The following is a 144,179-nucleotide window of genomic DNA, read 5'->3' on the forward strand; positions in this document are numbered from 1 at the left end:
CTCCTCTCCATTTTCCTCCTCCTCCTTCTCTTCCTCCTCCTCCTTCTCTTCCTCCTCCTTCTTCTCTTCCTCCTCCTCCTTCTCTTCTTCCTCCTCCTCCTTCTCTTCCTCCTCCTCCTTCTCTTCCTCCTCCTTCTTCTCTTCCTTCTCCTCCTTCTCTTCTTCCTCCTCCTCCTTCTCTTCCTCCTCTTCCTTCTCTTCCTCCTTCTCCTCCTTTTCCTCCTCCTCTTTTTATTCTTCTGTGCCGGGGTTGACTCCAAGGCCCTGTGTATGGCAGACAAGCACTCTGACAATGGTGCTACACCCACAGCCCACTTTCTTTTTGACGTTCATAACTGGCTCCCAGTTCCTAAGTCACAATCAAGGATATCCTGAACGTGTCCCCATTGGGCACAGTGTGACCTCATACATATTTCTCCTCAGCGAAGATCATCCACTAGGGTTCTTTAAAGCCTAATCCCCAGTAGTGAGCAGTCTGGTCCAGAATTCTTTCCTTAGTCTATAATAACACCCAGTTCAGCTCAGGCTGCGGTTAGAATATTCACCCACAAAGGGGGAAAAAGTCATTCAGTGCAGAGCCTGTTTTTATAATGAAAGTGTTAAATATATCACGGGGCTTATTGAGTGTTGTTTTGAAAGCGGAAAAGTAGAGCTGTGGAATCGATCTGCTTCTGCCCAGCAAGAATTTGGAAAATCCTAGGTCATGGATCATCTGCGTTGAACTCATAGAGTGCGGGGTGCTTCGTGCAAAAAGAAGCTCTCAGTAAATAATAATGCAAAGGAAGGGGCATCCAAGAAAGAGAAAGAGCTACTGTTTTCTGGTCTCACAAGCTCCAGTACCCAAGAGATTCTGTGGTTCTTCAGAAACCAGTGTATTGCTCGGTGTTCTGGTGTTCTTTCTCTTGCTGTGACAAATCCCTCCATCTTCATCACCAAGCTGCTTTTGGTCATGGTGTTTCAGCACAGCAATAGAAACCCTAAGACACTGGCATTTGTTTCTTGATGAGAGCCATTTGACGGGAGTAAGGTGTACTTCCTCAATTTGCACTTCCCTAATGACTAAGGGTGTTGAACACTTTCCTCAAGCATTTATTGTCCCTTTGTGTGTCCTCTTTTGAGATTTCCCTGTTGGGTCCATGAACTCGATTACTGACTAGATGATTCGCCTCTCACCTTGGGGCTGTGGCAAGTCAGACCCAGACTCCCTGATTTGTGGGTGATTTCTGTTCTTTGGCCCTCAGAATAGCTCAGTTTTAAACAACAGATTATTTTCTCTCCTTGCGGAATCAATCCAGTGCCTCTGAGTTAGGTAGAGTAAAAAAATGCAGTTCCTCCTTACTGCCCATCCGCTGTCTGCTAGAGCGATCACCCGCAGAAAACAAAGTAAAAAACAAAACAAAACAAAAAAAAACAATAAATAAAGCCCACTATTGGATTTGATGCTGGTGAAGTGGTGGGCGTGTCCTGAGTGTAGGGCTGCTGGTATTGTCAGAGCTATTTGGCTTATTTTGGGATAGGGTTTACCGCCCTCTTCGCCAACTCAGATCAGATGCCTGGAACTGTGTCCTGCCCAGGTCTCTGATCACGCTACCATCATAGGTTTACTGACTGTGGAGCAGAAAAAAAGAACAGATATAACAACCAGCAACTAGAAGTGGCAGACACACAACAGAAACCAGCTCAGGAAGAGATGGTCACACCAGAGGAGCTCTGACTGTGTCTCTCCATTGATGGCCTTGGCTTTTGCCTTCCCGTTCCCTCTATAAGCATGTCACCCCATTGGAAACCATAGTAACCTCTGTTGCAAATGGTTTACTATCTGTCTGCTTTTCCCTCTTTTCATCCAAAGCCAGGGCTCAACCTGACATGGGACAGCAGATTTTGGAAGACACTTGATATAAATGTCCTTGAAACTGAGCCAAGAGAGGGCTTCTTGCTCCAGATTCCTCTTCCAGTAAAGACCAGTAAGTATAAACAACACCGGGTAAGTTACCAACAGAATGTGTGTGACCCGGGGCTTCACATTCTGGTGGCTTCCTCAAACTTGCTAGAGAGCTGAGGGTGAACTTGAACCTACAGTTCTTCTACTTCTGAGTTTTCTTCTTGCTTATGCTTACGGTTCCTAAGGAAGCACTGCTTAATCCAAAAATCCAAAGGCTTATAGCTAAGTTCTCTTTAAACCGCTTCAACAGTCCAGTTTAAGTTTTTGGACTCCTGAATTCACTTTTGTTCATTAAATAAGGCAGGGATTCAGTTTCATTATGGAAGGCTCTCTTGACTGGTAGCATTTTTTGTGCAGGGCAAAGGTTTAGACATGTCTTGAAGATTTTGCATTTTTCAAAACAGGAAGCTGTTGACTTACGTTTAGTGTCTGGCATGTGTTGCTAGGGCCATGAATTAAATAGTAGTTACTCTAGTGCCAACTCTTCTTCTAGAGACTCTTAAACTATCAGGATAGCTTTTCTCTATAGAATCCTGAGGCCTCAGATTGTGCACCAGTGCCCAGGCCCCTTGGCTACGGGATTCACAACTTTTTGTGCAAATAGAGCTGTTGACTGTGGTTGCCTTGGGTGGGTAATGGAATTTGGCCTGCAGAGATCTCGCAACAGAGACTTGACACCAAAGATGGATAACGTGACAGTGAGTTCAGTTCATGGCCCAGTTTAAGAGCTGACAGCAGGCTTTCCTCTGGGAAATCTCTCTTCTTTTCTGAATGTCACAGGCACTCAAAAATACAAGGAACAACAGAGTCAGAAAAATTTTAAAAATTCTGCCCTTCCACAAAGGAGATGCAGAGACTAAAATTAACGGCATGACAGTGTTTATTCTTGTTTCTTAGTAGATGAATGAACTGATCCTCCTTTTCCATTCTTAGAACAAGCCAGGCTTCCTGAGTGCTTAGGTGGAGTGCCTCAGGGTCTCATTTTTAGGGTCATGTCATTGCTCTTAGATGTGATTAGAATCCAAAGACTCCATCTGGATCAGTATTTTCCATAAACCATATGTTATCTCTTATTGACATATATACATTGCTGAGTGTACATATGGGTCCTAAAGAATAGTTAAAGTGGGACATCCCCTCAGTCCTGGGGTTCAACCCAAAGGGCAGATCCTTGGACTTGGTAAAGGGGTTATTTGTTCCTCTGAGTTGCTATATTTGCCTGAAACAAGCGAAGTTTGTTCCAGCTCCACCAACAACCTGGAGTGGAATGTCATGTCACCCTTTGGGGTGACAGGAGTCAGGCTCCTACAATTGAAGACTGTCAATTTGCAGCTAGTTCTAAGGATGAAAACCCTATGGAGAAGGGGTTGCTTGTCCCCTTGCCATCTACAAAGCCCATATTGAATCTGTGTGGCATCATGTGTGCCAGCTTTCGGCAGCACTAAGTGGACTTCAGTGTACCACAGTAGCTCAGTACAAAGGTGACAAATGCCTGTGCTCTGACTACACTGGATAGAAAGAACCCAACAGAAAGAACAGCCAAGGGTCACCCCACCCCTTTGTCTCATAGAACTCAAACTCCTATTGTTAATCCTCCTGCCTCTACCTCTTAAGTGCTTACCAGGATTATAAGTATGCATTACCGTGCTTGATTTTTGCAGTGCTGTGGAATCACCCCTAAGGCTTTATGTAGTTGGTAGAGGCAAACACTCTATCAAAATGAAATACACCCCAGCTTGGTTATTTTTATCTTTCACCCCACATAAACCAAAGAGAACCTCCATCATTTAGGGAGTGTTTGCCTTTAGTGTCTGCCTTTGACATTGGCCCCCCTCTCTGCTGCTGGCCTTGGTGGCAGCAGGGATAACTTATTTGATCTCAATCCTGCCTTTGCTAAGGAGGAACACCAGGGAAAGTACATAGGGGGAAGCGTTTTAATCCGCTCTCACTTTGAGCAGCCAAATGCAGTCTCATGGTTGGTGCTGCAGATCTGAAAGCTCACAGAGAGGAAGGATACACGACTAAAAGGCTTGTACTGAAACAAGAGAGAGGTTGACCAGGGATGAGAAGTTGGAAACAGGATGGTTGTGTCCGTCAGACACAGTGGGCCATCCAATAACAGAGACTGATATCTAGTGGGTTGAGACAGGCAGACTTGCTTGTCTCTCTGGCTCACTATCTTGTTCTGTGATGAGCACCACAACCCAAGCAACCACACAGTCTATCAGCTGGTGAAGTCAGGGCAGGAACTCAAACAGGACCCTGGAGGCAGGAACTGAAGCAGAGACCATTGCTGTTTCCTGGCTCACTTTCACGTCTTGTTAGGCTTGTTTTCTTATGTAATTCAGGACCACCTGGCCAGGGGTGGAACTCCCCCTCAGCAGTCTGCTCCTGTGGTGGTTTGAAAATGCTTGGCCCAGCAAGTGGCCCTGTTAGTAGGTATGGCCTTGCTGGAGGAAGTGTGTCACTGTTGGGGTGAGCAATGAGACCCTCCTCCTAACCATGTGAGAGCCAGTCTTTTCTTTTCTACTTTTGGATGGACTCTTAGCTCTTCTAGTCCCATATCTGCCTGGCTGCTACCATGTTCCTACCTTGATGATAATGAACCGCTGAACCTGTAAGCCAGCCCCAATTAAAAGTTGTTCTTATACCAGTTGGCATGGTTGTGTCTGTTCACAGCAGTAAAACCCTAACTAAGACAGCCCCATATCAGATCTATCAAGAAAAATGTCATTCATATATGTCTACAGGCCAGTATGACATAGGTATTGGCTCAGTTAGGTTCCCTCCTTTTAGATGACTGTAGTTAGTGTCAAATTGACAAAAAAAAAAAAAAAAAAAAAAAACAACAACAACAAAAAACAAAACAAAACAAAACAAAAAAAACCAAAACCAAAAACCAAAACCAAAAAACAGCACAGTTGGGACATTTTCAGTCCTTTATCACTGGAATTTACTTGTTATTTGGACAGACTTAGAGAGCTGATAACCCACCATGCCACCAGTGGTAAAGCGATTTCTAACATTTGCCCCAGGGTCTCTGTATGCCGGCCTGTGAAGGAGGAAGGAAAAGAGCACATATTGGTTTCTTTTGTTTTCTTCTCTTTTTCATTTTTCTCCAAAGTCTACAATTATATTAATAGTCTGAGGAAATCAGCAACTAATATTACACATCACACCCACACAAAATGTCAGGTATAGCAGGATGTCCAAAACGGAATCCCATTTAGCAGAGGGAGAGAGGGAGAGAGAGAGAGAGAGGAGAAAGGGGGGGGAGAGAGAGAGAGAGAGAGAGAGAGAGAGAGAGAGAGAAGGAGGGAGGGAGGGAGGGAAGGAGGGGGAGGGAGGGAGAGAGGGAGGGAGGGAGAGAGGGAGGGAGGGAGGGAGAGAGAATGGGGGGAGGTGGGTGGCCTGATAAAACAACTGCATTCATTTGCCAGATAATTTTTGGAGTTAATTCTCATAGCTCGAGGAAGGCACTTAATTTACTGTTGATGAAACTGATGAATATTTCTGGGAATCTAGAGAGACACAAAATAATAATAAGTGTTCTACAAAACAATATGGAAGCCAAACTTTTGACACCTCCTCTGTCTTTTCTGACTTGCTTAATAAAGAACATATCACTATCGTTCCAGAACAAATACTTTAATATCACTCCAAACTTGTTGAGTAATGTGAAGAACTGAAGAGAAACATAATGAGCTGGGAGAAGGGAGTTGATGGTTTCCATGTGTTGGAAAGCAAAAGAAGTAAATGGACAAACACTAGAGCCTCTCCTAGTCAGCTTCGACTTTTGATTTGATTATGGCCTAGGGTTATGTGACAACTGAGTCTCAGTGGAGCCACTGCCTAGTTCACATAACCTGTCCTGGAGGAATGTCTATAGGGGATTGTTTTGATTGCTAGCTGATGTAGGGAGGCACCGCCCACTGTGGGCGGTGCTTCTAAGCTGTTCAAGAATCTAGATAAACAAGATCCTGTGCTTGAGTTAGCAAGCAGTGTTCCTTCATTGTTCCTGCTTTAGATTCCTGTCTCAACTTCCCTCAGCAGTGAACTGACCTCTAAGTATAAGCCAAAGAACTCCTTTCCCTGCTTTAGTTGCTTTTGGTCATGATATTTCCCATAGCAGCAGGTAGGAAACTAGAATAAAACCTTATCATTCAGAGATCTTATAACTGAAAGGCATTATTTATATTTCTTGATGCCATGATGAATTTTAAGGATTCTGTAACCAACAAGATTTATTGGTTATGCATAGCTGAAGTTTTTGGCTAAAGACTTTTTTTTTTTTTTAATTTCACAGCCATTTTGTGAGCCTTTCCCATGTAGAAGAATCAGCAAATGGTGTTACCTCTCCTGTTTAGTTTTCTTAAATTTTTTTCTTCTTTTCTTTCCAAAGCCAAGATCTTCAGGGATTTTTTTTTCAGTATCTGATCAGAGAATTATTGAGGTTTGTCTTTTACTGTTTATTGTAATGCTAAGTGCAGTCTGCTTGTAGCTCCTGGGACCCTTCCCCCAACTTAATTCTGCCTGGGCAGAAGAAACATAGGTGGGTTGAAGTTTCCTGGACTTGGGAGAGCAAGGACCATGAGGAGGAAGTAGAAGATGGAAACCATCATGGAAGAAGAAGAACGTGTAGGAGAGGAGGAGAGCCGCTATTGGCTAATGGCCAAGAGAACATGGCCCAGAGAGCAGCCCAGTTGGGTTAAGAGTAGCCCAGATGGAACATTGTAATAGTAAGTGATAACTTGGGGTTATTGAAAGCATGGGGTTATTTTAATAGCACAGAGGTTACGCAGCTGCCCAGCTACTGTGCTGCCTAAGGCATATTTTAAAATATAAAGTCTCTGTGTGTCTTTTATCTGAAGACATAAAAGACCTAAAGCAGAGAAGGAGTTCTGCGCCGGGATTTTTAATACTTCTTACTACATTTCTCTTGTATCCAGAATGAGAAGGTAGAAGGCTGGAAACATGGGTCAGGAGAAAGAGACTAAGCGAAGCATCCGGGCGCGCTGACTTACCTACAACAACCAGAAGCTCAAAAAGAAAGAAGAGACAGGCAGGAATTCTTGTCTCATATTCCACGCTGTTAGAAAAAAACGTTTAGTGGCTAATTTTGATTCCTATTCCCACATACAGTACAACCGGAAGAACTTTGTGAATAGAAGGTTCCCGAGGCCGGCTATTTCCTTTCGTTTTGTGGTTCATTTCCTGGTGGAGTGTTGGGTTAACTGCATAGTGTGTGAAGCCTGTCTCTGTGTAGTCAGTTGTTCATTGCCAAACTGGCCCAGCGCTAGGTACTGGCCGCATCTTGATATCGTTACTCCTGTGTCCCATTACCCACCCCATAGTTTGTAAATGTTCATCCTTCCTCACTGATTGGCTTAATAAAGATCTGGCAGCCAATAGCTGAGCAGGAAGTAGGGGGCAGAACTTCCGGGCAGATAAAGGAGAAGAAGGTGGGCGTGAGAGATACGCCAGGGAAACCGGAAGGAATAGGAGTACACGGCGGGGGTGAGAGAGAGAGGTGAAGATCTAGGTAGACTGTGATTGTGGGCTAGAATTATAAGATTAAATTAGATGAGCTAGCTGAGAGTCTTCCCAGCTAAAGGCCTAAGCTGTAAAATGCCTGAGACCCCGTGTCTCTATTTAAACCCCTGGTAAGTCTGAGAAATTCCCGCTCTAGTAGAGATGCAGTCATGCTAAATCTTGAGGGGAGGCCGTGCTTCAGCTATATTCTTTGACGTTTGTGTTTCTTCCTTCTGTAAATCAAGGTTGGCAGAAGGGAATCACACTCTATGTTTTTTCTGTATATCATCTCTCAGGCCTGGAGTGCTTTCATGGCTTATTTTTAGACAATTTGCTCTATTTCTTCTCTCTTCTTCCTATACTCAGTCAAATACCCCTACACCACAATAAGCTAATGTCTCGAAGAGTTGCAGTGCTAACTAACCCCCTTGCTAGTTAGCACATGCTTGCTGGGAAAACCATACCTTGGGATTCTTACCATTAGTAACCCAAATCATGACTTCAAGGAATATTCTTAGTTGTCACCTTTGGCACTTGGTTTTGTTTTCCTACAGCTTTGGCATGTCTGTTGTTCTTTGCTTCACTGATAATTAGTATTAGCATCCAAAATGAACTCAAAGTCTGCCATGAAATTCTATACAAAAATGGAGAGCCATCTGCTTCTATGGCCATTTCTTCAATGAAAGCTTCAGGTTTGGAAGTCTTGACTTTCCTTAGATAACTGAAATAAAAAGGACATAAAAATCAAATTTAAGAATACATAATCTACTGGGTGGTAGTGGCACATGTCTTTAATCCTAGTACTTGGGAGGCAGAGGCAGGAGAATCTCTGAGTTCAAGGCTAGCTTGGTGGTCCACAGAGTGAGATTCAGGACAGCCAAGGCTACACAGAAAAACCCAGTCTCTCTCACACACACCCTATCTCCAAACAATACATAATTATATAAATATTTATATTTTATGGAATTTGCCAACTCTAGACAGCAAATGAATAGTTCTACGTGCTCATTTCTCTTTGACATAGCTGTGTTTATGGTGTGCATATGCATGCTTTCGTATGTGTGCTAAAGTGCATGTGCATATATGCATATGTGTATGATGCCAGGAATCTTCCTGGACCACTCTTCCACCTCATTCTCTGAGTCTCGGTGTCTCAGTCAAAGCTAGAAACCACCATGATGGCTAGTCTGAGAGGATCTTCTATCTCCACATTGTGAGGCTGGAATTATGGGCAGGTTGCCACCCTTCCTGGCATTCACATGGTTTCTGAGATTTGAACTCCAGACTTCAGGCTTGAATGGCAAGCATTTTATCGGCTGAGCCATCTTCCCGGGTCCCACTGGCTTCCTCTTTAAAAGGCATCATGTACCCATGATTCCAAAATGTCTTTCTTCCTTGTGTAAAAACCTCTTTTCCAGAGAATTTCCTCAGAGCAGTATGGGTCCATAAAGACTTTGGATGTAGAAAGAACACAGATCCCTTTTGTAAGGAAAAAACAAAACAAAACAAACAAACAAAAAAAACCCCAAAAAACCAAAAAAAAAAAAAAAAAAAAAAAAAAAAAAAAACCCAAAAAGCACTAAGACAACAGTTCCATTCTTTGTTTCCATCATTAATTGTCAGCAGAAAACTGAAGCTCAGACCATATACAACCTGACAGTTTTCTGATTCACAAATGAGGTCCAAATGCTGAATGCCAGAACTGTTTTACTCCAACCTAAAGGCAGCAATGCAGTGTCTGGAAAAGCCTTGGAGGAAAAGCCTTTCGAGTATTGGTTGCAAAACAAAGCAAAGCACCCAAGAATTTGAACATTCCCATTCTAAACCGCTTGCTCTGGGGTGGATTCCACACTCGGGGTCAAGAACCCAGTGTGCTGGCATAGGGTTGTTTGAAGGAGAAGCCTCAGAGGTTTGCAAGCCAGACGTCATCTAGCCGTGATGGATAATAAAGTTCATCATCTGAAGTCTTCAGAACTGGAAATTGACTGCCAGGAGATGGGCATGGGGTGGTAAAATGGCTGACCACCCCGAAAACGAGACAACATTGCTCCCATCACCATGGGAGGTTCCAGTCAACACAGAGCATCACCACAGTCAAATAGGCCGATGTTCTCACAAGGGCTTCCTTACAGTCAGATTTCACAGGTGAAGAGACATATTTTGCATCATTATTTAAAGTTTTCATCTTCCTCCCTATCCGGGATATGCAATGTGACCAAAGAGCACATATCCCTAAGGTTGGCAGAAGAGGGAGCACTTGGAACTTAGAAACCACACACACACACACACACACACACACACACACTCATGGTGTCCCCTTACATAACCTGGTTTCATCTGGTTTTTAAAAACCACCCATTTCCACACAGCTGCACAGAGAGCACCGGATGTTTTCTTGCAGTGCGTCCTGAGCACAGAAAGCCCTTCATGACTCCAAGCCTGAGACGTTTCCAACACGCCCTGCCCCCACCCTCTCCAGTTTCCACTTATTTACACAGAATCATCCATTATTTCTACCACCATGCAACTTGGAAATATGCATGATCCTCTAAACAGATTGGAACAAACCGAGCCAAATCACAACCCCCAAAGCAAGCTATAAAGATGATAGAAATTTAAAAAGAAAAACCTAACAGATGCAAAAATAAGAAGAAGAAAAGCAACAGAGGAAGACACTGGAAAATGGGAAGCCATTTGTATTGTTTTCAAAGAAAATTGGTGGCAAAATAGCAAAACACAATTACAAACACAACGCAGCTCCTTCCAAGTCGGTAGTCATTCATGTGTTGTTTCCCATTATGTTAGATTTGGTCAATGTTGTTTTTTCACAAGTTGCTTCCTTCTTTACAGGTGCAAACAGAAGGTGGGAATAGGAGGGACCCAAGCCTGTGGGGGTTTGGGCTGCTGCTATGTGCTGTCATGCTAAATTCTCTACCCATAGGTCTAGGTCTAGGTCTATGAGTGCCTTCTCATATTTATAAGCTTTTGTTATGCAAACCTTAAAGAAAGACCATCCAGAGACTGCCTCACCTGGGGCTCCATCCTATATGCAGCTACCAAACCCCAGTCACTGTTGCTGATGCCAAGAAGTGCTTGTTGACAGGAACCTGATACGGATGTCTCCAGAGAGACTCTGCCAGAGCCTGACAAATACAGAGGTGGATGCTCACAGCCAACCACTGAACAGAGCACAGGGTCCCTGATGGGTTAAAGAAGGGATAGGAGTTGAAGGGGTTTGCGACCCATAAGAACAACAACAATATCAACCAACCAGACCCCCCCCCCCAGAACTCTAAGGACTCTAAGGAACTACACCACCAACCAACCAATAGACATGGAGGGACCCATGACTCCAGTCACATATGTAGCAGAGAATGGCATTGCCTGACATCAATAGGAGGAGAAGCCTTTGGTCCTGTGAAGGTTCGTTTTTCCCAGTGCAGGGGAATGCAAGGGTGTTGAGGTGGGAGGTGGGAGTGGGAGCATCCTCCTAGAAGCACGGGGAGGAGAGATGGTAGAGGTGAGAAGGAACTGGGAAAGGGGATACCATTTGAAATGTAAATACTTAAAATATCCAATAAAAAAGAGATTTAAAAAAAATGTCTACTGCCAGTTACTGGAGGGATTAGAGGTAGGATTGGAGTGACCTAGTTAGAGGACGAGGGATGGAGACTACAGCAAGGGGAGAAAGAAGTGGAGAGAGGAGGAAGCCACCATGAGGGGAAGAGGAACCATGAACCCAGGTCAGGAGAAAGAGCATCTGGGGTACCCCGCTGGGGAGGTACAGGCCAGTAGCTTGAAGAGTACATTGTGACACCCCAGTAATTGTTATTGTTAAAACCAAATAAAATAACCAGAGTCTGAGTCCCATTTATTTGTAAACTAGGTGGGGTGGAGCTGAAATTGGTTGTACTATACAAGTCTGAGCTCACCAGTAACTGTCCTTGTTTGTACGTTGAATACCACAATTTTTCTCCAACAGTCGACTACTTTCAGCCAAAGAGACGGAGATTTCTTACTGTTCACGCCCATATGGTTCTGAAAGAGACCAAAAGGTTGAGTGGAGCACCTGTGTCATGAGCCAGTTGGAATCAGTTTGGTGGCTTTAGTGATTCATTTCTTTCTCTGAAATAAATTAGAGGAGATGTCTTGGTCTGCGGGCCAAATCTGACCCGTTTTTTTATGGGCCATGAGTGAAAAGTAGTTTTCATATTTTAAAGGGTAGAAAAAAAGAGAAGAAGGTACAACCAAACCCACACATGGCCCCGGCTAAGACCTTCATAGAAAAATATCTGTGACCAATAGAAGAAGCCATGGGACGCAGATATTCTGATTTTTGTTATTATTAACATCAACGTTGATGCTATTGCTTTAAGTAACTCTTTAATTCCTAATTAAATTAATGAAAAGCTTGTCAGTCAATATGTCTTTCATACGGACACTTGCCAGTTCAGAGTCGAGAACCTCGGCCACGTAATTTACTTCGATCCTTTATGAGCTCTGCTTATCAGCCTCAGTTTCTGTATCAGACAATTAGGGACAATCACCAAGTACTGGAAGGGCCCATGATTCGGCAAAGAATGATGCCCTGGGCTCAAATACGCAAAAGTATGTAAAAGCAGAGTGTTTTATTCTGCGGAAGTCCAGCGTGCTGGGGTCTCCCCATCCAAGATGGAGACAACCAAATGAGCTGTCAGGTCTGATTTAAAGCATATCGGGGGAATTCTGGGGTAAATAACCTTTATCTTGCTTCATCTCTAGGGACATTTCAGAACCATTACTGGGGTGTGAGGCCTGGAAACTGTTGCTGGGAGGTCTGGAAACTGTTGCTGGGAGGTCTGGAAACTGTTGCTGGGAGGTCTGAAAACTGTTGCTGGGAGGTCTGGAAACTGTTGCTGGGAGGTCTGGAAACTGTTGCTGGGAGGTCTGGAAACTGTTGCTGGGAGGTCTGGAAACTGCTGCTGGGAGGTCTGGAAACTGTTGCTGGGAGGTCTGGAAACTGCTGCTGGGAGGTCTGGAAACTGTTGCTGGGAGGTCTGGAAACTGTTGCTGACCCGTTCATTGCCCTTGCTTCAAGCCAGATGACAGGGCAGCTTCTGATGGCAGGGAAGTTTCTAACTAGTTGCCTGAAGCCTGGTTTTTGTTTTTGTTTTTTGTTTTTGTTTTTTTTCTAGTAACTGATTTGCCTGGGCTTTCCTGGACTTGCTAAGTTCTCAGGCCCAGTCTTCTGAACTGCCAATTTGAAGCTAGTCAATTTGAAGGAGTCAGCCTAGCCTTCTCAGTACCAAAAAATGAGGGATAGCTACTCTGCCCTGAAAAATTCTTCAGATAGCCAGTGATAACTCTTATATGTCTAACCCTTTCCTTCCCTCGAGAGCTACAATGAAATCATCTGTCCACGTTTTTATCTTTTTTCTTTGTATTTGACACGTTGTCCACTCTCTGACTGCTGCTGTTGATGATATAGTGTGCCCACTTCTCTTGGCACATGTGAGTGTAAAATATTTTTTTAAATGACAATTGTTTTCTAAATTGAGAGTTTCATACATGCATATAATGTATAACCATCCATCAGATATATCCTGTACCCCCAAGTCTTCTATATCTCCTCTATTTACTGCCCCCATCTCTCTCAAGACTCCATGAGTCCACTTAATACTTTCTCTATGTGCATAGGTGCAGGGCCATCTCCTGTCTACAGACAGTTGTATTTTGGTCAGTTGAGTTCATTGTACCAGCCTAAGGAATACAATTTTAAAAAAGAAATGTATTTAACTAAACTTTCAAAGGAGGAATGCTCGAGTCATACCCCCACGAGCTGCCAATATGATTTTGTTTAGAAGTAGGAAGTAAATCTAAGGTATAGAATACTTATAAGGAGAGGAGAAGCTAATAGACAGATGCAGGGAGATGCCACATAAAGGCTGAGGAGATCAGAGTGGTGTGGCTGCAAGCTAAGGAACACCCAGCATCTTTAGAGAGGCTGCAAGCTAGGGGAATACAGAGAGAATTATTCCCTAGGGCTTGGGGGCAACACCAACTTTACTAATGTCTTCATTTTGGGCACCCAACCTCATAACTTTGAGTAAATGGATTTGTGCTGCCCTGGGACTTTGGGTTGGAAGACTTTTGTTCTAGCCACCCTAGGAAATGAAGCAAACTATTACCTAGGTTACTCTACCCCTTTGCAAAAAGGAATGATATGAAATTCTGCTGAAAAGGCTGCTGTGAACTGCAGAATCAGAGCACCTGGGCTCGGTACTGGGAAATGCTAAAACATGAATCATATCTGTGCAGAGAAAGCAGAGCTGTTCTGGATATGAAGTTGAGTGTGTAAGATATGAAGTTGAGTGTGAATGCCCCGAGGCATTCGCTGTGGCTGTTTTACAAAGTATTTGGTGGAATGTGGGTCTGAGTTTCCAAACTCTTGATATCAAGATAGTATGTTAGAAATACAATCTGTGTGTAAGCCTAGTTGAGACAAGCTAGAGAGATCAGACAAAAATCACTGGTCCAAGAGGTCAAAGTTACACAGTAGTAGAGAGAAGAGCCGGCTAAATGCCCTAGTGAGAGAAAACACAACCACAGCACTTAGTTGTTCTTTGGGAAACACAGAATATATTTCTTAACAGCTTTATAATTCTTAAACGTGGTATAACATTCTTTTTTTTTTGTGCAGCTCTCTTTGCGTGTGTGTGTGTGTGTGTGTGTGTGTGTGTGTGTGTGTGTGTGTGTGTGAAGACTCAGTTCTGAGGATAACTTACTGGAGTCATCTCTGTCTGTCTGTCACATGATATCTGACAGGTAGAACTCAGGCCATCTGACTTGGTAGCAAGTGCCTTGACCCACTGAGCTGTTTTCCTGGCTCAATTTTCTATTTAAAATATTAGGTAATTTCTAGGAGCAGTAATCTTGGTCCTTCTCACTGATAGCATTATAGGTACTGATGTTCTGGTCACTTTTGATACCCAACCTAAGTGTCCTCTGCAGGAGTATTTTCCTCCTTAGGGGCAATATCCAACTTTGCTATCATTTATTACGAGAGTATCCCAAGCCTTGCCATGTGATTCAAAAAAAAAAAAAAAAAGGATTGTATCTTTGGTGGTAAAAAGGACACATAATATTACTCAAGCTTAGCGGTACTACTCTCAGCCCTTGAGAGGCCATGAGTCTGATAGGACTGCATGTGTTTCCTCTTCCTCACCCATGCTGATAAGAGTCTATGGCAGCTCAAAGTGTCCAGTAGAATGTGCTGACTTCTCAGGTTCTGTCTGTGGAAACCTTGCTACCAAAGATACAAACCTCTTGATTGGCGGCTTCCTGCATGCTATGGGGCCATGGTAGAAAGAGGCCAATTTACACCCTGAGCTCCATAGGTGGCTTTATGGCCTCAAGAATGCTCTCTTCTTCAACCCAACAAATTAAATCAAGCTATCTGAGCAGGGATGTGTCCTCGATTAAAACTATATTCAAAGCATACACAAGACCCAGTCAGGTCTGGAGTCAAAGTGACTAGTTGACTCCTTGAGCAAGTGGTCACCATATTGGATGAAACAGAGTATCTTGTAGAGGATGCACTTGTGGTAAAGCAGCCATTGAGAGAAACTCACTGCTTCTGCTTGGGCCATTCGGTAGCCTTGTGGTTTCTTCATGATTGAACTAGAGATAATGGTTCATGCATGGTGTCTGCCTGCCAAAGAACTTTACTAGCTGCAGGTTTGTGTGTGGTGTCTGCCTGCTTAGAGGACTGATCTATAGCCAGCGAATCTTTTTTGGTGTTTGCTATGGGACTGAACTGCTGCCAAAGAAGATCAAGCTTGCCTCCAAAGAACTATTGCTGAACAGGTCCTCTTCCTCCATATCCTAATAACATTTATCTTCCACTACCTCTGCTGGGTGTTGGGCTAGAGGAGAGGTTGGACCTTTGTCTTAGTCAGGGTTTGTATTCCTGCACAAAACATCATGACCAAGAATCAAGTTGGGGAGGAAAGTGTTTATTCAGCTTACACTTCCACATTGCTGTTCATTGCCAAAGAAAGTCAGGACTGGAACTCAAGCAGGTCAGGAAGCAGGAGCTGATACAAGAAGCTATGGAGGGATGTTACTTACTGGCTTACTTCCCCTGGCTTGCTCAGCTTGCTTTCTTATAGAACCCAGGTCTACCAGTCCAGGGATGGCACCACCCACAATGGGCTGCCCCCCCCCCCATCACTAGTTGAGAAAATGCCTTACAGCTGGATCTCATGGAGGCATTTCCTCAAGGAAGGCTCCTTTCTCTGTGATAACCCCAGCTTGTGTCAAGTCGACATAAAACTAGCCAGTACAGCCCTTATTAAAAGTAGTTTGCACATTTTTATGCCTACTGCATTCCTCCATTAGAAACCGTAAGAAAAGACAACCCCTTTTCTTCTCTGAGTTGCATTTGATGATGGCATTGATCACTGCTGCAGAGAAGCAAACTAGAATACATAATCATAAAAAAGCGTTAACAAGAGAGAACAGGAATAGAGTTCTGTAAGTAACAGAGTACACACACGGGCAAGGCAGTCATGAAGTTCACCTGAAGTGCAGGAATGAGCCAAATAGAAGAAATGATGCTTGCAGATGCTTGTAAAGTCTTGTGATTTCTTTCTACAGGCCCAAGCAACACAATGCGTAGAAACTCATGCATTGGCTTGACTTTCAAGGGCTGACCACACTGTGTGCCTTTATGATCTGGCTATGCTTTTGTTTGTGTCTTAGGAAGTCATACCACCTTCCTCGCTGGTACATGGATGCCAGTGTCAACATGATCAGAGAAAAATCTCCGTATTTGAATAGAGTTATTTGATTCATTTCTGGCTAGGCTCTATTCTCAGCATTGGGGGGTGTGGCTGGGTAAATGGGGCATTTTCCTAGTGTATAGTATCATTAGTTCCTTATAAACAACTGCAATAAAATACCTGAACCATGCCACTTAAGGGAGAAAAGTTTTTTTTTTTTGTTTGGTTGTTTTTTTTTTTTTTTTCTTTTTTGTTGTTATTTTCAGTTCCATCATGGAAAACATCATGGTGGGGAAGGGATGGCCCAAAGTACCATGAAGTTGGCTTGGCAGTCATCAAGTAGAGCGATTGCCTTTTATCTGGAGAGAGAGAGAGAGAGAGAGAGAGAGAGAGAGAGAGAGAGAGAGAGAGAGAGAGAGAGAAGAGAGAGAGAACCTCTTGACCTCTTCCAGCAATGCTCTATCTCCTAACAGTTCTTAAACCTTCCATAACAGCATTTCCAGCTGGAGATGAAGGTCTCAAACACATGAGCCCATGGAGACATTTCATATCCAAACTTCAGAAGTGAACAAAAGTCATACCCCACACAGTTTTTGTCCATTTATTCATTCTCTGCCTTTGAAATTTGAGGATTAGGAGTATCTGGCACAGAGATATTCTGTCACAGAACTGGTGACCACTCATTAAGGAGGCATACTATCCATTGCTTTTGGAGGAGGAAGGTGAGACGTTAACATTCACTATGACGAAGCACTTACTGCTTTAATAAAGGATATTGAAGTATTTTGTGTTTGAATAAGGTTCAGACTATAGGAGTACTATTGCTCAAGTCCATGCAAAAATCTGGAAATCATACAGCATGTGAATTTCCAAGTCTTTTGGCAGCAGAGAGCACTTGGGAGCAGAGACCTGTCCCTGTTGTAGAGACGAAGTGTGTTTGTAAGGCAAGATGTTGATGCTTGAAATCTGCCTTCCAATCTGCAGACTTCAGCCTTTCACCGTTCTCTGCTGGGACACATATCCAGCTACAGGCTGCCCAGAGGCCCAGGTCACAGTCTCTCAGGAGAGACACTTGATACACCCCAGTCACCAAGAAGTGGAAAGTAGCTACTTCACTATTGGCGCAGGAACATTGAACAGGAAACTTCTAGATCCTCTATAGAATTGCAAGATCTGGGTGTTTTTCAAATTGGATGTAAAATAGTATCCTCTAAATATTTTTATATTAGGAAAAAAATAGAACGATGTTTTTTACATCAATTAAAAAGTAGAATGCAGCATTGGGAAAAGAGCAGCTTTTGTGAGCCTTTGGACGGTATCCTAATGATGAGCTCAAGCCTTGAAGGATTTTTGCTGTTGTTAAATTGTTTTGGGTTTTGAGAAATTGGCAAAGGACACTCCTGGGTCCTGGGAAAGCTGGAGACATTTTAGAGTGTTCCAAAGAGAGTTACAAACAAAGGCCTTTTGTTGATCTAAGTAACAGGATGGAGTCAGGGTTTTTAATTCTTCATTCTTTCTTTCATAGGTAAGAATAGTTACTGATGAATGAGGCAGGAGGGAAAACAAGACTGTAAGCTGTGATTGCTTCAAGTGCTTTTTCGTAGTAGTTGTCACCAATGGACTTCCTAATGGTACCGTGGGTGTTTATGTCTCTCTATTGTGGATCAAGAGTGCTCAGGATGAGGACTGAAATTCTGTCTAGAAGTTGTCATTTGTGGGATTATCTTTCAGTGTGGAGCATATGCTATTTGCAGTCCCCATACATGTCTCAGAAGTAAGATAGGGCCACAGCACAGAAATACACCTTAACAGTTACTTGGCTGATAGTATAGAAAACCATGAAACATTTGTTCTTTCAGACTCCCACATTCTCGCTTGTAAAGGGATTCCTGGCTGATTTGAGATGGTTTCTCAGGCAGGAGGCCTTCTGGGAAGTTCTCTCCATACTCATCGTTCTGGGTCTTGATACCAAGCGGAAGATTTAATATGCTGTCTTGAGATCCTGACTCCAGCACATAAGCTTGCAGAATTCAGCTCTCCTCAGCTCTTAGGATTTCTGTAAAGTCCACTTCTCATGTTTTCAGCATATTGGAGAAGAAGAGTCTTCAATGCACTCCCATGCCTTCTCAAGACTCTGATATGCCTTTGCCTCTCTACTGTTTCTCTTCACCATTTCCCAAGTGGCTCCTCTACCAACTTCATTCTCTTAATCCCATTTCTTCTTTATGATGAGCTTTCTAAGTTATTTTGACTCTATACTAAGAAGTGAGTTTCTGTTTGTCAGATGGGTGTCGGTGGGAAGAGAAGACAAGGAAGACATAGGTAGTAATGTTGCAATTCGCAGAGATGCATATTCCAAAGCAGTAGACAGACAAATATTGATAGAAGGTAGAAAAGAAACCAGTCTGGCCTTGATCTCAGAGAGATACACCTGCCCCTGCCTCCTAAATGCTGGGATTAAAGGCCTGCACCACACATGGTAGACTTCACAACTTCTGAGAATGCTATTTTCTTATTTCCTAGAGATCAGACTTATACTTGACTCTCACTTGGAAAGCAAATGATTTCGATGTTAATCTTCTACACTGTATTACACACATCCATAGGCACACCGGTAGCTACTTAAAAAAATTCTCTATTGAATAATGATCCTGTTTTTGTCATGGGTGAAGCTCTGTGGCTTCAAGGAAACATTTAAGCTGCCATTCTAGACAACCAAACCTCTTGCATTTATTTCATGATTTCCTGCCTCTGTACATTCCTGGTCATTTTATTCTAATTTCTTTCCATGAAGTGTCATGTGATTCTGCATGTGAACATGTGTTCCCCAGAGTCTATGAGAATGTGTCAGGCTTACTATGACAGTGTCGCATCCTGGAGCCCTTTCTTATTCCAGTATCTCAGTAAAAATGGAAAAGAAAGGTTATGTGTTTTCTTCCAAGATTTCCACCCTATCCTATCCGTCTAAAGTCTCTGGATGCTCTTGAGTATTAAGTACTTGCCGATCAGCACAGATACTCTTTCTAGCTCTCTTGTGAGTAATCAGAGCATCTGGGTACTCATCCTGGCATAGTGCCAACAGTGCACGCCCTATAGATACAGAGGCTACAGCATGAACTCCTTCCCCAAATAGACAGGGCCATCAATGAAAGAACAGATGTAAACATAACTCAAGGAGGAAGCCTTGAAAATTTAATTCACTGAACTAAAATGAAATAGGATTTTATTAAAAAAAAAAAAAAAACTAAGTGTTGGGACCTGGAGAGATGGCTCAGTGGTTAAGAGCACTGGCTGCTCTTCCAGAGGTCCTAGTTCAAATCCTAGCAACCACATGGTGGCTCACAAGCATCTGTAAATAATATCAGATGCCCTCTTCTGGTATGTCTGAAGACAGTGACAGTGTAATTATAATAAATAAATAAATAAATAAATAAATAAATAAAACCCTAAGTGTTCTTCTTTAGATAACTTGGTAAAAATTAGTGTTCCATTTTAGAGTAAAAATACAAAGAAAGAAAAGCTTGTTCACCATTTACATTTTGATTGCATTGGTTGTGAGTGTATTTTGTATCAAGGATATTCACAACTCAGTAATGAAGATCAGCCTTTGTAACAAGCCATAGTTGCTTCTATTGGTGGCTTAGTGATACTAAAAGTCTTGCCTTTGAGGCATTAGAAGCTACTGTATGAGCCCCACTATTTCACACCTGGGTGCACAGGGGACTCCACACCCTAGCGTGAGTTATTTGCTCTTTCTGATATTAGACATATTTCATAATAAACTGTGTTTTCCTTAAAGCAAATCACAACTGCGGCTGTTACCGTGGTGACCGAGGAGTTACAACATCAAAATAGTGTCATCAACAGAGAAAACAATGCTTGTCTTTGTTTTTTTCTTTTTTTTTTTTTCTAGGAAAAGGCTTGCTCTTTACACATCAAAACATCTGTGCAACATCTGGGAACCCCAGGGAACTGAGGTCATTGAGCTCACAGGAGAAACTTCAATCAAAAATTGCTGAGCCTCAGTTTACTCATTTTGCCAAAAGCTTTCTGAGTGAGCTGATAGGAATAGGGCCCAAACCCTCCATAGAGGGAACAAACAAAAACAAAACAGGAAATCTAAGACATCTACTTAGGGGTATTTAATTCTTCTAACCTTCATAATGTTTTCTCTTTCTCTCTTAGCTCCAACACAGGGGTTCTGCTGACTGTATTTCTGATTTTAACTGTCACGGGCTTTCCAGTTGTCATGGCGGGTGAGTGTATATACAAAACACAGTGAAGCTTTTGCTGTTCGAAGGTTGTAATGAGCTTGAGTCTGGGAACTGTGCCAAGAACTTATTCCAGACTACTTAATCAACTCCGCTTCATTTCTATTCTCTCAAAACTGGAAATGAAGGGAAGAAAATTTTTTAGGAGAAGGATTAAGCTCTAGAATTTTATGAAATGATTTGGTCCTTCATAATGTTGTCGTGAAACCTCAGTTTCATGGTTTCTTCGGGAGGGACACATATCATGAGGAAGAAAAAAGAGAACACATAGCTATATATAGATTATATATGTGTGTGTATGTGTGTGTATGCACACACAAACATATATATATACACACATATACACATATGTATCCTATACATTTAAAATTGTGACAAACATGTATAAAATTTATTTATTTATTTATTTATTTATTTATTTATTTATTTATTTATTTTACAATTTTAAAATGCAGTTTCTTGACACTCACATTTCTGGGCACCTGTAACGACCTTGTATTCCAAGAACTCCCTTCAATTTGGAAAACTAAAGCTCTGCACATAATAATGTGCATACATTAACCCTCTACTCTTCTTTGACTCCTTCTTGAATTCCAGGGTTTAGAAGCCTGGACCAGCTTCTTTATAGCTTTGTGGTGAGGAGGAAATCCTAAAATACTGTCATCCCCTTATTTCTCTCTCACATTCTGGTCACCTACTGAGTTGTGAGAGTCAGTAAAAACTCACATTAGGAGATCTTAGGGCACACTTTCTTTAGGAGCCAGATACCATTGCCTGGATTGTTGTGTAGTGCTAGCAAAGTGTTAACGAACTCCAAAAATCAGACAGGAGCTGATCTGATGCAAATCACAACAGGCCCTTTTGTTAAGCTATCTTGGGCCCCTCAGATGCAGGATAGTTTGATGGTAAGGAGCCCTGAATATCTATGGTGGCAAGGCTTTATAGAAAGCAACAAGTAGTGGTGGTGGTGGTGGTGGTGGGGTGAGTGTGCAAGCATCTAATTGGAAAACTACTATGACCTTCAGCATAGTTTTTTGGTTCCCTAAAAAGGAGATTCAAAGATTTCAAAGATTTGGCCTCTCAGTTGGAAGTGAATAAAATGAATTGCTTGTCTTGCAGAACAGTTAGGCAGACTCCAAAACACCTGCTGAGCTTTGCAAAAACAGGCATCCAATGCTGACTGTTCAGCCATGTTTATAATGGCGTTTATCAAGCTGAGTGAGTTAGTAGATGTCAGATAACAAGTGAGAATTAAATTGATTAGTGAGAATTAAAAGCCATAATAACCCAACCTGGAACCAGGTTACTGTTTCGAGTTTCTGCCCTGAATTCCTTTAGTGACAAACAGTGACTTGGAAGCATAAGCCAAATAAACATTTTACTTCCTGAGTGGCTTTGGCCATCGGTGTTTCATCACAGCAACAATAACCTTAAGTAGGGCAGTTTTGGTTCATGGACAAGCTCTAGTGACACCCCTGGACCTCGGTCATTCTGCCTTGACCATTGGCCCGGCAGGCAGTGGTCTTTGCTGTGGAAAGCAGGTGGATCTAGTTCAGCTGTCTGTGATGCTTTGGAAGTCCAACCGATGTCACCTGAGAATAATGGCACCCATAACTGTCCTCTGGCTATGGTTGTAGGAAGGAGGAAGAAAAGAGGCAGTCATAGGTGGGTTTGGGACAGGGATTGTAAAGAAGAGTTTGGGAAACTTTGTTCTAAGATACATTGTTGTGAAATGGTGGTATGGGGGGGGGCAGGACATGGTGGGCCCATGCCAAGGTGGCCCCTGAGAGATCATTCATGCAACATAACTGGTATAGGTTTATTTGGGAAAAGGGAGGGGATTGAGGGCACGGGGAAGGAATAGAAGCAGACTGAGCCATGAGGGCAAAGAAGAGACCAGAGAAGGCCAAAAAGGAGAGAGAGACTAGCAGGGAACACGTGGGAACACAGGTGGGGAAGAGACACAAAGAGAGGGGGGAGGGGGAGGGGGAGACACACAGAGAGACAGAGAGCTGGGATGGCCAACAGTCCTTTTATATGACACCCATACTTGGCAGTGTCAGGTGATGGCAGCAGGTGATGATGTAAGCCATTGCTAGGTCCCTGGGAGGAGCCTAGCAGAGTCGCCTGTAAGCTAACATACACGGTGTATGTTCTCTCTCAGGGTTTGCAGGACAATCTATGCACAGTTATCTTGGTACACTTGAGGCTGGATCTGTTTAACCTTATCCTTGACACAACAGCTATACTGATGCTCTGAGGCATGCCCCCAAAGCAGGGCTGCTCATGGGTAGTTACATCAGAGTCCTACACACTCACAGACTCAATGGATGAGGATCATTAGTGAGCCATCCATGACTGATGCATGTGGATTATGATCTTACAAAACCATTCATCATAGCCACTTCTGAGTGAGGCTAATTACTCAGGCGCTCATTACTGTGACATGTGACGGTGACTATCACCGACCAATTCTTAATTGATGCATGTGGATGAGGACTGCTCTTGATCCATTCATAATCACTATGTATGGCAGGGCACCAAACCACAAAGGGAGGATGGCAATGAACTCAGAGATTGTTGATACCAGGACATCCATCACATACTATTTTGGAATAAAAACTGATAGCATATAGTAGATAGGTCCCCTTAAAGATGTTGCAGGTGAGCCTTGGTCACATGAACCCAGATATAACATTTAGACCTGACTATTCTATCTCCTGAAGAACCTTTCAAAATCCACAACAATTAAAAAATGTTTTCTGACCTTTTCATGGACAAATTATTAAAAACGAACATAACCAAGAAGCTTCTTTGGGAAAGGAGTCCACACAAAATGGCTCCTAATATGAGCTTTATTGGGAGAGGGGGTCTGGAAGGGGTGATTAAGGCTCTGGCTCTCACATAGCACTACATTAGGAGAGATAGCACCCCAATGATGGTGGGGGCTAGCTGAAGAAAAGCCTACAATATTCACCCCCATTTACAGGACTTTGTATGACTCCAGAAGGCAGGGAGATGATTCATACCATGTGATTAATTCAGCCTGGCCCAGATGTGCACAGAGGCACCTGGTAGGACCGTATGTTCATCTTGCTGCTGCAAGGCCCTGCTTGTTTTCTTGCCAGTGCTCTGTCCCAAAGAACTACAGGGAGGCAAAGACCCAACTTCTAGTGGAGGGGGAGAGGGATTGTGAGAGAAGAAAGGGGGGAGAGAGAGAGAGAGAGAGAGAGAGAGAGAGAGAGAGAGAGAGAGAGGGAGGGAGAGAGGGAGGGAGGGAGAGAGTGGGAGAGAGGGAGGGAGGGAGGGAGGGAGGGAGGGAGAGAGAGTATGTATGTATGTATGTATGTAGGTATGTATGTATGTATGTATATATGTGCTGTAACACAAATACAGTGTGTCCTGGCCATTTTCATGGCCCACTACTATCTCCTTTCACTCTCTTTCCTCTGAACTCTTTATTCCCAGTGAATTTCCATTCCTACTTTCCTGTGTTTTGTTTCTTTGTGACCCACTGAATTTAATTGCAGTTGATCACATGAGCATAGGTGGGGAGTTATTTTCTGGATCATGACCAAGTTCCCAGTGGCTATACTGCTGGGTATAAAAATGACTCCCCATCCACCAGAAGCTGTCTGTTAGCCCCAGGAGCTCCTCCTCAACCCATGATACAATGTTGCTTGTCTTATTTTGCACAACTCTTGCCTGTAGTGTATCTTGACCCTATTTTCTTATGCCTTCAGTCTACCGAACATGACAAGCCATACCATGCCTTTCAGCTATGGTGTTTCTATAGATATTTTAATGCGCAGATTCTCACCTCAAGACAAGACATTTTTTGTTGTTTTTTTCTTTTTTCTTTCTTTCTTTTTCTTTTCTGTCTTTTTGAGACAAGCTCTCACTACTCACTGTGCAGTTCAGCCTGGCCTTGAACTTGGCATATAGCCTCCCCTAGCTTCTAACTTGTACTCCTCATGTCTTGGGCTCTCAATGATGGGATTCTAGGCAGATACCCTTGTATCTTATTGTTAGTTTTGATGGAAGAGAACATGGCCTCTTGTCCAGCAGACCTCTTTCACGAGAACAACATTCAATTTGAACTAGATAGTTTTGACCTTTGCCAGATTGGCTAAGGATGGCTAAGAATAATAAGTAAGATTTATTTATGTGCAATTCTCCAGCAGAACTCTATCAGTAGGGGAGCTGGCCTTCTCTGGTGTTGAGCTGAACATTTTCTACAGCTGTGGGGAATCAAGAGCTTAATAAGAAACAGCATAAGTGTCTAATCTGTTGTGAGTGACCACAACACTAAGTTCTCACATTAGTAGAGGAATGATGAGAAAGGTTTTAATTCAAGCAGCATGACTCAAGGCAAGCACCAGCCTCTTCTTTTCAAGTTGGTTCAGAAAATCTGGGCTCAGTCCCAAGATAAGGCTTCTCTTAGCCTCTTATCATTGTCAGATAGGTGTCAGAGGTTAAGGACTTCCTAACTTCTTTGTAAGAATCAGATAATATTTAGCCATAATTAATTGCTGAGTTCAACAAGAGAGCCATAAAATTACAAGTGTCTCACATTCCTCTTTCCTCTAAGCAAGAATATAAATTACAACCCATATCTCACATGTAGCTGGGCTGCTGGTTGAAGGAGCAGTAAATGTCTTCTACAAACAAAGTACAAAGAAGTATCAGCCTGGAGATCCAAGGGAGAGAGAATAGATAAAGGAGAGAATTAGTCAGATTAGAATTTAACATCTCATTTGTTTTGTGATAGCTCAAGACTTTTTACATTACTTTATTCATTTTACATTAATTTATTCACTTTACATTCCAATATTCACCTCTCCTCCCAGTCCCCCACTTCCACAGCTCCTCCCATAGCTCCTCCTCCCATCTTCCCTTCCCTGATGTAAGCAACTACACTTTATTGTAGCTAGTAGGTAACAGTAAGCAAAACCAGAGAGAAGTTCATATGACCGTAACATTACTTAATCTGAGCCTAAAATCATGTCTTGTTATTTTTATCTTGAGGCATTTCTCCTCAAAAAAATTGGAAGTAAAGCTTTATATGCATTTTATTTTAAAATTTAGGTTGAGAATTATGGTCTTCCACTAATGATGCACATATGTATCTCCATGGGCATGTTCATCTCCAGGTGATGTACCTACACAGCTGTGTTTGTTCTTTAGCTCTGTATCCATCTTAATGTCTTATATATATATATATATATATATATATATATATATAAATGTCTGGTCTCTTCATTAACCCATAACTCACCTATTTGCTTAGCATGACTAGGTTATCGAGTCCCAAGGACTACCTTTACTCCACTTCCCGTTGCTGGGGTTACAGACGCATGTGGCCACGTCCAGCTTCCTTCCGTGGGTTCTGGAACTCAAGCACAGGTCCTCTTGCTTGTGTGGCAAGGACTTTATTATCCAGGCTACTTATTCAGTCCTTTAATAACATATACGAATGTCCACATTCCCTTTGATATTATGGCTAGTTAGAAGACAAAGATGATGGTGGCCATTGTAGAGAAAAATTACCCAGAAGCACTCTTAGCTCCCTGTTCAATGGTTCCCCAATACACTATTTACACTTGGGGGCTTCTAATATTTTATTGGAACCACCTGGTTTATTTTCTACCTCTTCTATTTAGTCGTGTTTCTTGAAAGTAGAGAATATATCCTCTTCATCTTTGTGTGCTTGGAATATACCACAAAGCATGAGTCGAGTTAGTGAACCAAATCAGCGGGCTGGTCACCAGAGAAGTGCAAACAGTGATATATGTATATATTGTTGTAAGAAGAAGAACAAAATTTTCGTGTCTCACTGACAACTTGACACATTGATAAATGTGTTATAATGAACTTAAAACTGCTATGACTTTTAAAAATAGGCATTATTGAAAGTTGGGAAATGTAGCTTATTGATAACACATCTGCACACTATGTGAAAGGTCTGAACACATACACACACACACACAAATACACACATGGAGAGGGAAATCCCTTATGCTCAGGCATGCACACATATAAATGCACATATGAACAGAGACAGCCCCACATACACAGAGGCATTGCTGACATTTGCATATGGAGTGACAACCAAGACTGTTCTGTGTCATATAGCTCCCACTGTTGGGTTTACTAAGGACCTCCTAAAATCTACAGCTTTTCTTGGGGTCTCAGTCCTCACTCACTGTAATGCACATCAGGGTCACCAAATGATTGTTGACTTGCTGTGGTTCTGTGCCTACTCACTATGTGGATGTTGCAATGAACTCACTTAACACATAGGTGGAACTTTGTACATACTTTAAAATAACCACAGTTATCTGACAAAAATTATTATAAAATTAAATGAACATTTTCAGTAGTTAAGCACCAATTTCTTCAAAGAAGGCCTTCTCTTCTGGTTCACATCTATTTATTTGGTTTAAATCCTTCTTAACTTTGAACTCACTAATAATGGTCAGATGAAGTTCTAGCAGATTAAATTTGGGCGTTTAAGTGACTAATTAAAAAGATGGGGAAGAAAAGGAAGAAGAGGAAGAAGAATAAACAGAAGAGGAGGGAGAAGAAGAAGAAAAGGAGGAGGAAGAAGAAAAGAGGAGGGGGAAAAAGAGGAGGAGGAGGAGGGGGAATAGGAATAAGGATTGGGTGGAAGAGGAGAATCCAAAGCCCCTAACAACAGATGAGAAAGCCGAGGTGTATGTTTGTTGACTGGCAGAACTGTAGTTTTAGAATTGTATGTTAAGTTGCTGTTGTATGAATACTCTAACGGGAAGGAAATAACCATTCCCTTTTGTTTCATAGGAATTCGAGAACTGCTAGGGAGCCTCCCATGCTTATCAGCAGCAGATGAATGGCAGCTGGCTGGCTCTTTGTCAGCTGTTCTCCCTTTGTGCGGGTTCCCCAGTTGAGGGACTCTGGGCTCTGAAATATTAGGTTCCTGACTTGTGTGAGGTTAAGTTTCTCATGCTTTACCTAAAGCAGGCAGAAAAACAAAACACCCCCTAATTAAAAAAAAAAAAAAAAAAAAACAAATGCAAGAAAAAACTTTTGCAAAGGTCTTCACTCCATGAATCCAGGTTCTACGAATGAGGATTGTCATACCCCCTGGAAATCCTTCTTATGAATATCCTAATTATTTAAAATATCTGCTGCATCCTAATGGCCCAGGCAGTGGGTGACAAGTGATCTGTATGTAATCTCGATTGATTATATATACTTTAGGGTCTTTATAGATCTCATTTTGAGAGCTATTTGTCCCATTTCATTGTTCTTTGTTGATAGTTCCCATCAATCAATTAATTAATTTTCTTTGGAGGAGAATGCTATTGAAGGAAAAGAACAAAATTCTTCAAAACATATGAAATTCTTTGACTTTTATTCTGATTGTATACATATACAAAAAGGCACCCTTGCACCCATAAACATGAATGCTCCCCACCCCGGTCACAGATTCGCATACATACACATGCATACTTTCTCATAATAGAAGGGCCAGATATATGGACCAGTCAGTAAAGTGCTTAGCAAGCAAGCCTGAGGGTCAGAGATTCATGGCAGCCATTTTGGAAAAGCTGAGTTCCATGGTGATCCTAGTAGCCCTGTTTTCCTAGTTCTGGGGTTCAGGGGCAGGCAAGAGGATGCCTTGGGCTTACCAGGCAGTTGGCCTATCCACTTAGGTGAGCTACAGGTTCAGTGACAGACTTCAAGAAAAATAAAGTGTAGAACAACGGAGGAAGATAATAACGTTGGCCTTCGATCTGCACTTGCATGCTCTTATATTTGCATGGGTAGTTGCACACACATGTGCACACATATGAACATGAATACATGCCGACATGTCTTCATTTGTTAGCTCTGTTCTTGTTTTCTCACTGTATAAATTTATACTTTATATAAGTATATATTATACATGTATGCATATGTACACATATGTACATATGTGAATTGTGCTCATGTAATATATGAGGTTACTTTCATGAATCAAGTATTGAGTTTTCTAAATAGTCTTCACTTTTTGGGGGGGTCGTAAAGAGAGACTTTTTCTGTGTGCTGACCCTGCCTGCTCATAGTTACCTACCTCTTTTAATGTAGCCCCCCAAAAGTATCTAAAATAACTCAGGATTCTCCACACAAGTGAAACACAGTGAGCCACCCATAACCTGTAGCCTCTGAATACCAGTGTAGTTTCTCCCGACTCCACTTCTCCCCGATGCTGGAGCCATACGCCGACAGCTCTGAGCTCCCATCTCCTTAATGTAGCCATCACTATTGGAGTAAGATCAGCTCCAGGTCTGACCTCCAGAGGGATAAACAGTTGCAGGCTTGCTGTCCAGACTCCCCAGAATTCCAGTGGACTCGACCGTGCCATGGGAGACCCAGTTCTCTTGAGAAAAAGTGCGAACAAAGAGTAAAGACGAGAGTACTAAAAAAAAAAAAAAGCAACAGCAACATCTGCCTGTCTCACACATCATGCTGGGGAAAAATATGCTTTGGCACTTGAAAGAGAAAAACAAAAACCTTTAAATATTTATAACTAAAAGGCAAAATTGTTGTCTTCTCCTTGAGTGGGGGCCCAGAAATGTGTGATGGGTTTTAAGTACTAAATTGATAGCCATTGATAGTTTAATACTAAGGCTGACATATTCTATTTCACAAAGTGATGGTTCCTACAAGCCACACTTGGCAAAGCCTAAGCAGAACCATTAAAGTTCTGGTGTGAGTACAAGTCCATTTTACTAGCATGGCCGCTTGAAAGCCTACAATCTAGGCTATCCCCGAATAAACAGAAAGCCCAAATTCTTGTGGATGCTGATTCGAGGCACGGGGCACATCATAAAAATGGAATAGTTTTCCTCAAGTGTCTCTAAATCAGGTTCCTCCTTGAGCAGGCAGGTTGGTGTTTCTGCCTTTGCCAACACCCACTATAACAATTCCCTGTTTCCTTACACAACCATGTAATTATCTTTTATTTAGAAACAGCACATTTTATTCTCTAAAACAATCCACAGAAGGATGCCTATAAAGCAAAAGAGATAATTGATACGCATTTTAAAATTATTAGGTTTGAAATGTTTTTAATTATGTGGATATGCGTGTATCTGTGTAAGCCAGGAAAGGATTTCAGGGTTGCTGAAGCTGGAGGTCTTATGACAAGAGCAGTAAGCGCTCTTAACCAACAAGTCATCTCGCCAGCCCCTATTTTAGTTTTAAAACAAATTTACTTATTTGTTGAGTCTGTGTGCATATGCATGTATGCACCTGTGAGCCTCAACACACATGTGAAAGCCAGAGGAAAACTCTTGGAATTGCCTTTCTCCTTTTCCAAGTCCTACCTAGGGATCAAACTCAAGTCATGAGGCTTGGCAGCAAGTGAGAACCTGGCACCACTGTGTAATTATACTGATTATGGGCTCTGGATTCCTTCAAATCCTACTGTATCTTCAAAATATCACAATCAGGAAGGAGCAAAGGTGTTTTTGATTAGAACACAATGTCTGCAGAGGGGATGGAGAGAGAGGGGGTGGGAGAGGGAGAGGGAGAGAAGCAAAGACACAGAAGCTCTGTTAGAATAGTGGGACCACCTTGGAGGATACATGCCCTAAATTTGTACTGAACACTCCAGGAAGCGTGTCCTTGGTGGAGACTAAGGAATGTGGGAACCTCAGCGTAAGAACCTGAGCTTTGTAACAAAGGCACTGTGGTTAGGGGTTGGTTGAAGGTCATACATGTATAAGGATCCTGCTCAACTCTAAGTGCTGTGAAATTCTATCTAAACTGTGATGGTTTGATGATGAATGCCCCTCCCCCTCCATTGGGCATGTATTTGAGCACAGTTGGTGCTGCTACGTAGAGATGTTACGGAACTTGTAGGATATGGAGCCTTGCCGGAGGAAGTGTGTCACTAGGGGTGGGTTCCGATGGTTTTATAGGCTCCCCCGTCTCCAGTTCATTCTCTTTCTGCTTCCTGTGTGTGGGAATGATGTAAAGTCTCAGCATTCTGCCCCTGCTGTCATGCCTTCCCAGCCCAATGATCAACTTTCAGAACCACAAGCCCAAATCTACTTTCTTCCTTAAGATGCTTCTGGTCATGGTGTGTTACCTTTGCTCCCCAGTTCTTCCAGATCTCCCTAGCATCCTTCTTTCCCACTTGCCCATCATATGGACACTATTCGTAAACATACATTTCTTGAATCCCATGGGCAAACTCTTGAAAATTTCACTTTTAGGGTAGCAGCAAGCGACAGACAGACTCACCACAGAGAATATAGGTCCCTCGGGACTCCAGAGGCAGTGATGTTCACAGGGAGAGATGGGTAATGATGTTCTGGAACATCTCTGAGCAACATCCAACCTCAGTTAGGTAGAAGAAAAGAGTGCCAGATGCGGGAGGGAAGCAGAAGTAACTAAATGGCATGACCTCAGTGAGAAAGAACACACCATCGTGGAAGCGTGAGCAAGCCACTGGCTCCAGCGGCTGCTGTGGGCTCTGCAAGCAATAGCAGCCAAGATGAAAGTGGACATGCAGTTTTGGTGCCAACACAACCTTCCATCTTGGTCTGGTTCTGTGACCCACTGTCCCCCTCGATTGCACAGCTGCGTTGCCTGAGAACAGATGGCTCACGTGAGAAACACTGTAAAGCAGCAGCCTGTCCCCTGTCATCATATTGTAGGGCTCCTGTACCCTCCTTCCCCCAGTGTCTACTTTGATGCAGGTCCGGCTATGTATCTGTCATCCATCTCTTTTTCTGTGTTCCCCTGTGATCCGTGGCTTAAGACAAATTTTCCATTTCAGCATGCTTTTTCTAGCTTCTTTTTTTTTTCTACACAGGAATTCTCTACAGTTTCTGGCCCGCCAATTGTCTCATTTATTTACATCTTTTATATCTGTTATAAATTTGTAACTCACCCAATCTCCGCTGACTTGGGATGGGATAGAAGGATCTATTTATCTCAGAAAGGAAATCATGCATTTTGGATCAACGCAGCGAGAGATGGGGGAAAACAAATATTAACTTCTCTCTCTTCCCTACTCTGCTCACACAAAACTCATGGCCTTGTAGTACATTTGACAAATGATGGGCGTACTGCACCAACAGTCATTCATGAATGGCTAACAAGCATTTGTGGAAGTATGTCTCTCCTTTTGCTGTGAACAGCCCAGGTTTGCTGCTGTATTTGGGTTAGGTTCTACCATGCAATGGTGGCTCCCTCACAGCAAGCTCCAGTGGAAAGATCTTTCAGTGGAAACACACTAGTACAATTCTTATTTCCCTTCTTCCTATCCTCTGGAGATTCTGCATGAAGACGTGACTAAGCTACTAGGGGAACAGTGAAACTGTTGTGAGGTTCTATTATTCTCCTGGGCAGTTAAAACTTGGAGTGTGTTTCGGAGAGGTTTTCCAGGGCATCCCAGGATGGGTCAAACCTGGTTCATCGCATGGCAAAGTCTCTATAACAAACACAAAGAGAAGTTCCTCTTTGTTGTAGTTGCTTTTCCAAAGGTGGGTTATGTAAGAGCCCAAGTATCTTGTTCTCCAGCATTTATCAAAATGATTCAGTGCTTTCAGTTTGAGCTTTTCTTCTCTCTGTAGCAGCCATAAAGAAAAGCACGTGTGGCTTTTAACGGCATCAACTCCAAGGTCTCAAACAAGAAATCCAAAGCAAAGGGTGTTACGAATTTCTCCTTCATTTGTCTCTCGGCTGGTTGATCCCGTTTGTGGCATTTCAGACTTCTCTCTTAACTCTGAAAACTAACACTTGAAATACTAACACAGTGGCTAAGTATTTCTTATCAGAGTGAATGTTTGATGCTTGGCAAAAATTCCACAGATATGGCCAGTTTAGATTCAAGGGAAAGAGGGAGTAAAGCCCCCAGAATTTGACTCCAAGAGAACCAATGAAAGCATTGATGATTCTGAAGGCCAATGATCCATGAAGAGGCCATCTAGGATTAGAAAAACAAGGTGACCATTGGCCAGGCCAATGTACAGAAAGATGCTCGAGTTGCTAGGGATGTGGATGTGAGGCGTAATCCTGGGGAATTACGAAGAGTCTTTGCATAAAGAGCTTGCACACAGTGGCTTTGTTCTAGTCTAGAACATTTTATTGGAGTATGAACAACGGGCTTGTATGAAACCTGAATATTTCAAATATTTAAGTCATATACTAATTGATAAATATCAAGATGTGTGCTGGCCCCAAGACACGGAGCAAAAACACCTGCAATAAATCTGATGTTCTATTTGTCATTGAGAGTCTTCGTTCACAAACCCGTCTGAAGCCACTCTTATCCAGATGTTCTCTCCTGAGAAGTTGTCTTTTAAGGGATTATATCTCTTTCACCCTGAGTCTCCCCCCCTCTGAAATTTCCTGTGCTCAAACCAAGAGCCCCCCTCCCCCTGACCCTGAACTATCTTGCAAGCCTTCTTAAACTGAACATAATTCTTTGAGTATGGTAATTGAGCAGTATATACATTTTAAGCCTTGGTAAATGGCAGGACTAGGCTCCCCACTATGGAAACTAAATGCTTCTGCTTGCACTTCTCTGGGAAAACCTGGGTAAAGCAGAGATGCTCAGCTATGATGTTCCTGCTTGGGCCTTTCAACCCAGTGAAGGCAATTGCTAAAAGGAAATAAGAGACAAGTTTATCGTGGTAGTACTGACCAACCATACTGAAATTTGGTAGCTGCATCCAATGCTTTTGGCACCCATGATGTCATAGTAGTGATGTCATTGTGATCCTGAGAGAGATTGTTTGCCAGGGAAGCTGCAATTTTCTACCACCTCACTTTTGGTTCTTGAGACTAATTCTTTAGCCTTTCTAGAATTTTTGTGAAAACCCCAAATACCTCTACACCAAGCCTTTTAACATCAGCTAGATTGACTTCTCTCATTTCCATCAGGATTTAATGTTTGAATTGTCTACAAAGCAGTCACTGGATGCATTGGCTAGGGAGTAGAATGCCTCTTGAGTTGCTGGTAGTGGCACAAACTTATGTATGTGGAAACCCATGAGTCATTATATGAGTATAATGTCTCATCAGAAAGCTGGAAGAGAGAAAACCATAACTGGGTAGATGAGTTTGATTCAGGTTCTTTTACTAAATATGCCACTATTTCTATTGAAGGCCAGCCAGGGAGGCACAAAGGTCATGCTCCCATTGATCCTTCCTTGTGCCCACCTGCCACTAGAAAATGCTGAGTTTAACAGTCTTATGCCTATGCCTTTGACTTTGGTGTGTGTACATTGTTACAGTGCATTCTGCTCCAGTTTCTTCCCTGTGGAGTGAGGGCCTTGACTTACCTTGTTCCATGTGTCAGCACTGGGCATATGTTTTATGGTGCATGTCCATCACTATCCTACTGTCTTGGCTAGGGTTTTACTGTTGTGAACAGACACCATGACCAAGGCAACTCTTATGAGGACAACATCTAATTGGGGCTGGCTTACAGGTTCAGAGGATCAGTCTATTATCATCAAGGTGGGAGCATAGCAGCTCCCAGGCAGAAGGAGCTGAGAGTTCAACATCTTGGTCTGAAGGCAAACAGAAGAAAACTAGCTTCCTTAGGCAGCTAGGAAGAAGCCACTCTGACAATAGTGCCAAATGTATAGAAGACAACAGGAGGCTGACACTTCCTCCAACAAGGCCACACCTCCAAATAATGCCATTCCCTGAGCTAAGCATAATCAACCTACCTTGATACGAATGTAACTTGTTTTATAAGAAGTCCTTGTCTTCAAGTGCCCCCAAACTACATGGAAACCATGGTTGAGTGACATCGAGTCACTGGGTAGGTTGAGCGGACAAAGACTGAGACTCCTTATAGATCTCTGCAGCATCTTTTCACTTTGGAAGTCACACAACAATTTAGGCAGAGATTATACTGCACACACTTAAGCCAAGCAAGGACTTTTCCAGCTATTGCATAACCCAGGTGAGGACCAAGTAAGGGCTCTGTTCTCATGTCCCTCCTCAGCTTTCCAACTTTGTCACCTGTCATGGTGTCTTCCACACATCCAAAGGTCTGTAGACAGGAGTTTCAGTCACTTTTGCTCTGAGAATGAGATAGTTGACAGGGGAAAAACAATTCAGGGAGGAAGTATTTTGGATCATGGTTTTGGAAGAAGTTTGGTCCATCATGGTAGGGGAAGGAATGGTGGCAAAGAGAGCCCGTAGGTACAGATTGTGCTTACATAGTGGGCAGAAGATAGTCTAGAAACAGGCTCAGGTTTTGCCTTTAAAGATTTACCCTTGGTAATCTACTTCTGCCAGATTTTTTGTCATTGTTGTTGTTTTATTGGTGACGGGGTTTCTCTGTGTAGCCCTGGTTGTTCTGGAACTTACTCTGTAGACCAGGCTGGCTTCAAACTTAGAGATCCACCTGCCTCTGCCACCCAAGATACCACACTTCTTCAAAGTGCTACACAGACTTCAAAACCACTCTGTGATCTTGGGACCAGGTGCTCAAAATACGAGCCTGTGGAGGCCATTTCAGAGTCAAACATAATCCCAGTCTTGTGTGGAAATGATTGTAGTTTCTTGGTCTTTGGCACCTCAGTGTCTGGACAACTTCTATTAAACTTCAACCTTGTCTGCTTACCTGTGTGTTGAATCTCTGACTCCCAGAAGCAGAGCTGTGGGTCTTTGCTGCTAGCTCCAAACTGTGTCAGCTCTTTTCCCAGGGGGGAGGCACAGGAGGCTCTGCAGGTGCAGTGAGCAAGGAGCTGAAGACACCTTAGACAGGAGCACCGGTGCTCATCATTGTTCTACCACAGAAACCCCCTCTTTTGTTAAATCAAGGAAATGGTTCTAATTAGATGCCTTCAGGTCTTCCCATCAGGATGGCCCCTCTTCATCTGTTTAATATTTCATCTAGTTTTGCACTGGTCTCTATGAAGGGAGTTATTCAACCTCACATTGCCTTTTTCCTGGAAGCTGTCTTCATGATTGTTCTGGGAAATCCCACAAATGAATTTCAGGTTCTCATATATGAGCATTTCTATTTTTTTTTTTAACAGAAAAATTAAAGCCTTTCTTGATGCAGTGCCAGTATTCTAGAGTTATTTCATTTGTTTTACACATCTACAAAGAAAACAACATATTTTCATTTCCTCTCTGGTTTGCGGGATATCCCTCATGCATGCATCTTTCTGTCCCAGTGGTCTTTAGCAGCTGCAGCAGTTTCAAATGTCCATTGATTGCGAAACCTGGCTGGACAGATGAGGTTGATCCCTCAGAGATACAGCCGTAGCCACTTCCGATGATGAGAAATAGCATTACCTTCTAAAACATGTTTGTGGAAATTGAAATGGAATAAAACTATGTGCCTAATTTACCTCCTCTCATTATGTTTTCCACATGTGAGTAGGTTTTTTTCCTGTTTTTTTTTTAACCCTTGTACAAATAGCAGAGTTGTGCTCTTATTATTGAGTGTAAGCTAGCTCCATCCCTTTACTGAAGAACAAGACGGAACACATTTTTAAAAAAATGAGAACATTAGGGCACTGAGGATATGGCTCACTCAGAAAAATGCCTGTTGCAAAAATACAAGGATCTAAGTTGAGATCCCCTGTATCCATTTCAAGCCTACTAAAAAGGCCTGGGGTGGTTGTGTTTGTTTGGAATCCCAGAGCCATGGGGCAGAGCTCATTGGCCACCAGCCCCAGCTCAATTGATGAGCTCTAGGATAAATGAACACACCTAAAAAAAATAACTCAAGAAGGATCCAGTGAGAACCCCAGACCTCAGCCTCTGACATCAGCATGCACATACCGACACAAAGACAAGTCCATTTCACATACATGGACATATACCAGAATGTTATGTTATAATCCCGTAATTTTCTCTTACAAATACTTGCATGTTTAATTTAATAGGCATGATTTTTTTCACAGGGGGCAGCAAACAACTACTGAATAACTTCCATGCTTTTTGCACCTGTTCCTTGCAAACACCCCAAGAGAACAAACAGTGGGAAAAAAGCAAACAAACCCTTTGACTTTAATATCTCAGTCTTAAAAAACAAGGATCTTTTAAATGATACAAGTACTCTTGTCCTGATACTGATATTATGGGAAATGTTTAATAAAATATCCATACATTTGAGACACATTAGTCTATCAGTTTTATATCAGGTGGTTTCAATGAGACTAGCCTATGTTTGAATCCTTGGTTCTCAGTTGGTGGAACTGTTTTAGAAGGATCAGGAAATGTGGCCTTGTTGGAGGAGGTATGGTAGTGGGCTTTGTAGTTTCAAAAGCATCATACTATTCCAAGTGTGCTCTCTGCTTTCTATTTGTGGGTCTAATGTGAGCTGTCACTTGCTGCTCTTGAGCCATACCTGACTTCCTGCTGTCATGCTTCATGCCATGATGGTGATGGGCTCTTACCTATCCATATGGAACCATAAGCACCAAATCCTTCCTCCTGTAAGTTGCCTTGCTCGTGATGCTTAATACAGCAGTAGAAAAGTAACTATGACTGAACCCAAGTGCAGAGGGATGCTAGAACTCCGGCCTCCATTGAGATACTGTCTTCGTTATATTTTAATATATTAACATAATTAGTTACCTTGAGATGAAGTTTTTAATAGAATTTAATACCATTCAAGTTCCAGATTCAATATAGATATATTCATGAAAGTACCTACTCTACCTGCTCAAGAGACTTATTAGACTATTATTAACTCTATACTTTGGTAATTATTTCAACTCCAAATTAAGGGAGCAGCACAAGAAAAACACTAGTGTGCTTCTTGTTCCCCAATTTCTGGAATATACATCTGAATTGTCCTGATGCCACAGTTAGGGCCAGCTGACAGCTTGACACACCTTGAGATACTTGAGAAGAGAAAATTCAACTGAAAAAAAAATTCCAGGTCAGATTGACCTTTGATAAAGTCTGCAATTTTCTTAATTTCTAGTTAACAGAGGAGGGTCCAGCCCACTGTGGGAAGTTCCATTCCTAGGCAGGCAAGCCTGGGATATTGAAGTGTGTGTGTGTTTCTTGGGGTGGTGGAAGCCAGCAAGCAGCATTTTTCTATGGTTTCTGCTTTAGTAGTAGCCTCCAAGTTCCTGCATTGAATTCCTGACTTGGCCTTACCTGATGACAGACTATAATATATAAGATTAAATAAATCACTTTCTCCTCAAGTTGTTTTTGGATACTACATACACCTCAGAGGCTGATAAAAGTTAGCTTCAGTTTCATGGGAGGCCACAGTATACTGGAGATGCCAGTGTCATGGGACAATCAGCACCCAGAGCAGCAGGCGTGAACTGGAGCTGGCCTGAGTCATAGAGACACACTGTCTGTGTTGTGGTTGTAGAGACACACTGTCTGTGTTGTGGTTGTAGAGACACACTGTCTGTGTTGTGGTTGTAGAGACAGAGCATGAGGACTTTCCAAGTTCATTAGAGGCCCGAAGATCATTAGTAAGTTCCGGTTGTAGGGTACTGACCTGTTTACAGTGACAGATTTAGATTTTGCTTTAATTTGATGGTTCCTATGTTTTGGTTTCTTTCATTTTGGGAAAACAAATGTGTGTCTTATTTTTATTATAAAGGAGCCCACAGGTAAGAGATTTTGGAACTTCTAAAGGAATCCATTCTTTGCTGTAAATAATTGTAATTTCTTTTACAGGCAACTGGATGAAACTTGGAAAGATCGTACTGAGTGAGTAAACATCACAAGTTCCCTCTCACCAGAGGCTCCTAGATCCAAATCTTCAGATGTGAGTATGTATCCTGGAGTAACTGCAGAAAACAGAAGTGCAGCAACAGAAACAGAATAGTGGGGCTCTAACTAGGGAGGGAGATAAATACAGAAGGGGAGTGTGTATAAAATAACAGTAGGCATGTCTGAAAATACAGAAGGAATAACACGATTAGTTAATGATTTTGAGGTACAAAATAACCTATAAAGTATGTAATTCAGTGCATAAATATACATACCCAGTTTAAATGAAGTTTTCTCTTCAAGACTTAAAGGTGACCTGTCTTAGTTAGGGTTTCCATTGCTGTAAAGAGATACCATAGCCAAGGCCACTCTTATAAGGACAGCAATTAATTGGGGCTGGCTTATGGGTTCAGAGGTTCAGTCAATTTTCATAAATGTGGGCATGGCACTAGAGAAGAAGCTGAGAATTTTGTATCTTTATCTGAAGGCAGCCAGATAGAAACTGAAATTCTACACTGGGCAGAGCCTGAACACCTGAGACCTCAAAGTCTGCCTACACAGAGATGCACTTCCTTCAACAAGGCCACACCTCCCCAAACAGGCCACACCTCCTCCAAAAAGGCCACACCTCCTCCAACCAGGCCACACCTTCTGATAGTGCCACTCCTACCACACTACCAAAGAAACTGCAACACAGGCCTGAGAAGCTCTCTTTTGTATTTTGATCCAAGTTATCCCAGAGGCTCCCGAAGCATTAAAGGCTATTGCTATTACCACTGGCCTCCTGTCCCATTTCCAGAGGTGGAAGGTAAGTCTCCATTGGTGAGGACAGTGTGTACTTCAGCTGCAGGGCTCAAAGGCCTCTGAGATGACACTGACATGACCTCTCCCTGGAGGCTACCATGGCACCAGAAGGCACAATTTAAGCTTTGAAAGATGGATGCAACAAACAGTCCCAGCAACCTATGATGCCTATAGACCACAACCATGACAAACATGGGCCAATAGCCTAATGGCATACGAATATGTTTTCTTTTTAATCCCAGGTGTGAGATATGGGGCTGCTTCAGGTAGTTCACAGCAGCTGACTATGCTTTGCCTCGTGCGCTGGCAGGAGTGTGATTTTGCCAGCAGTGGATAGTGACTGTGTGAAGTTTGGGATTCTGGGGACCTCTCAGAGGGTATATAAATGCTAGGGCCCTGAGAGTTTGGAGGCTATTGGTGTGTTGTTGTTGGTTGGTTGGTGTTGGTCATGATTTGTTAAGTAGTTGTGTGCAAAGAGGAAACAACAGAAAGAAATTAGGTATCTATCCTGAAGGCAAAGATCAAACTTCCTCCAAGGAATCTGATGCCCCTAATTATATTCAGCAGGAAGTAGCCTAATAATAACATTGCCTCCTTTCCTCTCTCTCTTTTTCCCCTTACTATTTAACGTTAGGAGGTTGAAAGGGTGGAGAAGGGTGGAAGAAAAAAGAACTCACAAAGAAGCTAAGGATCAGCTACAAACATGTCTGCCTAAACATAATCCAAACTAGAACAACAACAGATATGGAAAACTGGGAGAGGAAAGCCCAGGAGGCCTCAGCCCTATACAATGAGATATGGGCAACTAAGGAATGCTGGAAACATGAGAAGTAATTTTTCCCAGGGAAGAGAACACCAACTGACTACCGAATACCAAACGGTCAGACCTCAATATATACATGTAAATCACATACAGACTGATTTGGTTGCATTTATGTATCCATGAATAGATACCTATATATGTATTCATATACGGTTATCAAACAATGCATAAAAAAGAGGCCATGAATATGAAAGAGAGCAAGGAGAAGTATATTGGAAGGTTTGGAGAGAGGAGAAAGGAGGAAATGATGTACTATCAAAAATAAGAGAAGCAATTAAAAACAAAATTTGAAACAACAATTGCAATTTTAAAAAGACTATTGGACTTTTAAAGTTATACACACACATGTCATTTTATATTATTATGTTAATGTGCACGGAATTTTAAGAACAAACAAGAAAGGAAGGCTATCTTTTAAAGTTTTGTGTTGGTGTGAGGAAGTTGACAAGATGTGGAAGGTCAAGCTAGTTTCATATGTCAACCTTCTGAAACCCCGAAGTCACCTAGGAAGAGCAAACCTCAGCTAAAGAATTATTCAGATCAGACTGGCCTGCACCCATGTCCGTGAGACATTTTCTCGATTGTTAAGTTGTTGATGAGGACCCAGCCTACTGTGAGAAGTGCCACCTTTAGACACATAGGCCTGGGTTGTGCAGGAAAGCAAGGAGAGCAAGACATGGGGAGCAAACCAATAAGTATCATTCCTCTGTGCTCTTTGCTTTAGTTCCTGCCTTCAGGTTCCTGCCTTCAGGTTCCTGCCTTCAGGTTCCTGCCTTCAGGTTCCTGCCTTGGCTCCCCACTATTAAAGTCTGTAATGTGTTAGGTGAAAAAAATCCCTTTTCCCTCAACTGGGCTTGGTCAGTATTCTACAATAGCAACAGAGAAATCAAACTAGGACACATGGTTTACTAGAAACAAATCCCACCAGCACTGTCTTTGGCATCTTGGCTGTTAGAAGTAGCTTGTGTAGATCTTTTCGTAGAGAACAATACTGTCTTCATTTTACACTGAATTTCGGTATCTGTGTGAAATTGTCTTTCTTCACTCGTCTCAGAGGCTCTGATAGCTTATTGAGCTCCCCTACTTCCTCTGATTACAATGTCCTGATCTTTCGCCTTCTGGAGTTCCATCGAGTTTATTATGATGGTGGAAGATCCACTTCTCACCCTCTGACACCGTCCTGCTCCCCCTAGACCCCATCTTTCCCTTCTGCTTTCTTTGCGAACATTCTGCCTTTCTGGGCTTTCTTAAAGATATCTGAGATCCATGCTCTTGGATCTTTCTGAACCACAGACCACATTCCATTCTAAATTCCTGTGTTTGAAACATCAGACATGCAACTTAATGCTTCAGAAATCCATGTCCACCCACGTCTGTAAATATCTCTGCTATTCCAAAGTCCTCATCAGATAAGGAGAGGAAGTGGCCATTCCTAGGAACAAACAGAGCTTATATCAAGTAGAGATAGGATGTCATTGCCAGACAGCTACAACTAAGTTGCTCAACAGTAAAGCCCAGTAAAATCTGATAGTGGATGGCCAAAGACTGTGGCTGTGGCTACTGCACCAAGAATCAGATGGCCTTTGGTTCAGAGTGGTACGGATCTGAGAACAAGTCACCCCGGTCATCTCTTTGCCTTCTCCTTCCTTAATACCTTGTCAGGCTTTCTAGACATTTAAACAATTTCCTTGTGGGTTACTGATTTCAACCTCCTCCAAATCCCAATAGAATTAAACTACTCGCTGGATTTGATCTGTCTTCCTAGCTATTAATCTGCTGCCATTCCATTTGATGCTGACCTTGCCAGGTTCTTTTGAACCCCCAGGAACCCACAGACTGTAACTAGAAGGGTTGGTTAGTCACCACTGAAGACATGTTTGCAGACTTTTGGTCAAGCAGGTCACTTTTGGCCATCTGCCTTGCATTGAAGTAAGAACAGTTTATCTTCGAGAACCCCCCAGTTGCTTTCCAGTAATTCTGCTGTCACCCATAAGCATTTCACATTTCCTTCAAATCCAAGGATAAATGGATCCCTTTCAGCTTTCATTCATTGGGCCGGCTAATTCCAAAATGAATCTCCTTATCTTTAAACATCAAAAGACTTATATTTATTAATGTTATTTATGTGTGTGTGTGTGTGTTTGTGCATATGAAGGACAGAAAAAGGACATCTGATCCCCTAGAGCTGGAAACAGAGCCATTCAAAGTGGGAGCTAGGAACTGAACTGGAGTCCTCTGGAAAAATGACTTAACCATCTCTCCACCCCCCCCTTAAATTTTTGTAGTGAACACTTCTGTTGCTAGCATGCAGCATGACATTGGATAATATGCTATTTTGTTATCTTTTTTGCTTCATGTCACATATGTATGATTTCATTTCTGATTAAATTTGGAGTACGTTGGGAAGGGTCTGGTGTTTATACGCCTGCTTTCTTCCTAACCAAGTAATTAGCATGAGATTGAAGCCTCTTGAGGAGATGAGAAGATCTAGTGTCAATAGGACACTAGAAAGGCTCTTGAGCTCTTGAATGATTCTGATTAATCTACTGATCTTCATTGAATATTGATTTACATAGAAATAGAAGAGACAAGTCTAGTGCCTGGGATTCTACTGTAACAACATACGATATTAAGACTTGGTAGGAGTGGACACTATGCATGAAGTGGAAATTTTTTGTTTCTTTGGAGACTGTTGTGTCATGTGATATTTTTCTGGAAGCTGTCTTATGTGAGAATGCTTTGCTGAAGCAGACACATGGTGTTTTGCTGGAGGGGACAATTGAGAGGGTGCGTGTTTAGAAAGAATATAAATATAATCCCATAGACAATGACAGGACGCCCTTGCATTGGTTTGCCGTGCAGCATTTTGCTGGTATCTTTGTTGTTCTATGCCTTCATAGAGAGAAAGGCACCAAAGAACTTTTCATGGTATGTGTGTGGAGGAGTAATCTGGAAGTGGAATATCATTTGAGATGTAAATGAATGGAATCATTAATTGGTGACACTTGGGAGGCTGGCAGAGGTCTCATTGCAGTTTTGACTGCCAGAAATGACCTAATAGCAGTCCCACTATAAAAGAGCTTAGTAAATCTTGATATAATTTCAGGGATTCTTAAAGGATCATCATTAAGAACTCACCTATTTGTCTATATGGCATCACTACAAGACAGTATATCTTTGTAGATCTGCAGAGATCTGCTTAAAAGGGTGGGCTAATACCTAGTGATTGCTATATGCATTTAACAATAATAGGAAATGCATATTAATAGCAGGAATCTTTCCTAAATGATTTTCTCCTGGGCCTTGCCTACTGGAGTTCCATCATAGATTTTAATCTAAGGTGGTCATCTCAGGGTGCTCAGCAGCATGTCCTACAATGGCTCCTGACATTCTGTGGACTCATTTGGATTCAGCAGAGCCTCGAGATTTCTTCTGGGTTGGGCCACTGATACTGATTTGTGTTTGGTGTTTGTAATTGGGTTAGACTGCCGCTACTGATCCGTGTTTGGAATTCCCTCAAAGAACTAATTCTAAATAGGTCCACACCCCTCATTTCTTATTAACCTTTTTTCTTAGGTACCTTTTGGTCAGTGGACTAGAAGGGAGGTTGAAACTTTTAAGAGCCCTTATTAAAGTAAGTTTTGAAAAATCTAAGCCTACAGTTTGGATAAAAAAATTATCTAAAATATTTTAACTAACTATATCATACTCAGAAATGGAAACACTTGTAGAAAAGTAACTGTTTATTCAATGTTCTACAGAACTATGACATCAAATGCCCTTAAGGGATGTGGAGAAGGCTAGGTAAGCTGTACTGTGGTCCACCCAATAACCAGCACTCATGCCTCTTCTCCAATCCCCAAAGAACCATCATGGTGTTTTTATAATATAGGTACTAAAATATTTTTATTAATCTTATATAAAAATAGAATAGATGTCTTTAAGGAACAACACAATCTTACAAAGGAACAGGAAATATTTTTGGCTTAAGCTTCTTCCTGTGGGAGGAGCTTCCATTTTATGGAGGAATCTAGTTCTTCCTCAAAGCCATTCAGCTCCTGTTCCTTGGAGAGCTCTAAGAAGACCTGGGAGGAATGGGTAAGAAGGAGAGATGTTACATGTAGCTGCAAGTGAATCAGAATAGCAAATTATGTGTGTGCATCTTACCACTGACCCACCTGCTCCAGGGTAGACTGAGAGAGGCTATACTCCTCTAGGTCAAAGGTCTGCTTAACTGTATAAGGAGAAATGCATTTAGGAGCATGTATATTTTCTTATATAAATAGTTATTATAAGCCAACAGAAGGCACACATAATTAAAATGTTAATTATGTTATGACAATTTCACCCAGTTAAAATACATCATCACATTTACTTTGACTGTCAGAACACTACTTGTATTAGGCTTACATGCTGGGTACATTTTGGATTCTGCATTTAAGGGAGAAATGGGAATTAGAAATGTTCTTTTTTTGTGCATGAGCCACTGGTTTTGCACATCCACATAGGACAATGCAGATGAAAGATGCTTGCATCAGACTGCTATGGAAGATTCTTGAGAAGGATGCCTGAGGTTTGCTAGGGAGAGAATAGCTTCATGCACTCTTTCTAGAAGACACTGAAGCATCCCATGATTGAACTTGGAACCTTCCTTGTCAACCAGAAGAGAATGTGAAGGGCATAGAGTAGAATTGGAGCCACACTAGAAACAATTTTTTCCCCAGTAAATACCACAATTTCAGGGTTCATAATGTAATCAAATATCCTGCAACAATTTCCCTTCTCTTTGTTCCTTTCCCCTCCCCTTCCCTTCCATCCTCTCTCCTTTTCTTTTCTTTTCTTTTCTTTTCTTTTCTTTTCTTTTCTTTTCTTTTCTTTTCTTTTCTTTTCTTTCCTAAGACAGTGCGTTACTTTGTAACTTTGGCTGGCCTGGAGCATGTGGTAATCCTCCTGTTTAGTTTCCAGTTAGAGGCATGAGCCACTATGATTAGGAGCTGATTTCTTAATACACTGAGGCAATGATGAGAATATTTCAGTCCATAAAACATTTAATTGGAAGTTAGAGTAACATATGCATCAGTCCTCAGAAAGAAAGCACCTGCTTAAATGTAAGCAATGGTGACTCAGACTATATCAATAAATGTGCAAAGACACACCCCAAACCCAGACAGTGGAAGTAAAATCTGCTCCCACTTCCTTCACCACACTCAGCTCTTATCTCCTTCGTATTGTGCGTCTAAAATTCAATTTAAGAATTAAGTTTTGATCCTAATGTGTTATGCAACATTTCATTTCTGTTATGAGCATGGATTATTGTGTGATTTAGACTAATTTCTTCCTGAGGGTCTTACTTTCTGAGACACGGCTCTTACCCTTCTCTAACTTGAGGAAAGCTTGGGATAAAGGTTGCACATCTTCCACTGGTAATCTGTAAACCATCAGAGGAGAGTACCTGGGATCAGAGGGAGGACACATCAGCTAAGGCACATGTAAACTAAGTACAGCATCACTGCCCAACTCTTATTAGTTTTAATCAGGACTGAAAAACTTTAACAACAGATCTACTCTCTTATCCTTTTTGTGTGTTCATATTATGTGTGTATATGTGTTTGTGCGTATGTGGATGCACACACGTATGCCAATGTGTGTATGTGGGTGTGCGTGCACACTTAGAAGCATGCACACTTGGGCTTAGTTCCTAAAGACATTATCCACCTGTTTGCTTTGGTTTTCAGAGTCTTTCTGGACTGCTGTCTGCCAAGTAGGCTGGGCTGGCAGACCAGTGAGCCCAGGGATTTTCCTTTCTGTGCTTCTTTCCGAACATCCTCAGAGCTAGGATTACAAATAGGTATCACTATACTGTTAATATTTTTACATGAATTATAGTGATGAAATTCAGGGCCTGGTGCTTGTGAGGCAAGTACTTCACTGATTGGCCATTTTCTTAGTCCATTATCAAACCTTTAAGTACAGGATAGAGTCATGGTGGCTCAATGCTACACTGTTGATCTGCAGAGAGAGTTGGTGCCTGTGTAGGCAATACTGTACAGCTGACATACAGAGCTCATCCATCTTGTTTAACACCTCACTTCCCTAGTCCTGTCCACTGGAAAGCAACATTTCACCTTGCGTTTCTAAGGATTTGATGATTTTAGATACCCCACAAGTAGAATCATGTAGCATTTATCTTGATGGGATTAGCTTATTTGCTTGGTGTGAAGTTCTCAAGACTGCATTGCAGATTCTTTCTATTAATGGTTGAATAGTATTCCAGCACACACATACACACACACACACACACACACACACACACACACACACTCACACACTCACACGTACACACATACACACACACACTCACACACACACTCACACACACATTCCCACACACACACTCACACACACACACACTCACACACACACTCACACACACACACTCACACACACACTCACACACACTCACACACACACACTCTCACATACACACTCACACACACACACACACTCACACACACACTCACACACACACACACTCACACACACATTCCCACACACACACTCTCTCACACACACACACACACACACACACACACACGAAAGCTTTAAACAGTTTACTGTCTGCTCATTCATATCATGCTCCAACCAGGCTCAGGGAACATCATGGAAGATGAGGCAGGAAGACTATTAAGAAGAGGATGAGGAGGATTGTCTTGAAACAGTGCCCTCAGGATATAAAAGGATAGCCTCACTTATAAACTCATAGCAGTAGAGGGTAGGGGAATGGGGTGGAAGGAGGTTGCCTGCACAAGATGTGTACAATGTTAAGGTAGTCATCAGCCCAGCACAGAGCAGGAGGGGGCTTATGAATTCCACCCTTAACCAATGAGCTATTGACAATTGCTGGCTGCTGGAGAAGAATCAATTTTATTTTAGGGTGTGGCCCCTGGTAAGTCACAGTAGGTTTTCAGTTGGCTTTTTAATATGGTCTAAGTTTGGACCTATTTTTTTCTTTTCTTTCTTTCTTTCTTTCTTTCTTTCTTTCTTTCTTTCTTTCTTTCTTCCTTCCTTCCTTCCTTCCTTCCCTCTTCCTTCCTTTTTTCTTTCTTTCTTGTTTTCTTTCTTTCTTTCTTGTTTGCTTTCTTTCTTTCTTGTTTTCTTTCTTTCTTTCTTTCTTTCTCTCTTTCTTTCTTTCTTTCTTTCTCTTTTTTCCTTCTTCCTTTCTTCTTCTTTTTTTGAAGATTATGTTTCACCTCTATTGTGTTTTCTTGCCAGTTGAGCTTAAGATAAGATGACCAGATAAACATGGCTTTATTTACAAGCTCTGTGTCGTCTCCTGTTGGTCTACATGTCTTTCTTCACACACACACACACCACACTATTGACTTCACAAGGAGGACTAGTGGGAGAGTAAGAGTCAGAGGATTTTGTTCTCTTGGATCCTTGAGTGGAGGTGAATAGCTAAGTTCAGACGCTAACAGATGATAAGCCTGACTCGCCTTCGGCCTTATGGCCTTACTGTCAAAGCTCAACACTGGCACTTGGCTTCTTCTTTCCAAGCTCGGAAACTACCAATCTCTTAATGTTTCGTATAGGAGCGGAAGTCTTGATGACTATCCAACGCCAATCACACTCCTCTTACCCCTTCATGTTCACCAGAGAAGAATGGAATCTCTGAGAAAGACATGAGGAATCCCTTACCATGTACTGTCAGTAACAGATTTAATAAATAACTTTTTTCTTTTTTAGATAAATGTGGACATCACAGAGGCTTAGAGTATATTTCATAATATACCTCCTCATAGCACAGGGAGCAACCATTCTCACACACTGCTTATTTTCTACGTCTTCACTGTATATTTATGTTTGATTATGGGCTGTACACTGAGTCACAGCATTGTTTAAAGGGCCAGACTTTCACAAAACATTTTTGAAATCACAGTGTGTGTGTGTGTGTGTGTGTGTGTGTGTGTGTGTGTGTGTGTGTGTGTGTGTATGTTACATCTGTGTGTTTGCCAGAGTATACCTATACAGAGATCAGATATTGACTTAGTGTGTCTCTATTCCTCTCCACCATATTTGTAGAGAAAGGGTCTCTAGCTGAACCTGGATCTCACTACTTCAGTTAGACTAGCTGGCCAGCAAACAACCAAGATTTACCTGTCTCCATTCTTAGTGTAGGGATTACAGGGATGTGCAATCACAATGGGCTTTTTATGTGGGTGTTGAGTAACCGAATTCAGAATCTCACATTTGCAGAGCAAACACTTAACTCTGAGTCACCTTCTAGAACCCCAACATCTGCATTTTCATCAGTTCCATCTTCTCTCCTTTGCTTTCCACCAAAGTATCTATCAAATAATTTTTTTTTCTGCCAAGTTTTCTTTCAACTGACTACAAACCGGCATAATGGACAGGGGGCAATGAATACTTGTCACCTGATCAAAACCAAAGACCAACTTCACCTTTCCTGCCGAGCAGCCTGGGGGAAAAGCCGTAGGACCTCTGTGTTCAGGGGCTCCACTTGCTCGAGGCTCTTCACCTTCATCTCCAGCAGGTAATCTTTGCCGAATTTGCTTTTGAGATGCTGGATGGATCCAATGCACCTGGGGATTGGAGAAGGATGTGTTCAGAATAGGGAGAGAAAAGTATGTGCAACAGCATTTGAAACCCTCAGCTTGTTACCGGGCCTGTCTTCGGGTCCTTGCTGTTCTAGCTACTGCGTTTATTTCCTTGTCTGTAGGCAACACTGTCTAGTCATACACTGCGAGAGTAAGTGTGGTCTCAAGGCACATACTCACCTCAGCCTTCCGGACACCAGGATGGCCACTCGGTCACACACAGCCTCGGCTTCTGCCATGTAGTGAGTGGTCAGCAGGGCGCCCCTGTCTGTATTTTTTACGATGGCCCTGATTGCTTGCCTAGATTGTCAAGACAACATCCACAATTTAGAAAGTAGTGTAATAAATAAGGAGAGGATAGAGAAAGGAAGCACTTGCAAAATACAGAATTTATTATGAGCTCGTAAGAAGAGAGAAATTCTGTCAAGACAGGCATGCACATGGGTACAGAATGATGCAAAACTCAACACTGTCACCCAAGCCAGCAGGAGGAAGTCATTGCAGAATAAAGGACGGGCTTTACAACTTACTGAGAACCACTGTTCTCATGCTCAGCACCAGACACTTGACTGTGATGCACAAGTTTCCATACCGACCCAGACATTCACAATGAGTGGCTTGCAGCCTAAGGCTATGTGTTCTCCCTTCCTCAGAAATGTTTGAGAAATAGAGTTAGAAAACACTCTATTTTGCAGACCATCGATTTTACTAAGGGTCTTGGTAGTTTTGTTCTTTATGTATGTAAGAAGTTTTATGATATACTTTTAAAATGCTTTCGGTGGTTTATGTGCTGTGTGCATGTGCAAAGTGTGCGTATGTGCATGTGAGCACGTGTGGGTAAAGGCTAGACACCAATGTTGGGTATCCCGTTCTCCACATTAATTTTGGAAGTAGTGACTCTCATTGAACTCTCACCAGCTGGCCAAGACTAGAGAGTCTGTGAGCTCCAGCTCCCTTCCTGACTTCAGCTCCACAGGGCTGGAATTACAGCAAGCAAGATAAGCCCCTGGGCTTTGAGGTGGGTGTTGGGAATCTGAATCATGGTCCTTACACTTGGTAAAAGCAGTTTCTGAGTGTGTGAAACTGTTTTCAAGCTCCCTTCTAGGTAGGGGTTCAAAACCATGGCAGCATCTCCTCACCATATTTGCTGTTGCCCTTCAGGGTCCATCCCAGTCGACGGCTCATCCAGAAGCACCACAGAAGGGTTTCCCAGGATGCTCAGCACAAAGCACAGCTGTAACAAGAGAGACAGCCCATGTGGCATCACCTCAAGCGAGCCCCCGCCACCCACCCCCAGGTATGCTGGAAGCCCTTCCCCCTTCCCCCTGCCTGTACCTTTCTCTTCATTCCCTCTGACAGCGTCTTCACGGGAGACTTCAGCTGGTCCTGCAGCTTGAGCGCGTCCGCCAACCTAAAGAGAGACAGGGGAACATCACCATCCACTCCGTGAAGAGAGATGACGGGAGTGAGCCTGGCCAAGACTGGAGAGTGGGGTTCATACGTCAAATTCTGGAGCTTGTGTGTGTTTGTGTGTGTGTGTGTGTGTGTGTGTGTGTGTGTGTGTGTGTGTGTGTGTTTTAGTGGAGAAAATGGTGATGTTGCTGGCAGAGGTGGACCCCCTCAAACAGTATCACACCATAAAATTCAAATAGTTAATCTATGATCAATACATTCAACTTTAGTGTTTTCAATAAATGTTATCAATATATTCCCCCCTTTCCATGTTTGATAATAGAAGAAAAACCCCAAACAGGAAAACTAATTGCTATTTGCAAGTCTGCCCAGTGTTGTGAGCTTTACACCCGAGTTTTCTGTGAATATGGTCCCCCCACTTTCTCCCTGACCATCTCCTGTTCTAGGTGCACCCCACCCATGTACCTTGTAATGGTGACTGCAGCGTGACTTCTGCTCAGGCCCCTCACTGCAGCAAATACCTCCAGGTGTTCCTTCACAGTGAGGTTGGGCCACAGAGCGTTCTCTTGAGGACAGTACCCCAGGAACCCCAGGGTGTCCCCTTTTCCGCTCCCTTTCAGTAGCACCTATAGATAAAAGTTCATCACGAGAGAACCCACATTCTACACTCTCAAGGCCATACTTCTGAGGCAGCTCTCTCTCTGTCATCTTACACTGGAGAGAACTTGTTCATAGTAATTACCTGTGAATAAATGTGTGCTCAGTCAGAAACTTAGTCTTCTAAGTGGACTGTCAAATAGCGTCCAGCATCTCTGGTCCCCAGCTCATATTTAGTGTTTTCATAAATCTCCAAATGAAGCATCTTAGGAATGACCCCTTACCCTCACTTGCTCCTCAGTGTCCTTTCAATGCCTCCTCTGTGACAGGGGCTGCACTTAATGCTTGTAGATGAGGGGCTTAAAATCATTACTGCCTTGTTTTTGGAGTTTCTGTTCTACAGAGAGAACCAGCAACAAGAAGAGGAAAGAGAAAAGAAATGAGGTCAGCCAGAGGGGCGCTATGGTGGATGGATGCTGGAAGGTTTAGAAGGAGAGTAACCGCAGAAGTGATCTTGGGTCAGTTGATTGGAGAGTGGGGTTCATAGGTCAAATTCTGGAGCTTGTGTGTGTGTGTGTGTGTGTGTGTGTGTGTTTTAGTGGAGAAAATGGTGATGTTGCTGGCAGAGGTGGACCCCCTCAAACAGTATCACACCATAAAATCCTCTGAGGGCTCATTTCAATGGAGGAGGAGAAGTTGTCAGTCATGGGGAAAAAACAGAGGCTTTGGAGGGGAATTTGACACAGAGCAAAGAGCAAGATCTAAGCATGTGAAGGAATGTGCTGTTCCTAGACCAAGACAAGGGCAGGCGTGCAGGAGCAGAGTGAGCAAGGGGATGGGGAGAGAAGGAGCTCAAGGACAGGGACGTCATTTCCTGTAGCCACCTGCAAGACAAGTAGGAAGTAGCAAGACCCGACAGTCACAGAGGAGAGGAGTTGAAGCAGGAGAACAACAAGGCTGTAAAATGCCACAATGGCTGTGGTGACTAGGACACTTCCATGATGCCAACCTCAGGAAATGTCTAGCCTGGTCTACTTATTTATTTAGTTTTTGATACAGGGTCTCTTATTGGTCTCGTAGCTTACCAATTAGAATAGGTTCTCTGTCCAGTAAACCCCAGGAATATAGCTGCCTATCTCTAGATCCTTAGCACTGGGGTTACGAGCACACATCACCACACTGGCATATCCTGTGGTTCCTGGAGAGTGAATTTAGGTCTTAGATATTGCTACATGCTATCTTCCCAGTGAGCCATCTCCTGAGCCACCTTACTTTTAATATGTTCCATCATAGTGTAACAATGAAAAGTCATCTGCTGTCCTTCCACACCTCATAAGAAATGTCAGTGAGTTGGGGTCAGAAAAATGACTAAGGGGGAGAGCATCAGAGATAGTTGGAGATGCAGTGAGAATGTAGCTCACCACCATTTCCTGCTGAATCCCTGCCTTGACGAGTTGCTGTCACCTTGGCTTTAGAGGGACATGATAACCTGCCATCTTCTCTGTCTTTGGGGGAGATATCTGCCAATGGTATCCCCTCCTTTCAGCTCTTGGCTTGGCCACCACCCCTTCTTCTGAGGTGCAGGTCCATAGACTTCTTCTGCTTTATAGTTTGCCCTGCCCCCACCCCCAGACTTTGCAAAGAGATTTTCAAGATTCTGCTGTGGAATCTGGGGAAAAGATTTCATTTCTTACCCATTTTTTGTTGTCTTTTCTATTTTATTCAATCATTTCCTGTATGGGTGATTTAAGTCCACTTCTCTGATGTTCATTTTTATCATTTATTAAAAAATGCTCCTTCCAAATAGTGTATTTGAAACACACACACACACACACACACACACACACACACACACACGTATATTTGAGCAACGTAGTGGTTTCTAAAGGACAGTAAATATACTAAAATTTTACGAACAATATGGGTTCTTATATTTGTTTTGTAACCTGACAGAACATTCTGTGTGCCTTCGAAGGTATAAGTGATTATTTTTCTCGAGCGCTTAGTTTCTATATAGTGTGCACATAAATTTACTCTCTATATGGTGTGCACATGAATTTACTCTCTATATGATGTGCACATGAATTTACTCTCTATATGGTATGCACATGAATTTACTCTCTATATGGTGTGCACATGAATTTACTCTCTATATGGTATGCACATGAATTTACTCTCTATATGGTGTGCACATGAATTTACTCTCCTATGTACTGCATTCATCACTTCACTTATCTGATGATGGAACAGAATCTTATGGTTTATAAATCTGTGACATCTGACAATTTTTTTAAAATAATGTGTCACCTACCTGCCCAGCTGTGGGTTTTGTTTCTCCACTTATCATTTTAAGAGATGTACTTTTGCCAGCTCCATTGTGTCCCAACAATCCTAGAATCTCACCTGAAACACAGGATTTGTATTGAGGTTAAAATTACAGTAAAATTAAGTATAAAACACAGCCCGAACTCACTGTCTGATGTATGTCATTGGATATGTTTTGTCCACTGTGTAAGAGATTAACACAATTTCTTTTTTCATTCTTGGTGATAAAATTTTTCAAGAATGAGATATTTTCCTAAGATTATATTAGTAGAAATTAAAAAGGCATCAAGAGTATCTGGTTCTGTTTCCTGTGACTTTAAGCCTTTGGTAGTAGTGAGAGAAATTAAGTTACTCCAACATTGGCTGGATAAACCTTCAGTATATGCTGCTGCACCCCACCAACCCTCAAACAATTTTCTTTAAAAAATAATAAACATTAGAATGTCAGTCATGTGAGTTTATGTGAAAATTTAATGACTTTCATGGGCCATATAGTAATGTTGGTTCCTATATAGATATGGCTGGGCCTCAGTTCTTGGAGTGAATAAGTGTACTCAAAAATGAAATGTATAAAGGAGTAGTCAGCCCACTCTAGTGAGGGGTCTGCATGTGAGTGAGTAGATACTGTGTGAAGGATTTTCCTCAGGAACCAGAGAAGTTGAGCCAACTATTGAACACTGGTTGTCTAACCTTTCCTGACACAGAATGAGACATTCTTCGTGGCTATCTTCGCCTTCTTCTTGGAAAGGCAGAGCTTCCGCTTCCCTGCATACTCTTTGCGTAGGCAGCTGGCAATAATGACTGGCTTCTGTAAGCAAGAAGAATGTCAAGTCAGGCTATTCTCTCCATGGACATTGAATAAGCTGTGTCCCCTGCACTTCCCTCACTCTGTGTCAAAGAGATTCTACTATGCACTGCTGTAACCTAACACTCTTCTATCCTAGCCCTTGTCTTTGTAGAGAATTTGATGTTCCTCCCCTACAAAGACATCTACCATGAAATACATTTATATTTTAGAGCCTGCCTAACTCCCCAAACATGAAAAAAATATACAAAAAAGCACCAGTGTGTGTGTATGTGCTATGTTGAATACTGTACATTATCACTAGAAACAGTGACATTTGTCAATATACTCTCAGTTCCTCAAAGTCTTTCATGCTTTAAGTGATTTCACCTGTATGCTGGTTTCAGTTTATACTAAAGAATTGGAGATGTTGACTTTCAATCTGCTCATTTAGATGTAAAAAAGATGGCCACATTCTAAAACAGCAACTCTCTTTTGTTAGGAATAAGGAAACGAAGACTCAATATAGAACGAGTCTGGTAGACCAGTTGCTTTAATGAGCCCACATATGTTTTGTTTGGTAAGCTAGCTACTTTGTGAGCTTACCTCATCAAGACTGGTGGATATCAAGGCATTTTCTGTTCTTATTCTCTCCATTTGAACATCCTCATCCTCACCTTCTGGCTCTTCTGGGTTTTGATACACATCATTGTTTCTTGGAGAAATTCTAAGGCCAAAACCACCCATTAATTATTGACTTGTGGCTTTTATCTTTGTGTCAACAATGACTTGTTGTTCCAAACCCATCCTCAACTAGATCACAAGATGAGATCATGTTTCCCTTTGGTGCCATCTACATTCATTCTGTGTGGCTCCCCTGGTCAACAACACTGCCATGCTAAGTGACCACCACTCCTTACCTAATCTTCTGTTCTACTCAGCTACAGAAAGATTACTTTTTAGTGCTAGTGAATAGCTTAGAAATAATCTGAAATATCCTTTTGAAAATACTATAGCTCAACAGTGTGTATTATATTGTTCTCATGGGGGAAATGGGCCAGAGTAAAGTTGGTACTGTTCCAGAAAATAAGATATTGTGAGTACTCAGTCAAAGTTGGAAGGCTTCCTCAAGGCTCGGGAAACAACAGGGAGGAGTGGGACAAAGAAATGAAAGAGCCAGAGGATGGGAAAGAGAGCTGTGAAATATTCTCTGGTCACGACAATGGTTATACACATGAACATGGTGTGCAGCAGCTGTGGTTACCTGCACAAGACATGCACAACATTAAATCAATTTAAGCAAGCTCTGGGCTCCTGGGTCTGAAGAAGCCTTGCAGGACCCCAAGAGCATTCTGCTTCCCCATGGAATCCTTCTGGGGCCCCAAAACTAACCACCTGGGAACTGTGCTCCAACAAATCCTTCTCAGCTGTTTCTGCTAGAGACACAACCTGAAGAGGTGAGTTGTGTGTTGTCCCTGGACCCTTATTGTCTAGTCCCAGGCTCACTCCTCAGCCCAGAGGAGAATTTCATGACTCCACTTCTCTGTGGAAACCTTTGAGGGCAACAAAAGTAACCAGCTTGGGGTCCCTGCCCTACTAGTCTTATCCCAGTTGAATCTGCCCCACTACCCCAGTTGCTAAGCCAGGGGCATATCCTGCAGAGGTGAGTTGTGCATTACCCCCTGATATCTATTGTGTATCTCTGGGCTTTCTCTCAGTTCTGAGGACCTTGTGGGACATCCAAGGGCCTCCTACTAATCCATGGCGGCCTATGGAGCAACAAGAACAACCAACTTGGAACATACCTCCGCCAATCCCTTGCCAGTGGGGCTGGCTTGAGGCATATCAGGCAGAGTCAGTTTTCCTGACCAACACTGTCTAGCCTACGAATACTCTAACCTGAAGCCTTGTAGCCATCAGGATCATCTAGCCAATAACAGGGAAAACCAAATGCCTAAAGGAGGGTTTAAGAAAACAATAAAAAAGATCCAGAACAATATGGCACCACTAGAACCCACCTATCCTGTTACAACAAACCCTGGATATCCTAATAAAACTGAAGCACAAGAAGAGGATTTGTAATCAATCCAATCTTTTAGAGTTGACCGAGGCCTTTAAAGAGGGCATAAGTAAATTCTTTAAAGAAATATAAAAAAATACATTCAAACAGAGGCATTAAAAGAAGAAGCAAATAAATAAAAAGAAACACAGGAAAATACAATCAAACAGGTGAAGGATATGAATAAAACTTTCCAAGACCTGAAAAGGGAAATAGAGGCAATAAAGAAAACACAAACTGAGGCAATCCTGGAGATGGAAAACCTAAGAAAGAGAACAGGAAATGCAGAACCAAGCATCACCAACAAAATGTAAGAGATGGAAGAGAGAATCTCAGGTGTAGAAGATACAATAAAAGAAATAAATACAATGGTCAAAAAAAAAAAAAAAAAAAAAAAAAAGCAAAATCTACAAAGTTCATGACAGAAAGCCTCCAGGAAATTTGAGACACTATGAAAAGACTAAACCTAAGATAATAGGAGTAGAAGAAGAAGATTCCCTGCTCAAAGGACCAGAAAACATCTTCAACAAAATCATAGAAGAACATTTCTCTAACCTAAAGAAAGAGATGCCTATAAATGTACAAGAAGCTTATAGAACACTGAACAGATTGGACCACAAAAGAAAATCCTCTTGTCACATAATAATCAAAACACTAAAAATACAGAGCAAAGAAAGAATTCTAAAACCTGGGAGGGAAAAGACCAAGTAACATATAAAGGCAGATCTATCAGAATTATACCCAATATTTCAACTGAGATTCTAAAGGCTAGAAGAGCCTGGGTAGGGATCCTGCAGACCCTAAGAGATCACAGATATCAACCCAGACTATTATACCCAGCAAAACTTTCAATCACCATAGATGAATAAACCAAAATATTCCATGCCAAAACCAAATTTAAACCATACCTTTCCACTAAACCAGCCCTACAGAGGATGCTAGAAGGAAAACTTCAACCCAATGAGGTTAACTATACTCAAGAAAACACATGAAATTAATAATTCCACACCATTAAAACCAGAGTGAAGTAACCCAGACCCAAAAAAGATGAACATGGTATGCAATCACTTATAAGTAGACATTAGCCATAAAAGAAAGGATAACCATGCTGTAATCCACAGACTCAAAGAAACTAGAGGGCCCAAGGGAGGGAACTAGGCAGAAGCAGAAAGGGGATGGGGATCAGGTATGGGAAGGGGAGCAGGAGAGGGCTGGGAGAGAGTGGAAATCAGCTGGGGAAATCTCTGAGACTAGCTGGAGACCTGGGATGGAAGAGGCTCCTGGGAGAGGTGCACGATATGTAAACACTTATAAGTGGGTATTAGCCATCAAGTACAGGATAACCATGCTATAATCAACAGACCCAAAGAAGCCAAATAACAAGAAAGGTTCAAGGGAGGATGGTTGGATCTTTCTCAGAAGGGGAAAAACAATAGATATCAGAGGTTGGTGGAAGGAGAGAACTGGGTGGAAGATGGGATTTGGAGGGAGAGCAGGGAGGATAAGCTGGGAGGGGCAATCTCTAGGATGTGCCAGAGATGGGAAGGGGAGAGGCCTCAGAGGGTTTAAGGGGGTGACTATAGCTGAGATTCCTGGCAGTGGAGGATATGGATTCTGAAGAGGTCACTTCCTGTAGCCAGACAGGACTCAGGTGGGGGAGTTAAGGACAGCATCACACCCATTAAACCTTTGACCCAAAAATGTATCCTGCCTATGTAGGACAAATGGCAGCATTCCTTTTAACCGCCTCTCTATTCAAATAGATGGCTTTTTAGATTCCAGCCCTCTAGGGTCGCACTGCATGCCCTGTCAGAGACTTTGCTGTCAGTAGTGTAGGTCTGTTTCTGTTACTGCATTGTAGTCCTCTTTGGCGTGTGTATCTGAGCCTCCGTTAGCATCAGTGAATCCTCCTGCCGCAGTCTATCCTAACACAGTGGCTTAGGGTTATTAATTGGCTTGTTTATGCATGAAAGAAAAAAAAGAATATTGATGGGTGGAACAAAATAACCCCCAGTTTGAGCTCTTCCTACCTAAAGATGGGATCCTTTCTCATTGTTTTCTTTCCAAACTTCCACTCCAGACATCGAAGGGTAAAAATAAAAATGAAAACATGAAGGAAAGGCTGAGAGAGAGGGGAGGGGAAGAGTGCATTAGAAAGCACAAAAAGATCATTATCTTAGTATGAAATGAACTAGGAATAATTTTTGATGAGAGTTATATTTAATATCATTATAAATTTTTAACATCCTCCTTGGCATGTTGGGAAATCATTTTCATTACAGCTATAATTATGGGCTATTATTTTTTTCAACCACAGATACAAGTGTTCTTAATATTTGGCAAGTAAGTATCTCATCAGATAGTCTTTATAAAAATAGTTGTCTCTGACTTTACACATCTTATATTTACATTGGTTATGAAAATCTCATCTCTATGTTAATAAAAACACAGCATGTCAATGAATTCACATTGCCGAGTATGACTTAGAACCCAGTAGAAAGAACACATCCTTACTATGAGGAACACCAGGAATGGCTCTACTATTGATTCTCTTTCAAATCCCTGAGACAGGAAAATCTGGAAAAAGAAAAGAAAAGTAGTTATACAGGGAAGTTCCATCTCACATACTTTTATCCTTAGGAACATGAAATGGCCCTAGACAGTCTCAATGACATTTTTCCCTGAGTGCACTAGAAATTTCAGGCACCTGGTCATCCTGACACATGCATAGAGGAGCTGCCGTCCCTAGTCTAAGAGATGTCACCTGAGGTGACGAGTTCCACTGAGGACTTGGTTCGAGGGGATCTGGGTTCTGTAGAGTCAGACTCCTCACATGATGGGTGATCTACTTTGAGTTTTATCCCACGGAACTGCAGACACTTCCTGTGCCCCCTGCTTCTCGCACAAATGACTCCCCTTCATTCCTCCTCACTAATAACCTCTTCACATGCCTGCCCCTGTTCTACTTACAGAGGCATAGATATTATATAGAAAGAGGGGGAATTATTTATATAAAATGCTTCTCAACCCCTACCCCCCACATCATGAAGCTTAACATCATTTTATCCACATACATTTGAAGCTAAGTAGGTCCAGAAACATGGAAGTCAGAAAACGACCATGAAGACTGTTCTGTTTACCACCACCTAGTTCTATCTCCATGTGTTAACCAGGGGCCACTGTTCTGTTAAAAGTCAAGCAGAACACACTGTCCCATCTGGGAGAAAACCCACTGGAGTCCTCATGCATGTTCTGCAAGTTCTAGAGGCCCACGAAGATGTCAAACTTTTATACATTGTCATGGGTCCCAGGATGTTCAACAGTCATCTTACGTACATGCATAGCTAAGATCAGACATCCAATCAGAGTAGATGGTGGTATTAAAAAGATGAAGCAGTACATGGTACTACTCTCCATATCAAAATCCAGCAACATTGCAACCACGGAGACCATGGTGACCTAGAGGGGGTACAAGCATATGTGTTAGATGAGGGGGTACAAGCATATGTGTTAGATGAGGGAGTACAAGCATATATGTTAGATGAGGGGATACAAGCATATGTGTTAGATGAGAGGGTACAAGCATATGTGTTAGATGAGGCGGTACAAGCATATGTGTTAGATGAGGGGGTACAAGCATATGTGTTAGATGAGGCGGTACAAGCATATGTGTTAGATGAGGGGGTACAAGCATATGTGTTAGATGAGGGGGTACAAACATATGTGTTAGATGAGGGGGTACAGCATATGTGTTAGATGAGGGGGTACAAGCATGTGTTAGATGAGGGGGTACAAGCATATGTGTTAGATGAGGGGGTACAAGCATATGTGTTAGATGAGGGGGTACAAACATATGTGTTAGATGAGGGGGTACAGCATATGTGTTAGATGCTCTAAGTTTCATGTTTTCAGATCAAGCTGTCTCATCATGAAGATAACATAGTTCACTTTTTCTTTTTTACTTCTGTAAATTAATCTAAAAGGTCAGCACACAAAGTGATGGGTTTTACAATGACACCGTGTCCCCCCTTTAAAGTCTCCTACATGTTATATCACACGTTGTATCTTTAAATCTAGATATGCAGACGGTAGGAAGATGCGGCCGTCCATCATTCCAAATTTCAACTCCGACTTCTTCGCCATTTGAAATGAAGGCAGCGTGTCTGCATGAACATCCTCTGCTTTTTAACAACTTAGCAAAATTGCTTGGGCCTAGACCTCCTCAAGTAACCAGAAAAACCTAGAATCTGCTATATAAAATAGTTTAACTATGGAGGGGGGGAATGGTATGCGTTTCTTCTGGGGGTCAATTCAGAATAGAAGCATCAATTTGAAATTGATACTTGACTGGAAAAAAGCCAACAGCAAGAATAGCAATAAACCTTTTTTTGTTAGCTATACTAGTGGAGGAAAATAGGCACAAATGCTAAAAAGACAAATTTCTGGCATTAGAAAAAATTATAGGCATATAGAAGCCTTCGTTTTGTAGAAAACAATATGTGATGGCCACCTTCCGGAGGTTTGTGTCACTGTCTTACAAACTGTACACTCTTGCACAGTGTCTAGAGTATTCTTCCTGGCTCATTTCTTTTATTCATCACCTACACTGCCAACTGCCACCAGCTCCTGGGAGAAGCTGGGGCTCCTCCCTGCTGGGATCGTGTTCATCCTTTATGTTCTAAATCACACCAGTGTATGTTCTCCACATTTCATTTCTCCATTTTTGGTGTGTGCTGTGTGTATGTGATGCGTGTGTATGTGGGTGATGTATGTGGTGTGTGCGTGTGTATGTGTGTGTGTGCATGTGGGGTGTATATGGTATGTGGTGTGTGTATGTGGTGTGTATACATGGTGTATGTGTGGTATGTGTATGTGGTGTGTATGTATGGTGTGTGTGTGTTCTGTGTGTATGTGTGTGGCATATGTGTATGAGGTGTGTGTGGTTCTGTGTGTGAATATGTATGTGGTATGCATGTGTGTGTATGATGTGTGTGTATGGTGTATATGTGTGTGGTATTTATGTGTGTGTGGTATGTGTGGGGAGTGTGCATGTGTAGTATGTATGTGATGTGGTGTGTATGTGTGTGTGGTGTGTATGGTGTGTGTGTGGTATGTGTATGTGGTTTGTATGGTGTGTGGGGTGTGTGTGTGTGCAAGGAGATGTTTTTGAGGTGTGTGTGTGTGTGTGTGTGTGTGTGTATGTGTGTATGTGGTATCTGTATGTGGTGTGTGTGTGTGCATGTGGTGTGTGTATGTTTATGGTATGTGTATAGTGTGGTGTGTGGTGTGTGTGTATGCACATACATTGCATGTGTGGGTTTTCTTGGGCCTGAGCATGGATAAACCACCACTTTGCTAGGCTGTCTAGTGAGCAAGCCTAGAGGATCTATCTGCCTTCATTCCCCCTCACAGGGTCACAGTCACACATGCAGCTGCCTCTCCCTCCTCATAATCTGGGTGTGGGGGATCTAAGCTAGGTCCTCATGCCTGTATAGAAAACATTCCACACACTGAGCCCCCTGACCCTCGATTTTACTTTTAAAAATTAAATTTCTGCTTCCATCTTCATAAACAGCCCTATTATCTATTTTCACAAAGCGCATTGCTGCTTTGTTGTCTAATAGACCCCTTAGGTGGGAAAGAACACAGTTCACTTTCATTCTGTTGAGTTAAATAAGTTGTTGTCTATTAACTAATCTTTTATAACCCTTTCAGGGATGGCAAAATCCTTTCTTGTCCCACAATCAACCTTCATTTGTAGCACTATAGAAGTCAATAAAATTTTGCTCAATGAATGAATTAACTTTTTATAATTTAATATTCATACATAACGTGTGTGTGCATGTGTGTGTGTCTGTGTGTGCACTATGTATGAAAGCCAGAAGGGGGTATCAGATCTTCTGGAACTAAACTCACAGAGGATTGTGAGTCACTTGATGTGGGAGCTGGGAACTGAACTTGGGTCCTCAGCCAGAGCAGCAAGTGTTCCTAACTGCTGAGCCACCTTTCCAGCCCCAACAGTTTCTAATTTTTACTATACCAGTAAAAGAAACTATAGTCTGGTAAATTGTGGAGGTCTTTCTAATTCATTTTCAGGAAAAATGCAGATGACCTTCTGATTTTCTCCTTCTGAATCAATATTTTATTGTCTTAAAAACACCATGATCTTTTAATGAAAGAATGTGTACATGTATCCCTCTTTTTTAAAAATAAAGTTGTAAGAGAGAGAGAGAGAGAGAGAGAGAGAGAGAGAGAGAGAGAGAGAGAGAGAGAGAGAGAAAGAGAGAGAAGAAATAGACCAGAGGGAAAGTGCAGATTTCAAAACCTATCTGTTCTTGATGAATGACCATTTTAGCAAAGACACTAAACATGTGCACAATAAATGTTCACAGTAACATACTTACCACACAGAAGCAAAATGACCAAATGCCGCTGTTTTTTTTCCCCTTGCGAGAAACGAACGCAATCACATATGTTAAGAAGATCAGGGATATGGCATAGCCAACAGAACACGGGATCTAAAAACAACGGGAGTGTGGGTCTCAGAGAGAGACTAAGGCAAGGCAGGAAAACACTTAGCTCCCAATATGGCCGTGGAACAGTCTTAGGGTTAGTGCCCAGCAAAGCGCTGCCCGCCCATGAAAGCAGTTTGCATTAAAAAAAAATTTTTTTGCACTTACTTGAATAACGTAACTTATGCTAATAAATGCGGCATCCAAGAAGGATAAAAAATAGTCCATTAAAATCATGAGGAGGAAAACAAAGCAGTACAGAGAAATGTCCACCAGCGCCTGCCCGAACCAGTAAGACGAAGGGAAGAGCCCGGAGACTCTCAGCTGGAACCAAGCTCCGTTCTGTCCAGGGGAGAGCAGAGAGACACAAAGCGTGACCTCAGCTTGAGTTTGAAGAAAATGGAGATTGATTTCATGACTATTTAATGTCAGTGTTTATTTATGGTAAACTCTGGACTGTAAGGATAACCCACTATAAGTACAACCCATGCCGAGAGGTGTGGATGACTGACAGATGTAGCTACCAATTGGCTGCTTTGGTGAAGGTCACACTGAGGTTCATTGTACCCGGGAGGTGCGTGAAGACTTGCTATAATCAAACACCACCACTAGTGGGCAGAGACCTACAGGGCCTGGCATGTGAATGAAAGGTTTATCTACTGAGCAACCCATTTCCCATCATCTATATAACTACATAACCACATGTATAGAACATGTATGTAATACTATGTAAGTGACTTACTTGATTTAACCGGAATTTTTTTTTTTTTTTTTTGAGACAGGGTCTAATATAAACCAGACCAGTATTAAACTCATAGTACAAGATCCTTCTGCAGCTAACAACCACTCTACCAACTAAGCTATATCTCAGCCCTTTAAGTAATTTAAAATACCATATATGATGGAGATAATTAATCATATGACAAATATAATTACATATACTATAAGCCATATATGTGCTTATACTTACATTTTATACACAGTAATTTCCAGTCATTGCATATAACTAATACATAATCATATAATATACAATTGATATACTTTATACTCTATAAATTATAGAAAGCAAAGGTTCATTTGAATCAGGAATAAATCATATAAATTGGAATTTACAAATTGTTGTTTAAACGTTGGAAGTTTTAAAATATTTATTCTGAGAAATATGCTATTGTATTCATGGTTATACCCGAATTTGTTTATTGATTCCTATCTGGATGGATATCCAGGATGTCAGCTTGCCTGAGAGTTTTCGTTTTCCAACAGCAGAGACTGATTCATGCCAGTATTTGAACCAAGATCCATCTTGGGTAACAGTATCTCACTTCTCTGATCACTCATGATGTCAGCCATTGTTCTTAAAGAGTTTCACATGGGCATCTTTTTCAGTCCAATATTCACTCAAGCATTTGCTCACTTAAAAATTTTCAATGCCTTTTAGACTGAAAATCTCTTGGTGATATGTGAATGGGCTTGTTTTTCAATTTTGTATTTCATTTCGTATAGCTGCATGATTGTACTTAACACACAAATTTATTCAGATGTATTAATTAAAAACTGCACCATTGGTGTGTGTGTAATCACTAGACTTTCAGCTTCTAATCTAGAAAGTAACCCAAGTTCCAGGTTCTCATAATTCATTATTACTTTATAGTCTGTGATGCTGCTCATGGCAATATAAGGAGGGCAAGCTGAGATCAGAATCAGCCAGAACACAGTCTTCCCCAGCTGTTCCAAAGGATTAGCAGGTTTCTCCTGAAAAGGAAAAGCTGAATGAATACATTCTGAGTTTCTTTTTCTGGCATACATTTTTAAAATACCAAATTTTTAAAGGCCCTTGGTCCTGTGAAGGTTCGATGCCCCAGTGTAGGGAAATGCCAGGGCGGGGAGGTGGGAGGGAGGGTGGGGGAACACTCTCATAGAGGCAGGGGGAGGGGGATGGGATGGGGAAGTCCAGAGGGGGAAACAGGAAAAGGGGATAACATTTTAAATGTAAGTAAAGAAAATACCCAATTAAAAAAAAACCACTAATATGTGTAAAACAATAACCTAAATAAATATTAAAATGTTATCTGCAAAACAAACAAACAAACAAATCAAATTGATTGTATGCCTTGGGTGTCTGTTGGGATCTCCAAACTTTTCACGACCCTTCTAGCTTGTGAGCTTGACCTGGGACTATCTCACTTCATGCTCAAACCTTGCCAGTTGAGAATCAATCAAAAACTCTGCATGATGAACAACGTATTTTCATGTCATTCACTCCACCATTCACTGTGATGTAGGTAATGTGTGCTCAGTCACAGCTGACACCCTCCGTTTCCTAACTGATCTTGAATCATGTCAAATGTGGTAGCAGTGTTCAAGAACCAGAGAATCAAACAGCCTATTAAAACTGGGGTACAGAGCTAAACGAAAAGTTCTCAGTTGAGGAATATGGAATGGCTGAGAAGCATCTAAGAAAGTGCTCGACATCATTAGCCATCAGGGAAATGCAAGTCAAAACAACCCTGAGATTCCACCTCACACCAAGTCAGAATGGCCAAGATCCAAAACTCAGATGACAGCAGATGTTGGTGAGGTTGCGGAGAAAGAGGAACACTTCTCCACTGTTGGTGGGGTTGTAAACTGGTACAACCACTCTGAAAATCAGTCTGGCAATTCCTCAGAAAATTGGACATAGTACTACCTGAAGATCCAGTTATTCCACTTCTGGGCATATACCCCAGAGATATTCCAATATACAACAAAGTCACATGCACCACAATGTTCATAGCAGCCCTATTTATAATAGCCAGGAGCTGGAAAGAACCCAGATGTCCTTCAATAGATGAATGTATACAAAAATTGTGGTACATTTACAAAATGGAGTACTACTCAGCTATCAGAAACAATGACTTTGTGAAATTCTTAAGAAAATGGATGCATCTAGAGAATATCATCCTGAGTGAGATAACCCAGTAACAAATGAACAGACATAATATGCAGTCACTGATAATGGGATACTAACCCCAGAAAGCTCTGAACACCCCAGAAACAACTCACAGACTATATGAAGTTCAAGGAAAAAAGAAGAAAATGAAAAACCATCATGCTTAATCTTCACACACCAAGAAAACTTTGACTAATTCCAGGTTACATCTTGTTTTACATGTACTTTATGCTCATTGTAACCAGCAAGATCTTAATGCACACTATCAAACCTTTAAAAAAAAACCAAGTACTGACAAAAATGTATTCGTATACTTTTATGCAAAAATGCTTTTAAAATATGTACATTTATCTTTGTCTTTTAAAATCAAGTTGTTCAATTAAAAAATAATAAAGAACCACAGCGAGTAGTAGGCTCATCAGGAGGTCAGATGAGTACGGGCTGTTGATTCCAAAGTATGGGTGGAGTGTGAGGAGAGGATGTGGAAGAACCAAGCAAACGGTGTTGGCTGTGGTCACTGCAACTCTATTCCAGGAAAGGAGATGTAAGCCACCAGCATTTTAAGACTCACACAGCCATTGCTTGAATAAGCATATGTTTCACTACAGCCATGAAGGAAGCCCGAGAGCTGAACGGGACAGAGCCAGTGTTGATCTCTGACAGTCATTTCTGTGTTTAGCAAGTAAGTAAGTGCTCTCTGTGTCCCGGGCTTGGCCTACGGCACCAGGTATTTATGTTTAAATGTGTTAAAAGATGTGGGGCTGGGGAGATGGCTCAGCTGTTAAGAGCACTGGCTTGCTCTTCCAGGAGACCCAGGTTCTATTCCCAGCACCCACAAGATGGCTCACTACCATCTGTACCTCCAGTTTCAGAGGATCTTATGTCCTCTTCTGGCCTAAGAAGGCACACAAGTGGTGCACAGATGTGTATTTAGGGAAAACACTATTTTAAAACTGTTCAGAAATGAAATAAAAATATTTTTTAAAATGCAGCGTTTCCTAAGTCTGTAACAGGGGAAATATATTTGAGAACAAAGAACTTCTAAAAGATGGTTGCCTAGTTTCTAAATTTGAAGGGCTGTTCAATTGCTCAGGCCTTGGGTTAGAAATACAAATTCTTTTGTTTTCATGCCTATGGTATATGCATGTTTACATGTGTGTTGGTATGGGTAGTGGGTAGAGGATGACATGGGTGTCTCTCATTCCTTCTCCATGTTACATTTTGAGGCAGGGCCACTTTCAACACACAAACAACTAAACTAGTTAGCAGCTTCCTGGGGAATCCCTGTCTCTGCCTCCCAGGCACCCATGAGCTATCATGGCAGCCATGTAGAGAAATGGAATTTTGTTTTCTTTGCTCTGTGTTTGGAAAAACTAGTGTAGTAGGTCTAAGATAGGCCAAGGGAGTTAATATTTCTGGCAAGAAACTGGAGTGATTCTAATGAGGAATGCCTGAATTCCACCCTGAGCTTTGTCCAGATTTCTTTCTTTCTACCATAGCCTTTGCAATAGTAATGAGTCTCTTCCCTTCTCCTTTCTCTCCCTCCTCCCTCCTCCTCCTTCCCTCTCCCCTCCTCCCTCCTCCCCCCACTTTTTAATTTCATCCTGTTTGTTCATTCCTTCATATTAATCACAGTACTGTACACTTTTGATTTTGACCGCCCTTATCCTCTTTGGAAAATGCTTTAGTTTGCATTTTTTAAACGGCAGAAGTCTTGAAAGGTGCTGGTTTTCCAAAGCCACAGAAGCCAGTGTGAATCCAAGTTCTGGCTATGGTCTAGGTGGACTCCAAAAAGCTATGCTTGCAGGACTTTGAAAGATGACTGTGGGAGGCTGTGACGAACTTGAACTTACCACGAAATACGTGCTTCTCTCAGTTCGGATGCGGGCTGATGGTTTAACCATTCCAAGTAGCCCATTGCTAAGGATGTCCATCAGAACCGGGAAACAGTTCAGTCTCTTGGTATTACATGCAAGTGAAAAGCTGTAGTTCTAAAAAAATATATATATAATAAACAAAATCTCTTAATTATCAAAGATCTTCATTTTTATTCCCTAAAAAAAAGTAAAATCTGGGATTTTAAGATGCGATGACATTGTGGTTGTTTCCTGATGGTGTGTGGGAATCACACCCACTTCCTCACAGTACAGGAGTCTAGCACTCACCACTGGGCTACACTTCCAGGCCCAGTGTCGTGTTTTAAAAATAGTTTCAAATAATAACAAAAGAATCCCACAAATGCTGTGAGAAAATTGTAATCTCAAAAATAAACAAACAAACAAAAAATCCCGTGTAAATAAAAGCAAACCCTGACGTAAGTAAAGCAAGCAATGTTTGGAATAAAACAAAACAATGTGTTTAATCTGCCAGCCATCTTGATTAGGGCTAGAATCCTGTTTTAAAGTGTTCATTGTCACAGACAAAACAGTATTTCTAAGATATGTATGGTATAAAATCTACAAAGGGAACTCTGAATTTCCTGGTCTCAAGTATAACATCAAATATTTAAACTTGTATAAGCTATGTATTTTGCTATTGTACATGGGTTTTGTTGGCAAACATGGTAGAAGCAAGAGTTTTTTATGGCATCAGTGAGTAAAGTCCACTAAGCAAACACAGAAATACAGCCCTTACCTTTGTTTCTATTTCCTAGACCCGAGTCATTTAGGGCTGTATTATCTTGACAGGCTTTGGTGGGAATTCTGAATTAGAGAACAGCATACCTTCTCATCACCAGACACTATAAGGGCTCCATTGTAGGACGGGTCATCGGTGCCATTTCTGGTTCCAAAAGCATCGACTTCCAAAGCAATGTTCTGGTGCTCCACAGAACGGATAAAGTCGTCAATGTTTGCCTCTAAGATATAATTCAAAACATGAGGTCTTTCAAAGCTAGAGAAGTCCATGTTAGGTTTTATAGCTCAATGCTGCTATATGTACCTTCGCACATAATAATGCCCTTGCCTTCGCAAATTAAAAGTCATTTCGTTGCTCTAGGAATTTGTGCTACAACATATGTATTTACTGATAACAGAGAAAAAACTCTGTCTTGATACTGCTCGGGAATCACACCCGAGGCCTCATATTATGAGACTCTTGAAATACCTTTTATTCCCTCTCTCTAGAATCTTGCAATGAATAGCTACTGGGTCTTAATGGCAGGTAATTTCTAATCACTAAACTTCTAAAAACAGATTTCACTATTACGAGACTATCACTTGATTTTCAAATAGTTCTTGACGAGGGAAGGCAGGCTGGTGACTTGAATAATTTGCAGAGCTTCTACCCAGATAAGAACCAGCCCGTAAGTCTTGAACCTGTTCTAGCATGTACGGACAATGAAGAAACACATATTTGAGAAAATCTACAAAAAGTGGCAGGAACACTTCTCTGAGAAAGTCAGTGAGCACACAAGAAGACCCTCAGCACCACAAGCCATGAACAAAACACAGAGACCAGAAGAAAAAGTGGGACTGAGCTGGTTATTCCCTGTGCCTCCTGAGCAAGATGATGACCTAAGTCCCATCCCCAGCACCAGCATAAAAATCCACGTGCGCTTGCACATGTTTCTAATGCCAGCTTTTGGACGCAGGGACAGTCAGATCTCTTGAGCTCATTGAAGAGACAGCCCAGTGAGTTTGAGTTTCAGTGAAAGAGGGTTTTAAATACGGTGGGGAATGAACATCCAGTGTTGACCTCAGGTCTCAACATGCACACTCATGCGTGCACACCTTTGTTTACAAAGACATGTGCACACATAGAAAATGCATTCACACCAAACAGAAGATGGCATGTGATGTCTGTGAGCTTTAATGAGAATCATCTGAGAGGTGCAGGAATTAGAGCACACACATGGCTGGCATGCAAATACACTTACTTTGAAAACAATTTGGTAGGTCCTTAAGAATTTAAACAAAGGCATTATAAGAGCCAACAATCCCACTTCTAAAAGAATACCCCAAAGAAATACAAAAAAAAAAAAAAAAAAAAAAAACCTTTGCAAAAAAATATATGATCACTGATCAAATTACTATTCATAATCATTTGTAGGGGGAATGTATCCATTTACAGGTGAATTATAAATGCAACATGGTATATGTACACAATAGAATACTATTTAACACCATCTTTAATTAAGCAAACAATTCCAATGAGACTGTAAGGTCTCAGACACCTCGGTGGTATTTTTGAATGAAATGTGGTTTTAGTAGATTCTCCTTTTCCTTGCCTCCACATTCTGCTACCTTTGACCTTCGTTAAAACCTCCCCACCATTCAGCACTTTAAGAATGAAATACAGATACGTCTGTGGATTGGAAACACGTTATTACCTGTCTTATTGATGATCAGTAACTGAGTGAGCAGACCCTGGGGCTGTTGTCCAGGAGCAAGGAAGTACTCGTGTGGCGAGAGTTCCCAAGTGTAAGTGATTTGGCGTATTTTTATCAGGATATATTCGAAAAGCATCGGGAAAATGGCAACTGCCAGGACCAAGAGCCTGCAGAGAATAAAGCTGTCACCATGAGTGTATTATGATTGGTCCCAGTACTCTATCTGCATGTACACCAGCATGCCATTATTGATAGCCATGAGCCAACATGTGGTTGCTGGGAACTGGACTCAGGACCCGTGGAAGAGCCTCTGACCCCTCTCTCCAGCCCTGCCCTTATTGTAAGAGTGTTTTGTTCCTCCCCCACTTCGAAATTAGAAGGGACAAATTGTAGCTGGGCTCTTTGGTCTCTTCTCTTGGTCTTCTACCATTGGGGGATCGCACCGAGTGTCTTGTGGGTGTACAGCCCCGTGATCTGCACACCCAGACTCTGCCTATCCTAGTGAGTCCTGTGTGATTCGCTCCCTCTCTGTTGGCTAATTCACCATCATCCGCTCTACAGTTTACTTCAAGTCTATTTTACTTCCCGTAGCTTCTGATTTTATAATGGCCACACGATCTCTTTGTTCTCCAGATGTATTTTAATTAGCTTACAGTTCATCCTCAATCATTATTAGTAATTTAATAATACAATCAATTAAAATTTGTTGACTGATTACTAGCTACTGATAATTTGTATTTATTTTCCCCGACTCCCTCTTTCAAAGAAGTTGAGAAACCTTAAAATACTGCTTTTGTATTTGCTACTCTGAAACCTTCCTCCAACTTCCTTCCTGAAACCTACTTTATAAATATCTCTCGTCTAGAATCTTCTGAGATGACTGGCTTGCTTTCATTCTTCCCTCTCTCTATGGCACTATACTGATAACACAGTACTGGTTTCCTTCTTAAATCATTTTTGTTTCTTTGTCAGATTTTTGTGCACTGTTTATTTAGGTTGGATTATGTGTAGCTTCATCTCTTAATCTAAAACACAATGATTCTGGGGCTGGGTAACTCAGTGGTTAAGAGTCTTTGCTGTGCAAACCCAAGGACTGGGGTTTGATTCTCAGCCTTCATTCACCAAGCCCAGTGTTCTGCATATGTCTGTAGCCCCAGATTAAAGGAATGGGTACAGGGGTATGACTGGGATTTACTGGCTTCTGGTTTAGATTAAAAAAAAAAGTGAGCCTCCGGTCTAGAGAGACCCCACCTCAAAGGAACAGGCAGAGAGTAATAGAGGTGCACATCTGATATTCTTTACCAGACTCTACATGTATGCATAGGTATGTGCACCCACATATGTATGCACGAGCACACACACATATCAATGAATCTGAAAATCTAATAAAAATCTAATTGTCAGAGAAAAGGCAACTATCAATGAATAAGGCATTATAGACCTCATAAGAGCAATGTAAGATGACGAGTCTTGGAATCAGGGAGTCTCCCTATTATGGCTCAGGAGGAGTGGTGAGAAGGTGGCTGCCACTAAAGAAGGCTTGCAGGTGCCACAACATCTAAGCAAGAGCTAATAGGACAAGCATACACTGTCAGGCCCGAGGCACTGACATGTGGGTCCCGGAAGAGAGGATCCCTACAAGGTGTCCGCCACATCCCATGGAAAAGAGTTTAAAACAGAGGAGATACGCAAGGAAACTTATACCACCTCAGCCTCTCCTTTAGCATCGTCTTACAAACATAAACTCCACCGTCTCACCTCCTAATGGATAGTCACTAGGAACAAGGACCAACCTAGCAATCGGTGGGGCTTAGATTTATAGAATGTTTCCTCTTCTTGCTCCACCATGCTTGCCTCAAAAGCATCCTGATACTCACACAGATAAAAATGTCTTTCTTTCGTGCTTTAGCTTCAACAGGCGCACCTTTGCGATGGTACTCGTTTGCTGTCTCCAGAGAGCCATACCCTCTGCCTTCTTCGTATCCGAAAGTGAAGAGAGAGTCTGCTCTATCTCCACAAGCCTTTCTGTGTCCCCAGATCTCTCTGTCTGTCCTTCTCCCACGATGCCAACCTCTGCAAGTCATGGAGGAGGCAATTAGGAAGAAGCCACTTCAGGCATGCGCTGCTGAAATTGAGTGCATTTTGCCAACGCTCTTGTCTCCTGTGCTCCTCCACCCACCATAAAGCGTTGCTGGCTGCTGCACTGAGCCAGGAAGGGATAAAGATGCATTTATTGGACAAATGCAGGGATTAAAAGGGGGTATTTTTTTTTGTGTACAGAAACTATATAAAGAGACTTCTAGACTTGACATGGCTGATAAACACTTGGGCTCACAGTAGCTGTGGTTCCGTGCACAAGGTCAAAATGGAGGATGTAGGAGATGGAGGAGAGACTCATGAAACCCCAGCCCAGGCCGAGGAGCCATGGGCAGCTGATGGTCGTATAGGGGGTGAGAGTTAATATTCTTGATACAGCTACTGCCCATGCTTCTCCAGTGGATGACCACACAACCATGTGCATGTATGTAACACCAATTTGACTTAGGTGGTTATTTATAAAAGCACAAAAAAGATGTGAAGTTGGGAGGGAGACAGGGGCAAGGAGCACCAGAGAAACTGGGGGAGGCAGTGATGGGTGGGCATGATCGATACATGTTGCACAAATGTATAAAACCTTTGAAGAATACTAAATCATTTAAAAGGTAAATTGTATGGCAGACATAAAAAAAAAAACCAAAGCTAAAATACACTGTGCAGGTGTGTGAAATCATCTGAGAACGGAAAAAAATTTAAAAAGAAAATATTGAAAATTAAATACACAAAGAGGTTTGAAATGTGTTTGAGCATGATCCTGACTGCATTCATGGGCACCTTGAAGACACAGTAAAGGGGTGGGACACAAATTAACGTGCCACAAACCGTCACTTTAAATGGGTTAGAAGCCTAGGGCTTATGTCTAATAGTCTCTACTAGGAAGACTGAAAATTGATTTGGCCTCTTCCCTGTTCTCTAGCTACATACAACGATGTAACTAGAGAAATGACACTAATGATATGATAGCTTCAAAGAATGATATTTGTAGGTGGAGTCACATAAAGATACATGGTGAATAAGGACATTGTGGTTTTTAAAAGGATCAAGGTCACGATGAAAGAACAAAGTTCACGTCATCCACTGATTCCCTTGGATCGGTCACTGAGTGAGTGGGCATAGCACATCAAGAGCTTGGGGCAGGAGATGGAAACTGTCACATTAAAGTACACAGGGTCACCTACAAAGTATCCTAAAGGCAGGCAGTCTGCCTTTGTGTAACTCATGAGCCCACCACGGGCCCCTCTTTGGGGCAAGAGTTGGAAGGGGATGTATTGAGACTAGGTATATTTAATGGTGGAGGATGTGATGGTAGGAAGAGCCAAAGGCAGCTGGTCATGTCGTATTCTCAGCCAGGAAGCAGAGAGCAATGGATGTTAGGGCTCAGCTTGCTTTCTCCTTCGAATTCAGTCCAGCCCAGGGAAATAGCACCATCCCTACGGGTTCTTGTGCCCATTAGCTTAATTTACATAATCCGTCACAGATATCTCCAGGAATTTGCTTCCATCAGGGCTTTTAAATCCCATCAACTTGACCATCAAAATTGGCCACTATGGGGAGAGTCAGGCTAATGCCTTATTAGTTAATTTAAACAAAAATGTGGTGAGAGAGAGGCTGTTTCTCTTGCTGTGGAAGGATCTGGTTAGTGTGGGCTATACCTCATGGATATTTTACCTTCAAATCATTTAATATCGTGGGGTAGAAAGAATACAGCCCAGGTAATATGAGTTGGGTTTCAAAAAGAAATAGGCATGTGGTATTTAAAGCCAGTAAACAGACACTGTACTAAGGGAAGGAGAATTAAGCTCTAATCGGAGAATATGGTATCTGTGAGCTGGTACCAAATGTCTATACATTGTTCCCTAAATTGTTGGCTCACAAAGACTTATAGTTTCTTTTAAAGAATATTATTTGAGTTTTTTTCAAGTTCTTTGAATCTGTTGCCTGACACATTATACTTATTTTGGAATTTTTTTTTGTTCAGTTGAAAATTTATGCACAAATATAAAAACTATATAACTAGAAAGTCCCAAACAAGAAATACTAATGAATGCTTTGGGGCTAAATATACACTGTAGTAGATACATGTGAAATAAAATAATTTTGAAGAGGTACTGTGTTTGAGAAAATACACCAAAAGTTTTTCTTTCCCTCTTTGCTTTCATTTTATCTGCTTTTTAAAAACCATTCCTTACTTTCCATTTCTCTCCTATCTATCTGTCTATCTGCCTATCTATCTATCTATCTATCTATCTATCTATCTATCTATCTATAATCCATTAATTATCTATCATCTATCTATTATCCATCTATTATCTATCTATCTATCTATCATTTATCTATTAATCATCTATCTACCTATCTATCATGTATCTATCTATTATCTGTTTATCTATCTATTATCTGTCTATATTTATATCTATCCATTATATAGGAAAACCATGAAGAATCACAGCTAAAAAAAAAAAAACCAATGTAGATGTCATATGGCTGAGTAACAATAAACAAAAGAAAGGCTAGCAGAAACACAGAAACAAAGAGCAGATGGAGCCATTGTGACAGATTTGAGCATCACCATATTTAAATATAAACAGCCCACCAACTCCTCTAACTAATACATTGAGAAATGTGCTCAAAGGTAATATTTAACCATGAATTATTTACAATAAATGTACCTCAATTTCAAAGAACAAGAAGAAATTAAAGTGGGTCAATATTCTGGGCAGGTGTGCTTATACCAGACAACTCAGGATGAGCACTGTTATTATCCACCTCTTTCTACATCTGTGCAATTGTCCACACAATATAGTTATGCAGGTGTACATAGTCTATACGTTTATAGTTCTATAATGCACTATGCATCTGCATATAGATATGTGAATAGCTATTTTCTTTTCTTTCTTTCTTTCTTTTTTTTTTTTTTTTTGAATAGCTATTTTCAATGGATAGAAAATAGCCACCAAATAATCCCAGTTCTGGTTCAATAATACAGCCCAATAAATTGCAAAGGTTTTGAATTAAAGGTTATGTTTTATGGCCCCAATAAACCATTCAACATTAATAAAGAGAAGAATGATTTTAGACACAGTGATATTGACAACAGACGAATGGGCATCTTACACAGCCTTGTTTAAGAAGAGCCTAAAGAACAGAACCTCACATTTTGTAATTTTCTCTTTGTAACGTGTTTTTGAGGTACAGACCACACTGAGTGTGAACAACACCCTTACATGATTTTTTTTTTTTTTTTTTTTTGTTTTAATTACCTGGTTCATCAATTGCTGGTTTTCCTTCTAGTTTCAGGAACACCTCATTCAAGGTTGTCATGGAAACACCATAATTTTCAATTCCCAGTTCAGGACAGCTGTCAAGACTTTGGCAGAGTTCTAAAGGGCACACACAGACAGTGGGTCACCATGGCAACAATCACATGCACTGAGAACCCACTTCTCAGACTAAGAAATGAAAGTATTTGAAATTATAGTTGATACATGGCAGAGATGCAGAAATGAACATTACACAGATCATTTCATTTCTCAAATTCTGTGTAATTTTCTCTCACATTTGTTCTGTAGGCTCAAATATTACCCTCCTATAGTCATTTCTCTATATTCATTTACATTTCGATATGAATTTCATTTTAGTTTTTTTTTATAGTTTAGCTGATCATATAATTTGAATTTCTTGAGCTTTGATCATTCAAGTGGCTTTTCCAGAGAATATAGACAAATGGAAACCACTTCTACTGTGATCGGCAAAGGAGAAAGAATTGACTTTTTTGAGCTGTGAGTGCTAAGATATTGTGCTAGCCACAAGAGAGTAAAGGCTGGAAAGAACTCTCTAACGTGTTCAAGCATTCATTTCAACCCAACAATTAGAATATTATGTTTCCTCCTAATGGGTAAAATATCATTATTTTGTTACTCTTTTGATCATATTTTATCGTCTGAACATATCATAAGCTCTCAATGGATTGTTCAAGGAATTGTAGTTATACAGCGATCACCATAGCTACTGCAATAAATATTATATCCATACTTTAGTTTGTTATGCCAATGTACTTTACCTGGAAATCTATAAGTTGTTTCTAAGGGTAATGTATAGACAAGTTTCCCTTCCCCTCCAGCAGAGAGAGTGGCCTCAGGGATATGCTGTTTAACAAGTGATGTGATGTTTTCCGGAACACAGACTTCCTTCAGCTGCAAACTGATATTTAGAAAAAGACACAGACTATATGACACAGTCTACAATACAATGAGAATGAACACTCATTTCTATGGGGCAGAAAAAGTCAACCAAAATCAAGTGGAAGATATAAGTCATGTAAACATGTTTAAGTAAACCAACAAAGAGATCATAGAAGGTAATGTGGAAAGAAAAAAAAAAGCTAATCAAAATTATTGGCCAGGCAACTAAGGGATGCTGGAGAGGGAAGGCTGGCAATGGTTCAAGTCTCCAACGTGTATGTAGACAGAGAGTTGAAATATCAGGGATGCAGTGAAGATGGGAAGAACGTATGGTTGATGGTGTAGGGAATGATATTCAAACGAAGTTGAAGCTGGCTAAATTGAGGTTTTTATACTGGTTCAAAAGAGCCAGGGACTTTTGATAGTCATAGATGCCAAACGAGTCCAATTAGTTAACGTAGTCATCTGATGTAAATTCATTAAATTCTTAGTATACGGTCAACACCCCAGTGAGTGAATACATTTATATAGTCCTGCCATAAAGGAATTGCCAAAAGAGGGGGCAGGGCAAGAAGTAAACAATGGAACATTCAAGCCAGTCAGTCATCATTAGCGGTGCTATGAAAGATTCCGGGCTGCAGATAAAAATCACTGATATGGAAACCACGGTACCCACAGTTTTCGTTTCCTTGTAGCATCTGTAGCAGAACACTGAATAAGAGCAGAGACTCCTGGAGAACAGCATTCTACCCATTCCAAACACTATAGGTATTTCCCATTCATAGAAACGTAAGCTAACAGACAAAAATCGACCCTTTAAAGTATACAGTAGATAAAATATCTGCAGTGGTCTGACCTTGAAGTTTGGCTTTGACGACTGAAAAGTACAGCTTAATGTAGTCAGCTATTGATAAGAATAATGATTTTTTTTAACCACATGAGGTCTTGTGATAAACTGAATCATGACAGTGGCCATACCTGGCAAATCCTTCAAAATGATGGGCATTTTTTTAAACCAAATGCTTGAGTCAAAATAATTCAATTCATTTATAAAACATGTATGGGCTTACAAGCGTGCTTGGTATTCCAAGAAGAATCAAAATTCACTGAGGAAATTAAATTAAAAATACATTTTTCTCTCTACTGCTATTCTTTGTTGTTGTTGTTTAGATTTGTAGCTGTCTTCAGACACACCAGAAGAGGGCGTCAGATCCCATTACAGATGGTTGTGAGCCATCATGTGGTGGCTGGGAATTGAACTCAGGACCTCTGGAAGAGCAGTGTTCTTAACTGCTGAGCCTCTTCTACTCTTCTTTTGGTGATAAAAGAATTGAGAAATGTGTTTTGAACAATACGGTTGCTGCACAAGGAGCATCTGGTATAGTGTTCTGCAAGGATCCTTGGAAGGAGGAGTTAGCAAACTTATTCTGCAAATGTCTACATAGTTTACCCCATTTACCTGTGTGGCAGCTGATCATATTTACTGGTGTAAAACAGATAGAAACAAATGGACAAACACCTGACGTAGCCATCAGCATCACACGTGAGAATCATCAGGACTCTTCCCTTGACAAATTTTTTTTTTCTTTAAATGAATAAACAAGTGGCTTAAACGTGCCAACTTTTGTTTAAAAGAAGAAAATAAAGTGTTGTGCAAACCATTGTCCCCGAGTCCCTAAAGAGAGCCACGATTGGGGTGGGGGTTGTGGCTAGCCCTTTTTTATTTGGAGGCCATTGTATGCTGCCTAGCATACCCCATGGCTCTGGAACCTCTCGTCTATTTTTCTGTAACATTTATTTGCAGCCACTTTAGAAATGAGAAAACTAAATTTTGTAGTTTAGTTTCTAATACACATACATGCAGTGACTTAGGAGATTAAAAAGATCAGGCCATAACTCTAAATTGGAAGATTAACCAAGTTAGAACCACAAGATATCATTCAGATGGCTGAGGGTCAGCATGGAAGCCATGAGAGGAAAGTCACCCCACGTCATACTTAGCTCAGAGAACAGAATGGAAGCGTTAAGACTTTGCTGTTGTTGTTGCTTGTCTGTCTTGCTGTGTTTATGTTTATTTTCTTTCTTAAGAATAGATGAGTAACTCAGAAACACTAATCGATACAAAATTCAAAGCTGAAGAAACACAAATATCGCAATGTATGGTGACAGGTTAAGATTTGGACAATAGACTTGAGTTTAAAATAAGCAGACTCCCAACTCCATAGCGTATTCACCCATTGTTATGGTATACCTATAATGCTTTCCAGAGTTCATATGCTGGAGATTTAACCCCCAACCCCACAGGGTTGACAGGCAGGAGGGCTTTCAGGAATAGGTTCAGTCACAAGGACTCTGTGACCCTTGTCCTTACCTTAAGTGATACCCAACCCCCCATTTCTTCTTCAGAAAGAGAGATGAGCCTGCGCACTTCAGCTTCCCCTGGGAGATGAACACTTTCCTATCTGAAAAGGAAGAAACAGAGAAGGAAGTCTGTGTAGAAGCGAGCCATTTGTTTTTTGAGAAAAGACAGACAATTGTTTATGTGCTCTAAAATTTAATCCAGAGGCATTTCCTGTTCCAGATGGGACTTAGTGAAGACTTGGTGAAGCATGTCCTTTAAACCCTCCTTTCCTCAGGATTATTTCTCATTGTCTAACTCACCAAGGAGATCAAACCATATGGATTCACATTATACATTTTAACAGATCAAACATTAAAAGCATTTGAACCTTTCCAGTTGATTTAACTCAGATCTGAGCAAAGGAATTAAGCCTTTAGAATGCAGACTTTATTTGCAGTGAGTTTCTTGGCAGGTCATTCCGCTACACAACTTTTAATGGCACACCATTTGCAAGGTATGCTGAAATGGAGCTGGAGAGCTAGGCCAGTGACTAAAGTGCTTGCTGTACTTTACAAGTTCAGGACTCGTGGAACTCAAAACCCATGTGAAAACTGAATTTGGCAGTTTGCAATTGGAGGTAGAGACAGACAAGATCCCTGGGGGCTTACTACCAGCCAGTCTAACCCACGGAGAGATCCTGTTTCACAAAACAAGGTAAAGAGCTCCTGAGGAACAATACCCCAGGATTTACTCTGGGCAGCACAAGTACATACCTACATGCACGTGAACACACCTATATTCATACATGCACACACATACATGACCCGGTAAAATAATGGGTGTTAATATGTGCTCAGTTCACATCATCACCACGTGTTTAGATCAGCGGGTTATAATATAGCTGTTTAGAACACTGGTCTGTTGTCCTCAGGTCCCTGAATGTCCTCATCACGATGCTTAAGGGAGCCAGCAGTTACCAGCCAGGATGTCAGCCTCATCCATGAACTGCGTGCTGAAGAGGACCACACGGTCTGCTTTCCGCTCCCTCAGGAGATTCCACACCCGGTGCCTCGAAAACGGATCCAGCCCCGCAGTGGGCTCATCCAGTAGGAAAATCTAGAGGAGGGAAGTGACATTTTCCTCTAAAGAGAAAACACCCAGGGAACAGTGTAGATTCCTTACCATATAGGTCTAAAGAAGTCTTATGTATGATTTGCTCGCAGGCTGCATGTTCTAGATATTTCTGTAGCACAGGTCCTTTGCAAAGCAAACTTTTGAATTCTTACTGGAAATGACCTATAAAAATCCCAAATGACTTACTTGTGAATCTCCTAAAATGGCGATCCCAAATGTGAGCTTTCTCTTCTGTCCGCCACTTAGGTTTTGAGCGAGGGTATCTTGAATGTTTTTCATTTCCAATTCCAGCAAAACTCTTTGCACCTGAAAAAAAAAAAACCCACAGGAGTTAAAACATACACAAAATAATACCTCCCTCTTTTTCTTTCCTTGTAAGGTCAAAGCTGTTCTTTGTAATGGGTAAAGGCATAGACGCTAGGGTCCAAGGTTCTGGGTTTGAATGACACCTCACAACGTCCCCCTTCATCATAAGTCTGGTCGAGTCACTTAGTTTTCTGAGGCTGAGTCTCCTTATGTGTAAGACAGAGAGAACAGTGACATTTGTCTCATAAGGTTTCTTCAAGGGATAAATTATATTTTGCATTCAATGTTAAACAAGTGCACCTTATCCATTATGTATAAATATCATTGTTTAAATTGGATTTCCCATCTAACACTACATACCCATTTACACAAAGAATTTGAAAAAAATTTATCTTGACACAAACGGGTCTTAACCTTCATACATGGACCAAAAAAAAAAAAAAAAAAAAAAAAAAATCCTACGCATATCTATGTACCTCTTTTTCCACTTCTTGGGGTGGAATTCCTCTTATTTTAGCAAAAAGCCTGAGGTTTTCTCTCACAGTAAGGAAGTCAAACTGAACATTGGATTGTGGACAAACTCCTGTGATCCTGAACACATTTTCTAGGTCAGCCATTTCTGATAATCTATTATTATAGATGGTGATGGAACCTGTCATAAAAATCAAGTGTTAATATCAAGACAATGAGCCAATGAAAACAGTTATAAATAAAAACTCTCAGTTCATTTATTCAGTTTTAGGTACATGGCTTTATTTTCAAGGTTTATACAACTCAGCTTTCATCCTTTTGGGGAGTATCTACATTGCTGATACATGTAGATACATGTATATGTATGAATGCATGTGCATATGTATACAGAGGTCAGAGGTTACAAAACTCTCATGGAATCTGAATCTCATGGATTCCTCTAGGCTGACTGGCCAGGGAGCCCCAGGGATCTTCCTGTCTCTGCCTGTCCAGTGTTGGGATTAAAGGTAGGGGCTGTTCGGCTCTCCTGACTTTTTCTTTTGTTTTCAAGACTTGATTTTTATTTTAGCGTGGTATGTTTGCCTGTTTATATAGATATACCTCTTGTGAGCCTATCATACACCATATGAGGGTGTCAGATCACCTGAAATTGGGGTTGCAGAAGCTTGTGAGCTAACCCATGAGTGATGGGAATCGAACCCAGGTCTTCTGCAAGAACAAGTTCTCTTAACAGCTGGGCCATCTCTCCAAGCTCAAAGGCCTCATTGATTTATGTGGATGTTAGGAACCAAATTCTGGTCCACATGCTTACAGAGCAAGGGCTTTATCAGTTGAGACATCTCAACCACTCAGCTTCTATTTTTTTTGTTGTAAGGTACTTTGAAAACAAAAAGCTTTTCTCCTCAGTTTGCCTCTGAAGACGCAATATAGATATCCCCACTGCCCACACATTCTGGCGTCGCTATGTATCTATTGAGACCTTGGCAAGTCTTGATAGGAGCCAAGGCTGAAGAAGAATTACATCTATGATTTAGTTTCTTCCTGCTCATTTCATGAAGCTGGTGGGCGAAGAATGTCTGGTTAGCCACTTAGGTGTGGCTTTTGGGAATGAAGGCTGTCCTCACTAAAGTCTTAAACATGTGGGGAAGGGCATGTTAAACCACCTAGTCCCCACTCAGTTCTTCACAGAGCAACCACAGAATCCTCAGAAAAAATAAAACATTTCTATTTATGCCATTATAGCAGAAGCTAACACGTACAAACTGGAATGTCACATGGTAATTGAGGATCAAGAAAGTGATTGTCGTAAAATACCTCAGCCTTTGTACATAACCATAGTGCATACTTTTAGAGAATAACTCTATAAATGAGCTTTATTTCCATTGGTCTTTGTGCTTGTTAGTAAGCAGAAGAATTTTATGTTGGTGGCTGATTTATTTACCAACCTGAAGCCTTACCTTTGGTAGGAACAGATAGTCCACTAAGAATATTTAACAGTGTTGATTTTCCAGCTCCACTGTGACCAAGTACTGCTGTGATTTGGCCTTCATATATGTCCAATGTCAGGTCTGGAAGGGAAAACAGAAGAACAGATGGATGATAAAAAAAAGGAGGTAGGAACAAGAAAATAACTAAAATGACACAATTCTACTATGGAGTCAATTGGATTGTTTTATTTCCTTGAATAAATATTATTTTTCAAATTATTCTTTGTGAAAATGTAAAATGGAATTTTCTATGACTAAAACATGTTTTAGCCACAAGTTTATTGACATTACCCTTTGTGTGTAAAGTATTTGTTAACATTGAATGGAAGAAAACATTAATAATAAAATACTACATGGTCATAAGCCCTTCAAGGTATTTTTGAATTTTAAGTATTTATTTATCTAAAAGAGAAAAATGCATAATACTTCAAATCACGAGAGAGGACTTTGAACTTATTGACGAAAGGTCCAAAATCTACTTAGGTCAACACAGTATCACACAGTGTCAGTTTTAATCACATTGCATTTCAACACATTCATCCTAACTTTTATAAAAGTCTTATAGAATAGAACTAAAGTATTGAATGACAAAGTTTACCATGTAACTTAAATAACATTCCAAGTTTAAAACATCACCAAGAATGGCTCATCAAAAGTAAATTAGATTGTGTTTAAATTAAAAGTCTATCACTATGTTATTATTATTATTATTATTATTGTTATTATTAGTTATTATTATTAATTTACCTTTCAAGGCTTCAATTCTATTGGGCTTTCCTTTGTATTCTTTTGAAATATTTCTGATTCTGCAGAAGAGAAAAGGTATGGTTAGGCAACTAGCTTCCTCAACTGGGCCTTCTGGTTTGGATCATGGGATGGATGGATCCCATTTTCAGGGCAGAGAAAGAGTTAACACATCACTCTTAGGCAGCTGTGGCCATGTGGCAGAATCTCTACTGCCTTCTAGGCCATTAGCTTCTCTGGGGGAATAGTAAACTCTGTACCTATGCTCCACTGCAGATTGTCACATGCTATGTTTTGGGATGAAAGGTGACATTGGCGTTTAAGAACAAGACCATCCCTGTATTGCAAAGCAAGGACCTAGAAGCAGACATGACATGCATTCAGTAATGAAAGGGCCACCGTGAACTCCCTCAGAATGCTGGAGGTGTATAAAGTTATCTTGGCTGAAGAGCTCCAAAGACATGTTCGGAGGCAGAGCCAGGTGGAGAAGCAATAGACCATGAGCTGGAGACACAGCTTTTGCTTTCATGCCCACCTGAGTTCATCCCATGTATACGGCTCACTTTCCAATTGCTCAGGTAAGCTTTGGTTTTCCCCAGCTGACAGTTTAGAGCTGTGTTGGGGGATGGGGGGGGTTGTGGGGGAAATAGAGGTTTTTGTTCTGTGTGCTATGCTTGGTTCACAGTAAATATTTGACAAGCATAGAAGATGCTGGTCAGATGATGGTGATCCTGGCCGGGGTGAAGTTTACACACTGAGTGCTATTCTAGATCTGGAATTCCAATTCGCCTTACGAGGAGGGGAATTCGCAAGCTGAATCAGATTTATATTTCTTATCTTCTCATGTAATATTCATCAAACAATTCAGAGTCCATTCACACTGAGCAAACTGTTTCCCTACTTCTATTCTGAGCTCGCTATGCCTGCCAGTTCACGGTCTTCACACTTGCTGGTGGTGTAAGAGGATGTAAGAGAAAAGAGAAATAAGCAAATCTTGTGGGGACATTGCTTTTCTTAGCTGATCTTAGGTTCTGGGACAGAAACCAGCATAAGACACTGGGAAGAAATGAATGCAGTGGGTTTGGGGAGCTCAGAGGCTCAAGGGTTGAGAGATCAAAGGGCTGACTTGGGGTGAATGGGCTGACAATGACAGCCTGAAGACTTTCTTCCCGTTTTCTTACTGGGAAGTGGACAATGTGCTGTCACACTCTGAGGGACACATCTTCCTGAGCGCCTCTGTGTCTGTCTCTGCAGCTTCTCCTTTTCCTTCCTCCCTACTTTGTGTGTGTGTGTATGTGTATGTGTGTGTGTGTGTGTGTGTGTGTGTGTGAGTGTGTGTGTATGTGTATGTGTGTGTGTGTATGTGTATGTGTGTGTGTGTGTGTGAGTGTGTGTGTATGTGTATGTGTGTGTGTGTGTGTGTGTATGTGTATGTGTGTGTATGTGTGTGTGTGTGTGTGTGTGTGTGTGTTAACTAGAGCTGAAGCTGGTGGGACAAACTTTTTACCTAAGCTATCTTGGAGGTGGTGGCTGTCAGGTTGCAAGTTCAATAAGTTGTCCAGCCTGGGCGACAGAGTAAAATCAAGGCCAGGCTGGACAACTTATTGAAGTTCTGTCTCAGAATTAAAAAATAAAAAAATGGGCAGAGGGTATATCTCAGTGATACAGTGGTGTTGAGCATGTGCAAAACCGGAGGCTTGGTCTCCAGTACCGAGAGGAGGGAGAGAGAAAGGGAGAGAAGAAAGGAGGGAGAGAGCGAGACAAAGAAAGGGACTGTAGAAACAAAATCAGAGAGAGAGAGAGAGAGAGAGAGAGAGAGAGAGAGAGAGAGAGAGAGAGAGAGAGAGGAGGAGAGAGAGAAAACAAGCACTCTTAGAAAAAAGCAATTATACTGCAGGAAGCAGGACTAACTAAGCAATTAGCATTGCTTCTCAGAGAAACAGGCCGGGCAGGGGAGAGATGATGGGAGAAGAAACAAGAGATATTTGTAGCAACCATGAATGAAAAAGAGGGCCATGAATCTGAAAGAGAGCTAGGAGGACTATACTGGAGAATTTGGAGGGAGGAAAGGGAGTGAAAAATTATGTAATCATGTTATAATCTAAGAAGAAGAAGAAAAAAGAAATATTTAAAAGAAGAAAAAAAAAAAAAAAACCCACCAAGTCAAAGCAAGAGTCTTGAATTATTTCCATGGGTGAAATGTGATTTTATCTCATGTAAATGTGACACAGAGAGGATCTGTTGAGTGAGTTGTTCTTTATCTTTCTGGTGAGAGTTAATGTGTGTAGCTGGGTGGAGACACCCCTGACTATCCGGAGACCCTAAAGAGTGCTTGGCTTACTTTCAATGCTGAAATTTGAGCTTCCTCTGCCTTGGCTGTGTCTCTGTTCTCATCCTTGTTACCTGATGGCCTCCTTCCCGTGGAACTCTGGGGACACTGGTTCGAACGAGCCATCTGAGGAAGAAACGGAATCTACTCCAACTTCAAGAATCACAGGAGCAGGCTTCCGTGGCCGTAGCCAAAATGAGGATTTCAGGAAAAACAGGGGAGAGTGCTGACGTCCACATTCGTCTACAGACCCAAGAGATGAGTAAATGCTGAGTCAGCCATCCCTTACCCCACCCCCACCACATCTCCACCCGAGCCGCCCTTTGCTGCTAAGCCTGGACACATACATGAGCCACGTGGAGCAACTTGGTAGCTTTTTCAGAAAAAATAAATAAATTCCACCAATCTCTCTCCACCGTAAGTATTTCCAAAAGAAGGAATTTCATAAACCTGACAGTTGTGCTCGAAATGGCCTTAATTTGGGGATTAGAAAGGTAAGATCCACTAGCCCTTCTGGATTCTGTTTTAAGTCTGAGTATTACGCAAAGGAAGAAGCCCTCGAGAAGCAATGGCTGGCTCTGTGAGCTACTTGGAAAGAAGATGTGATAAAGACTTAAGGAAGGCAAATGGTGAGCTTGTAGTAGAGGAGGAGGTCTGCAGGCTGTTTTGAGAATGTGTTCATCACAAGCATCTCGGTGAAGATTAACACATTTGAGTGTCCGTTTTCCCAGCTTTGGGAGGGCATGGTTCTCTGCAGCTGACGTATGCCTTAAGATGGGGAATGTCAGAACTCAGGGACATGCTTCACGTGCGTTGTACTCCATCCACGCACAAAAGCGCTGAGCTCTCTGTGGATCTGGCAGTATCTGTTTCCTACCCTGACTGCTGTGGGATTTCTGCATTTTGCAGGATTAGCTTTTCTTCCTTTTATCCGTATTTACTTTTCTTTTGGGAAAAAAAAAAGGAAAAAGATGAACAATGTTGTCTCTAGTCTTATAGTTAAGCTTTGTAAAAGGATGGTAGGCAAAAGTCAAAGAATTTGGTGATTTGGGAGTAAAGAATTTTTTTATGTTAATAATTAAAGGGGGTTTTAAAGCAGGAAAAACCGAACCTGTGAATGTCTTTATGGCTAGAGAAAAACACTGAGGAAAAAAACCAGGAGCCTTCTGAAAACATGAGAGTACTTAACTCCTCTAGCCCGTTCAAGGCTCTACCACTGAGCTGGACAGAGCCTCTGCAGTCCTTTGGCTTTTTCTTTTGAGATAAGATCTTAGTAAGTTTCAAGTGTCCTTGAGCTCGCTCAGCAATTCAGATTTATCTTCTTCGTGAAAATCAGAGATTACAAGCTCAAAACACTCCGCCCTGATGATACTCATATTTTTGTGTTGCGATACTCTGGGAAGGTTGTTAAAACTATAGGTAGCCAACTCCCTTCACGGAGGAATTGTATCTACATTTCTCTGGCATGAGCTGCTTTTCTCCCTTCTGTACATCTCCCTGTGTGATTCTGATGTCCAGCTAGGATGCAGAATTGCTAAGCTACCTAGTCACACAAAAGTAGCTGTAAATATCCACCAGCAGCAGACCCACTCAGAAATGAGCTTTGAGAAGCGATTTTTACAAAGGAATAAGACAGGGGCTGACACTAGTGGCTTTGGTGGTACAGCATTTGCTTAGTTACCATCTGTGTAGCCCTGACTTGACCCCCAGCACAATGAATTAATAAACAGATGAACGCCAACAAAGCAACAAGCCATAACTCATGAAAAGTGAAATAAAGGTCTTTGCAAAATAGAGGTTTCAAATCTGAACCACCAAGGGCCAAGAAAGCGGAAGAACAGATTTGGCCAATGGTAATGAGTTGGCCCATCTTCTTCATGTTGACTCCGGAGTGGTTCTTGAAATATGAATAATGCATGAATTAGGAAATCTGGTTGGGAAATGCGATTATTAAAACAGTTGTCTGTTTCCATCACATCTGTACTCACTTGGCAGAACTTTTTCAAAGTACACCATCAGGGCCAGATACAAAATTGCATCAAACGCCAGCATGAGATTGGTTGCTATAACGAGATTTGAGCCACCGGCCGGATCAGGGGGTGCATTAGAATTTAAATCATAATCCACGTGTAAGAGCTGAAATGTTTTTAAAAATTAAGAGAAATCAGATTTCTGATTTTAAAAAAAAAGTTAAAATTCAAACCCGGTTTAACAGTAAGAGAATAGTTATCAGCGGCTTCTGTGAACATGAGAGAGATGTATACTACAGCCCCCGAGCCTCTTCAGCAGTATAGACATGTGGAAGGGCCACGGTGTGAAACTGGAACATCAGAAAAACGAGGAGGCAATCAAAGTTGGCATTAGTGCTTAAACTTAGAACTTTCTTCAAAAAGGATTTACTTACTTCCCTTTTGTGTGCATGAGTGTTTTGCCTCCAAGTTTGTGTTGCGGTGTGTATCCCAGCCGGCAATTGTGAACCAATCAGTGTGGTGTGGTGAACCAAACCCTGCCCTTCCCCACTGAACCCTCCCTCTAGGACCCATGCTTCCTTTCTCCCCTCCCCTTTCCAAATGGCTTATTTTGCTGCATCCAATCCCTTCACAACTTTTTAAAAGGTGACTTTTGTTAAATCAGAGTGATTAGGGTAGGGTTTTAAATCGTAGAGCTTTGCGTGTGAAACGACCTCAGGTTCAAGAGAAGATGCCTGGTCCTCACCTGGTAACAGGTCCTCACCTGGGCCATGCCTAGTGTGAAGGCAAAGGGGCTAAACAGACTGAGAGTCCATTCCAAAGGGGCGGGGAGGTATCTGTACAGAGCCGTGAAGCCTAGACTTCCCCAGAAGATGGTGAAAAGGAACACAGCCAGGCCGGTGAGGACAGACTTCCTCACCAAAACGCTCATTAGGAAGGCCAAAGAGATCTAGGATGAGAGCAGAGACAGGTGGCTTACATTTATCTCACATAATTCAGTAATAACAAATGATGATGGTGGTGGTGGTGGTGGTGGTGATGATAGAAAGGATCTACCAAATGAATACACAAAATTATGCTGTAAATTGTGTTACCCAGTGCACAAGAGTATGCCTGTCTATGGAGTTTTGTGTGCAGACAGAAGATAGAGAGCCTATCATATGTAAACTAATGGCCTCTCTGAAACATTGCTTAGTTCTCAGGGTAAGAGATGGGCAAGGGGGATTTTTTTCATCAACTTACCATCGACAATCCATAAAGGAGAAAAAGGCTAAAGACCACCATGAAGCTGGTCAGAATAAGAAACTGGGCAGATTGGATAACAAGTGCCAGGGACAGGGCCATAATGAAGATTAAGCCAGCGTAGAGCAGACCCCAAGACAGCCTGGTGTGGAAATAAAATTCTTTTAGTCTTTGAAACACGGCAGATGAGGAGGATGTACGATCTATTTTAAAATAATTTTAAAATTCATCTGTGTGTTCATGCATACTTTCATCTTTCAGCACTTCATTCATTCATTCATTCATTCATTCATTCATTCATTCATTCTCTCATCCATGTTGTCATTCTTCAGGTACTACGTGCTTTAGGATATGCAACTATGAGGTATACGTTCTGCGCTGAATTCACTGGGGACTACACATATCCTTTTCCCCACTAAGCATTCTCCCAAGTTTAATAATTCTATTTCTCTTAACTCTCAACTATCAGCATGCCCCATCTCATCAATTTCTTTGCTGAAAATATTGCATGAGAAGTATAGTGAGATATGGTAATTAAAGACAAATTTAAAACATAGCAGCAAAACCAATAAAAATAATTGTAATGCATATATCAGTTGCTATGTGTAAGGGAATGGTTTAGGTTCCCACTCCAAGACTGTGCAGAAATTCCATTTTAGTATTTTCTTGTCTCACTGATGGAGAAGTCGGCAAGTACAGATGTTAAATAGTTATGATTCGTGTCCAGATGTTTGGCTCTGGTGTCTTTAGATTTCACAGCTACCTTTTCTGCTAATAGCAATTCAACAAGGCAGTCGAAATGTAGTAATTGTAACAACAGAAGGGATCTAGCATGCAAATACCCCAAATTTTAGGACTATAAAATTGTAGTACTAGCAGAAACTCTTTCTGACTTGTTCCAACATAGTTGGTTTTGAATCTACTTTGCTTCCCTCTCTATAAATGCCACCTCCGTGCCTCTGTCCCTCCTGGATGCTTGTCCATTCTTGAAATGACTCAGTAGATAAAGATCCAACTACCTATGCCACGACCACAGTCCCATTCTGATGACCCATCCCCTCAGACTTGCCCACCGCCTTTTGCAGTCCTGAAGAATCTGTTGATGCCTGGTGTCTTTCATCCCAGTGACCTTACTTGAATGGTAATGCCTCCTGCACCTGTCTGTGACAGCAGCCTTTAACTTTCCTGACACTGTCACCAGAGCGCACAGCTACCCAGCAATCCTTGTTTCACTTCCTAAATCCCAGGTTCTTCGCTTCAATCAGAAAAGCACAGAGAGGACACTCAGTGTCAGCGTAGCAAACAGCGCACCCCAGATTACTTGTCATAGGCAGAGGGATACGGGAAAAAGCTAGACATCTATTGGTTCTAACAAACATAGGCCAAAATGCTCATTCTCAGGGTCCCCCATTTAGTTGTTTGTCCTGCATCTGACTCACCAGAAAGCCAGATCTCCAAGGCCCATCATCATCATCAAGCCCTTCATCCTTTTCCTCTCTCTTGCAACATTGATTGACACATAGTAGGTGATTGGGGAGAAGGAAATGATGCAGGTGAAAATGAAGAAATCAGCCCAAATCCCTTCTTGACTGACGAAAGGGTGTATCTTCATGAACTTTCCCGAAACTGATAGCAGTTCCTCCATCACCGAATGGTTTGTTGTGGCCTGAAGAAAGAGTTAATTTGCTACTAAAACTCGCAAGATCATGAATGATATGCTCTGTTTTAAACCTTGCTAGCCTGCCACAATGGTCTGCCGGAGGAAAATACCATATTCATGTTCAACCACTGATCCACTTGGATTCTGCTCAGGCACTCTGAATTGACCCACAGTGATCAGATTTTGCCTCCTCTCCATCAAGCACTGTCTAAAATCACTACAGAATAGTCTAAAATGCCTTTTCTAATATTGTACATCCAATACATCTCTTACTTCAAGTCTCAAGTTCAACTATTATTCTGATTGGAAATTATCCCATGGCATTCTAGGCTGGGAAGATATTGCCTTGTTGTGTCCACATAGTGGTTTGAATGGGAATGAATCCCATCTGCTCTGATGTTTGAATGCTTGGTCCCTAGTTAGTAGGGTTGAAGACACTGATGCTTAGAGGAATAAATTAGATTTTATGAGTTTAGTTGTCCCCCATCCTCAAAGAAGCAGGGGTAAGACAGCAGCACTGAATTACCCAAGGCAAGGTGAGTGTAGTAGTTATTATAATGGGTAGCAAAGGCAAAGTGATCTGTGGAACTATTTGAGAAGGATTTTGAGGTGTGGCCTTGCTGGAGTCAGAGTGGCTTCATTGGAGGAGGTGAGTCACAAGGGTGTACTTTAAGTTATCAAAAGCCCATTCTAGACTCAATTATATGTTCTGTGTGCTGCCTGTGGATCAGAATGGAACATTCAAAACTACTGTTCCAGCACCAAGCCTGTATGATCATGGCCTAACCCTCTGAAACTGTGAGCAACCTCCAGTGAAATGCTTCCTTTCTTTTTTTAACATAAGTGTTGGTTTGGTTATGTTGGCTCTTCATGGCCACAGAACGCTAAGGAAGCCCCTATCGGACCCATCATCTGCTTTGGTTTTTTTTTTTTTTTTTTTTTTTTTTTTTTTTTTTTTTTACATACATGGCTTCCTGAAAAGGCTGATATCATGCAAGAGGTGCTCTCCCTCCAGTTTCTGTCGATGTGTAACATGCAGCAATGTTAGTAACCATTTTCCCCTGAGTGACTGAATGACTCGAGGAAAGAAGAGGGTTAGCCATGTGTGTTTTCTTCCTCACATCTTTTATGCCTCTGGTAATTTGTCTTGCATATCAGAGTGCATTCAACATTTTGCACTTACTTCTATGATGGCGGCATTGATAGCAGCCTGGAGAGCCACAAATCCTTTCTTCCAGAATATTGATATCTGACAGTCAACATCTTCATATGCCTCAAAACAAGGGGCTTTGTGATCCAAAAAAAAAAAAAAAGAGCATAAACCATAGGTTATTTCCACCCTGAGAACAGCAAACAGTGGACTTCACAACAGCCCCAAAGTCCATCTCCTCAAAGATCTATGAAAACAATTATATGTAAGTCAGACAGAGGTCTGACTTGAACCATCTGCCTTGAATTATCTCAGCAAGTGCTCTGGGTTTTTTAAGTAATTTCTTTTATTTTAGATTTTGAGCTTATAATTACACCTCCTTGTGTTCCCTTTCTCCACGCTTTTCCATGTATCTCTCTCTCTCTCTCTCTCTCTCTCTCTCTCTCTCTCTCTCTCTCTCTCTCTCCCTCTCCCTCTCCCTCTCCCTCCCCCCCCCTCTCTCTCTCTGCTTTCTTTCAGATTCATGACCTTTTTCTTTAATCATTGTGTGTGTGTGTGTGTACATATGTATCTCAATAATATATATCACATACATGACTACATATACTCTACATATACTATAATATATATGAATGCAACCTGCTTAGTTTGTATAATGTTACTTCTATATATGTTTTCAGGGCTGACCTCTAGGTATTAGAAAATCAATCGACAAGCTCTTCCTTGGGAAAGACTATTTTTCCTGTCCTTAGCATTTCTTAGTTGCCTATGTTTCTTTGTGTAAGGTAGAGGCCTCCTGAATTTCCTACATCCACATTAGCATGTTTGTCTGTGTCATACTTGGGTAGGTCATGCTGGTAAGACTTCATGAATGTAGATTTTCTGACCTTCCTAGGAGACAGCCTCCCGGGAAACTTCCTACTCCTCTGACAATCTTTACACCCTCTTTCCCACAATGATCCCTCTTTAAAATTTGTTTTTATTTTATATGTATGTGTCTTTTTTCTGAGTTTGTCTGTGAGCTAACTACATGTGTGTATTTAATTCTAGATCCAAGATATCCAATGGTCTTTGAGTACTCAAACATCACACACACACTAAAAAACAGAACACAAAGTTGAGAGGTGAGGTGGTAATTGGATCAAGGAGGAGTTATGGGGAGGAGTAAGTGTCAGACAATTATGATCAAAATACATTGCATGAAGTTCTCGAAGATCTAATAGAAAGATTGTATTGGAAAAATCTTTATGTATTCTCTCATAGGTACATATTTGTCAGTCAAGATAGTCTGACATGTGTGCATTAGTGTCTTTGCTGCAGTAAAATGCTGGACAGAAAGACTGAGGGAAAGAGGGATTATTTTGACTCACATATTTAATCACAAATCTAATGGACATTGCCTAGGCCAGATGAGCAAGTTAACACAGGATTCCAAACCCCAAAGACAGTGAGCTCAAGATTATATGAATTCAAAGGTAAATTGTCTTACTATCACCTAGAGCCCCAGGTAGCACAAACAACCTTCCATTCTTCCTCTGATCACAGCTGATTTTTCCTACTGCCTAGTTGACTACTCAGGTGGTCTTGTCTACTCTCTTGATGTTATTCTGCCCACTCCAGAGTCATGTGGGAATCTCCACTTTTCTTAAACTCAAGATTTCATTTGTTCTAAGGTTGTTTCCGACATCCTTATCACTTGGATTTCTGTGCCATGCAAAATTGTATAAATGAATCCAATAATTACGTATTCCTCTGGAGATGGGTGTCCTTTTTATCATGAAATTTTAGAAACTTCACGTTCATGTAGCTTTAAGCATTTGAACAGAAGTTTAGTCTGTGGATATACAACCAAGAATGTATCTGATCTCAACTAAGACATTTTCTTGTTTGGTCTATAAACATTTTACAGTTATATACTACAAACAACACTATTTCTTATTAAGTATACCTTCACATATACATTTGCAAATGCATACACTTTTTACAGTTATGTATTATAGATAACACTATTTGTATGTAAATGTATATACACATATACATTTGCAAATACACACACATCTAAGCACATATACATCTAACTATGGAGCGCAATCACACATGAAGTATGTTGACACATTTCAACACAAATAGACATTTCCAGAGCTAGTCTAATTTGACATAGTAACATCCGCCCCTATGAATGGGCCAACCCAACTGAAACAGAGAGTAGCAGGGCTGCGTAACTGGAGGGCTACCTTCATGGTCTCCATGTTCCCTTGACTCTGGGGTTCTATAGCCAAACTGGAATTTTAAATGATAGGAGAATGTGTCTGAGAAAATGACTTTTATTATTTCCTCGCCGCTTTCTCTCAGTTCCCTGATGCTTTCTTCATCCAACGGCCCCGAGACTGTCACATCTGCAGATGACAGAGCAGAGACACCGTTGTTAGCGAATGACAGAAAGAGGCCACATTGAGATTTCACACCCGTCATCTTTCACGGGACACATTTCTTCTCAGACACAGTATTGAATCAATCACTGATGTTGAATATATTGTTCAGTCTGGGGATGATATTTCTAGAGTCATATCAGGGCACAGTCAAAGGAAATAATTAATAAAGATTTATTTTTTATACATTTCATTACTGTGCCAACTTCAACAAAATAAAGTATAATGTGGTGCCAGCTAAAGTCTTTCTACAGTCATCATTTTAATAAACGTAACATGGTGCAAATCAGACACAGGTTTAAAGGAAGTAGAAGTAGCAATACAGCATTGTATTCTCTTGTGAACCCTGATAATATGTTTCACACATATGAATATTTTGGAACATGTATCTATGTGTAAATATAGGTCAGAAGAGAATGAGGTCATAAGAGGGTGTCAGATGCCCTGGAACTGGAGCAACAGACAGTTGTGAGCTGCCAAAAGGATGCCGGGAACCCAATGCAGGTTCTTTGAAAGAGCAACAAGTGCTCTTAACTGCTGAACCATCTCCCTAGACACCTGATAATGTGTTTAATAATCTAAAACCAACAAACAAACAAACAAAAACTCAAAAAAAAAAAAAACTGAAGAAGAATGGAAAAATTCAAAATATACCCAGTGCCTGTGTTGCCGTCTCTAAAATGGCCTTTTCTGTAGATACCATGTTTAGTGCTCTATATCTTGTTAAGATTTAAATAAGTAAAGCGTATACAAGTCAAATCCTAACTCTTAGGTTACTAGAAAACGTACCTGCCATGAAAGGGGCAGCAGCGGCCTTCTCCATTATCTGCCGTGTCGTGTTGGTGACAGGTGTGTACTCTATCATGAAACTAGATTGTTTAAAAGCATCGACTCGTCCCAGATCCTTGGTGGGCACTGAAGAAAAGTCAATAGCTTCATGACCATGAGGAAACCAATACAAGAGAAGCAGAAGGAGCAAGGAACTCATCCACTCCTACACAGCCCAAGAACAGAGAGGAGAATCACAGTTCCGAATTAGTCATCCATAATCAGCAGAGAGAGAGAAAAAAAAAATTATCCCAAGTTACTCATCCACAGCCATGTTGTCATCAAATCTGCCTCTCCCCCTTGTAAAAAGCCCAGTGTGTCTTAAAGACAAATCACATGAAATATGTGTGGGACAAAAATCATCAGTAATTCCGGTCAGTTATTGATAGGAATGAGAACTGGGCCACTTAGTGGCTGTGTGGAGGCAGGTCCTCGTGAGAAAGTACAAAATACAACCAGTTCTTGTTTACAGCAGTTGTTGCAAGTACTCTATAGGACAGTGCTACCTTGGAAACCAGTTCCAGACATCTTTGATCTGTTGAAATTCTGGGGACTGAGGTGTCAGTAGCATAATGTAGTTACAGCATATGGTTAAACACTAAGAGTTTCTTAAAGGGAACTCAACAGAATGGTCGTCATTTGAGGGGTGCCACCTTGCTCTGGGAGTTAGAAACCCTAGTTATTCACAAGTCCCCAGTAAAGTATTTTGTTTCCCCAATGCATAAGCTTAGACATTTTTTTCATCATATGTTTTATGGTACCAAGTATGTTTCCAACCCGTTCTGACATGTTTGAAGTAAAATTTTAAACAAGAAAGAAATTCAAGGGATAGAGAGATGGCTCAGCAGTTAAGAGCACTGATTGCTCTTCTAGAGGACCCAGGTTCAAGTCCCAGCATCCACATGGCAGCTCACAACTGTTTGGAACTCCTATTCCAGAGAATCCAACATCCTCACACCAACATGCATGCAGTCAAGACACCAATGTGCATAAAATAAATATAAACAAATTATTAAAAGAGAGAGAAAAATTCAAATAAGAAAATGCCAAATTCCCCTTTCTCTGGGTTGTTTTATTTCCAACGGCGTTTAGACTAACACCATCCTAACTGTTGTATCTACGAGTGGTACGCTAGTGAGAAATGTAACCAGTGGCTTTAAAAACGTTTGCTGAATTCTGGATTTCTGGCCAGGGTTAATGCTTTTAAAGCAATTAAATCAAGTCTCTTCAAACATACCCACGGCCTTAGAAAACAGTTCCTGCTGTATAAGGGAGGTTCGCTCATTCATTTATTTTTGTCCTCTAGGGTAATATGTGAGAAAAGCACATGAAATTCTCAGGAAAAATACATTTATAGCATCAGCAGACAGTGGCAAGGACGTTGACCCATACCATCGAGGTCTCCCTTCTCAGTCTCCATTTCTTAAGAAGGTTCTTCTGCAATAAAGCACAAGTTTGTTGGCGTACACTTATCTCTCTCCTGATCATGTTGCCCTATTTAATGAGGGAAAAAAAAAGGTAGAGAAATCAAAATAAGTGATGTGCTTAGGAGGAATAAATAGACAATGGTCAAGGAGTAGCCTCGAGGAGTCACCGATTTGAATGAATGCTTAGCACTTCCCCAAATCCCGATTCTGCCCATTGCTTATTCACGGCACACTCTTCCAACTACCTGCTCACACCTCTCAGCTCTGAGTTCCCACTTGAGCTTTCCCTAGGAAGTGTGTGCACCTGTGCATTGCCCTGGGGCTAATCGGAAAGCAAAACCCATGCAGTGATTTACATAAGGGAAGATCAAGAGAACCAATGATTAAGTAACAAAAATAACCTAATACATGTTAATAAGGATAGAGACCTTAAAAGGGTATCCTAGGTTATCTAAGGAAGAATGGACTTGGATGGGGAGAAAGTGTGTTGACAAAGTGGATAATCCAAGGGGGCAAACCACAGACACAGGAACTACAGTGTTCCTGGGCTAGGTTCCCCATTTTTCTTGCAGTTACATTCAGAGTACTTTATCTCATCAAAAAGACTAGAATGTAGCGGTGAAGGCACCAGCTTGACTTCTCCATGTCCTGTGAGTTTTGTGAGTGCTGTCCTTAGCAAATAGGTCTCCACTGTCACTTTTCAAAGAGCAACCCTTTGTCTTAGCTACAATCTGGGTTCTTTGGGGATTTCCATGGGGCCCCCTTGGCCAACAACTCAACTGAATGCAACCCAGTCATGGTCCTGGAAGCCTTGAAGGGCAAAAAGAGATGTCCAGTTGAGACTCTGTGTGTCCCCATTATTGAAAGTTCTCATTAGGAACAACATTTATTCCAGAGAGTTTCCATTGCACCAGGTTAATCACTGGTTATCTTGATCTTTCCTTACATAAATCACTTGGTGGGTTTTGTTTTCCAACTAGCCCCAAGGCAATGCACAGGGGCACACACCTCCTAGTGTGTGTACACTCATCTTTGTACATGTCACTTAGCACTTTTATCGTATGTAGTTTGTTTAAGAATATGAATGAACAATGTAGGAATTAACCTCAGACAATGTAACAGAAGCTCTGATATTTCTGATAGAAATGGTATACCTTGTTCCAATTTTCTTTTGTGAGAAGACATTAAAATTTCCCTTTCCTGCAAAGGAAAACTAAATTTGTACTGTCTTTCTTTGAGAAAAAAAAAATAAAGAACAGAGGCCAAAAAGTCATGAGAGTATAAGGCCTAAAAGATGACAGAGAAGATATCCTTAGTTTTTATATTTTAGCATGTGAGCTGAGGGGCTGGAGAGGTGGCCCAGCAGGTAAGAACACTTGCTGCTTTTGCAGAGGCCCAGTTTGGTTCGCAGAATCTGCAGTGTCTCTAAAAGTCTGTCACTCCTGTTACAGCATATCTTATGCTATCTGCTGGTTTCCCCTGGTCCTACACACACATGGAGTGCATACATACATATACACATGCATAAATACATACATGCATACATACATACATACATACATACATACATACATACATACATACAAGCCTCTCATACACATAAAGCCAAAACGAATAAACATATTTAGGTTTACTGAGAATGACAAGGGATTACATGACTGGGAATATATATTTTCTGAAATCATTATTATGGTTTTCATTACTATAAGAAATAAATAAAAGTATGTCTTTCCTATATGTTGCCAACGCCTGTTACATCTCCTGTCCAGTGTCCTAGACATCTCCTTTCTCTTACAGTGCATAAAGTCCCATGACAATATCACTATGCACTTAACCATTAAAAAAATACATGTAATCTATAAAATCTTAAGTTCTCTTGGAATCACCAAAAGGGCTGAAGGAGAAGAAAGCCAAGTGACCTAATTCCGGAGGGTCACAGACTTATGGACATATGGGACTCATGGGTAGTTGGGCTTTGGTGTAAAAAGTAGAGAAAGACCTCGCCTCCTGAAGCTAGATGTGAAGAAAGCAGGTGAGGTTCTAGTGGGTTCTCACCAACCTCGTGTTTCCAAACACATTTGCATATCTGCAGTTCCTCAGAGCCCAGCTCTTGCTTGCCAAGTTTTTGCCTTGGTGCCCTGGTGTGCACATATTACGATGGTAGAAAACGAGAGACAAGAGATGCTTCGGTGTGCCATATGGCACCGAACCTGGTCATTTCTCAGAATGTTTTTTCCCAAAGGCAAAAGCTGCTCAGGGACAGGAATTCCTGACAGCCCTGGACAAAGACCAGGAAGGACCATGATAAGGGAGTGAAACGGAAGCCAATTTCTACTAGGAGCAATCTGCAAATTCTCCAAACTGTGTTCCCAGTGATGTTTCAGGCAAACTTACAGTGCTGATGGGGATTGGATACAAGCAGGGAAATAATAAAAGGTGTGTGTGTGTGTGTGTGTGTGTGTGTGTGTGTGTGTGTGTGTGCATGTGTGCTTGTGTGTCTGTGTGTCTGTGTCTGTGTGTGTCTGTGTGTGTGTATTTTTGTGTGTGTGTCTGTGTGTCTGTGTCTGTGTGTGTCTGTTTATACATATATGCATATAGGGAGCCAGAAGTTAATGATGATTGTATTTCCCAGTTACTACCCACTTTGTTTCTTGTGTCAAGGTCCTTCACTGAGCCTCCAGATCTCAAAGTAGTCTAGGCTGGCGGGCCAGAAAGCCCCAGGATCACACACTTATACCACTGTGCCTGGTTTCTGGACCAAATTCTGTTTGTCCTAGGGGAGATGAAAAAAATCGCTCTTCCTTCAGCAAAAGGCTTGTACAAAAGCAATGGTGATTACCATTTGGAGTGAGGTTGGCTATCCCCAATCAGCCAGCACTGGTCTCGTTCTGTTTTGCTCTTTACCAATTCCAGAGCAAAGCGAAATTACTGCTGAGGTTTGCAACAGGGACACGGCATGGAATTAAGCCATGCTGAAGAGTAGGTGGGCACTCTCCTGTGTCTGAGACCTCCCAGCAGGAATAAGGTAGGAATAGGTAGGAAGAAGTAAAGTAAAGAGGAAAACCCACCTCAAGGCCTAAGTCTATAGAACCTAAAGCTAACACTGAAGCTCAACCCAGAAATGTTTCTGCCAGATTTCGGGCACTGGGTTGAGCTGAAAGGTACATTGTTCTTTTCATGGGGCTGAGATGAGCGAATGGAGAGAAATTCCCACTGTGGCCCAGCTGCCCTTGAGGGCTAAGTGTAGCAGTTGTGAGGTGGCTCACTAGTTAAGCTCTTGCTGTGCAAATATGAGGACCTTAGTTCAGATCCCTCGCACCCACACAAAGCCTACTGAGCCAATGCACATCTGTCCCTCATAAGGCAGACAATGAAGAAGGAAGAATAGGTAGTTCCCAGAGGATGCTGGCCAGACAGCCTAGCCAAAACAGTGAGCTCCAGAGGCTGATTAGATAGACAGATAAATAGACAGGCAGACAGACAGACAGATAGATAGGTAGATGGACGGATAGTGCACATCTATACACCATAAGGCAGTATGTGCTACCATGTTAATGGAAAAGAAAAAAATGAGCTCCTTAGACTCATAGCAAGTGTAAGCAAATGTAGGCTTGCCAATCTGGGGAAGTGTGGAGGACATCCTACTGGTCTACATTGTATGTTACTGTCCAGCAGGCAGCTTCCTTATCTCTGTATTGAATGGTCTTTAGATTTCTTCTGTAAATAGTCTAGTTTGGTAAGTCCGTTGAGCCACTTTTGTTCTGTAGGTCATTTTGGTCTGGAATAGTTTCTTTTTTGTCCTAAGTACTTAGCTGCCAGTTCACCAACTTTGTCAGCCTCAAGCTGCTAACCTCATTTATCACACCCATTTTAGTCTAACTTAACGGCTCTCCCAACCTTGTATTTTATGTGTATTTCTTTTTTTTTACCTCAAACTTAATGATTTTTATTTTCAATAAAATTGGACTTGTGTTTTTTGTCCATTTTTTTATATTTCTGCAAAGTGTGTGTGTTAAGAAATCACTTAAATATAGAATTACCTCTCTAATTCTGTTCAGTTTCCAAAACTTACCATCAGTAACAATTCATTGCAGGACACTTTAACTACCCTAATTCTTCCTTGTTCATATATTCCTTACAAGATCCAGAGTCTGTCCAGTTCATATTTGCTTTTGCAATTTAGAAAGCACGTTTGGGGCTGGAGAGATGGCTCAGTGGTTAAGAGCACTGACTGCTCTCACAGGGGACCCACACTCAGCTCCAGAATTCACACTGGGCAGCTCACAATCACCTGCAACTTCAGTTCCAAGGGATACACCACCCTACTCTGTTCTCTGGAGGGCCCTGCACGCTCGTGGTGCACATATATCAACTCAGGCACTAGCATATATACAGACCACAATTCACTAAAAAAGGAAAGCATTTCCATGTTTTAAAAATCGTATGTACCCATCCCTCATTTGCTCCAAGTGGTTTTAACTGATCTTGTTGTTGTTGTTGTTTGTTTGTGTTTTGTTTTTGTTTTGTTTTGGTCAGTGAGCTTGTATATATACAGTGTAAGACCATAGGGCCTAAGATGCTGGTAAACTGTGTCTGTCAAGAAAATCACCCTGCGTAGACTACTTAAGCCCTTCCTTTTTCTTTTCATTATTTTTATGTCTCTCTTCTCTCAAATATTTTGTGTGTGTGTGTGTGTGTGTGTGTGTGTGTGCGCACATGAGATGGATAGATAGATGATAGATAGATAGATAGATGATAGATAGACAGATGATAGATAAATGATAGATAGATGATAGATAGATAGATGATAGATAGATAGATGATAGATAGATAGATAGATGATAGATAGATAGATGATAGATAGATAGATGATAGATAGTTAGATAGATAGATAGATGATAGATAGATAGATGATAGATAGATAGATAGATAGATAGATAGATAGATAGATAGATAGATAGATAGATAGATGATAGAGAGAGAGAGCCAGAGAGAGAGAGACAGAGAGTTTGGAACTTCATAGCAAATGTTCCCAAATATTAGAGAAGATCGTCCCCTAGTTTTTTTACAGTGGCCTTCACTATCCTAACACCTTCCCTCCTATGTCAGACACCACCAACCCGTCACCCAGGCACCTTATGCTCCTTCTGTCCACTTTCCCGCTGACCCGTGCAGGTCCTATTTGCTGGAACCGGGAGAAGACCTGAGAGAAGGTGGAAGAGTCCAGTCTGATGCTGTGGACAACCTGACTCCAGTTTCACTTCACCTTTATACATGAGTGTAGCAAAGAAAGCAGTGATCTAAAAAGGTTGTTTGCATTCTAAAACACATGGTCGGAAAAGCATGTCAATAAACGCCAGTAAACAAGTACTAAGTATTAACAGAGCAGCCCTTTCCCAGAGCTTCCCCAGGACAGAGCAGTTGAAATGCAATTGCCTGGCGAATGCTATAGACCATATCTGGGAAATCACAAAAGTGAGGCAGAAACCCATTCCCAGATTCAGGGCACACTGACCAGATTGGGTTCTACAGCTATGATCTGACAGCCAACAAAAATAAACATGCCTTATGAATAGAATGTAAATGTTTAACACAGGAGACATATAATCACATCCAGGAACAATCCAAGGAACAAAATGCACCTGAGGCAAACAGCCTGCTTTTTCCCTGGAGCCTCTCTCACAGTTCCCCAAGGTATTGATCATTGTATGTCATCCTTTTGACTGGTTTTGACATTCTCTTTCTCCTGATTCCAGACAATTCTCCATTCACAGTGACAAAGGAATTCCTCTTAGCCAGTGGGATACTATATGGCATTTGTGAGTCTTAATCGAAAGAAATGGACGGATTTCTCTTTTCTTTGCCTCTCTAGATGAGTTTGAAGATGGTGTACCAAACGAGCAATAGCTGGAACCTTAAAATCTTATAGCAGAGAGGCCAGCCACTGGCCACACATATGGCTCAGTAAGCAAGAAATTAGATTTTATTGTATTTGAGTCAGCATATAGTCTTGGTTTGAGTTATTCTCACAGCCCCAGTATACATTAACTATGTGTTCTCATGAACCCACTCGAGAGACATTTCTTATCAAAGAGGGTAGTCTCTAGAGACTCCAACTGTTCAAAGTACTGAGATTGCTGAGCCATAGATGGAGGAGTTACATCAGTCCCCTCCCAAGGTGCAGGTGATATCATCCCACTGGGGCCAGAAAGAATGTAAGACCCTGAGGATGAGGAGGTGTGACCTGAAGGATGAGGAGGAGTGCTCCAGAGGATGAGGGGAAGTGCTCCAGTGGATGAGGGGGAGTGCTCCGGAGGATGAGGAGGAGTGCTTCGGAGCATGAGGATGTGTGTAAAACTAGCAGTTGGCAGATAGAGTGAAGACAATCAAGAGTTCAGGGCAGCCTCTTCATAGTGACTTGAAGCCAGCAGTCTGGGAGCATGATACCATATCTCAAATGAACAAATGTATGAAAACACACACACACACACACACAGAGAGAGAGAGAGAGAGAGAGAGAGAGAGAGAGAGAGAGAGAGAGAGAGAGAGAGAGAGAGGCAGACAGACAGAGACAGAGACAGAGACAGGGAGACAAAGACAGAAACCGAGAGACAGAGGGACATAGAATTAATATAGTTCTGTGTAATATTTAAATAAATACCTTAAAGCTAAATAATCATAGTTTTGGGCCTAATGTCCTGTAGAAAATATATTGGTAGTCAGCCTTTCAAATTGAACTTTTTTTCCAAATTTAATCAAGTTTTGAATGAAACTCACATATGTTTTTTATACCTTCATTGTTTCCTTATGTAATATATCTTGGTTACAGTTTCCTCTCTCTCTGGTCCTCCCAGATCCTTCTGATCTCCCCTTCCATCCAGACCTACTCTCTGTCTGTTTCTCAGTAGAGAAGAGCAGGCTTCTAAGGGAGACTCAGAGATCCAAAAAACTTGAGTCCCTACTAAAATTATAGGAAAGGTTTCATTTATCCTGTTGTGGAATTATTTGGGATTCATGCCACAGAATATGTGAGCTACAGGAGGATGGATCCCTTCTAAGACTGATTAAAATAAAACATGTTAAAAATACGTTATTCGTGAACTCACATAAACACTCAGGGAAATAAAATGCTGTCTTCTCACCATGAATAAACAAACAAACAGAGTATAATGAAACATCAAAACAAACAAACAAAACAAAAACAATAAAAACCACCTGCTCATTCCGCTCAGTCTGCCTCTGCATGGCCCAGACACCACTCCACCACCCAGAGCTCCCAGGGATAAACCACCAACCAAAGATGGAGGAATCCTCTAGCTGCAGCAGCATATGTAGCAGAGGATGGCCTTTTCTGGCATCAGTGGGAGAAGAGGTTCTTGGTCCTGTGGAGGTTTGATGCCCCAGTGTAGGGGGGGAATGCCAGAGTGGTGGCATGGGAGTGGGTGGGTGGGTGGGTGGGAGAGCATCCTCTTAGAAGCAGGTGGAGGGGGATGGGATAGGAGCTGGCAGAGGGGAAATCTGGAAGGAAACAACATTTGAAATGTAAACAAAACCAATAAAAAAGGAGGAGGAGGAGGAGGAGGAGAAAAAGAAGGAGGAGGAGGAAGAAGAAGAAGATGAAGATGAAGAAGAAGAAGAAGAAGAAGAAGAAGAAGAAGAAGAAGAAGAAGAAGAAGAAGAAGAAGAAGAAGAAGAAGAAGAAGAAGAAGCAGCAGCGCTGGAGATGTTGGAGGCCTTGGGTGTGTCTGCTTGCCCTCCTCTGCCTCTGCTACTGATGTAAGAGTAGAACTGGATGATGAAAAGCTTAAGACCCAGTACCGCTATCCCAGCTATACAGTGCTGGGGGGCACTTAGATCCTTAAAACATCATGGACACCCCCTGTTTCTCCTGGTTGACATTGGTCTGTACGAACTTTTATCTAGTTCTTTAAAACACTGGGTGACATTTTAAATGTTTGATTCATAAAATACCGACAGCTGTTCTGCTGTTTAAGACCTAATTAATAGATAATAATGTTTTAAAGGAGAATTAAATTATGAATGACCCTTTGCTTTGGACAATGTCTCACTGTGTTTTATTCTTATGTTTAATTGTACTCACCTCTATTATCATCCTACTTTTCATGATTTATGATTTATTAATTTTTTTTGCAAATACTGTCTACATATTTGAGCTCTCTGGTGGACTCTAACTGATCTGGTTATTATACAGAAATATGACTCAACTCTTAATGAAGTAAGCACAAATAGATTTTATGTCTACCAATAGTAACGCATTAGCCGTTCAGTAAGTAGTGGTTTCTGTGGTGAGGTCTTGTATCTGTCTTGGTTTTGGACTGGCTTCATCCATATTGAGAATTCGTGACCCTGTGTCTTGTGTGTGAGCTGGTACACAGGAAAGCATCCCAGGGGCTTTGCCCAGAACTGGCTGAAGAGAACAGCATTATTTTGCCACAGAAACCACTTGCAGAAGAGAACAGGGTTTCCCACAGGAGTACAGCAAATCACTGCTTCAGCTGATTCAACACTAAGCAAAGACCATCTCCAGGAGAGAGTGTGGGTATGTATGTTTGTGCGTAAATATCAGTGGCTGATTTGATAAGGGAATTTGCATATATATATTTAATTAAATGGGAGCGCAAAATATCCTGCAGAAGATGTTTCAGGGCACAGTAACACCACCTCCTGATACAACCTCAACAATCAATACCGGGGAAACTATGCGGTGTAAATGCTCTCCAAAGGCTCTTTTTTTTCCCTGAGGGAGGAAAGAAGATACCTAAACTGAATTAAGGAAGGGACGATCCCCAGAATATGATGCTTGTCAGTCTTCTGGGAAGCATGCCAGGGGCATGAGTGGTCCATCATGAATACTATAAATCTGGTGCTAAGTCCTGAGAACTGAAGCAAGTGCCAGGGATGAACACCACGTGGTGTCCATAGTAACGGAGTGGGCAGGTCCTTACCAGGAGTCCTCTTGTTCACGAGAGCTCTCACGGTCGTGAACTTTCTAGAGTCAAAGCTCAGGTAATAATTCTTGGCCAACCTAATGGGAGACAGGATGGCTGAAGCAGGCTCGGGGCTACTGCCAGAGGAGGAACCTGCATAGGGCTGTGAGAGGGAGCTCCTAGGCAAGGCTGACAAGAAAAGAAATGAGACAGTCCATGGAAAGAAAGGAGGTAAGAATGCCAAGGGTCGGAGCAGCATCAGGTTGGAGTTTCCCAGTGATGGACGCTAAGGAGCCTCACAGATTGGTCTCAGTCCCGGGATAACCCTGAGGAAAACAGCTTTTGAGGGGACTGTGTAGGCTGCTGGGGTAGCGGAGTTGTCTAAGTAGAGATCTCAATGTGGGACCAGCCACAGCCCCACAGGTCATTCATGCTTTGTCTACAACTTCTTTGATTTTATTTGTAAATCAAAATCGCCCCACTCCTGGTGTGTGTTCTGTGGTTTGTAAAAAAGACTAAAGACCTGAATCCTTATCCACGGAGTAAATAATGTACAAAATGTTTCAGTGTGGGAGGGGAAGGGAAAAACGGGGCGGGGGTGGAAGAGAGAGACAGAAGGAGGGAGAGAGACTGAGTTTTCCCCCTGCCCTGTTGCTCCAGGAACCTGACACTTCTGCGCTCCAGGATGAGCATTCAAAGTTAAGCCTGAGACAGACAGACAGCCTACACATTTCCCACGCCCGGTTCACCCCCGGAGGTCAGAAAAGTCAAAGATCCTAGAACACAGCTAAACTCATCAAAAGTGCTCTGTGAACACTCCTGGGAAGCAGTCTCAGAAAAGTTATAACCCCAAAGGGCCACATTACATCATCAAGGAAAGGCCTCCAGAGGCAGCAGCGGGCGCTGTGCAGTCAATCCTGACTTGTCTCCGCTCCTCACCTTGGCCAGTCTCAGCTCATCCCCACTCGCTTTTTATGGCTCAACGGAGCATCGTGTTCACATATTTTAGAGACATCTATTTTAACTCAATGCCTATTTAATATTACACACCAGACAGCGAAACATTTCAGAATAATAGCCCATTGATTTGTTAAAAAAAAAAAAACAGCGTTGGCACAGATGGCTAGCATTCAGCTCATAAACCTGTTCAATTTTTATTATAACAACAACGATAATAAACCCGGCGCCCGCACAAATAAACCCGATAAGGAAGACAAAAATCACAGAAACTTACTTTCGGGGAAGGCGAAGCAAGGGCTCCAGGAGCACCATTTATTCCGCACTGTTTAGGATGGAGTGAGACACCTTTCCCCTCCCCCTGCTCCCAAGCACCTTCCTAGAGTTTAACTGTTTGCCTCCCGTGAGCCAGACTGGAGAAAGCTGCTCTCAGCGGGAGTTTATGATCTTTGCTCGGGTCGGTCTTGCAAAACGCCGAGGTCACGTGACCGCGCATGGCAGCTCGACTCTCACAGCCTTGCAGCCAGCCCCCCGCAGGGCAGTGCCAGTTATGTTTGGTCACCTGGCCATGTCGCTGTACAATGGAGGAAATCCAATATTCCCAAGCTTGCAATATGCCAACGCCTTTCTGTTCGCCGTGACTAGAGCTGACAGCAACACTTAAGGCGTTGCTTTTATACCAGGGGGCGGTAAATGGAGAGCTGTGTCTTCAGAGGAAAGCTCCCGGTCCACCCACAGCCCTGGGCTTCTGACTGATTTCTTTGCTCAGGAGTTTCGATCTTGGATCTTATCTCTGTTTTGCTTTCACTTAGTTCTGGTGATTTTTTTTTTTTCAGTTCCCACTGAGTCTTGACTATTGATTTATGGAATAAGTCGTAGCGTCTTAATTCCAGATACTGGAGGTGGTTATCTCGTCCGTCCCTTCTGCTCCTGAAGAAGACACCAAGTGATCTTCATATTACTGTTTCTGTTGCAGGTCGATTGCCATTAACCCATTAAATGTTAATCTTCTGTTATGTAGGAATGCACTATTTTACTACATTTTTATTATACATTACTATGTAGCGTGCTAGTACTTTTTTCTGACTGGTGCAAACTGTGACTTTATTTACCTTGAGGGTAACCAACAGTTATTTAGTTGGGCATGAGTCCTTCTCAGTCAGAAGGAATTTGTACTTGGTATTCTAAGCGACTATACTTACAGGTGAGTGTCCTTCTCATGCTTTTAAAGATGCTCCCTGTCACACCCCACAGAGGTTACGACAGGGATCCCAAACTGGTCAAAATGCTGAGAAAACAAAATGACCAGGAGCCACCCAGACTTGATGCATTCATTGTGAATATCCATATTATGTACATCCATAATATAAGTTCAGGGAACGTCTTGGAAGAAGGAATGTAAATCAGAGGAGGAGGTGGTTAGCTGCGGGACAGTCTCTTCTAGACAGGATTGCCACTCCAGTGAGGTTGCAACAATGTGGCTGCCTAAAGACTTACATAGTGACAGCACCAGTTGATATGGAAATTCCACTAGGGTCCACTCCTACATAAAGAGATAAGCAACAAATGACTGCTGAGGAACAGAGAGAAATTAGTCTCCTTGTCTTCCAAGTGGTCAGCCCCAAAGATGGGTGCATATGAGCAATACTAAACGACTTTAGGGGTGTGTGTGTGTGTGTGTGTGTGTGTGTGTGTGTGTGTGTGTGTGTGTATACAACAATAGGAATTAAGATGTCATGAATTTGAGAAGCAGTTGAGTGGACACACAAGAGAAATTAGAAAAGAAATTATGTAAATGTAGTACAGGTATGAAATTCTCAAACAGTCCAAAAATAAATTCACTATGTTGTATCTTGTTTTCCAAGTCAGGGTTTCTCTATGTATCGCTGTTTTGTTTTTGGTTTTGGGTTTTTTTTTTAAAGATTTATTTACTTTATCTTATGTGTTTGAGTATTTTGGTTATATGTACGTGCATGCAACACGTGCATAACTTGTGTTCTTGGGGTTCAGAATTGAGAGTCAGGTCCCTCGGAACTGGAGTGACAGATGGTGAGTCACCATATGGGAACTGAATCTTGAGTCTTCTCCAAGAGCCAACGGTACTCTTGACCCCTGAGCCGCCTCTCCAGTCCCCAACCAACCTTTAAAAAAAAAAATCAGTGAACTTAAGCTTTTATTGGCTATTTTATTAATTTACATTTCAAACGTTGTCCCCTTCCATGCCTCTCCTCCACACCCCCATCCCATTCCCCCTCCCTTTTGCCTCTAAAAGGATGCTCCCCCACCCACACACCAGCTCCACCCTCACCCATCTAACATCTCCCTACACTGAGGCATGGAGCCTTCACAGGACCAAGGGCCTCTCCTCCCATTGGTGCCAGATAGGGCAAGTCTCTGCTCTGTAGATGGAGCCATGGGCCCATCTATGTTTACTCTGTGGTTGGTGGCTTAGTCCCAGGAAGCTCTGAGGAGTGTGGTTACTTGATATTATTATTCTTCCTTTGGGGTTGCAAACCCCTTCAGTCCTTCCTCTAACTCTTCCACTGGGGTCCCTGTGTTCAGTCCGATAGTTGGGTGGGAAAATCTCCATCTGTATTAGTCAGATGCTGATGAAAACTCTCAGAGGACAGCCATACTAGTTTTCTGTCTGAGAGCACTTCTTGGCATCAGCAATAGTGTCAGGGTTTCGTGTCTGCACATGGGATGGATCCCATGGTGGGGTGGACTCTGGATAGCCTTTTCTTCAGTCTCTGCTTTATGTTTTATTCCTGTCTCTCCTTTAGACAGGAACTATTTTGTGTTAAATATTTTGAGATAGGTGGGTGCCCTCATCCCTTAACTGAGGGTCGTGCCTATCTATTGGAGGTAGAGAAAGGTAGGGACTTGGGAGGGAAAGAGGAGAGGGAGGTGGAAAAGCGGAACAGGATCAGGTATGGGAAGAGACAGGAGAGAAGTCTAGAGGACCAGGAAATTGTAGCAGTGAGGGCTAGGGAATGGGGGTAAGGGGGACCACTAGAAAGTTCCAGACACCAGAGAAGCAAGAGGTTTCCAGGACCCAACAGGGATGACTTTAGCTGAAATACCCAACAAAGGAGAGAGAGAACCTGTAGAGACCACCATATTTTTTAAAGACAGAATCTTTCATCTGAACCCATGTTGCTCACTGATTTGGCTAGAATATCTATGTAGCAAGCTTCAGAGATTCTCCTACCTCTGGATCCCTAGTACTAAGATTAGAGAAAAAAAAGTGTATTAATGCACCAGCACTTATGTGGATCCTGGGGATGTAAACCTGGACTCTTATGCATATAAATGAAGCAATTTACCAAATGAGCCATCTCACCAGCTTCTATCTTTTAGTAATTGCTTTGTAGTTTGATTCACTTATGGTTAGAACATTTAGTGTGCTAACTTTGTTTAGGCTTGTTTCATGACCAAGAGGAGATCCAGCTTCACACCATTCCATATGCATCAACACCACTACCATCATCATCACCACCACCATTATCATCACCACCATCACCATTATCATCACCACTACCATTATCATCACCACCATCACCATTATCATCACCACTACCATTATCATCACCACCATCACCATTATCATCACCACTACCATTATCATCACCACCATCACCATTATCATCACCACCACCATTATCATCACCACCACCACCATTATCATCACCACCACCACCATTATCATCACCACCACCACCATTATCATCACCACCACCATTATCATCACCACCACCATTATCACCACCACCACCACCATTATCATCACCACCACCACCATTATCATCACCACCACCATTATCACCACCACCACCACCATTATCATCACCACCACCACCATTATCATCACCACCACCATTATCACCACCACCATCACCATTATCATCACCACCATCAACATTATCATCACCACCACCATTATCATCACCACCACCATCACCACCACCACCATCATTACCCCCATCATCACTATTATATCATTATCATTATTACCGTTAAACCACTGAACTACATGAGCATGGATGGTGCACATATGCACATGAACATACCACATGAAACACTGTCAGCTTCCCCATCTAGGAACCTTCTGTACCAGGCTCGTGCTACTCCCAGTCTTTAATATAAGACTTATTGCCTGGGTAGTGACTAATGCAGAGACACGCTGGGAAGAAGAAAAGTAAGCAGCTGGAAGAACTCAATCTAACACGGGACATCTATATTAACCTGCCCACTGTATTCCTAAGGGGACAGAAAAAAAAGTAAGGTTTGAGGATCGGGAGCTAGGTTATAAAACAGACTTCTGGGCACAACGGTCACACCCATGAACTTAATGCAGCTGTGGCTACCGGAACACTTACATAAAATCAAGCCAGTTAAAAACTCCATCATGGATGGAGGTGGGGGAGCTACTTAGGTCCCACCCTTAGCTGAGAAGCTTTTAACAGCTGACAGCTACTGGGGAAGAAAGAGTCACTTTTCATTTCTGTTTTCCCTGAGTTTTGGCCATTTTACTCATAGGTGAAATTATTGTTGTAAAAGTAGATTTTATTTGCCAGATGTAATTGTCATCTTGGAGGATCATGGTTGAATAAACATGCCCTTTCTGGCTCTTTCTGAACACTGGCTGAAAGGCTCAACTCAGCCATTCTAGCCCAAACACTTCTCCAAGCTGACTGATTAAAAATGGCTTCTCTTGGCTTCTAACTGAATGGCTCTGCTTGGCTTTAAACTGACTCCGGCCATCTGTTCTCATCTTTTGGCTGCTCATTAGGTTGTTCTGCCTTCACCTATGCCTATTTTGTTCTCTATGCAACCCGTCTCTGTAAAACTGTCATATATGCACACCACACCCCCTTTTTTTCTCTCAATGTCCCTAACTACCCTCTCTTTCCTGGGTGTTCTTGTGAGAGTTGGATGTATTCTATCCCTGACTCATTCTGTGAAATCTTTTCTGAGTTGTCACTTTGTCACCCCTCAACTAGACATCATTGTCTGGGATTAAAGGTGTGTACTAAAAGTATATCTGTATTCCAGCCCCATTCCCACACACCTAAGTCTTTGTTGCTGGATTAAAATTCCTCTACATACTGTAACCATACTTACCTTCCCTTTTCTCATCTCCTCCCACTCGTGATGAGTCCCTGTGTCTCTCAACTACTCCTGTCTTATTCACATCTATGTGGATGCTTGTGCAGTTCTGTGTGGGTAGCCACAGATGCTGTGTGTTCATGACTGTGATGATGATGATGATGATGACGATGACCAGATGATAGCTTTCACAGTGTCATTTCTTCTCCACCCTGGTCTTGGGAGGGGTTGATACAGGTGTCTGGTTTAAAGCTATAGCTTATCTCTCCTGTTAACGCTGGATCTAAGTCTTTGGCAGATGTACAACCAACTTCTATTTCTGTTTGTTTCTTGGACACAGTATCTTACGCTATAGCCTGAGTTGGCTTTGAATTACAGTTATTCTCCTGTCTCTGCCCTTCAAATACTGAGATTACAGTAGTAAACCACCACATCTGACAGAAAAGCTGTTGGCTCAGGAAGCTCAAACCCAAGTTTTCAGACCAAGTTCTCAGCATAAAGGAGTTTTTGTTGGTTTGTTTGCTCCTGAGGGACAATGGGTAGGGATAAGGGACAAAGATAGGAAATAGAGGAAGACAGGGAAGGGAACAAGGGAGAGATGACAAAAGGGGCAAGGGAGAGGGGAAAGGGGTATTTGTCCCAGAAGGGGACATCTAGATAAAGGACAGATGTGACACATCGAAAAATGGTGGTTTATAAAGGTAAAGGGGGGAACCTCATGGTAGGATGGGGTGTTTAATTTTGATTAGGCATGTTAATTAGGCGATCAAGGAGGTTAGGGGTTACGGGGTGGGTTGGGTGGGGGGCTTTGATGGTTGGACCTAGGCAGTCAGCCACAGGAGGAGAAAGTGGTCAAATAAGGGAATGGACTTTGGGGACTAGTTTTAGGAGTGTAATCCGGTTTTTGTTTTTTTCTTTCTGTTTTGCAAGGCAGAGGAAATTAAAGAGGAGGGCAAGGCCGGCCAGAGCTATGCCTGCCAAGCTTAAGCTGAGCGAGTTCCTTCAACACCTGTGTGTTTTTCAAATCAATTTGAGCAAAGTCTTCTGAAAACACAAGTAAAACAGTTTTAAATTTTATTTAAAGTGTTTATCAGTTGGATTCTTAGTGTTACAAAATAATTTATTTTAAACCTTTATTGCCAGAACAACTTCAATTCACTATTGTACAAAGTTCCCAACTCTGAAAGCACTAAATATTTGATATTTTTCAATCTAGGCTAATAAAAAGCAACTTAGTGAATAAAAAGTTGTTTTTCCCCCCTTAAGATGGATCACAAGAGCAAAGGGCTTAGCTTCTTTGTGACATTTTGCTTACCCTTATCTCTGACTTTAGGCAAGATTATTAGAAAGTTTTGAAAAGAAGTAATTAATATCTGGCTATATTTGTCATTTAAAATATTCTATCAAGGTAATATGTGCGGGTGTATTATATGAGAAGTGTGCTGTTGTGGGTGTCATGTGTGAATGTGTTTAGCGGTCAGATGTCAAGTTTGGCAGTCATTGGGGTGCCACCATTCTCCCCCTTATATTTGGTACCAGGGGTCGAACCAAGTAGGCTAGGCTGGCTGGCCAGCAAAGCCCAGGCCTCTGTCTGTCTTTACCGTCCCTGAGCTGAGATGCCAGTGAATGCCACCACACGTGGCTTCTCTGTTTGTTCAATACAGGTTCCAGGGATTGAACTCATGTCCCAAGCTTCCAAGGTAAACATGGCACCTATGGACCTCCCAAGACTCTGTCTTTTTTTTTTTCCCTTCTGGATATCTTACTTTATTATGTCTACCAAGTAGACTAAATGACTGCTTTAGATACACACGAGATATTTAAAATTTCTCTTATTTTCTGCTATTGATTGTCTTAACATTTAAATGATTAAAACCTGCTGAACAAACACAAAACTTCGGTGATACATCTTTTTTTATCCACACACTAAGCAGACTGGCACATTACGATCCATAAATTCAAACGTCACCCTGATTGGCTACTACAATACAAGGCGGTTGGCGTATAAACAGCACCATCTCAAGGGAATTTGTGAAAAATTTGAAAACAAAAATCATTAACACCAACCCACCAGTACCTCAATCATAGAAGAATAGTGTGAACACATTTGGCCCTATATTGAATTGAACAATGGACCACTTAGATGATGGGTATCTTACTGCAGCAGGAAAAAAAAATACCCATCACCAAGTAATAGTGCAATAGAAGAAGAAAATAAACACAGAAAGAATATAAAAGTAAACATTAATGTAGGCATTCAGCACCCATGCTGCACACTTTAATGACTACTCCACAAGTTTCAAAGAACAAATGACAATGGAGCTATGTGCACCATAAGACTTTGGTGACCATGGTAAATTATATATTTGTCTCAACATTTTGATGGAAAGGAGATAGGGCAAGAATTTTTCTTGAAACAAAGACAAGCCCTTACCAAATTGTTTAAATAAATGTTTGTTTTTTTTCCTTGTATGACTTCTTTCTCATTTATTGACATCAAAGCAATATATAAGGCTTTGAAGTGTTGTTTTGGGGATAGGTGGAGGCCCAGCAGTCAAGACAAGTTCATTCCCAGGTAGAGCTCAGATCACATGACTGACAACCTGCTTTAATTACTGTTATGGGGATATCCTATACCTCTGGTCTCCTTGGAAACTGACAAGCACATACATGCACATACATGTATCTACACCCATACACAGACATATCAACATCATCTAACTAAAGATAAAACAAATCTTCAAATAAATAACTTTAACACATAACTTTTTTTCCTGAAATAGTTCATTTCTAGAACACACTGTCTTAGCATCTAAGACTTACTTCCAGAATCCTTCCTCATCATGAATTTGCTCCTGTAACTGAAGGCAGTTGGCAAAAGGGCTTTTAAAACATTATTTATATTTGCAGAGTTTCTCCCCAGTATTTCATTCACACCCACAGCCACTGCCATAACATGTAAATGTTAAATTGTGTGGTAGTTTGCATGAAAGATGTCTTCCAAGACTTCAGACATTCAAACATGTGGTCCAGCTGGTGAAACTGTCTATGAAGCTTCAGAAGATGCTGCCTCTCTGGAGGAAACATGTCATTTGGGGGCAGACTTTGAGAGTTCAAAGCCTCACACCATTTCTGGTTCCCACTGTCTGCTTCACAATTTAGGAAAGATGGTGTGAGCTCCCAGATTCCTGCTTCATCTGCCATGCTGGACCCTTGCTGCCATACCATCCTGTCATGGTAGACTCTTATCTCTCTGGGACCATAAACCAAAATACAGACTCCGAACACTGCCTTAGACTTGGTGTTTCATCACAGGAACAGAAAAGGAACGAATATATATTCGTAAAGTTTTTCTGATGTATAGATTATTTCACACACCTGAAGGGACATTTGCCATCTAGAAGGTCTACCTTATTGTTTATATTCACAAGGCCAGGCTTCATATGACTGGGTAGTGCATGAAAAAGTGAAGATGGGCATCGAAAGGCTCGAACACATTGTTTACACTTGTTTGGTCCTCCTGACCCCCCCCCCCGTAGAATAAATAATATTGAGTCAGTGATGGGAAGTGTGTTGACTAAAGATCTTCCCATATCCTCCAGAGCCATAGATTCTTTATGAGTCTCAACAACTACTTTGCAGTATAAAGTCTACCCACATTGCTTACAAACTAGTGTCTTTAGTCCTGTACAAATTCTCTCATGTAACTGAAGGTAACTTTTACATGAAAAGGTGTTACCTTTTCTTAAATACCATCACAGGGTTAATCTCCAGTATGAGTTGTTTCATGCCATTGAAGATTACTGTGTTACGTCATTGATTACAATCATATTGTTCTCTGAAATATGACTTGTTCCATGCCTTTGTAGATCGTCTCTCTTTCTTACCCATCCACCTTCCTCATATTTCTTTTAGCAGATGCCGATAACTAACAGTTATCTAGCACTCAAGGTTTCAGTTTTGTGTTTCATGCCACAGAATTCAATATTTAGTGTCTGAAGTGACCCACAGAGGCTGTAAACCTGTAATCCCAACATTTCTGAGACAGAAGCAAGTGGGTCATGAATTTTGGGGCCAGCCTCACCTACGTAAGGAGATCTGTTTGAAACAATAAAAAGAAATGAAAATAAAATGGATAAAGAAGGTACTGGGATGGGCTTTTATTGAAACCCAGAATGTTGTCATGATGGGAACCCATGGGCCCTACAGAAGGCAGTAGTGGGCTGATTATAGAAGCCCACAGTATTGAAGAATAGATAAAGGAACCCTTCTGTAGGTACAAACCTATCAAGTTCTTGACAGTTACAGAGCAAAGAGTTATTATGAGCTTGAAGATTGTAGGTGGCACTAGCTAAACAGTGGTTATGATTGAAGCTCACAAACAGACAACAGGCACAAGGGGTAGAAGCCACAGGGGTACTTTGCTTTGTTACAGAAATCCCATGCCCCTCAGTAGAACAGAAAACCTCAGCATGATAGCTGGAGGGAGGGACTTGTAGTAGCCAATGCGAATGCTTGCATGACTGTCAGTCAACTTGCACTGATTCATAAGATAGTTAACTACAGGTACACAGTGGCAAGCTGGCTGTGGTTGGGAAAACCCGGAACCTTAACACTTAGGATGTAGATTTCGGAAATAGATTATGCAGATATGCTTACTCTTCAAATCCTCTGAGAATTTTGAATTTTCAGCAGTAATACATCCTACCCTATTCATTTTAGCATTTTCCCTGAAACAAAAAGGAGTCTGGAAGCTTCTTCTCTGGAACGTAATAGGCAACCCCCATCCCCGCCAGGATCTGTTTTCATTTCCTATTTTGACCATTGGTTTATAACTAGGTTTGAATGCAAAAATGTCTAGGGACACTCTGTACCTAATAAAACAAAGAAGCTATGAGTAGGACTTACCAACTTGTGCCATGGAAGGATAGGGAAGTATAGTTAAGACTGGTCTATAGGACCCAGAACACCAGCGTAAGAGAGAAGAGGTCATGTAAGTCCTGATGGTTCATGATGGAGATGCTTTATTATCCAGAGACACAGATTTAAAGGTATAAACGGACCATTATTGGTGATAATCCAACGAATAGACAGTGTATTTCTCAGCCTTATAGCACACAATCTAATCCAGAGACACAGATTTAAAGGTAAAAGTGGATCATTATTGGTGATAATCCAACCGATAGACAGTGTATTTCTCAGCCTTATAGCACACAATCTAATTCAATGGTCCTCTACCTTCCTAATGCTGTAACCCTTTAATACAGTTCCTTGAGCTGTGGTGGTCCTCAATCATAAAATTATTTTTGTTGCTATCTGATAACTGTAATCTTGCTTCTGCCACAGATAGTAATGTAAACATCTCTTGGAGACTAGAGATTTGCACAAGGGGTCACCAACCACAGGTTGAGAAACACTAATCCAAATAAACACCTCTAGACACTTTCCAAAAAAAAGGTGAACAGATTGTAGAAACACAAAATGATTGAGCAAGCTGAATTATTTAAACAAGGTTCAACGGAGCCAGGATACCACTGGCTTTCACAGCTGAAGAGGAGCAATAAAGTACACAGGCTGCCTTCTGTGACATGTATATTTTCACTTAATTCTGTACCTTCATTACAGAGAGGGCATTTTTCAATCCATTTTTTCCTGAGTCACCATCCAATAGGTGCCCTTTGATTTCTGTTGGAGAAATAGAATCTTCAGACAATGAACCATGATGAGACAAGATAATAGCTAACAGCTGATCATCCTGGGGTGGCCAGCCTCAGATTATTCTATAATCGGCAGATTTGCCCTTATTCAGCAAGGCTGTAAGGCATTCATTTTAGGAAAGGTTCCTGCTATTTGAATACTTATCCTCTTATTGTTCAGCATATATAACAATCATTAAGTAATAGCACACCCCTTTGGAGCAGATCTCTGCAGATCTATGAAGATGTACTGTCTTGTAGTGATGCTATATAGACATATAAATGACTTCTTAAGTCATAATGATGATCCTATAAGAAATCCTAAAATTATAACTGATTATTAAGCTCTTTCACAGTGGAACTACCATTAGGTCATTTCTGATTGTCAAAACTGCAATGAGAACTCTGCCAGTCTCTCAAGTGTCACCAGTTAATTGCTCTTAGAAAATAACCAGACTTTCTCCTTCTCAGAGCACATTTCAAGAGGTTGTAAAACAATTAACCAAAGGTCATAAAAAGGGAACTGAGGATTTATTACAGGTGCTAGGACAGAGGATAAAATACTGACTAGGTTTATCTATACAAAACTCCACTAATAACTTAGTTATGGTTTTAAGCCTTCAATGAACCTGTGGATCTGAGACAGGTGATGGATGATTAGCCAGATAATTACTCCTAATGTATATGCATGCAAACATTCTTTGTTGTGAACTTCTATTTAAATTTGTGATTTGATTTTTTTGTGTGAACTTGTGATTACAACTTGTGATCAAGTGTTCTGAGGGATGTATAAGGCTGAGGAAGAAGAGAAGAAATGAGAACTAAGCTGAGAAGAACAGAGCTGGGAGAGGAACTGAGCTGAGGAGACGGGTTTAGACAGAACAGAGAGCAAGACTAGAAGGAGACTGCAGAGTGGAATAACTTAGAGACTATGGGTAACATAAAACACTAAGAGAGCAGTGTACAGAATGCAGAGGGAAAGAGGAAAGGAGAAGAAGCTGCAGAGGGCAGAAGAAGCAGGCAGGCTTCTTCTTACCATGGAACAGAACAGCTCCTTTCTTAATAACAAGGCAGGCTTGGTCTTATTAAAAGGAGCAAAGCTATTTGTCTTACAAACTTGGGTTTAATTCATTTAGCATTAAAAAGGTAGAAGCTTTTTCTTTCCCTATACAATAAATATTGGAGCTCATTTTTTCATCCAGAATGAGTGAGTTCTTTCTGCACCAGGGCTTGGTCTTTTGCCCTATATACATATGTAAGTATGTGTGTGTGTGTGTGTGTGTGTGTGTGTGTGTGTGTGTGTGTGTGTGTGTATGTGTGTGTGCATGTGTGTGTGTATGTGTGTGTGTGTAAGTGTGTGTGTGTGTGTGTGTGTGTGTGTGCGTGTGTGTAAGAATGCAATTATGAGACTTTGTGCAAGCTGGACCCAACTGGTCTGAGTGGAAATGTATAAATATGCATTTGTGAATCTGTATATGAACTTATGTGAGTTTTTGCATATTTACCTATGTAAAAGATTTTTCTTCTGCAAGTGCTATTCTCTACTCTTGGTTCAATAGAAGTTTATTGCTCCAAATTTCCCCCTATCACGACAAGCAAGAGGCATAGAGCCTAGCAGTTACTGCAGAGATAGTACAAAGGCTATTTACTTAATCCTTTGTTGTTTTAGGATGAGGTGCTAAGTGCCAGAGACTGTAGTTTCCAGCCTCAGAGGATCACAGAAGGCAGGTCAGCTGCAGTGGCATAGTAACTTAGTAAACTTCTTATTATACAGCAACCCTAAATATCTTGTAAGGCAAAGTCTTACCCTTGTATCTCTTAAGACCAAATCTTACCCTCCGCTGACACTCTTCCTTCTCCACTGCCAAATCAGAAATCCACTCTGGGGCTGGACCCCCATAGCACCCAGATTCCAAGTGATGGTCTGTAATAGTTTGAAATATACCCAAAAGACAGAGACTCTAAGGAAAGTCTACATAATAAAAAAATGACTATTCTCTTGGCCACAGTGGTTATGAGTTATTCAAAATTTGTCTTCCAGATGGAGGTAGACATATAGTTCAGACAACTAACAAAATTGATCATAGTTCTTGTGTTGTATTGGTTTCCACTTACTTTCAATCAATCATTAAATGGTATTGACAATATTGTTTTATATGTTCAAATAGGTTTCTTGCAGAGTAAGCAAATGGTAATGTTATTTATGTGGTCAACATACAATGGTCATATCACAACTTAGGCAGAAATGAGCTTCCTACCACCCTGCAGGGAGCTTCTGTTTAGACATTAATAAAATAAGATGCCATTTGACCAAATGCTGATTCACAGTGACTATTTTTCTGGTGTCTCTCAGGACAGCCTTTCAGGTCGGTTCACGGGACCATCTCCTCTGATCAGAGGGCTTCTCTCTGAATTTAACAGGCTTTGCAAGAACTGAAGTGTTTGAAATTATATTCACTGATGATGGTACGTGATTTTCATCGATTCTTTGTTTTTCTCTGTAGAAATGATCTACAGGTATGGAGTAACTCTGCCTTTCTCCTCATGTCCTTTTCCAAATGTTCAACAGACCCATGAACTTCAAATAGAAGTTGACTGGGAAGCTGTAACTTTGGATAGGATGTAGCAGATTGACTCAGAACATTGATTTTGTTTTTGTGATGCTCATGTGTGTGTGTGTGTGTGTGTGTGTGTGTGTGTGTGTGTGTGTGGTGTGTGTTGTTCCTCAAGCACTTGGTTTCTTGAGACAGGAATTTTCACTACCCTGGAAGTTCTCAGGTAGGCTAAATGAGATTGATCAGCAAGTCCCCGAAATCTGGATGTCTCCTTCTTACTACACTGAGATTACAAGCACGCATTAGCATACCTGGCTTTTTTTTTTTTAAACATGGATTCTGGGTGTCAGTGTCCACAAGTTTGCATGTCAAGCACTAAACTAACTTTCAGCTTTAGATTACTGTTTCAGTAAATAATGTATGTAAAACAAACAAACAAACAAACAAACTAGGCATATATTACCAGAAACCACAAAAGCAAATAAATGCCAGAGTAAGCTCTTCAGAGTATACAAAGGATTTAGTCAATGTAGGCCTCCCACTAAGCAACTATAAATACCGAGTGAAGACAAAATAGAATGTCTTGGAAGAGCAAATGTATCTAAGAGAATCTGACACACAGTAAATGCTGATCGTATAATGTTGACCCTAGGCTGCCACAAAATCAGTATGAAAATAAAGCAGCAAAAATAAACAACACCAACAATAAAACATTGTACATGTGACAGGCAATTGGTCAGAAGAAAGGTAAGAACTGAGAAACAAGAGAAAAGTAAGTATATGGGAAGTGAAAAATATACATAGTAGATCTACTCAACCATTTCCATAATTAGGTTTCTACATTGCTCTTCCAAAGGTCCCCCAATTCCAGTAATCTTTCCCAGGACTCTCCCTTTGTTGCCCCCTCCTCCTATCTAATCTTTCTTGTTCCCATCCCCACCTGCCTCCAGTTAACCAGGAAACTCTCTCTACTCTATTCCCCCTTACTGGGGGAGATCTACATGTCCTCTCCTGAGCTTTCCTTGTTACTTAGTCTCTCTAAGTCTGTGAACTGTAGCATAATGTCTACTTATAAGTGAGTATTTACCATATTTGTCTGACTGGGTCTGGGCAATCTCAGTCAGGATGATGTTTTCTAGTTCCATTCAAACTGCCTGTAAATTTCATGATCTGATTATTTTAACAGCTGGATGATAGTCCATTGTGTAAATATACCACATGTTCTTTATCCATCTTTCATGGAGAAGCATCTAGGTTGTATCCAGTTTCTGGCTATTATGAACAAAACTACAATAAATATGATTAAGCAAATGTTCTTGTAGGATGGATCATCCTTTGAGTATATGCCTAAGAGTGGTATTGAGGTATTGGGTTTGAGGTAGATCATTTCCTTATTTTCTAAGGGACTGATATATTGATTTACATAGCGGCTGTACAAGTTGGTACTCCCACCAGCAATGGAGGAGTGTTCTTCCACCACATCCTTGCGAGCATGAGTTGTCACTTGTGTTTTATAGTTTAGCTATTCTGACAGATATAAGATGGAATCTCAAAGTAGTTTTGATTTTCATTTCCCTGATGGCTAAGAATGTTGAGCATCTCTATTAAGTCTACTCAGCCTTTAGAGGCTCTTCTGTTGAGAATTCTGTTTAGATCTGTGCTCCACTTTTAAAATTGGATTATTTAGTTTGTTGATATCTTGAGTTTTTTTTTTTTTTTTTTTTGTATGTGGGGGGATATTAGCTCTCTGTCAGATGTAGAAAAGGTAAAAATCTTTTCTCATTCTGTGGGCTGCCATTTTGTCTGGTGGATGGATCCCTTTACCTTACAAAAGCTTTTCAGTTTCAGGATGTTCCATTTATCAACTGTTGATCTTAGTGCCTGAGCTGTTGGTGTTCTGTTCAGGGAGTTGTCTCACATACTAATGTATTCAAGGCCATTTATCCCTTTCTCTTCTATTGGGTTCAGTATTTCTGGTTTTATGTTGAGGCTTTTGATCCATCTGGATTTGAGTTTTATCCAGGGTTATAGTAATACAAGGAACTCAATAGTCTTGATAGTCTTGAAGGGATTCTCAAAATTTCCTCTAGAACTTCACAAGGTAGGATATCAGAACAGTGTCAAAAGAATGGTGCATGACAAACAAAGCCTTAGGGAACTGTAAGAGGTTCCAGTAAAAAAGGCCGAGGGCCTTTTATCTCAAGTGCATCTTGTTCCATGCATTGTTCTTGAATGCGATGTTCTGCCTCCTGAGACAAACATTTACATTCAGTTACAACACATGATTATTCTTGTTGGATGTCAGAACAGAGCTATAGAACCCAATCTGATCAGTGTGCTCTGAATCTGGATATGACCTTCTGCTTTGTCTCTGTGCTTCTCTCTATATATAAGCTATAAAGTGTGCCAGGCACTTGTGCTAAAACAGGTCTGCCCTGAAAAAGTTTGAGAAGAAGCTTCTTTGATAATAATCACTATGAGCTTACTGATGTCTATTTAAATGTTGTTGTTTTGTTTGTATCACCTTAACACCAATCTACAGTTTTGTTTGTTTGGTTATGTGATGGTTTGAATATAGGAGTGGCACTAGTAGGAGGTATGACTTTGTTGGAGGAAGTGTGTCACTCTGGGGGTGGGCTTGGAGACACTCCTCCTAGCTGCCTGAGGATGCTCACTCTGTTCCTAGCTTCCTTTGGATGAAGATGTAGAACTCTCAGCTTCTCCTGCACCATGCCTGCCTGGATGCTGCCATGCTCTTGTCTTGATGATAACGGACTGAACCTCTGAACCTGTAAGCCAGCCCCAATTAAATATTGTCCCTTATAAAACGTGCATTGGTCATGGTGTCTGTTCACAGCAGTAAAACCCTAACTAAGACAGATATTAGTACCAGCATAATGGGGTATTCCTGTGACAACCTGACCATGTTTTGGGGAGGACTGTGGAAGGACTTTGGAACTTTAAACTAGAAGAGCCATTGGCATATTAAGAGCTCTGTGGGATGTTTAGTAGGAGCTTGGAAGATAATGTTGAGAACAGTGCAGAAGATGGAGGCCTGGCTTATGAAATATCAGAGGGAAGATTGTAAAGATTCTGTGGTTTTGTTTAGCTGGGGCTGAAGAATCAGCTGTGATTAACAAGATGCCAGAACTACTAAGGAAAAACCCTTGCATTACTGGGACTATTGATGCTAGTCATCTGGAGCTAAAAAAAGTAGTGGTGATTAAGAAGAGACCAGCATCATTGAAGTGAAATCTTCTGGGAACTGTTTTCTGAGAGTACAAAGAGGATGTGTTCCAGAGATAGCCAAGGTTGTACCTCATGCTGTGGCTTGATTTGGTAATGTGTAAGAGTCACCCAGGTAGTACTGGTTTTGAAGGAATGAAGGGGTCATGGAGAGCAGCTGAGGCTTGGCACTGTGAGAAGCCATGAAAGGCCATTGGTGAAGCATCCTCAGTGGCAATTAGTGCCCCAGGATTGACAGCATTGTTTTGGAGATGCCACTACCATTAGATGACCACCAAGAACAACAGTGGCAGTGGAGAACAGGCAGCTGGAGCCTAGAAGACAAAGTGTGTGCTACAAAGGGTAGAGCCGGAGTAGTGACTCAAGCCCTTGGAGGAGCCCAGAAGTTTGTAAGTGGAATCCCAGATACTGGATGGTTAGAGATTTGAATTTGCTTTGACTGTGACTGTGCCCTAATATCTTTCCCTCTTGAAGGAAGAAGTGGAGCTCACAGTTTAGAAACTTTAAATTGTAAAAGGACTTTGATTTTTAAAAGAGACTGAATATTTTAAAGATATTGAAATTTTAAAATGTAAGAATTGGTAAAGACTGTAGGACTCTCAAGGTTATCTAGATCTTAGGGATGAACAAGAAAGTAAAGGTTGAAGCTTAATATTGATTTGAGTGTCAAGTTGACAAGGGGTCAATTGTACTGGTTGGTTTTGTGTCAACTGGACACATGCTGGAGTTATCACAAAGAAAGGAGCCTCAGTTGAGGAAATGCCTCCATGAGATCCAGGTATAAGGCATTTTCCAAACTAGTGATCAAGGGGGGAGGGCCCAGCCCATTGTGGGTGGTGCCGTTCCTGGGCTGGTAGACCTGGTTTCTATAAGAAAGAAAGCTGAGCAAAGTCATGGGAAACAAGCCAGTAAGCAACATCCTTCCATGGCCTCTGCATCAGCTCCTGCTTCCTGACCTGCTTAAGTTCCAGTCCTGAGTTCCTTTGGTGATGAACAGCGATATTGAAGTGTAAGCTGAATAAACCCTTTGCTCCCCAACTTGCTTATTGGTCATGATGTTTGTGCAGGAATAGAAACTCTGACTAAGACAGGTTGGTTTTGATCATGCCTTTTTAAGTCCAAATAAGTCCAAATAACCTTCCTTGGGTCATTGCTTTCTTTGTTTCATCATGTATAACTGAGATGAAAATAAAGTTGTCTATGTCGATAGACTGTAGTCTACCCTGTTCTTTCAGACCCTCAGATCCCCAGCAGACATGATCCACACAGGCTTGCTAGAAAGTCCACAAAAGAGCTTTATTATGTACATGGCTCTTAGCATTGCCCTTCATGGTCCCATAACAGTCTATAAAATCAATGGATTGTCTAGCTCAAAGTTCTAAACTCCTCCCACAATCCTCCCCCAAACAGCAAGGTCTATTCTATCACAACACTATCCCATGAATTTGGTAACACTTTCCAACACTGTGCTACACACCATGACCAAGAGCAACACAGGGAGGAAGGGGTTTATTTTATCTTACAACTCTTAGGTAGCACTCCATCACTGAGAGGCATCAGAGTAGGAACTCAAAGCAGGAACTGGAAGGCAGGAAATAAAGCCGAAGCCATCGGAGAATGCTGCTTGCTTGTTGGTTTCTCATAGTTTGATCAGCTTTTTCCTAAAAACTGCCCAAGACCATTTTCCCAGGCAGGGCTGTTTTCAGGTAGCTTGGCTCTCCCACCTTAATATTAATCAAGAAAATGTCATGGAGTTATATACAAGCTGATCTTATGAAATCATCTTTCTCAATTAGGATTTCTTCTTCCCAGGTGTGTCTAGGTTTGTGTCAAGTTGACCAAAACCAATGAAGGCACAATTTTATACAAAGCAATCAGTCACAAAAGCAAAAAGACAACCCACAGAGTGGGAGAAAATATTCACCAGCTCTTCATTCATTGTAAGATTAACATCTTTGATACATAAAGGACTAAAAGATACATCTGACCTATAAGTATTCCAGTTAAATGAGTAAAGAATTGCATAGCCATTCCTCAAAAGGAGAATCACAAGTGGCTAATAAACATGTTTTAAAATTAATTATTACCTCCTGGGAGATAAAAACCTAAAAAGCAAGGATATAATGAGAATATATTTCATCTTAGTTAGAATAGCTATTGTTAAACATTTTAAAGTTGCTGATGAAATTTCAGAGAAAAAGCAATATAGGACTTGTGGAAATGTGTATTTATAATATAGCCACTATAAAAAAAATCAGGGTAGAAATCCTCCCCAAGCCAAAAGTATCCGGAGATAGGATCTGCTTCTTCCAATCATGTGTGTATGTAGATGAGTTGACAGTAAAAAGAATTGCATGCACATTCATGTTTATTGTGGTACTATTTACAATATGCAAGATTAAGAATCAGGCTAGAAACCCATAAACAAAGGAAGGTCAAAAGAAATGTAACATCTATATACAATGAAGTATCATTAACCTGTGACAAAGACAGGAATCCTGTCATCTGAAGGAAAATACATGGAGTTGGATGGCACCGTGTAGAACAAACTAAGGCAAATGCAAACTCCAGAAGTATATGCTTTCTCTTATATATAGGGATACACACAAAACAAAATATGGAAATTTGCAGGACATAAAGGGCTATGAAGGGTGCTGAGGGAACAATGCTGAGATAGGACAGAAAAGAGGATGGGTAACCTTCATGTGCTGAAAAGTCACTGTTAAACTCAGGAATGCATGCAACTAATGCATTTTAAAATGACAATATTACACACATGCACACACACAATTGTAGAGAGTGAGCCAGTTCAATGGCTTTTTTCCTGATCCTAATCCCATTCCTAAGAGCTGTATCCTCATGATGTAATCAGCACCTTCTATCTCCATGGTCAAATGGAATGCTCATCCACAATGGATATGTAGCTAGAGTTAAAGACAAAATTACTTTAAGCAACTAGAGAATAAAAGACAGCCATAGTTAAAATTTTCATTGTTAAGCCTCTTCTTGTGGGAGGAGCTTCCACTTCACTGAGGTATCAAGTTCCTCTTCAAAACCATCCAGTTCCTGTTCCTTGGAGAGTTCCAGGAACACCTGAAGGGGGATGAGGAGGGTGAGAGAGGGAGAGAGAGAGAGAGAGAGAGAGAGAGAGAGAGAGAGAGATCACATTACATCTTTTTCCATGTAATAGCCAACTATATTCAGAGCATCAGACAATTTATACTCTGATGATTAAGAGACAATGTACACTCACAAGGGCAAACTGCCTGTGGTTGACTTGCTGCACTTGGCAAAAGACTGTCTTTCCATAGAGGCACATAAATAACAATACCAAATTTAATGACTTACCTGGAATAAACTCATGTCTATCTCTTTGACATGAGCATGAAAACATATCCCAAGGGGGGGGGGGAACTCCACACTTTTCATGGAACTGAAGCCACAAGACTCTTCTCTTGTCTGAATCCAAAGATCATGCATTTAATGTTTGTGAACAAAAGTCCCTGAAATTGACCCACCTGCTCCAGGGTGGACTGTGAGAGGCTGTACTCCTCCAAGTCAAAGCTCTGTTTAACTGTATAAGAAAAAAACATGTGTCAGGACTCTTGTATGCTAAGTCTTGCATGTTTACTAAATCATCACAGTTCATGAATAGCAGCAGATTGCAGAGAACCATTAAATGAACTGTCACCCTTTTTTTTTTTTAACACATTGCACAACTGAAATATGGACAAGGTTTTCTTTGATTTGGCAGCGAAGGAGCCAGCACTACAGTCACATGCTATGCAGTTTGGGATACGGTGATGCCTAGAACACGTTCTCCCCTGAATAGGAGCCATTGACTCACTAGGCTTGTCATAGAAGCAGGTTGTGAGGGGGAAGAGAATTTGGAAAACAGAAAAGACAGACACAGAGATAAAGTCAAAAGTTATCTAAAACGTTACCACAGCATGGAAAATTCTCTGTTTAACCAATTTAGACAGAAGGGTGGTTCAAGTCATGATAAATGGTATGCAGGGTTTTAGTGGAAAGATGCTTCACCCCCCAAAAAAAATCTCAAAAGAATCAAAACAATAATGTTAATCTTAGGAATGCTGTGAAGGATCACGTGTCTCAGAAAGGTTAGGTGCTGAATTTAGACAATGAGAAGAGCATACATCAAGACAGCTTTGGATATAGCCACAAGATATCAATGGGACTGGAGGTAGCTGTCTCTTCCTTACTAGGGCAGGCGACAGGCAAGTAAAGGCAGTGAGCAGTAAAAGCAAAGAGCTCCTGGGATGACTCAGACAAGCAGACCAAGCTTGTCTGAGTTAGCTCAGGACAGACAATACAAAGTTTTGCTCAAAGAATGAATATAGTGTGTTCTAATTTACACTCAAGCCCACCTTTGTATACAGGATTATTCACACGTATACATGAGTTTATAGGTCATTATTGGCCTGGGACAACAAAATATAATTTATTTTAGAATTATACTCCTTTGATATGATCTCTAAAGTGAAATCAGTTTTAGGTCTAAAATAATGTAATCTTCAAATTATGGTGAAGTCTGTCTTACTTTTTGTACTATCCTATGTGCACAGTAAAAAAAAAAAATTAAACAGAAATAAAAACAACAAGTCTCGCCATGCATATGCTCGTACAGAACCGGCGAACCTCTTTAGTTTTCTGACTCTGTATTTCAAAAGAAACTCTGAATGTTCAGAATTAGCCCCGAATGCTCTGATCCAATTTCTTTCCACGGCAGGCTCTTTTACACTTTGAAAGTATCTGATCTCAGAGTCAGATCTCTTAAGTAGTCTCTTACCTGTCTCTAATTTGAAGAATGCCTGGGATAAAGGATGCACATCTTCCCTGGGCAGCTTATAGACCATCAGAGAAGAGTACCTGGGAAGAAAGGGAGGCTAGTTTGGTCTTTATGCATGTGGCTCAACTATATGGCACCCATTACATTTCCTTTCATAAATAAGACTCATTGGTGTAATTGAATCCCTGAGACTAAGATCACCGAAGCAGTCCAGTTGACAAGGAGGAAGGCAAGGAAAGACAGATGAGAATTGGTTCGGTATCTCAGGTTCCTTGGAAGGACCCATGTGGTCTAGGCAACATTTCGAGGCTGGTTTTTCCCACCCAGTCTCAACTGGGAACATGGAACATATGCTCCTTTTACCACCCCACGGCTTTCTAGAAGTTCTAAACACAACAGGAACCTATTAATTCAGTACAGAGTCCACACTTAGGCGCCTCCTCCCCTTGCTATTCTCACACAAAGGGGACATGAAGAGAAAACCACGTTTTCTTCAGAAGGGCCCTGAGTTCGTCAATTGCTGGTAAGGCATATATTTAACTATCTACTGTCAACATATAATCAGAACAGATTGATTTCACTCCAAAGGATTTATTTCCTTCCATTTACGAGGCATTCTATTTCACCAGTGGTGTTTATTGATTATGTTTGTGTGAGATAATTTATACAGAATTAGGGCTCTTACAAACATGCAATAAAAAAAAAAAAAGAGTTGTGCTCTGGTCACCAGTCAGCTCTGTGGCAATAATCTTACTTGTGTCTGCACGAAGCTCCCATTAGTAAAGACACTGGTGAAATACAGTTAGTGTGATCCTATGATGTGCCTTGACAAATTTGCTCTTTAAGCATTAGGTTGATCCAATAAATCTGGAGCAGGAGTAGGAATTACAAATGTGGGAAGTGCACTTGTGACCATGCTTAGGTTGCCAATGCATCACCACACCCAATTCATAGTCTCCCCCCTGTTAGGTAAGGACATGGTTCATGCCAGTAAGCACTTCTTGGCATCAGCAATAGTGTTTGGGTTTGGTGGCTGCATATGTGATGGATTCCCAGATGAAGCAGACACGGAATGATCTTTTCTTCAATCTCTGCTTCTCTATTTGCCCCTATATTTCTTCCAGTGAGTACTTATAGATGCCTCCTTGGAGGCTCTGCCAGATTCATACAGATACAGTTGCAGATGCTTGCAGTTAACCATTGGACTGAACATGGAGTCCCCGGTGAAGGAGCTAGAGAAAAGACTGAAGGAGCTGAAAGGGTCTGAAACCCATGGGAAGAACAACATTATCAACCAACCAAACCCTCCAGAGCTCCCAGGGACTAGAACAGCGACCAATGAGTGCACATGGAGAGACCCATGGCTCCAGTTGCATATGTAGCAGAGGATAGCAGTGTCTGGCATCAGTGGGAGAAGAGGTCTTTGGTCCAGTGAAGGCTCATTTTTCCAGTGTAGGGGAAATATCAAAACGTTGAGGTGGAGAGGGTAGTTGGGAGAGGGAGCGCCTTCATGGAAACAAGTAGAGGGGGAGGGAGAGGGGGTGAGAGTAGGGAGAAAAAGGATAACATTTAAAATGGAAATTCAGAGAATATCCAATAATTTTAAAAAGGAGGAAATGGCAGCTCCAAGTTTTACTCAAGAATATTGATTTGCTTAAAATGGCACTTACTTTTAATGATCAGGATAACAACTGGATAACCCAATACATAAACAGAACCGGCCACATAGTTAGGCCACACCCATGTGACCTCAGATTTACAACCAGCCCTCTGTTCTGTAGTAAACTTCAAGCAGTACCCACAGTTCAGTGACCCCTTTGAGGCTTTCTTACAGTGTAAACATGACCCTTTCTTACAGTGTAAACATGACCAAGCCAAACAAATCCCGGGAAAAGTGAGGGTACTTTGCTACGTCAGAAACAGGAGCTGTGAGCTGGGGTGATGACTCAGCCAGGACTGTGCCTGCCATGCAAGCGTGAGGACCTAAGTTTATAACTCAGAACTCATAGAAGCTGGATGTAGCTAATCCCGGCACTGGTTTGGGGTAGGAGAGAGCTGGACAGAAACAAGGTTCTCCCTAGAGCTTTCTGGCAAACCAGTGTGTCAAAATGCTTAGCTCAGGCTCAGTGAAAGACACTGTGACACTGTCTTAAACAAGACAGAAGTAAGGAACACTGACTTGTGGCCTATAGCATTTGTGTGTGGGGGGGTATGTGTGCGAATCTGTGTGTGTGTGTGTGTGTGTGTGCGCGCGCATGCATGCGTATGCATTGGAGCTTATGTGTTTATGTGTACATTTGTACGCACATGTGCATGGACAGACAGACCAACACCCACACACCACACATACACATGCGCACCCCGGAAACCGTGCTTACCTTTCCTGCCGAGCAGCCTGGGGAAAAAGCCTCATGATCTCCATGTTGAGGGGCTCCACCTGCGTGGGGGTCTTCACCTTCATCTCCAGAAGATATTCTTTGCCAAATTTGTTCTTTAGATGCTGGATGGATCCGATACACCTGGGTCCGATACATTATAAAAGCACAGCGCCAATGTGGGAAATAGTGCCTGTGAGCATGCGCAGATTGCCCCTGGGTCACCCAACTCAGTCTCTTCGCTGTTAAGTAGGGAAGTGACACCTCCAACTCTTACCCATGAATGCTGATTTGCCTAAAACACGAATTTGTCTCATCGGATTATTAGAGAGTGGACGGGTGTGGGATAAAAACAGGTACCTACCTTAGCCTTCCAGACACCATGATGGCCACGCGGTCACACACAGCCTCAGCCTCTGCCATGTAATGGGTGGTCAGGAGGGCGCCCCTCTCTGTGTTTGCAAAGGTGGCCTGGATCGCCTGCCTATATTGTCAAGAGAAGAACTGTGATGAATACAAGTCCTCCGGCTCTTCTGAGAAAATGTCACATGGCAGAGATGAGAAATAACCAGTGCAGACCAAGCAAGATGGACGCACGGAGGAAGAGAACTGTCAAGTCGGTTGCTAGAGAAACACGGGTGACACAGCAGAGGCTGTCATGAGGAAACACTTAGGATACCTGAGAGCAAACATTCTGAGTGGAAACGGATGGTTTAGAGATTGAACAAGGATTCCAGTCTCCGAAGCTTATTTTTCCTTCAACGAAATTAGTTGTAAACATCAAGAAATGCTTGTATGTCTTTTTCCCCAAAATAATAATTGTGGGGGATCCGGATGGTGTTGGCCACACTTATTTTTGTTTGTCTAACAATATTGATAAAAACCATGAACTCCCCATCAGCTACAGCGCAACCATGACGGCAGCATCTCCTCACCACATTTGCTGCTGCCCCTCAGGGTCCATCCCAGTCGACGGCTCATCCAGAAGCACCACAGAAGGGTTTCCCAGGATGCTCAGCACAAAGCACAGCTGTAACAAGAGAGACAGCCCATGTGGCATCACCTCAAGTGAGCCCCACCCACCCCCAGGTATGCTCGAAGCCCTTCCCCCTTCCCCCTGCCTATACCTTTCTCTTCATTCCCTCTGACAGCGTCTTCACGGGAGACTTCAGCTGGTCCTGCAGCTTGAGCGCGTCCGCCAACCTGAAGAGAGACAGGGGAACATCACCATCCACTCCGTGAAGAGAGATGATGGGAGGGTGGGGCAGTGAGCCTCGCCAAGACTGGGGAGTGGGACCCAGGAAGGTGGTTCAAGAAATGCACTGAAACATTCAGCAGGGTCAGGCTGACAAAGGTTGTGATCCCCGAGACCGAGAGAGACCCATGTTCCTGTTTTTAGATTGTGAGTACAGTGTTCAAACACTTCTGCAATTTGGTTTATGCTTAAAGTGCACTCAGTCACTTACTATTGAATACCAACCACTTCCATTTCCCCTTCACCCTTAAAGTCAAAGTGAATAAGACCGGATGCTTTCTCGACCCCGCCTAGTCAAGCAATAGGAGTGGCTGTTGCTCAGTTACTGTGAATGAGCCTTTTCCCCATCATCCGGGGTACAGAAGCGAGCAAGTGCAGCCAATGACCCCTGTGTACCTTGCAATGGCCACAGCAGCATCGCTTTTCCTCATCCCCTTTATGGCAGCAAATATCTCCAGGTGTTCCCTCACAGTCAGATTGAGCCACAGAGCATTCTCCTGAGGACAGTACCCTAGGAACCCCGGGGGGTCCCCTGTGCTGTTCCCTTTCAGCAGCACCTATGGATAAAAGGTCACCGTTAGGGCTGAACCTCTGGACTGTTCCCCAGAGTGTTTTGCTGCCAGACGGCAGTGATAATCTTAGAAAGGTGGAAGGATTCATCCTGAGAACAAATATAGACTCAGGTGTGCGCAAAGGGGCCAAATTGGCTTATATTAAAAGGACGCCCCACAGGGAAGGGGCTGGAGAAATGGCTAGAGAAAAATGCTAGGCACAGAAGCAGAAAGGCTGAATCCAACTCTACAGCCATGTTACAGGTGCGGCACTGTTACACCTGTAACCTCAAACCTGCGTAGACAGTGACAGAAAGGTCCCCAGGTCCTGATGACCAGCCAATCAATGCAAATGAGTAAACACAGATTCACTGGAAGACAGTCTCAGGGGGAAAATGAGGATGACGGAGTCACAGCTCGGGTGAGTCATTGAAGTAGTTAAAGCTGCTTTAAAGGTGGTGTGTGGCATCTGTATCTAGAAATGAGGAGTCATGCTAGGGTAGCCTGTGCCGTGGACATTGCAGAAACCTGCTTCAGACTTTTCGCTCCACTGCGTCTTCAGAGGGACTTGTGAACGTGAGTTTCTCCCCCTTACAGTGGGATGTGTGACCATTATATTCCCCTCTCTCTTCTCCCTCTCTGGCTTGACTACCGACACCCTCTTCTGGTACATGACACAGACCTCTGACTTCCTTTGAACACGTTCTAAAACAGATCTGTCCTGTGAATGGCAGGAAAGGGAATGACCTGTCTCTCTTCCCTCGGATCACCTCTCATGGTTATGTCAGAACTTTGTTTGTCTGGCCACTTTGTTTCTGAGACAAGTGAAAAGCTGGCAAGAAATTCTGCTTTACACACATGGTGTTCAGAAGCACCTTATTGGATTCGGGAAAAAAAAAACACAATTTTTTATAACTGTATAAGATTTATGAATTTGTGATGGCACTTCATGAAGATGAACAGTAGCATGCTGACATTAATTATAAAGATCATTTAAAATCATAATTAGTGGATTATGTGGTCCAATAAGCAGAATCTGTCAAGGTTTTCATAATAATTAGTATTTCGAAGATGAATAACATTCCTTCTTAATACACTCACGGGAAAAAGAATAGTTTCAGAGCGTTCCCAGATGCCTGCTAAGCATTTATGATTACAGTCAGAGATCAGAGATGTACTCAGCTGGCCAAAGAAGGTTCCCTTTGCAACAAGATGAGATCCATACCTGGTGCAGACACTAAGTCTTGATTCTTAAGTGCTCAGAACTAAATAGGATATCTGTCACCCTTTCCAAGGCTGAGGGAACACTGAAATAGCAGAAGCAGAAAGAATGGAAAAGGCATAGGATGAGGGCGGAGAGCCGTGAACTCCTGAATAGGACAGGGACTTCACAGTCATGACTTTACAGCAACTGCTGTTACCTACCCAAGAGTTACATATGACTAGACCAGGCAACATTTCATTGTGGATGGCAGAGAAGCACAGGAGGCCCTAGCGATCCATCACTGACCATTAATAGCCTCTGGGGAGCAAGTATCGGTTTTCTTCAGTGGTGTAGCTACTGATAAGTTGCTCATGCCCACACTCACACAAGCAACACTAATGAAGCTCAATGGGTCACAAAGAGGCATGAAGTTGGAGGGAAGGTTTTGGAGAGCAAAGGGATCTTAATGTGAGAGGGAGAGAGAAGAGAAAAGCTAAAGGGTGCTGAAGATAATAAAATTACATACACATAAGATTATCAGAATGTTTAAAATTCCCATTGAATGATTAAAGTATCTGTGTTGTTTAAAGTGAGAATTTGTAATTCAGTATAATATTTTTAAAACTTTGAACAATAATGTTTTTCAAGCTGCCATCTGGGTATCATTGGAGAAGATACTATCTTTCATCTACCTACCTGTCCAGCACTTGGTTTGGTTTCTCCAGTGATCATCTTAATCGATGTACTTTTACCAGCTCCGTTGTGCCCCAGTAATCCTACAACCTCACCTGAGGAAAAGAAGATACCTTAGTAACAATAGTGACTATTACAGGTTTCTCCAAGTGACAGTGCTATGCAATGGGCCTACAGTGCACTTTTATATTTTAACTGTCATTTAAGTGAAAGTAATTGAATAAAAGAGCCGTAGAAGGCTGGAGAGATGGCTCAGTGGTTAAGAGCACTGACTGCTCTTCCAGAGGTCCTGAGTTCAATTCCCAGCAAGCACGTGGTGGCTCACAACCATCTTTAATAGAATTTGATGCCCTCTTCTGGTATGTCTGAAGAGAGCTGCAGTATACTCACCTACATAAAGTAGATAAATAAATCTTAAAAGAGCCATAGAAATATGCAGGGCAAGAGAAGGCCCAGCACTGAGAGGGTCTACTGCTCTTGTAGAGAACCTAAGCCTGGTTCTTAGTACCCATAGCAAACATCTCATAACCTCTTAAACTCTACCTCCTAGGGATCTGCAAGCATCTTTTCTCACAAGTGCACATGCCCCCACACAAAGTACACATATTTAAAAACAAAACAAATCTTTAAAAGGATCATGCTCTAGCATAATGAAATACTACATCGTACAGTAAACACCGTAATGTATGAAGAAAATTAAAAACCTGTCCTAATCTAAAGAAAAGATGGTGGCCTCTCTTGTCACTCCTATTTCATATAGTACTAAAAATTTCAACCACAGCCATTATATAAGAAATTAAAAAAAAAAAAAAAACTATGGACAGGGAGGTAGACAATTGAATCATCTCTGTTATATGATTCTACACATAGAAAGTGTTTTTAAAGTCCACAAAAGAGGTGAGATTGGCAAGATGGGAAACCAGCATACAAAATAGGTAGCTTTACTTGTCACTTTAAATTTATTTTATTTATATGTGTGTTTTGTCTGCATCTATGCCTGTGTGTCACAGGAGTCCCAGGTGCCAGCCGAGGTCAGAAGAGGGTATCAGATCCCTCAGAACCGGAGTTACTGAGGGTGAAGAGCTACCATGTGGGTACTGACAACCAAATGCATGCTCTCTGCAAAAGCAACTGGTCTTAACCACAGCTACTTGCCCAGAGCTACAGGATGGGGAAAGACTCAGTTATATTGTGCCAGACTGAGAGAGACCAAAGTTGGCAAATAGGTTCTGCTTGCCCTATGGTAGAGAATAGCATTATGTAGATCAGTTCCCTGGTAAACAGTGTTGGCTATTAGGGGAGCAATGGCAACAGTGATTGAGTAGGAAGACCGTATTGTAAGCGGTTTAGTGACAAAGAATGCTTGAGATGCTCACACCAGTGTGACTGTGCCCCTATTCAACGGGAAAAATTCATTTCTGTCAAGAAAGAAGCAGTCAACAGTCACCCTACTATGAAAGGAAGAAATAACAGTTTCTGAGCACGCCAACTGAAGGACAGGGGTGCTAAGGTTTGGAGAATGTTCCTGAGCTAGAACCCATGTCCAACCTCTTCGAACGCAGAAAGAGATGTTTCTTGTGGCTATCTTCTTCTTCTTGCTCTTAAGGACAAAGCATTTCTTCTTTCCTTTGTACTCTTTGCGAAGGCAGCTGGCAATGATGGCCGGCTTCTACAAAGGAGTCATGCCAGTGAATGGTCATTATAAGCATAAATCTACACATAGACTCTCAAAACCAGTGTGGCTTGGCCTTGGTTCTTCCAGTAATTTTTAATTAGTATGCCTAAAATCTATGCAAACCCATGGATGTCCAATATACAAATGTTCTGCACTCCCAGAACACATTTCACACTAACATGGGATCATAGCAAGACATCATTTTCTTATGTTTAGTAATATTTAAGAAAATTGAGATGCATCTTCAACTGTAAATTTTACCCAGAACCCTTTAATTTTGGCTCTAATCATGTTTTAAAGTAATATGATTGTATTATTGTCTTGCATTTAAAGGTGAATTGTTAGCTCTCAAAGAGACTCAGTCTCACACCTCGCTAGACTTCTTTGTTCTACTGAAGGGAAAACAGTGATTAAGTTCTAATCATTTACTTTATTAGAAGAATACCTTATGCGATATACTGTTCTATCTGCTGCAAACCATCTTGAATATTATACTGCAGGTGCTATGCATTTATATATGTTTGGTTATAGTCATTAGGGTGAACTATCTTATTGTTAAGAGAATAGAATCTCTCAACATCCCAGTTGGGCTAGGTCTTTTGCCCATTACCCCTGGGAGGTTGGCCTCATCTTAAGCCATGCTAAAGAGATAGGTGTAATAATTAGTTCTTTAACAGATGCTGTACTCCCCTGACACACCCCAGAATTCTTGCTCCTACTACAGGAGCGTACAGCTTGCAGCTGTGTGAGAGCCCTAAACCTGCCAAATTTTATGAATTGTTTGGGAAAGAGGAACTTCTCTGTTTCTCCCTCCTTTCTCTTTTCTAAGCATGTGTTCCTTAATACTTTGGGTTTTCCTTCCAACTTGTTGGATTCCCCTGTTCTTTTGCTCAAGCCTCCCTCCCTCCCTGCAATATGGCTGCTCATCCACCATGTGTCTTATCTCCATGGAAACTTAAAATTGCTTCCCTCCACTCTCTTCTTCTGTACGGCTGCTGTGGTTTTTGCAGTTTGCTTCTGATGGGTTTTCTTTTAAAATGTATTTTAAAAAATGTCCTTAAGTTTCCATTTGAGCCCAGTCTTAAATTATTTTAACAATGAGTCTAAGAAGCCCAAAGTGGCATTCCAATTTCCTCTGTGTCAGTCATGCAGAATGTAATGATGGCAAGGTTATCTAGTAGTTAAATATACTCACTGGTGTTTGAGAGACCCCCAAAAGGGTTATAGCTCCTAATGCAAGAAAAGAAAACAAACTGACTGGGACAATCTGTGGGAGTGTTTGATTATAGAACACTAAGTAAAGAAACTTGCATGCTATCTAAGGAACCCAGAAAGCCCGGTAAACTTACATTCTCCAGTGTCGGCTGCATACAAGGACAGCCAAAGTTGTCATAGTGATGACTACTTCCAACAATAAAAGTTTTAGCGGCCAATGTGAAGTCTGACCTCATGTTTTACATATCCTCTCTACTTTCACCTTCTAATCAGACAAACAAGACAGCTCTTGTGAACTGGCTTGCAATCGTCTGTTAGCCAAGCGCATGCAGCTGTCTTGACCAAATCTAAGCATGAATGAAATCATTGGGTGGAATATCTTAGCACCTCACATTTTCAAGAAAGACCAAGCACAGTAAAGATTTTTCCAGGAACACAAATGTTCTGAAGAACAGGGCTGCTCGTCCCTGAGCACAAGAACAAGTCAATGACTGATCAATAATTGCTTCCTCATTGGCCGACCAATGATTGCTTTGTCACTGTGCATTCAGGGAAAGTGCTACATATGAAGCAATTGAAGGTGTTCCTTCTTTTAAAGTGGAGCTCTTGAACACATTCCTTAACTGCAAACAGGTTAAGACACCTCTGCTATATGCTGCTTCACAAGGTTTACCTCCTGGAAGTCCACTGAAGTCAAAGCATTTGCTGTCCGCACTCTTTCCAGGCTCACATCTTCATCTTCCCCTTCTGGTTCTTCTGGATTGTTAAACACACGATCACTTCTTGAAGAAATTCTATAGACAAAGTAAACAATTAATAATGAATCCCTGGGCTCCATAGCTTGGGGTCTAGTTCTGTCCTCTATAACTTTTTATTGGAGACCACTGGATAAACAATAAGTCTGTTAAACATCCATTTTTTGTCAGCATATCCCATTCCCCTCTTACCCTAAAATTAGTGTTCAAAGAGGCACCAAGTAAAGTAATCATTGTTTCTCCACTATTGTTAATTCTCTTTATAACAGAGACATTATTTTTAACCTCAATGTACAGCTTTATATTCATAGATTAGCAAAAAAAATAATGTCACGTTTTATGGAATAAGTACTTTGGGAATAAAGTAATACAAATTATGGACACTGTCAAAATTGTTTGTAGAGTGGTGAACCAGAATGTCCAAAATCAGTTCTCACTATATGAATAGACACGGCTCCTTCTTTGGGATGTGTCAGAGCAACCCTTGCCTCTCTCTTCCAGCTCACTTGTTTATGACAAGATAATTTGGGCTCTCTTCCCTCACTCCCTTTTCATTGTGGTCATAGGTGATGTGTCAAAGCTTGATTCTTCTATCCAACTTTCTACAACAAAGATGGCACTAGTATGAGTGTAGGCTGGCCAACCATTATCCTTCTGCGAGAACAGATGGGCTTTAAGACCTGAGAGTCACAGTGACAAAACTGGAAAGTCCCCGTCAAGCAGAGATTCTTTTTCTGGGTATTTGTTTGCTTTTACATATATTTAATTGTTTATTTGGTGTGTGTTGGTGGGAGAAATAACAACTTTCAAGAGTTTGTTCTCTCCTTCCAAGATGTAGGACCTGGGAATTGATCTCAGCTCATCAGTCTTGGTGGCAGGTACCTTTATCCATTCAGCCACTCCACTCTTGCATACAAGTTAGTGATTTCCAAATGTAGAACCCAAGAATTAATGAAGACTCAGAAGGAGTAATATGCGTCTAGTTGTGTTCTTGAGTCTTGCTTGAATAAAGCATACTTACTTTCAAGCTTCCTGGATACTTGATGCCATTTCCCTTCCTATTACAGGTTAATAGAAAATGCGCAGAACACATGGGAAAGGTTTCTCACTCCATCAGCAAGAGTTATTGTTTCTGCTGTAACCCTTCCCACCTTTTAACCCCATGGGACTTTCTGTGTTGACTGTGTTCCCTCAGATCTCCAGGGCACAAAGCAGTTGTCTTTCATACTAAGCTTGCTGCATGTGGTGATTCTTGGTGCTCCCTTGCACACAGTGACAGATGAAGCCTTGGATTTCCTATGTTTCTGGTATGTTAGACATGTTTTGACCATGGTTATGACGATCATCTTTAAGACCCAGAACCCCTGTTCTGATTAATCATATAATTTCCATAGCTGTCTCTTCATCATAACCTCATAGACTGGGTGTCAATGAGGATTTGTATGTTGCCTTTATGCAAAAATTGTTCAACAAAGAACACAAAACCATGTAATTTCTCCAAACCTAAAGACAGGATCCATTCTCATTGTTTTCATTCCAAACTTCCTTTCCAGACATCGAAGAATAACTAGGAAGATGACAAAATGAACGAAAGGCTAGGGGAAAGAGAAATGTTCTCCGTTAGAAATACCAAATGCTAACCCCAGAAGCAAACTGCAAGCAGCCTTCTACAGGTGTATATGGGACAGAATGGTTAAAATTGCAAGAACTAGCCATTCATCAGCTTACAAAACAAGTCAAGCTGAATTACAGTTCCTTGTATAGAAACAATGCAAGTGTTCACATTGTCCTACATTATATTATGCTCTGAACTTTATACTTTAAAATACCCCTTTATTTGGTATACATGTGGGGGTCAGAGGAAGAAATTAGATGTCTTTCTTAATCACTTATTAATGGAGTATGCATCTCTCACTAGAACCCAGATCTTCTTGGGTATGCCAATCTAGCTAACTAACTAGCTTATGGGTCCTTGATCTCTAATTCAGAGATGCTGTGCCTACCCAGCTTGAAGTAAATACTAGAGATATACACCCTATTCCTGACTCTTACACGGAAGCAATTTATCCATTGAGCCACATCCCCAACTCTCAACTATGTCTTTAGAATTGGAAGGTACAATTTATTTTGTTTAAAAATGCCTCTATACTTAGAAACATATTGCTTTTCTGGGACTTGGCTACATAAAAAATCTTAATTTTCATGCTAAGGCTAGGGTGTTGTTGAACAGTGACAGGACATTTGTGTCACAGGGACAAGTCTTGGTTTGACTTCCAGAACTGTTTTTTTTTTTTTTTTTTTTTTTTTTTTTTTTTTTTTTTTTTTTTCCCAAAGTCCAAACAAGAAAGCATCCTGCAGCATTTAGGTAAGAGTGTCTCTGTGTGCAGTAATATTTGAACAAGAAGGATACTTACAGTTAGAAAAAACAGATAGTAATAGTTCCTTTCTGGTTCAAAAGGAGTTTCGGAAAAGTTCTGATTCTGCAAAGAAAGAACAAATCAAACATGAAGTTTTATGATCGATAATTTTTATGTAAATGTGATTGGGCCATTGATCAACTCTACTAGTGTAGTCTTTCCCCCGATTTTTCATGGGCACAAAGGAAGTATCAGTTGTTAAGTATGTAACTAGAGGTTCCTGTTCTTCTTCTCATGGTCTGGAAACCATGCAGCTTTTCTCTAAAGGATAACATTCAGTGTTTAAGGATCAGCTACTGAGAGAATCCAGGGAACAGAGGAGACAGGATTTCTCCCAGCAGCGTCCCCTCCTGTACCCATTGCCCCTTGGTGATGCTCTACTCTTTCCTATGATCCTCCACGGGAAACTTAGAACCTCTAAGAAGCAAAGGGAAACTAGTTTTTAGGGAATACACCTGGTCTGTGAGCAAAGTTGATTGGTTGGTGTCTCTGTTCCTCCACTGAAAACCTTTTCTGGTTACAGGAGATGCCATTTCAGGTTCCATACTCCCCACAGTTAAGGGTCTTAGCTATGGTCACCCTCATAGATTTCAGAAATTTTTCATTGTTTTAGGGTTCTAGCTATTCCCAGAGATGCACCCTCACAGATTCCAGTTCTCTCCATATTCTTTCTCTGACCTCACCCTACTTCATCCCAACTGATCCTCTCACTACCTCCCCCCTACAAAATTTCTTTCCTCCATCCACTCCAGATGTTTATTTTATTTCCCCCTTTCAGTAAGATTCAAACATCTCCCTTGGGTCTTCTTTGTTACTGAGCTTCTTTGGGTCTGTGGAGCATAGAATGATTATTCTGTATTCTATGGCTAGTGTCCACTCTTAAGTGAGTATATACCATGCATGTCCCTTTTGGGACTGGGTTACCTCACTCAGGATATCCTCCAGTTCCATATATTTGCCTGAAAAATTTATGATGTCTTTGTTTTAAATAGCTGAACAGCACTCTACTGTGTAAATGAACCACATACTCTTTATCCATTCTTCAGCTGAGGAACATTTAGGTTGTTTGTAGTTTCTGGTTATGAATAAAGCTGCTATGAGCATAGTTGAGCAAGTATCTTTGTGGGATATTGGAGCATCTTTTGGTCATATGCCCAGGAGTAATATAGCTGGGTCTTGAGGTAGAACTATTCCCACTTTTCTGAGAAACCATGAAATTGATTTTCAAAGTGGTTGTATAAATTTGCACTCTGACTAGCAATGGAGGAATGTTCCCTTGCTCCACATCCTTACCAACATGTGCTGTCATTTGAATTTTTTATCTTTGCCATTCTGACAGGTACAAGATGGAATCTCAGAGTCATTTTGATTTGCATTTCACTGATGACTAAGAATTTCAAACATTTCTTTAAGGGATTCTTGGCTATTAGAAAGTCCTCTGTTGAGAGTTCTGTTTAGCTCTGTGCCCCATTTTTAAACAATTATGTTATTTGGTTTGTTGATATGGAGCTATATGTATTCATCTACATGGAGACACCCAGTTTAACCCAGCACCATTTGTTAAAAGATGCTTTCTTTTTTCCATTGTATAGTTTTTGCTTCTTTGCCAAAAATCAAATGTCCATAGGCATGTGAGTTTACTTCTGGGATTTCAATTTGACTCCATTGATTACCCTGTCCAGTTTTATGCCAATATCATGCAGGCTTTATTACTATTGCTCTGTAGTTCAGCTTGAGCGCCTTTGGTAGTTATTTGATTGTAGAGGATTATTTCGGCAATGTTTTGTTTCTCCATATGAAGTTGAATGTTGTTATTTCAAGATATGTAAAGAATTGTGTTGGAATTTTGATGGTAATTGGATTGAATCTCAAGATTGCTTTTCAAAAGATGGATACTTTTACTATTGTAATCCCACTAATCCAGAAGTCATGGGGGATATTTGATTCTTCTGTTATCTTATTTAATGTCTTCCTTTAAAGACTTGAAGTTCTTGTCATGCAAGTCTTTCCCTTGCCAGGACAACAACCCAGCCACAAAACCTTCAATCTACAATTTTTCTGGCCTACATGATGTACAGGAGTAAGAATGAACCAGAAATTAAGAGCATAGCTAACCAATAACTGACCCAGGTTGATACCCTTGCTGTGAGAGAGATCCCCACCCCTGCACTATTAATATAATTCTGCTTAACTTGTAGACAGGCACCTAGCATAGCTATCATCTGAGAGATTTTATCCATCAGCTGATGGAAACAGATGGAGAGACCCACAGCCAAACATTAGGCAGAGACTGGGGATTCTACTGAAGACAGGTAGGGAGGATTGAAGAAGCCACAGAGGTCAAGAACACCACAAGAAAACATACAGAATCAACAAACCTGGGCCCATAGGTGCCCACAGAGACTGAACCTCTAAGCAGAGAGTAGGCATGCGATGGATCTGGGTCCTCAGCACATATATAACAGATGTGCAGCTCGATTTCTTCATGTGAGACTCCTAATAGCTGGAGCAGGGGTTGTATCTAACTCTGTTGCCTGCCTTTGAATCCTTTCCCACTAAGTGGACTGCCTTGCTTAGCCACAATTTGAGAAGATGCACCTAGTCCTACTGCAACATGATATGCCAAGGTAGGTTTATATCTATGGGAGGCCTCTCCTTTTCTGAGCAAGAAAAGGAAGGACAGGAGAATAGGGGGTGGGGTGAGAAGGGACTGGAAGGAGTGAATGGAAGAAAGAAGATACTGGGATTGTCTTAGAATTTTCATTGCTGTGAAGGGACAAAATGACCAAGGCAACTCTTATCAAGGAAACTATTTAATTGGGGTTGGCTTGTAGTTTCAGAGGTTCAGTCCCTTATCTTTATGGCAGGACACATGACAATATGCAAGTAGACATGGTGCTGCATGAGGAGCTGAGAGTTCTATATATTTATCTGAAGGTAGGCAGAAGAGTTGAATTCTACACATTGGCTGAGCCTGAGCATAGGAGACTTCATATTCCACCTCCACAGTGATACACTTCCTCCAACAAGTCTACACCTCCTCTAATAAGGCCACTTATTCTAATAGTGCCACTCACTGAGGCCAAGCATACAAACACATAAATCTATGGGGGGGGGGGGAGCAAGCCTATTTAAACTATCACATTCCACTCCCTGGCCCCCAGAGGCTTACAGCTATAATATAGTGCAGAATGCTTTTAATCCATCCTCAAAGCTTCCTGTAGTCTATCACAATCTCAATATTCAAAGGTCCAAAGTGTAAAGTCTCTTCTGAGATTCATGCAAGCATTTAACTGTAATCCCACATTCAATCAAAGTTAAGATGCAGATCACATGCTTCCAGCACCACAGGATAGAAACATCATACTGAGGAAGTATTAGACCATAGAAGACAAAAGACCTGCCCAGCAAGCTCCAAACTCTGTATCTCCATGTCTGAAGTCCAACTCCTTTCAGCTATGTTGACTGAAGCACACTTCTTTCTCTTAGACTGGATCTACACCCCTCTTCTAGCAGCTTTTCTGGCAGGCATCTCACAGCTCTTGCATCTATAACCTTTTGGGGTCTCCAAGGCAACTTCAACTTCACAGCTTCTTGTTCCAATATCTGAGTTCCACACATGATCTTCTGGAATCCTTCAAAGGGCTTAGATTACTTCTCCAGCTCTTCTCTCTTTAGCATGCTAAGCTCTGACCACTTTGTTCCACTGCTACTGCTGTTCTTGATGGTCATCACATGGCCTTGCATCTCCAGTACTCTGGGGTCTTCTGATAAAACTAGGCTGCACCAATAGCCTCTTATAGGTTTCTGCTATGGTGCAAGCCTTAACTTTTTTGCATGACCCCTTCAGTTCTGGGCTCATGACCCCTCAGTTTAGTTTAACTGCCACTGAGACTATGCATTCACAAATGGCCTTTCCTGGCCTCTCACAGCTCTGAGCCTCAGCTGCTCTCTATGACTGTTTTATGCCTTCAAAATAGAATCTGGGTGATTCTTTCATGTTACCAACTTCAGATGCCAGCTCAATGTCTCTGGAACGCAACTTTTTTTTTTTAGCTCTCAGAACACACTTCCCAGAAGATTTCACTCTAGCTAACAGTCATCAGTTTCCCAGTTACCACTTCTATTACTGGCTCTAAAGCCAGAGTCACATGGCCAAAGCCAGCAAAATCTGCTGCTTGTTGGGGCTGGGATATGGTCCTCTCTGTACTTCATCACCAGCTTTCTGTTTTCAATGATTTTCTTCACTGTTTAAGTTTGGCTGTCCTGAAACTTGCTCTGTTGACTGACCTTGAACTCAAAGATCTGATCTGGATGTCTGGGATTAAAGGGGTTTTACCACCACATGTAGACCCAAGCCTTTCTTTATTTTCTTTTCACAAGATCTTTATTATTATGACCACTATCTCTTAAGATCTTGATTAAAGACATGTTGATGTGGATCAAAAGCATGTATCATTCCACATCAAGATCCAGATCCAAAGCCTGTGTCTTCCAACCTCAAAATCTGGATCATATATGTGCCCTCCAGACTGGAGTACAGCTCATTGTAGATATAGTCAAGTTGACAACTGAGAATGACCATCACAATCTATTCATTGACAATTTAACACACAATCATATCTCCTGAAATCCGAATGAAAACAATGATATGATTCTGTCTCGTTCAGCCACAAACACAAACAATAATTTTAGCAGGGTAGGATCTTGTCTCAAGGTCATCACTTGCTTAATTCAACTTAATATCCTTGAACATAGAATTTAGCTTCATTCCACTTCCTGGCCCCCTTTAGTCTTTAAATATATTTAAGTATATACACTGTACTTATCATTCCTCAATTTGCTGTGTCTGGTCAAACATTCTTTATAAGAATGCAATTAATTTAAATCTCTTAATGTTAGCCTAAGGGTGACTCTTCAGACAGGGCAAAAACCAGCTACATTCTTTACCAAAATATCAGAATAGTCACAAAGCCACACGCTAAAATGCCTCTCCTCTGAATCTTCTTGAGCCAGAACACCACAATTCAAGTCATTCTAAGCACCACTGTTTTTCATGCTTCTACTGGCATGGCCCATTAAGATTCATTTAAAGCATTACACTACTTTCCCAATGCAAAGTTGCAAAATTTACACTCCTCCAAACAAAAATATGGCCATGACTATCACAGAAAAACCCCACTCCTGATATCAATTTCTGCTTTAGGATTTCCATTGCTGTGAAGGGACAAAATGACTAAGGCAACTCTTATAAAGGAAAACATTTAATTGGGGTTTAATTTCAACGATTCAGTTCATTAGCATCATGGTAGAAGGATGGCATCATCCAGGCAGACATGGTGCTGGAGAAGAAGCTGAGAATTCTACACCTTTATCTGAAGGCATCCAGAAGGAGACTGGAATTCTACACTGGGCACTGCCTACACAGTAATATACTTTCTCCAACAAGGCCACACTTCTTAATAGTGCCACTCCCTATGGCCAAGCATTTAAATACATGAATCTATGGAAGCCAAACTTT

At 41.5% G+C, this 144,179-nt stretch overlaps 2 protein-coding genes across 8 annotated transcripts in view; both read right to left on the bottom strand.

Moving 5' to 3' along the window:
- Nucleotides 1–43,565: 43,565 nt before the first annotated feature.
- ABCA8 (ATP binding cassette subfamily A member 8) lies at nt 43,566–105,505 on the bottom strand. 3 transcript variants are annotated; one of them, XM_080923423.1, is made up of 39 exons: nt 105,380–105,505; nt 95,163–95,264; nt 93,732–93,857; nt 92,748–92,909; nt 90,547–90,650; nt 89,143–89,369; nt 87,704–87,845; nt 87,225–87,410; nt 86,480–86,627; nt 84,566–84,734; nt 82,166–82,224; nt 81,389–81,499; nt 79,937–80,112; nt 79,341–79,460; nt 78,998–79,136; nt 78,051–78,141; nt 75,559–75,698; nt 74,759–74,878; nt 71,279–71,474; nt 69,402–69,568; nt 67,795–67,928; nt 66,925–67,062; nt 63,787–63,894; nt 62,311–62,484; nt 62,035–62,148; nt 58,967–59,089; nt 58,145–58,207; nt 57,661–57,752; nt 54,178–54,298; nt 53,478–53,595; nt 52,774–52,865; nt 50,331–50,491; nt 49,788–49,863; nt 49,592–49,686; nt 48,633–48,752; nt 48,297–48,437; nt 45,207–45,286; nt 44,013–44,068; nt 43,566–43,919 (listed from the first exon to the last, which is right to left on the bottom strand). In XM_080923423.1, exons 2-39 carry the CDS (start codon nt 95,188–95,190, stop codon nt 43,821–43,823), a joined length of 4,716 nt encoding a protein of 1,571 aa, XP_080779549.1. In that variant the 5' UTR covers nt 95,191–95,264; nt 105,380–105,505; the 3' UTR covers nt 43,566–43,820. The 3 variants fall into 3 exon arrangements, with proteins under 3 accessions (XP_080779549.1, XP_080779547.1, XP_080779548.1); XM_080923421.1 differs by having other exon boundaries at nt 93,732–93,936; XM_080923422.1 differs by lacking the exon at nt 58,967–59,089 and having other exon boundaries at nt 93,732–93,936.
- An 18,553-nt stretch (nt 105,506–124,058) lies between these two features.
- Nucleotides 124,059–144,179, bottom strand: part of LOC308425845 (ABC-type organic anion transporter ABCA8A) — a 67,154-nt gene continuing 47,033 nt past the window's right edge. For all 5 annotated transcript variants that reach the window (XM_080923420.1, XM_080923419.1, XM_080923416.1 and 2 more), the window contains exons 27-39: nt 138,656–138,721; nt 137,745–137,836; nt 136,160–136,280; nt 134,145–134,265; nt 132,600–132,691; nt 130,545–130,705; nt 130,021–130,096; nt 129,829–129,923; nt 129,258–129,377; nt 128,897–129,037; nt 126,519–126,598; nt 125,227–125,282; nt 124,059–124,801 (exon numbers count right to left, since the gene is read on the bottom strand). In XM_080923420.1, coding sequence (XP_080779546.1) covers nt 124,703–124,801; nt 125,227–125,282; nt 126,519–126,598; nt 128,897–129,037; nt 129,258–129,377; nt 129,829–129,923; nt 130,021–130,096; nt 130,545–130,705; nt 132,600–132,691; nt 134,145–134,265; nt 136,160–136,280; nt 137,745–137,836; nt 138,656–138,721 — 1,320 coding nt within the window. In that variant the 3' untranslated portion in view covers nt 124,059–124,702. The remainder of the gene's footprint in view (nt 124,802–125,226; nt 125,283–126,518; nt 126,599–128,896; nt 129,038–129,257; nt 129,378–129,828; nt 129,924–130,020; nt 130,097–130,544; nt 130,706–132,599; nt 132,692–134,144; nt 134,266–136,159; nt 136,281–137,744; nt 137,837–138,655; nt 138,722–144,179) is intronic.

Source organism: Micromys minutus (assembly GCF_963924665.1).
Source record: "Micromys minutus genome assembly, chromosome: 10".
Classification (NCBI taxonomy): domain Eukaryota; kingdom Metazoa; phylum Chordata; class Mammalia; order Rodentia; family Muridae; genus Micromys; species Micromys minutus.

Coding starts and splice junctions, on each gene's coding strand:
- ABCA8 (XM_080923421.1), bottom strand. CDS start 95,258: ATGATCAGGAGAGAGATAAGTGTACGCCAACAAACTTGTGCTTTATTG. Junction 53,596..54,177: donor TATCCACCAGTCTTGATGAG/GTAAGCTCACAA, acceptor TCTTGCTTACAG/AAGCCAGTCATTATTGCCAG. Junction 48,753..49,591: donor GAAGGGCAACAGCAAATATG/GTGAGGAGATGC, acceptor TTGACAATCTAG/GCAAGCAATCAGGGCCATCG.